At 35.4% G+C, this 144,179-nt stretch overlaps 2 protein-coding genes across 2 annotated transcripts in view; one reads left to right on the forward strand and one right to left on the reverse strand.

Moving 5' to 3' along the window:
- Nucleotides 1-57,977: 57,977 nt before the first annotated feature.
- Nucleotides 57,978-118,268, reverse strand: CFAP58 (cilia and flagella associated protein 58). The gene is made up of 18 exons (XM_087932778.1): nucleotides 118,143-118,268; nucleotides 113,826-114,107; nucleotides 111,503-111,651; nucleotides 110,485-110,641; nucleotides 108,203-108,397; nucleotides 105,932-106,069; nucleotides 103,471-103,630; nucleotides 102,344-102,426; nucleotides 101,044-101,235; nucleotides 96,900-97,061; nucleotides 94,783-94,929; nucleotides 89,442-89,582; nucleotides 88,966-89,189; nucleotides 87,372-87,483; nucleotides 86,842-86,946; nucleotides 62,444-62,563; nucleotides 60,870-61,003; nucleotides 57,978-58,786 (listed from the first exon to the last, which is right to left on the reverse strand). The coding sequence occupies exons 1-18, from the start codon at nucleotides 118,149-118,151 to the stop codon at nucleotides 58,666-58,668; spliced, it is 2,631 nt and encodes an 876-aa protein (XP_087788904.1). The 5' UTR covers nucleotides 118,152-118,268; the 3' UTR covers nucleotides 57,978-58,665.
- Nucleotides 118,269-127,764: 9,496 nt separating this feature from the next.
- The window catches only part of ITPRIP (inositol 1,4,5-trisphosphate receptor interacting protein), a 24,388-nt gene continuing 7,973 nt past the window's right edge, over nucleotides 127,765-144,179 (forward strand). Inside the window, exon 1 of the mRNA XM_026704740.2 lies at nucleotides 127,765-128,231. The gene's annotated coding sequence lies outside the window, so the exon portion shown is untranslated. The remainder of the gene's footprint in view (nucleotides 128,232-144,179) is intronic.

Consider the following 144,179-nt stretch of genomic DNA (forward strand, 5'->3'; position numbering starts at 1 on the left):
GGGGGGGTGCTCTGGGGGTGAGATTTCTCTATGGCCCACCCAAATTTTCTCACAGCACACCAGTGGGATGCGGCCCACCAGTTGGTGACCACTGTTCTAGGTAATCTTATCCATTGGGTCCCCCAACTGTCTGGAGTAGCTTTATTCCTGATGCACAGGAACAGACCAAATTAAGTTTGCCAGAAATGTCTATTATTTTGCTTGACAATGGATCAAGCCAGTGGTGGTATTTAAATTTTTTTTACTACTTGGCTTGGTGGGTGTGGTGTGGCTTGGTGGACATGGCTTGGTGGGCATGGCAGGAGAAGGATACTGTAAAACTCCAATTTCCACCCCACTCCAGGGAAAGGATACTGTAAAATCCTCATTCCCTCCCCACCCCACTAACCTGCTTTCCCGCTCCATTCTCCTGTGCAGGGCAACAAAAGAAGATCCAGCCGATCAGCTGGGACTCAGAGAATAGATGGGTGAGGGGCCAATCAGATGTGATATTTACCGGTTCTCCAAACTACTCAAAATTTCTGCTACCAGTTCTCCAAAACCTGTCAAAACTGGCTGAATAGCAACTCTGGATCAAGCCAAATATCAAGTACTACCTTTGAAAGGATATTTTCTAATCTTGCACCACAAATAAAGGGAGGTGTATTATTTCTATAATGGCAAATACCTAGGTAACAAGAGAAGATTGTTTTATACTGCTCAGCTAATGAATGCATAACTTTGCTGAATACTATGAAAGGAATAAACCATGCATATGATTTATGAAGCTGAATTGCAACTTTAGGATTGAAAGCATGGAGAATTATAGAATGGAACACTTTGCGTGATATGTTTTAAAACTGTTCTAATTGTTATGGTCAGCTCAACCTTTAAGTAGAATAAGACCATTAGGCAGTTACCCCAGAAAGACAATAATTGGGTATTATGAAATGAAGATTAGGAAATTGCTGGCTATTTTATATATTTCCTGACAGACAGAAAAAGAAGAGTTCATGGAATTTGCTGGTACTAGTTTATCCTTATTCATTCTGAAAAAGGGAAGACATTACAAAGCTATCATTAACTATAGTCAATCCTGCAGCCTTAAAGATAGGAATCATCATAGCATGTCAAGAACTTTATACATTAATTCCACACTGCATTGTAAATCTAGGGATTACACTGGACTTTGGGGGAGTCTTAATCCCTGCCCAATTAAGATCTGAACTATGTGGGTAACAATGAACTATGCCCATACAATCACACTGCCTACACTACTTCGCATATCATTCACAATGTGGAGATAGTAAAACTGTTGTTTTCTTCCCATGCAAGAAACATTTGAAATTAAAACAAATCTTCTTAACACTACACAGTGAAAATTATTTTGAATCTCTCAGCATGAATGAAGTTAATTGATGATATAAAATGCTACCAAATAGTGCAACAATAATTTCCTAGATTTCTCCACTGTTACCTATAGATATCTATAAATTTGCACTTCTAAAAAAAAGTACATCATCAAAGTAAAGAAGAGACCCAATGGGTAGCTATATATAAAGCCTGGTTAGTACCGTGTTTCTCATATAATAAGTCTGGGTCTTATTTTTTTTTGAGCCTCGAAAAAATGGCTAGGCCGTCTTTTCAGGGGTGACTTAATTCCCCCCCCCCTTTGCATCTTTGGGCGGGCAGCGACGGCTTGGATGTTGACCTCGGCGTTGGTGGGGCACTTCGTATCAGGGTCAACGCAGGCAGCACCATATCCGGTTGTGCAACAAAAGTACTTCCTAACAGCAAGCCCCCCCACCCACCATTCCCCCCATTTCGCATGTTTTTAAAAAGGCCTTAATTTGGGGGGAGGGGCTTAATTTCATTTCATGCCTATAAAACATGCTGGGACTTCCTATTGGGGGAGGCCATATTGTTGGAGAAACAGGGTAGTTTCTTATAGTCCAAGTTGAAACATAAAGAACTTCATACAGTATGAACAAATGTCAGGTAATATCAGAAAAGATATTGCTTCATTGTCCAAAGAAATGTTCTAAATCCCTCTGCAGTTATCTATGTTATTAAACCAAATAGCAGTTTGACTTCCATGAGTTCGATTGAGCTCAGTGCTAGTGATTCTTCAAAGTAAACATGAAAGATAATACAGTAGAAATCTCAATTACAAAAAGACATCAGCTGTGGCAGTGGAAAGCAATCATCACTTTTTCTTAAAAATAATTTTCTGAAAACCAGGAACAAATTTGTGTTCTATGAATATGAATGCTGTGTTCTGGTTTAATAGATTGATAGTTAAATGTGCAGTATGACATTTCAGTTGTTTATACAACAACAAAGACTATTGTTTATTAATATGTAAATTTAACCTATTCCTATACTTATAATTTAATAACATAGATTGCTTCAGTTTGACGGCAATTCTAGCTAGCAAACAAGAGCAGACCTGGTTGATGTGACTTCTAGAAATTCTCAAAAAAAATGACAGAAATGGGACTGTTTTGAATAATTTAGCTGAATTAGAATGCCACCTATCCTGGAGGTGAAGACAAAAGCATCAGATAAAGATGTTAGCAATGATTCTCTCTCTGATAACTATTAAGTGTGTCTCTGAAAAATGGGGATCTTTATGAGTTAATGTCACAGTTCCCAGCAACCCCAGCCAGTGTGTCCAATGATGAGAGATAATAAAAATTGTTTTTATGCAATACATGAAGCAAAGTGTATTCTCTACGTATTTCTCTATACTTTCCTTCTTTTTTCTTTCTGAGAAACGGTTGTCACATTGTAAGGGTCTATGAAGATTTAAATCTCAATAACCTTTTACATTGTTCCTTTGCAATAAACAAGAAACCAGACCTTGCTTCATGAGGTCAGCAGAATGCCCATCCCCAAACAGTATGCACCATTTTTAATTATGGTTCAAACATGATGTGTATCCTCTTTTGCCTTCATTTGTTGTTCTAAAGACTGTGAGAGCTTTGTTCTATTTCACCTTTGTCTGAGAAGAAACATATGTGATGAGTGGTATGCACATTAATAAATAAAAAAACTGTATTCAATCCTTTATTTCTCTTGAATTCAAAACCAGGGATATAAAAAGTTGTAAACCCTACAGGTCAAAAGTTGGACATTCTTGACTTTCCTAATAATCTTCCATCTATTTGGAAAGCATGCTGCTCACTGCTGATTGGGAAATGGCTGACCTACAACTAAAGCTTTGTTTGTCAATGCAATGAGATAATCTTCGCACATAATATAAATTAAGCAATTACACTATGCTACAACCTATTCACTTTTATGTGCATATCTAAACGATTATTGCTGTTCTCTGCATAATGGTTTTTGCTACATGGGATGCCTCATTTATTTATTTTCTTGGCGAGCATTCTTGTCTGTGGAGAAATAGGGAAAGGGGGAAAAAGCTTTAGGCAATTATTGTTGTCACTGATGCTATTTTCACAAAGGAAAGCTTATGAAGCTTTTAAAAAAACAGGCTTACATGAATGCAAAACTAAAATAGTAGAGAATTCTCCCCTCCCCCTTATTCATTTCCCTGGGAAGAAGGGAGGGAGGGGAAAATGAGAAAAGAATATGCCAATGAAATATAATTTTAAACAGCAGATAATATCAAACAAAATAAATCCATGTTAGCATGGGACAACAAAAAACATCATACGGTCTCTGGCAAGGAAATTAAATGAGACAATTTAATGAAGCATAAAATCTTGTTGGGGAAAATGGATCTTTTCATAAATAAAAGTTAGATTTTTAATATTAAAAAGGAGAAAATAGATTAAATTTTGTGATGCTGAAATTGTTCAATACATTTTACCACCTCAGCAGAGATCCAAACTGTCCGTAAATTTATTTACTTGTATAAGTTATGTGTGTTTCTAAATTGTAATTTAGCAATAATGGATAGGAAATAGGCAATTATGGAGAGACAAACTATAGTTGGCCACCAAGGAGCCTTCTAAAATAACCTCACTATTGCAGATAGAGAAAATCATTTTTTTTAATTTACATAGTCGTGTTTACACAGGGTAACTTAAAAAAATGACTAGGCACATGCAAAGAAAAGCTCCATAAAGTTTTGTGAAACTGCTTTATCAAGGGGCTCAATTTTCTCACTACCACCTTCTACAAATAACAGATATAGGTGGACCCACTACAAAAACTGCTGCAGGCACAGCTAGTTTTGCTAACTTTCCCAGAACTAGACCATGGTTAATAGTATCAATAAATAATACAAGACATCCATAGCGCCAAACCAATTTCAGAGCTAAACTGTGTTTGAAATGGAATTAGAACATTGCTTTTATCTAAGAACATTTGAAGCTGATTAGTCACTTGTTCATGCACTTTACTTGGGAAGGGAGTGCTAGTCAGAAGACTACAAATGTTTATATTTTCTGGATTAAGTTATTTTCTTTTCCAAAAGTGGATTTGCTGTTGGTTCCTTTACTGAAACTGAAAATCATGCCTGTGGATAACTGAAGGAATGACTGATTAATTGTATTTTATATTGCTGTAATGTATGCCAGCTTTTGCTGAACTAAGAACTAGGGAGAAATTTCTTAACAATAAGAACAATTAACCAGTGGAATGGCTTGCCTTCAGAAGTTGTAGGTACTCCCACATGGGAGGTTTTCAAGAAGAGATTGGACAGCCACTTATCCGGAATGATATGTGGAGTCTCCTGCTTATGCAGGAGGTTGAACTAGAAACCCTCCCAGGTCCTTTCCAACTCTGTTATTCTGTTATCTCCATCTTCATGGATATAGGCCATATGGAACAAAAATTGAGTTATCTCAATTGAGCTATCTTAAAACATTATTCTTGTCCACATCTTCAGAACTTAAAAATTGAAAAATTATCCAAAGTTTTCTCACAAATAAAGCCCTAGACATTTTTGCAGACTGAACTCCTCAAACTTCAGAGTCTAAAAGCCTATCTGCATGCCACCCTTAAGTTGTTTCTATTCTTTGTCCCTGTCAGCTTCAACCACAGCTGGCAAACTATTTGATCTGAACTGCAGGCTACCATGTCCTCCCCTTGGACAGCTCCACAGCTGTGTTCCTTCCCATTTTCTCAGAAAAATCAATTTTCTTCCTGCAGGCAGTTCCTACAGGGCATATATAATTTGTATCTTGTGCATGTGTGTGTGTGTGTGTTAAAGTTAAAATAAAATTTAACTTTATATCTACCCATTTAGAAAAACAAAATCACATATATGCAGTCATACAGTCATAATAGCCTGTTTTTTTTAAAAAAAATGTTTTGCTGTTCTGTTAGATTCTACCATTTTAAAGCTTCTTTTCAGTTTCAGAGGTAATAACTACTTTCATTTTAATTTAAAAACAAATAAATTAATAAATTAAACTCTGCATCATTTATGCAGTTATTAGGATATTAACTCAAGGCTGAAGAAATGATGAAATGATCTGTGAATCAAATTACAAAGAAAAGAAAAAGCTCAGTAAGTAGTGTAAAGAAAGAATAGCAATTTTAAAAACTAGTAGGTTTCAAACTAGAACATTCTATACATAAGACAAGTGCCATACTATTGTGGTATTAGAGAACTATATTTAGGACCAGCTTTTGAAGACATTAGATACTATGGCACCCATTAAATCAGTCAAGGGGGCATTCCTGTGTTTTTAAAGTAGTCAATCAATGTGCAGAGATTAGCCCAGAAAAATGTCATGTGCTGCAGGCAGAACAGTCTGTATTTCTAGAGGCAACCAAAGCAGAGAAAGGATACTTCAAAATCACAGCAGGAAAACACCCCTAGAGGTTGTTTGTGGAGCGGGTGAGTAGTGAGTTCAGGGCAATGTCATCCATTCCTGCCACCCAGAAAAGATTGCCATTCCAGACCAACAATGTGACAAGCTGGCTAGGCAGACAAACCCACAATCAAGAGAAATACATCCCAGGTTCTATAGATTTGACTTGACTTCCTTGGTTTTATAAATAAAATCCATGTTCAAGGCTGCATGTTACCAAGTTGCCCCTTGTCTTTCAAAACTGGCACAAAAATTATTGTTCTGTATTTCTAGGCTTTACGTGAGAAGATCCAAAGCATTTCCTTTTTGTTTTGTTCAAGCTGGGCTGAAGGCAAAAATTCTGGGGTAAAATTGCTAAAGGCTACAATTCGACATACTAGGAGAGGTCAGGAGTTCAAGCTGACTGGTGACAAGCTATTATAATTATCTTTTGATATGGGGCCATTGGTGGAATGTCTGCCAGCAAAATTTGTAAATTATCCCCCCTCCTAGTTTGTAATACAGGATTTCTAACATGACAAATCAGGCTGCTGGCATTCTTCTGGCTATCAACCCTGCTTTTGTTGTAGACTTGCCTTATTTCCTTCACTGTGGTTCTTCTGTGCGAGTAGAGATAAGTAACTGAAATAAGACAGAACATGAGAGGATACAATGGTGAAGGAGAAAAATTGTTCCTTATTTCTGTCACCACCTTAGAATAGGATTTATAAAGAGTCTTTACTGGTATCAGATCAAACTTGAGATGAATTTTCCTTCATCTGCATTCTAGCTATCTCCTAATTTACTTCACTGACCTTTGATGGGAAGTATATCAGTGGTATCGAGCTTTTATACAGTGGGAGAGGATTATTAAGAGCACCTTCGCCCAACAAAGGAGCAACAAGGACATTGACAGAAGTATCCATCTTACTAGCTGGAAATTACTTCAGCGGACTCCATTAGGTCCCAGGGATAGGTCAAAATACCGGGAAACAAAATAAATATTCCAAGTCTAAACCTCAATATGTGGTATGTCCATAATAAAATCTTCCAATTTCAAAACATTATTGTCCTGCCCAATTCAACAAGGAAACACACATACATACACAAAAACCCATAGATCCAGGATGTTGTGGCAGGACAATGAAAGCAGACACATAGTTGTGATGAAGTTAAGCTGCTCCTACATGAATACTGAAATCCATCCATGCCAGAATTCTGGGGGATCTTAGCGCAAGATCTATCAGAGAAGGAAAAGCTACTTTTCAGCAAAAGGAAGTAAGGCACATGAGCAGAATATTCAGGTGGTCCAAATATCTAACATCAGATACAAATACTCTCAGTTGGCTCTAGAATGGGCAGGAATCCTGGAGAAGAAAGAACATTCCTAGAGATCACAATCACTTTCTCTTCCAGTTTTTTTTTAATTTGATCTGTTACTGAATCCCCATAGAGATTCAGCTGAGTGAAATTTCAAGCTCTCCAACTGTAAACTGTATAAATCATGCCAGTCCTCTCACCCCTAATCAAAACCTCTCCCACCCCCACCACCACACACACACATTCCATTATTAATTTATTGAAATGTAACAAGGAGGAGGCCACAAGTTAGGCCAGGATAATATAGTATAAATTAGAAAATTTTCAAGCATGTGAACTAAAATGAGAACAAAGAATCCTCAACCCCACTCCTGCCAATATAAATTAAATACCATTAGCAGTGTATATGTCCAATAAATAAAATGTTGTGCTGCCACTTCTTTCAAGCCTTTTATGACTTTCAACTTATCCTTTGCAGACTTCTTAGAGGCAGGTAAGGTCAATATCCAAGTGGATGAGGCTTTTCTCAAAATCTGCAGGAGAGTAATCTCTATGTATGTTTTTTTTTCTCAAAAAAACATACATAGAGATTACTCTCCTGTAGATTTTTGGTAATTTTTGACTTAGATCCTGAGCCAGCAGGACTACTTGAAAATAAAAGAAGGAACATCAGATCCTTCATCCTTTCTCATTTCCATTTCAAATCCAACCAGGATGATGGAAGTTGCAAACCCAGTTCAGTCTACGGCTGTAAATTACATTTATATGTTGCTTCAGTCCTGACTGGAAACATTTACTCAAGGATTGTTGCTTTGTAACTGCCTTGATTGTGCCTGAATGATTGTGACATCTATATGAAATTTTTCATGACATGCAGATATGCAAAGCAAATAAAGAAGCAACAAATACATTTAGGATGCATATGAGGCATATCTACTAATTTTATAATATAAAAAAATAACATAAAGTAAGTGGCTGTACTGAGAGTTATTTTTAAGCAACATTTCATGGCAGTTTTCCAGAATGTCCATTTTTCCTATCCCACTTTATTGCCAAGGTCTGGAAAGTTAATTGTATGACTTCTGCCTGACTGGCGAGGAAATTTGACAGTGTTGAGAAAGGTTATCAGAGATAAAAAGCAAGCAAACAAGATGTCAATCAAAGTCTTCAGCTACTTCATCAAAAAGCAACAAACGCCATCTATAATCCTCCTTGCTGTTTTGTGAGAAGTTTCCGGAGCTGGGTTGAAAGATCAAAAAAGAAGGGTGGAGTAGTTCATTATATTATTTCTTAAAGATAGTCCTGGCCAAGACTATGTAGAGGTTAAAGCTTGAAATCCCAGACAAACTGTTCCATGCCACTGCCTCAGCTTTGAAAATACCATTGAAAAAAGAGTTTTCATGAAATGTCCAGCAAAATAATACTTGGACAGGGATTAAAGAATTAATATTATAGTACTTTTTGGAAGTTATATACACACAAATCATAAAATTTTAAAAGCCTCAAACTTTCTTATATTTACCTAATTGGTAGAAATCCATTTGTTTGTATTGATGAGATTATATCAGAGTGGATTTCAGAGGTTGTATTTTTCTTTCTCTGTCTGGATGGTACTGGAAATCTATCAAGTGCACATTTTCTCTATATTGAATATTTACAATTGAAAGAATGTTCATCTTCCTTAACAGTAGATCAGTAGATGCACAGTAGAACAGTAGATCAAAGCCCAACAGTTCCAAAAGAAAAGAATTCATTAAATCAAAATCATGCAAACACCTGGTGGTCTGATTCCTTAACTCTTTGCACAGATTTCAGAGTCTGGAAACAGAATCAAGAACAGGTAACTCCTGGAAAAACTTTCCGATGCTGGGTTTTTGTTTTTGTCTTGCTTTTATTCATTTCTTAGGCAATTGCTAAATATGTAGAAGCCCTGCTATGAAACATTTGCACTGTAGATCATGATGATTCCATGAACAAAACTGAATTATTTTTATTTTTCTCTTAATTCCATAAGTGAATTGTATTTGTGTATGCAACAAAAAAGTGAAATATTGACTATGCCACAGAGATATATAAGGTCCATGACTAAGAGCTTTGGGGAAATTTAATATCTTTTCAAAACTAATAGTAGACCAGTAATATTTCAATGTTTCAATTTCTGTATTCGGTAGCATAATTACATGGCACACCCATTAAGGGTATGTAGAGTTAAGTGAATGCACTTTGTTGTATACTTGCTTGACACCTTAAATCCACTGACAGATATTGCTGGCAATAAGCTAAATTAACTCATTATTCTGACTCAGTATTCAGCAACTTCCTATGTTTTAAAAGTTCTTTACCTTTGCTTATAGGAGGGATGCATAATTTTTTATTGCTTTAAACAACTATGAAACAAGAGATAGGAATACAAATAAAGACAAGAAACAAATAAAACAAATACATTAAGTAAATTATAAGTATTAGGGACACTATATAAAATGTTCAGTTTTTAACAAAAACTGTTCAAATAAATTTCAATTTTGCCATATGGAACGATATTGTTCACTCTTTTCTTAACAGCAAAGAACCAGTTCAAATACTGAAATATGACATAGTTCATCAAGCCAGCTTTTGACATCTGCTAAATGAGTATCTTTCCAGGAACAAAGGACTTTTTAGCAACAATGCAAGCACAGACCAGGTATAAAGTTCTTCATAAATAATACATCCAAAATTTTAAATTCCACATTGATACAACCACAAGAATCTGGTTTGTCACAATAAGCAAATTAAACCCAATTCAAGCAAACTAAAGCAACCTCATAACATAACCAAGGCAGATACTATATCTTCAAATATACTACATCTTCAGCTTAGAAGATAAATGGTCAACCTTCCTGAGAGATACATGTGGGGTATTTATAGGGATCTTACACTTGGAAAAAAGAAGTAGATGAGATACAAGACCTGGAGAACACTTCAACTTTATTTAATCACACGTTGTTAATTAAAATCCTAATTTAATTCTGGAAATTGTTCCATATGACAAGATCCAGAGTGGGGCCCAATATTTGAGTTTTCAAAAATATTTTATTCTCTAATTTCTGACTTTTCCACATTACCATTATTCCCTGTGTAATTTTTCTCACTCCCATCATGTTAAAAGTAAAAGAAATTGATAATATTTGATGAGGCTCTGGGATTTCAGGAATTTGGGTTGTATACCCTGGTACATCATATCTTGAAATGTGTTTATGGCTTTAGAGCTCTGAAAAGTGGATTGTTGTTGTTTTACATCATTTTTGTCTACTTTCCAATTAGCTGCAAGTTTATGTTTGAGGATGGTATCCACTCCTCTTCTTTGTCATGTGATATACAGTATATTTAGCTTGTGTACAATGATAAGCATTGTACCTTCTGGATTTTTTCGTACTCATTGTAAATTCATTATATTCATCTTGGTTGCTCAAAAAGCCATCCATCCAGTGTAGATAAGCCAGTTACATAGGCCATTGCATGCAAAGGTATATATTGCCCTAGACATGATTTAATTTAAAATATAGTGAAAATTGTGTTCATGAAGATTATGCTCAGGAACAATTAGGAAGAAGATTATGACTGCATCTACAGATATGGCTGTGACAATAACTGGATTCCTATAAAAGATGGAATGAAAACTGAGCTGAGAGCCAAGCTTGGAGGTTTCAAGTAACATCAGGCTAAATGAGCAACTGTTCATTTTCAAGGCCAACCAAGCACTACACAAAGGGTTTTTTCTGTTTGCAGCCTATAGTTGCTCAACTCCCAACATAAACATAAAGCCAGTTTAGGAAACCCATCTCCAGATTTCAATCTCTTTTACTGCTTTGGCTATGGTGATGCCCTGATGTTCTGCCCATGCTGTATTTTTTGAGGCCCCTGTTGCCCATTTCTTTACCCATCATAGGTCAGTTAAAAAAATTACTGGTTTATCTAAAACAGAAGAGGAAATTGGCAGAATTTGTATCACTTTCATAAGTTATTGTTTCTTAAGGACAGCTCCATAGTTTCACTAATTCATGGGTTGACTTGTTATGCAATTCACTATAGAGATGAAGGGCCAATGATTGAAGGGAAGGGATGCTCCTATACAGTGCATGGTAGTCAGCTGACATGGATAAATCAGGAAATGGAAGATATCTTCCTAATCAACTATGGGCAGTGGTGGGAGGAGAAAGAAATGGGGTTATCTTGCATTCCTGCCCTTGAGAAATGATTGGTAGAAATTATCCTCTCACATGGTCAAGCTGGTTATTGTGGAAGAAATAATGACATGTTTGAACCACTAGGGCATAAGAGAATTGGCAGTGAGAACTCAATCGTATGGCTTTTTTCTGGTCCTAGATAATAATTCTTATCTGGCCAAACAATATTTCTGAGGTTTCCACTAAGACCTGATCATTTTAATTGCTGATGAACGGTCTCATGGCAATGTAAAGAGAGGCATGGCTCCATCAATCAAGTAGCCAATGCCTTGCTCCAAAGTTAAAACAAAATGGCTTCCCAAAGGGACCAGCTAGCCCAAGTGATGAGTCATATAGGTCTCAACAGGTTGGAGAAAACCAATTCCCAAAAGGAAGGCCCAGGCCGACTCTCCTGCTCCTCCAACATTGTCTATGTCAGATACATAATAGGAATCCAAGCCTATTTACTGCCCTCCTCAGTCAATGTGAACTTTATACCTCTCTGGGACCAGAAGATTTCCCATTGATCAGGCCCTCATAGGATTTGTAATGAGCCTAATATCTGAAGGATCTGTAAAGTATAGAGTTCAAGCCAGCCCAGATAAAGAGAGTCACCTTAATTTTGTGACATGCCTGATAGATATGAGACAAACAAATGACTGGCTGGTTCATCAGCTTTGACAAAGGTGACATTTTTGTGTGGTATGTGACAGTTTAGATTGCTAGCTAAGGACACAAGCTGGAAAGAAAAATGCTTAATTGGCTAGTTCAAAGAGGAACTATCAGATGAAAATGGAGATGAGCAAATACATTGAATATTATGTATTGAAAATAAGAAGAAGAAATTGAAGAGACAGATGAGAAGGCAAGACACTAGTTTACATTTTCTTGCCCTCTTTTCCCATTCTCCTGCACATATGAGAGATTTTAGAAGTTGAACCTTTTCAGCAAGTCTTATTGACCTGAGAACAATTATGCTATTGCACATAAGTTCGACTAGGGGGAAGGGGAAAACCTTGTACTTCCAGATAAGGTACTTTAGAATAAAGGAAGTGGGGGAATAGTGTGAGAAATAAGCTGAGAGACAGCTATTTTCAGAACAGGGAAACATTCAATCAACATTCAGTTTCAAGGCCACTACATGCCATGAAAAATTCCATTAATTCATGGGAGAGGAGGAGCAGACATTACTACTGTGGGTATAAGAAGTATTTACTATCAACTGATAGTATTTTTCCATCCACAATAAAGATTCTTTTCTAGCTAAACTGCCTCAGTGAGGTTTCTAACTTAGGAATTAGGTGTAGTCAAGTAAGAATCAAGACATCTGTGATTTCTTGTCAAGTCCTAGTCGTAAAATCTGATAAAAATAGAGTTTTGTGCAGCTGCAACTATACCTATAGAAAGCCATCTAATTCTTTCCAGTTCTATATAAATAGCTTGGATTATTTATTTATTTTTACTTGCTCATAATGTATTTTCATCCTGTGAACATACCTAGGGTGTGTTTCTATCAGAAATGTTATAAAAAAAAATCCAAGCTTCAAATGTAAAATGAGAAAATAAGATTCAATATCTCTTACCAACCCATCTGCATCATCAACCATAGTAGATGTTCAACATGTTTCTAAATAAAGTATTCTAATATAAGCCTCAGCAGATGGCAACATCTGGGCAGCTTTTTCTGATCTCAGATGTTAAGCCAGGTTGGCTCTGAGAATGGGACCACATGAGAATTTCTGTGCTGCTAAATCAGACTAGACTATGAAAACGCATTCCAGAAGAGGGCAATGGCAAACCATGTTGGCAGTATTACCAATAAAACCGCATGGAATCAAGTTCCACTCAAGGATATCTTTCTCTCGCCTCTCCACTTCTAAAATTTTCAATATATTTCACTCCTTAAGAAAGAATATGTAAATTAAGTACTGTAATGAAAAAGTCTTACTGCTATTCTAGGTTATTTTTAACCTGACATTTCTCTGATGCTGATGTTCCTTAATTGATGATGTTGCCTGGAAATATTATCTGGTATTTATAGCTTCCTAATTATCTGGGCACTACTAACAAGCTGCTAACGGATGAGGAAAGACTTTCCAGATCCAGATCTTTCTCTTGAATCAACACAGTGCTATTAAGCCATTCACATTTGCTAATGGACCTCGGCTACACCCTTCCTCTGCCCTCCCCACATTAAATAATGTATTCTTCTGCCCAAATTCAATTGCCCTTGGAGGAGACGCTGAAAGAATTAAGTAAAATAATGATTTTCTCTGGAATAGAGATGCAGCCAAATTTCTGTCCCTTTTGACAATGTCCCTTCTTTTTCTCAACACTGTTTTTCAAAGAAAATTCAAATAGCATGCAAGGAAGATGTCAGGCCTTCCCCCACCCCAGCGTGGTTGGGAATAGCTGCTATTAGAATAGTAAGTTGTCTAGGGAAGAATGCCACTGAAGTGAGATAATTAGTTTTAAACTGGCAGAAATATAACAAATTTCTGGGTTCTTTTTCCTCTACTGAGAAAATAGAAGTTAGCTGAAATAAACATTCACAAAAGAGAGACAGGCAAGTTTTCAGACTTCCCATGGCTTCATTTCTGCAGCCTCTCTTGAGGATCGCAAGAAATGCTGCTTAAATTTGGAAATGTTTTGAAAAGGGAGAAAAGCTCCATGGAACAGTTTTGTATTAAGAGAATCCGAATCTTCCTCAAAACCAACTGAGTTTGGTTTTGGTTTTACAGTACTTAATTTTGAGAAAATCAAGTACAGCATTTTAGATCCACTCCCTCTAGTGATGACTCTTTTCTTACCTTCTGGCCTTTAGAAGCTGAAAAAAAAATTAAATGGCAACCTAATACTAATCTTTTTCTTTATACTTAAAGGTGTCACATTTATAAATCTATTTAGCCCTTGTTAAGAACTAATATTAGTCTCCTGGGCATCCTGAATAATTGCATAAGCTATTATTATGTCTGAACGTCTAAGAAGCTGTGTAAGACCAATTGTTCTGTCCTGAAATCAAAATGCTAAATCATTCTTACCCTTCTATCTTAGAAAGTTCACAGAACAAGTAGAATGGACCTAAGGAACAGGGTTAATGCATAAGGAAAATCAGGCGTCCCTTTCTAGAATTTGCATCTACTTCTCATAAAATTTCATTAACTCCTTTTGAGAATATGACATGCTCCATAAATCATGACAAATCCTGTATTGAGTAGCAAGTCATTTCTTTTTAAAGGTTCATCATCCCTTCACAGTGGGCAGAGTATTCCATGCAGCTAAAGAACCATTTTTTATCACTGATGATAACACTCTACATATTTATGCTTGTGTTTATATAAATATGAAAAATAAAAATGAATTACCATGAGAACTTAAACTTTTCTTGCATAGGTTAAATGATTGGTAATATTAACAAATTAGAAACTGCAGAATGCCAACCCCCAAGTTACGCATTGAGTAGCAAAATGCCACTAGGTTCCTTTTGTAATTGGAGAGCAATTGTCTACATTAAAAAAGAAACAATCACTTAGAATTACTGCTTGTCAGAGAGCTGCACATTGCCTTTGGTGGCACTTGCAAGCAAACCCTCTTTCCTTGAGTGTCTGCTGAAACTTGCAAGTGATTAGAATCAAAGGAAATGTCTTTTCTCCCTTCCTGGATGAACCAGTGTTGCCTTGCGTAGAAACAACCTGAAATGTATAGACACTGTTCTGCAGTCTCTGATGTACCCTGCTAATTTAAGATTACTCTCTTGAGGAAAATATAAACAGCCTAGCCTTAAATGTATTCACCCAGAATGGGGAAGCAGATTCTTGAAAGCCATATAAACATAAGTGCTCAATGGTCAGCTGCCTTTACTGGACAGCGCAATAATCACAATGCTTACTGTGGCCATACTGCCACAGGAGATGAATTGTATGATGGTATAATTAATTTGTGCAGAATCATAAACTCAAGGACAGGACTGAGCGGAACAGAATAGATCGAATTTTATGAACTCTCTCTCTCGAACACAACATTCCATGAACAGTAATTTGAAGGAAGTCATTGAAATATAGTGCAAACAATGAAAGGATTTGTGCATTTTTATGGAGTAATGTCATGCTGCAAGGGAACTTTGGGAGTTATAATATTAACACAGCTGGATAAAATCAGGTTAGAAAAGGCTGTTTAAGAGAATTAAAATTTAAATTGCAGTTGTGCATAACAATACAAATAAAGAGGGTTTTCAATGTGCATCACTATAGCAATGCCTTTATATAACCAAATGCTATATAACTATTTCATTGAGTTCAACAACATCTGTTTTCAGATAAGAATGTATAGCTTGCTTGCTTTCTTCAACACAGAGAAAGAAAATTTTAGAAGCAATTAATGATTACATCTCTTCGCAAAAGTACTAGAAGAATTGGTAGAGTCACCTTTCTGGAAATTTATTAATTTTATTTATTTATTGGACTTTAAAACTACCCATCTCCCTAATAGAGAAACTCTAACAGTATTCTGAACATCTAGCAGATAAAGTTACTAAGATTCATTCAGAGCTGGATTTTGACTGAGCAAATAGTTTTGAAGTGATAGAACCACATTCTTCTCTGGTTATCTTGGTTGAGTTTGAGCCTACCATCTCAATATTAGATTCATGGCTGCTTGTGAAGGACATCCAGGAGGTAATATATAGATAACTCCAATTGGTAAAATCTGGGGAGGAGGGAAAGAGAAAAAGAGGGACTCCTATCATGAAGGAAGTGGAGATATGCCCTTTCTTCAAGAAACCTTCTCCATTCTCAACTATTCTAGGCAATTTTCATTCAGTTTCCTCTATTCTCTTTCTACGGAAGGTTGCTGAAAAGTTGGATGAGCTACAGCTTTGGAAGGTCCTAGGAGACATAGTATTCCATTGATTTTCATCATTTCTCTGTGGTTGAGCCAGTCAATGTTGATAGGGTATAAAGATCCAGCCAAAGAATTCTCAGTTTTGGACTATACCAAGTATACCATGCTTAACCTTCCTGTTTAAAATCTACATAAGGCTACTGGGTGACATCTTCTATTGGTTTGATATCTGGCAACATCGATTATCCATTACATATCATCCCCCATTTATCCAGATGATGCTATTCAAATCTTATATCAATGTCTAGATAGGAACAAACACCTGGTTCCTGACCAGGTTGAGTTGCTGCAGTTACTTAGATCGCAAGTCTATGCTTCCATCTCTGACCTTAGTGGGATTGCAGTCTCCTCTTCAGGAAGACAGTTCAGGGTTGTTGAGTTAAGAGCCTTGGTGACACAGTGGTTAGAATGCGGTATTCTGCCAGCTGCCAGCAGTTCGATCCTAACTGATTCAAGGTTGACTCAATCTTCCATCCTTCCAAACTCAGTAAAATGAGGGCCCAGATTGTTGGGGGCCATATGTATGTAAGCCACTTAGAGATGTTGTAAAGCACTATAAAGCAGTATATAAATCTAAGTGCTATTGCTATTGCTATTCTTCTTGGACTCACAACTCCTGCCTCAGAAGCAGGAGTTTGCATCAATTCATCCAGTGTACTATTGGCACCAATTCCTAAACCAGGAAACACTTAAGACAGTCACTCATATGTTGGTCACCTCATAATTGGACTAATGTAGGGACTTCTACATGGATCTGCCACTGAAGTTCATTTAGAAGCTGCATGGATAATTATGGACATGTAGCAGGTCTGTTGATCCTTCTGGTTGCCAGTAGGCATCTGGGAACAATCCAATATGATTGTTATAATCTCTGATGGCTTTTAGAGTCTAAGACCTGTTTTTAAAGCACGACCTGTCCCCGGTAGTTTCTGCCCATTCATGTGATCTGTCAAGTAAACAAGATATAGTAGGTCTTTTCAATTAAACAATGCAGAGCCTAGGAAGGGGGGCTTCTTTTCATGCCATCTGCCCTAGAACAAGTCTTCCCTGCCTCAAATTCATATGGGTTTCACCCTGTCCCTGTTTAACATCGGAAAGAACTGACATTGGAAAGAACAGTGTTGTTTCCATCACTCCAGTAGCATCAGACACCCTGAAAAGCTGAAGCAGATTGCTAGATTCATCAAATAGCATTCTGAAGAAATAAAAATATTTAGCCATGATTTTGCACTAATTTTTTATTTATTTTTCTGTGCTGTGCATCTCTAATATTTTCATTGTTCTGTAAAAATTGAAAGTGAGTTTGGCTTTTCTCCAACCACCAGGCTATGAGTGAAGATAATATTTTTAAAGAATGTCCTAATAATATATAATAATGATTTGAAAATCATAACCAGCCCCATTTTTACAAGACTTTGAACCAAAGGAAAAAATGTGCCATTGTATTTTATCTTGTATGTTTCTTTTAAATAGCTTTTTAAAAGCATGAACAGGACAGATTTTGAATTTATATTTACATTATAATACATATGATTAATAAGGGATTCTATGTTTTTGTTTCCTTTTTTTAAATGTTTCATTATCTTTATCTCTGGTCAAGGTAGTTTATCATCTATAGGAATCCAGTATTAAAAGTCATAATTGAAACCATCTTAGATCACATTTAAAACAGGCTAGAACCCAAGTAAGCTTTGCAGAGAGAAAGCTGCTATTATAAGTTGCAGTTAAGGCACTTAAACAAGAAGAGAATAGACACTGCATGCTTTTAAAGAAATAGTGAGTGACAAGTGTGTCTATTCAAGGGCAATAGACAGTTACTATTTCACAGCTGCTCCAATAAGGTATATATACAGGAAACTTAAATACATACACCAAACTTAAAGAATCAAGAACCATCCCACCCTTAAAAGGACCAAATGGGAAAGACTGCAACAATGAACCTTTTAAGGCCAATCTCTTCAACACTCTCTTCAGTTCAGTCTTTGTAAACAGCAATGGTTCATGCCCCACATTTCCTAATCGTACACAACTAACTGTAATGACCTACTACATACTGACTTTTCAGAAGATAACGTAGAAAAGGCACTATGGATTATGTTCATACTTCTTAAAAAAGGTCTCCTCTGCCATAGCGGAACACCTAAGCATTATATATGAGATATCATTCAGAACCAGCTCCTTACCAAACCTAAGGTCCTTAGCTACAGTCATCCCTATCTTCAAAAAAGGTGAGCCCAGCCTGGTTGAAAACTACAAATCAATCTCACTGTGTTGTGTCACATGCACCGTCATGGAATCAATCATTAACCAATTCATCACCCTCCACTTAGAGTCAAACAACCTACTCTCCAAAAAACAATTTGGTTTCAGGAAAAAATTGTCCTGCAATCTACAACTCCTACACTGCAAAAACATATGAACTACTCTACTTAACCAGGGTAAAGCTATAGACACAATTTACATAGACTTCTGCAAAGCCTTTGATTCAATGGTGCATGACAAACTACTGTTAAAACTAAACACTTACGGCATTCCTGGATCTCTCCATAAGTGGATTACTGCATTCCTGTCAAACAGGCAACAAATTGTAAAAATAGGGAGTGCTATATCAAACCCTGCTCCAGTTAACAGTAGTGTCCCCCAAGGCAGGGTTCTAGGACCCACACTCTTTATACTCTCTATAAATGGCCTTTGCGATCACCTTATAAGCAACTGCACCCTCTTTGCAGATGATGTAAAACTTTTTTTTTTTTTTGAGATTTTGAGCTTGGACAACTTTGAACTATGCCTCCTATGGTTAGACTTAAGCGTAGCACACAAAATTATCTGCTACAATGTCCTACCAGTCAATGACTACTTCAGCTTCAACCCCAACAATACAAGAGCACACAACAGATACAAACTCAATGTAAACCGCTTCAAACTTGATTGCAGAAAGTACGACTTCAGCAACAGAGTGGTCAATGCCTGGAATGCACTACCTGACTCTATTGTTACATCTTCTAACCCCAACTCCTTTAACCTCAAACTAACCACTATTGACCTCACTCCATTCCTAAGTGGTCTGTAAGGAGTGTGCATAAGTGCACCATCGTGCCTACCAGAGGTGGTATTCAACTGGTTCGCCCCAGCTCGGGCGAACCAGTAGCAGTGATTTGGTGTGGGTTGCCAAACCGGTGGCAACCCCTGGCTGGCCACACCCCCAACCTGGTTGCCTGGTCACTCACTTGCCCCGGTCACTCTCCTAGCTTTCCCTACCACATGGTGGCTAGGCGCAGCTCAGGTGGATGTCCCGCAGCTGCTGCACATGCACACTGTGAGTGCAGCCGCTACATATGCAGTGCGCATATGCAGCGGCCCTGGGACATCCACCCACCTGCCTATCCATCCGGAGCATGCTTCTCCAGGTGGACGTGCCTCCTTGAGCTTGGCCTGGCCTGGCACAGCTAGCCTGTAGGTGGCCACATGTCCAGCCATCCCTTCTGCAGTGCCAGAAGCAGCTCCCAAACGGCTGACTACTCTCTTCCTCCTCAGCCATATAGAACAAGCAGGCAGAGAAGGAAGGGAGCAGCCGTCCATCTGGTTACACTGAAAAAGGGGTGGCTGGGACCAAAAAAAAGCTGTTTCCAACCACCTCTTTCAGAGTGCTGTACCAGCAGGCTCAATGGGGTAGACCTGTGTGGCTGGTGGCTGGGGATGCGGCAGTGGTGGCAGCAGGTTGGAGAAGCGCAGCAAAGCCTCTTGAAGAAGCCTATAGCCACTGAGTGTTTTTTTCAGTGTGGAAGGAAGGAAGGTAAGGTTTCAGGCAGTTGAGAAAGCTGCCTGGCCCAGAGCTGCTGATGCGGGAGGGCGAAGCTGCAGCACACGCCTCACTTGAACTTCCCAGCCCCAAAAGCGGGAGGGGAGGAAGGCTTTTTCAGGCAATGCAAGACAGGAGACTGGCTGGGATGAACCCTTGTAATGAGAGATTCTGCCAGGCACTTGGAAGCCTGTGTGTGTTTCAGATGGGTCTCCTTTGCTAGAAGGAAAGGAGAGAGGAAGAGAGAGGGAAAGAGAGAGGAAGAGAGGAAGAGAGAGAGAAAGAGAGAGACAGAGAGAAAGAGAGAGGGAGGGAGAGAGAAAGAGAAAGAGAGAAGAAAGAGAAGAGAGAAGAAAGAATAGAAAGAGAAAAGGGAAAGAAAGAAAAAGAGACAAAGGAAGAAAAAGGATAGACAAAGAAAATTGGGATGGAAGGAAGGGAGAGAAAGAAAGAAAGAAAGAAAGAAAGAAAGAAAGAAAGAAAGAAAGAAAGAAAGAAAGAAAGAAAGAAAGAAAGAAAGAAAGAAAGAAAGAGGGAGGGAGGGGGAGGAGAAAATGAAAGATATATAGATGAATGGATGGATAGATACATGGAAGGAGGGAAGGAGGGAGAGAGAGAAAAAGGAGAGGAAGGAAGGACACAAACCCTGGCTCCCGAGGACTCTTTGAAACAGCACAGCAATCTAGAGCTGCAAGGGATCTTGGAGATAATCTTCTAGTCAAACTTGGCAAGTTTAAGACTTGTGGACTTCAAATCCCAGAATTCCTGAGGTAATATGACTGAAGGAGGAATTCTGGGAGTTGAAGTCCACAAGTCTTAAAGCTGTCAAGTTTGAAGACCCCTGTTCTAGTCCAACCCCCTGCTCAGGCAGGAAAACTCTGAGGATGCCAAAATCTGACTAGAGGTCCTGGGAAAGGTGTCAGAATAACAGAATAACACTTAGAAGGGACCTTGGGGGGAACTCTATACCATTTCAGAGAAATGGCTGTCCAATCTTTTGTTAAAAATTCCCAGTATTGGAGCACCCAGAACTTCTGGTGGCAAGCAATTCCACTGGTTAATTGTTCTCATTGTCAGGAAGTTTCTCCTTACTTTTAGGCTGCTTCTCTTTCTGTTCAGTTTCCATCCTTCTGGTGCTTTGGAAAATAATTGTTTGCCTTCTGGTGCTTTGGAAAATATATTGCCCCCCCGCTTTCTTTCTGGCAGCTCCCTAAAAGCCTGTTGCCTATCACCTTCTTGGGAAAAGCATATGAGCCATTTCCTCCTTTCAGTGGTCCATGAAATTACATCTATAGTACGTAGATAATAAAGTCCAAAAAAGGTGAACAACATTTTTACAGAACTATAGATAAGCTGAGGCTGGGTGTGACAAGGGAATGGCTGGAAGGGGAGGAGCCAGGCGAGGCACCCCTTGACATGAGTGACATTGAGTTGGCCACACCCACCCACATGACCACCAAGCCACGCCCACCCAGTCACCTGACCCCCAAGCCACGCCCACCAAATAAGCCACGTCCACAGAACTGGTAGTAAAAAAAATTGAATTCTATCATTGGTTCCTACTGTCCCTGTCCTATTGTCCCCATTTATTCGTACCTATTTCCTGTATTCTTACTCATGTTTATACTTATATCTATTATCTTGTAAGCGATTGACAAATCAAATAAATAAATAAATAAATGTCAGAAATGTGGAAAACATGGTCATTTTACCACAAGTGGTAGATTTGTAAGAAAGCAAGAAAATTCTGAGTCTAAACACATACAGAGATACAAATAATTTTAAACATCACTATACAGTTAAAACCAATTTTTCCCCATTGGAATTGATGAATAATCATGTAGAAAAAGAAACTCATAGAAGATTGTTTCTGCTTAAATGCAGTAAGAATATTATATGCATGAAGAGTTTGGTGAAATGACATAATTTGTAGAGATAGTAAAATTGATTTGTTTGATTAGAGAGAAGACAGAAGGTATATTTATTAGTGACTAGAAACCCTTTTTGTTGAAAATGGAAGAAAATGAGCTGTTGATTAATGGGTTTGATAGGTAGAAAGGGTAAAATATGGGAAGAAAGGAATTATGATGTAACCTTAAAGAGAGAGTAGAGGTGATAAACTTACTTGTAACTGCTATAAAGATCGGAAGCTGCTTCTTTATACTATTTTCTTTTTTTCTTTTTCTCTTTTCTTAAATTTACACCACTTATTATTGTGTACTTTTCTTCAATAAAAATATTTTTAAAACAAATAAGCATACAGGAAGATAATGCAGATGACATCTGAAACTAACTTGATCAAAGAGCTTACTTTTTGCACATGGCAAAAATTGTACTTTCTAGGAATACTTTCAAACAACTCTCTGCTGAATGTGAACACCCTTTGACACCCAAGACTCACATGAAAAGCTTATGGAATTATCTTCATGTGTAATTGTTAGGGATTAGCAAAAATTCTACATTCCCAATGAAAACAGGAAGAGTTGAATCATCTAGTCAAATGCCTCTACAATACCAGTAGGTTGTACTCTTGTAATTATTTTACTTATTGTATTTGTGTTAGGTAACAGTGAGATCTCAGAACAAGCCCAATTCTTTCTTATTCTTCTCCTCAGAAATTATAATAACAGATAGGGTAGCAATTCATGGTGACTGGTACTGGTCTGTAGCCTTCCAGAAAAATTGTCAAAAGACAAGTTAATTTGAAGAATATGTTCGATATTTTAACAAAAACATTAATTGGAAGTGAGTTGTTCTTTGTTCAGTACTCAGCTATTTTGTCCTATGAGATGCTAACTGTAAGGAATATGAAATTAGGATCTGTCTTCTTTTTAAAGAACATATTAATATTCTGCATTTATTCCAGGATAGGCTATCTAAAGGTTACACTGCCAAACAAAAAATGAATCTTAACCCATAAACAGGATTTCTTTCAAAAGTTCTTTTTAAACAATTCTGTAGGCTGCCTTGCAAAAAATTCATTCATTCATTCATTCAATTTCTATAGCTGGCCAGCTTAGTCCACAACTCTGGATCGCTTACAATTCAAAAAATATATTACAAATAAAAATATTACAAATAATTTGAACAATAAAAGCAATCTTCAATATGGACTAGCCTACCCATGATTTCAACCAGGAGATTTAACTGGATCACTTTATTTACTTATTATAGTACTAGCTAGTTGCAAAAAAAAACCAAAAAACAAAAAATAGAGTCAGGCAGTAAATGTTGTTGCTTGAACTGTTCTCATATACCCAAGGCACCAAATTAGAAGGACACTGATGTACTGCAAGTAAGGTGTTCTTTCTGGTGCCATGCTGAGCTGTACCTGGTCCTCACCAAATTTTTTATAACTTTTTCCTGGGCACTTGCTGAGTTTATTTCCAAAGTACCCTTCAGGAATCCACAAAAAAAAAAAAAGATCCCACACTGGTGATGGTGACAATGTGTATAATACATTTGTGTACCAATTTTCTTTAGTAGTAAAACACCACTAAATTGCCATTTCTGAAATCTAAAAAAATATGCACAAAATGGCACTCACACATGACAATTATTAATTCTTTGTATTAAAACTACAATCTACTATAAACTATTAAATTATAAAAGCACACTAATAGGCACTAACTTAAATAAAATAAGACACAAAAATTGATTGTAGATAAGGAATGGTGAAAGTATATGTATGGAGGATGAACATCATAATGTAATTTTTGCAGGCAAATTGGTCTCAAACTTACATTGCTCTAATTTCAACATGCACAGCACTTTGACTGTGTAATCTTGTTTTCATTCCATCTATTTCTTATATGAAAAATAGCTATGATGATGACATTATTATTTTTGCTATATAGCAATTTTGTTGTCCTAAAGGGTTTTTTTAGAAAACAATTTTCTATATTCCAATTCTAATTTCTATATAAAATTGAATACTGGGTAAATCAAATCTGCTACTGAAATTAGAGGAGGGAAATCATTAGACAGAAGGCATGGGTGAGTTTAAGATGAAACCATCTAAAACAGCAGAGAAAAAGAAGTACTCCTATTAATATATTTTTGAGAGTAACAATGGGTAAATAGCTTTGGTGGCACAGTGGTTAGAATGCAGTATTGCAAGCTTTTCACTGCTGACTGTTAAGAGTTCAATTCTGTCCAGCTCAAGGTTGACTCAGCCTTCCAACCTTCTAATGTTGGTATAATGAGGACCCAGATTTTTGGAGGAGACAATATGTTGATGTTGTAAACCACTTACAGAGGGCTGTAAAGCACTATGAAGCAGTATATAAGTTTAAGTGCTATTTAAGTGCTGGAGCTAAGCTTTGTGACAGCTGAATTTTAAAGCTGACAGGATGCCTTACACATTGGACTTCTGGATTCTACTCTTCTTCAATGAAACCCTGAAATCAGAAGAATCCCAACTGGACCAAATGTAAGAAAGGTGAATATAATAACATCAGAAGAAAAAGTATGTCCACCATCAATAATAACTGAATTGCAAACAGTGCAAAAATAATGCATAGTATTGCACATAAAATTGAACATTATATTTACTCAAAATTCATAGAATTCAGTGATACCATTTCTTGGATGTGAATGTGTAGAAATGTGATCCATGTTTTTTCAAAGATATTTTCTTTTTCAGAAGAATTGTAACTTGCAGAACAATTATTACCAACTCAGGTCTATATTAATCCCATCCTCTCATCTTCCTAATTCTAGTAGTCCATTTCTTTATTGGGAGACAAATGTTTTAGTTGATCTCTAAATTATCTGGAGATTTCATAAAAATATTAAAATAGTCCTGCTAGATTAGGCCAAAGGCTGATTTCAAAGGCATTCTAGAAGTGTTTGATCATGGACACTACCATCTTAAGTCTTTTGAAATGTGTACTATCTGTGTCTCAAGTTTGTTTGGCAGCCAGATTTTGCATTTAATACCTTGACTGCTTCCACTGCACATTAAAAGCAAATATGCTGATAACATATTATTTATTTATTGTTATTTATTTATTTTGTCGATCATGTGTTAGATAACAGATATAAGTATAAACATGATTATTAATACATGAAATGGATATGAATAAAAGGGAACAATTGGAAAGTAGGCATGCTGGTGCGCTTATGCATGCCCCCCTACAGACCTCTTAGGAATGGGGTGAGGTCAACAGTCGACAGTCTAAGGTTATAGTTTTGGGGGTTTGTGCAAGAAATCATAGAGTCACGTAGTGTATTCCAGGCATTGATCACTCTGATGCTGAAGTTGCATTTCCTGCAATCGAGTTTGGTGTGGTTTACCTTAAGCCTGTATCTATTGTATGCACATGTTTTTGTGGTTGAAGCTGAAGTCGTCATTGATGGGTAGGACATCGCAATAGATAATTTTATGAACTACATTTAGGTCAGACCAAAGGCAGTGTAGTTCTAAGTTGTCTAAGCCTACAATTTCAAGTCTGGTGGCATAAGGTATTCTGTTGCAAGTAGAGGAGTGGAGGATTCTTCTCGTAAAATATCTCTGGACTCTCTGAATTGTATTAATGTCCAATGTGCGGTGCGGGTTCCATACAGATGAGACAGATGTATTCGAGAATTGGTCTAGCAATTGTTTTGTATGCTCTAGTTAGTAGTACAATATTACCAGAGAAAAAGCTATGCAGGATTAGGTTAACAACTCTTAATGCCTTTTTGGCAATGTTGTTACAGTGCTACAGTTAAAGACTCTGGCACTTAGATCATTAAAAATGTGTACTCCAAGGTCCTTTACAGAGTAAGGGTCATGTACAAGGTAATGTCCATCCAGCTTCTATTTTATTTTCTGACTTTTTGCCAATATGTAAGACAGAGCATTTATTGGTTGAGATTTGAAGTTGCCACTTGTTCTATTGCCACTATTCTGACACATAGTCAAGGTCTTTTTGAAGAGTAGCAGCATTATCAGTGGTATTGAATAGTTTTACATCATCAGCGAAGAGAATGCAGTTGTTTTTAAAATGATCACAAAGGTCATTTATGTAAAGTATAAAGAGAGTTGGTCCTAGAATACTGCCTTGGGTGATACCGCTGTTAACAGGTACAGAATTTGATAGGGTGTTCCCTATTTTGACCATTTGTTGCCTGTTTGATAGGAATGCAGCTATCCAATTATGCAGGGGTTCAGAGATGCCATAAGATTTTAGTTTTAGAAGTAGTTTGTTGTGTACTACGAAACATGTCATATGGTTCCTTTTTGCTATTTGATTTACTATTTTTAATTCAATGTAAGTACATCCAATGTAAGTACTTCTTTTTTTAAAAAAAATCAGGAAATAGTCTCCTAATGTTCTCTAAACTTAAGGTTTCAGAGTTTATTTAGATTAGAGTTATGAGTCAATGTGACCAAAAAAACTTTTAAAAAAAATCTTTCTGATTTTTAAAAACAGCTTTCTGATTATAAATGTTGACATAGTCTTTTGAGTAAAAAAGTGAGGTCATAAAGTCTTAGAATACTTTGACAATCTGAATTAAATACTGCCAACTAAATGAGACCCCAAACTGATATTTACATCATCATTTCTTGAGAGAGAAATGCAGGAATGGAACCAAGTGTTTCAACACTATATACTAGATTTAATATTTCTACTGACCTGCCCAAAATGATGTGTACACATTGTGTCCTAATTTAAGATGAGCTTTGCAATTTTTAAATTATGTCTTGTTCAAATATTAAAGAGGATAATTTTAAATAAAGGAAAAGAAGCCTATTCACCTGATTTTAAGAAATAAATCCAGGATATAAGTCTGTAATCTATTTTTGAAAAGTAGCTGTGTTCTAAAAATAAGATGACCTAATAAGTTGCGATATGATCTAGACAATAATGGAAAGAATGGAATTAAATTCATGTAATTGTTTATACTTGTTATATGCATATTTTTCTTGCTATTTTTTAAAAATTTTGCTATATTTTAATCACTATAATATAGTTAACATTTTGGTTCTCTCAATAATCACTATTTATCACTATTAGTCACTTTTAAGCACATATTTAAGTCAATTCTACCTTTATCCACAAAATGTGTTTCTCTTCCATATCATCGTCTAATCTTTCAATAATGGCAAAAATCTTTAAGAGTATCTTCTTATTTTTACATATAATCAATTCATCCATTATTTTATTTGCTTCTGTTGCCCTCTAGTGTCCAACCTTCAACAACCTAACTTATCACATTTTTCCCTAAAGAAACCAAGCAGTCACAATTTCCCATGGTTAGAATTTTATAATTAATTTCAATTCACTTTTCAAAAGCAGAACCCTAAACACTATTTTTGCTGTATTGCCAAAAATAATATTCTTCCAAGTCCTTAAAATTGTATTTAAAACTTCTTTCACTAAGAAGAAAACTCACCCAATGAATACAGTAAAAACTTGCAATCCAAAGAATCTTAATATTTTCAAAACAATAAAAAGATAATTCAAAAAATGATTATGAAATGAGGCTTGGTCAAGCTTGCTGTCCTTAAAAGACTATGATATGACTGTGAGCTTAGATGGTATCCTTGACTCTTAGCTGATCATAAATTGTGTTTCCTGCAATCTACTATCAAGAAGCATCTGCCAGAGTCCATTTGATTATCTCATGATTTATTTATTTATTTTGTCGATTTCTTATAAGATAATAGGTATAAGTAAAAACATAATTATGAATACATGGCTACATATAAGAAAAATAAAAGAAACAATAGGACAGGGACAGTAGGCACAATGGTGCGCTTATGCACACCCCCTACAGACCTCTTAGGAAAGGGGTGAGGTCAATAGTAGACAGTCTAAGGTTAAGGTTTTTGGCATTTGGAGAAGAAACCACAGAGTCAGGTAGAGTATTCCAGACATTGACCACTCTGTTGCTGAAGTTGTATTTCCTGCAATCAAGTCTGGTGTGATTAACCTTGAGTTTGTGTCTATTGTTTGCTCTTGAGTTGTTATAGTTGAAGCTGAAGTATTCATTGACAGGTAGGACATTGCAATGTATGATTTTATATACTATACTTAGATCGGACCAAAAGCGGCATAGTTCTAGATTTTCTAGGTCTAGAATTTCGAGTCTGGTGGCATAAGGTATTCTGCAACGAGTAGAGGAGTAGAGAACTCTTCTTGTGAAATATTTCTGGACTTTCTCAACTGTGCTAATATCAGATACTTAATGTGGGTTCCACACTGATGAGCTGTATTCGAGTATTGGTCTACCAAATATTTTGTGTGCTCTAGTTAGTAGCATGATATTATTACCAGAGAAAAAGCTACATAAGATTAGGTTAACAATTCTTAACGCCTTTTTGGCTATGTAGTTACAGTGGGCTCTAGCACTTAGATCATTAGAAATGAGTACTCCAAGATCCTTGACAGAGTTTGGATCATAAACAAGATCTTAACTATTCTGCCTGTATTTTATTTTCTGATATATATTTTTTGCCAATATGTAGGACAGAACATTTATTTGTTGAGATTTGAAGTTGCCATTTGTTTGACCATTCTGATACATAGTCAAGGTCTTTTTGAAGGGTAGCAGTATTGTCTGTGGTGTTGAATAGCTTTACATCATCAGCAAAGAGAACGCAGCTGCTCTTGGTATGATCACAGTGGTCATTTATGTAGAGTATGAAAAGAGTTGGTCCTAGAACATTGCCTTGGGGGACACCACTGTTGACAGTTACAGAATTTGATAGGATGCTCCCAATTTTGACCATGGTTGTCTGTTTGATAGGAATGCTTCTATCCAGTTATGTAGGTGTCCAGACATACCATAAGATTTTAGTTTTAGGAGTAGTTTGTCGTGTACTACTGAATCAAAGGCTTTACTAGGTCTATGTAGATTGTGTCTATTGATTTGCCCTGATTAAGTTGTGTAGTCCATATGTTTTTGCAGTGTAAGAGTTGCAGATTACATGATAGTTTTTTCCTGAAACCAAATTGTTTATTAGAGAGTAGGTTGTTTGGTTCTAAGTGGAAGATGATGGATTAGTTAATGATCTCGCCTTTCTTCAGAAATCAAATATAAGCAGCAAAAATGAGACATTTTCACCAAGAAAAGTGCAAACTGCCACCTTTCTGTATTTGATTTAGTGGAAAGGGAACAGGGACAAGTGTGATTTCCTCACAAATTAAATATTGCTACTGTGCTGCATATTTGTGCTTTCAGTGCTTGTTGTATATGACTCTCAAGGAGATTTTACCATGAAATCAAACAAGACTGTATATCTGATATATTTGCAATTTACAGTTTTGAAACAACTAGACAGTTCTTCCTTTTGATTCTGCCTGATTTGTGCTATGCCAAGATTCAGTGACAATTCTTCCTTTTGCATTATCAGGTTTTCTCATATCAGATAACTCTCAGGGGAACTGTCTGTAAGATCTGGTTTCCAACATGTTGCTTTAAATTTCAAACTCTATTATTATTTGTCAGTGAGAAATCTCTATTAATACATTAAGTTCTATGTCCTTTTCTGACTGCAAGGCTAACAAATGGGAGTCCAAATCTGGACAATACTGTACATCTATTAAAATGCAAAATAATTATCTTCATATACTTCAGTATTTACTTTATAGCAGCCTTTCCAATCCCCTGAGAGCTTATTTACTTTTCAGTTGCACTATGCTATGCCTTTTGGAGCATGTATCTTTGTTTTTAATTCAACATTGGAGCAATTGCTCCTCTAGCCATGTTGATCTTGAATTCAGATTGTCACCACCCTTATTGGCTCCTGAAGTAAGGCTTCTTTGAGGTTTCTCTTTCAAAGAATGCATCTTTTCCCATCCTTTGAGCTTAGCTCCAGCCTTCTCGTGATTTAACTATTTCTTCCTTCCTTCCATTCCAATCTTCATTTTGGCCAGTTCTCCCTTCATTTGCACTTTAATGTACTGGATAGGTTCTTTATCTCTGTGGAGAAAATGCCATTAGATATAATTTGCATATAAAACTTATTTGTTTTCTGGCTTCAAAAGCAGATGCTTCTGTTTACTTCTAGAGCCTTCTTTCTAGGCATGTACTTTGCAAATACAAAGGGTATGAATCATGCTGCCTTGTGCAGTCTGCATCTTCATTCCTTGATGTTATTTCTCAAACAGCACAAAGAAAGAAAAAACATCCATTAAAATTTTGCCTATTTACCCTTCCCCTGCCAAACCTGGAATCATTGTACTTGACTTTTATAACCCTTCATTCCTATTATCTAGTAGCAAGATGTTCCAGGGGTAGATACTGTGACTTTGAAGACCTGTTCCCTGGGTCTCATCAAGTAGTATTGTAGTCAGGATTGGAGCTGCTAAACACACACACAATCACAAACAAATCCAGTAGTTAAACAAATGGAGGATTTTATTCTGGACATTGTGTCTACCAGTGAAGTAGTAGTGAATATACAGAGGTGAAAATATTATTTACAAAACTAGCTTGTGCTTCTTTGTACGTACAAAATACTGTAATATAAGGAAGCACTCTTCAACCTTTGCAGACCAGTGGGGTGGGGGGAGAGGAGATGGTTCTGTGTGAGCAGTGGGCAAGTACGCACCAGTTCCATTGTCACAAGCAGCAGGCATGCACACATGCTGTTCACACAAATGGAACTGTGCGTGCATGCTTGCTTGTCACTTCCGCAGCCCAGTTCTGAATGGACTATGGCCCACTAGTGGGCTGTGACCCAGGGTTGGGGACCCCTGGTATAAGAAGCTTACCAAATCAAGTCTTTTCAAGTTCTCTTTCCCTTACCTTTATTACACCTCTTTCCCATCCTTATCTCAATTGCTGATATTGGAATATCTATGAGTTTTCTTCAAACTGCCTTGCCATTTTAAAAAAAGCCTTTGATTCACAGAGTCCTACTGCCTACACTCTGAATCTCCTTATAAAACATGGTTCATTCTTCTGGTCTTTCCTCATAAGTCTCTCCAGATTCTTCCTCCTGGTCTACCTTCTCATCCCAAAGCTGAAATCTCTGGCCAACTAGATTGTTCTTTCACTCCCTGCAAGTTAATGAGGTCGTAACCTCAGCAGCAGCATATACTGCAGCATCTGCAATTTAACCGCCCTCTTCCTCTTTGTCTTTTTATATGTTATATCTAAGGCATTATGTGCCACTTTACAAGTGCATTCTAACATGTTTCCCCTTTTTCCCTACCGCTTTTGGTTTGGGGCTGCTGAGTAATCTGACTTCTCCAAAAAAAAAAATCCATGATCTTGACAGAGACTTAGCCATGTTCTTCAAGCCAGGCCCTTCACCTTGCAAAAATAAGCCAAATTGCTTAGAAATAACAAGGTCAATAATATGTTTAGTTTAGTTTATTGTCATTGTGCCTCATACAATGAAATTAAATACCACCTTCAGTGTACATTATTACTATGAAAATTAACATAAATACACATTCTTCACATTCTGTACGTTGAATTGAAAACCCCTGATATTGCACTATACAGTAGAATTCAACAGAGCTACTGCCCTGGGATAGAAGCTGTTTTTCAGCCTATTTTATTATTCTGTACCATCTGCCAGATGGTAATAGTTCAAAAAAAGGGTTCCCAGGATGAGATGGATCTTTGAGAATGTCTTGAACTTTCTTAAGGCAGCAGGAGCTATAAAGCTCTTCCAAAGAGGGGAGATGGCAACCAATGATCTTCTGGGCAATGACATTAACCCTCTGGAGTGCTGTCCTTTCTTTCCTATATTTATCTAATATTAAACAATAGTGTTTTACCAGTTGAGCTTAATCAGTAAGTATACATAAGGAATGAGTATTTAGTGAAGAACCCTGTCTAAAAATATTAGAATATTTCATTGCACATTGACATTTGTGTGTGTGTTTGTGTGTGTGTTTGTGTGACTTTATGTCATTGATGGCTCCTGGTGACATGTCCCTGAAGCCTTGGTGCAAGAATTACAAAAGTGGTTTGTCATTGCCTGCTTCCTAGAGCTGAGGGAAAGTGATTATTCCAAGTCATCAAGCTGGCTTTAGGTCTAAGATGGACTAGAACTCACAAAGACATGGTATATTTCATTTTCCAAAAATTACTGAATATTAATGACATATGCTTTGTTGTTTTCTAAACTGTTTTTTAATATATCCAGAATGGTGAGATGGTTAGCATATTAACCAGAAAGACATTTAAGACACAGACAGCTGCATAAATTGGCATTGGGCCATCAACTAAAGCAGAATGTTATATGCCAGTAGCTCAACAGCTGGACTTACCATATATGTATGTTTTTCATTAATCTCAAATGACGTGTTATGTTAGAAATTCAACAATCATAGATGTGTCTCCCAAAAAGCAATTATCTCTTTTCTGCACCTGCTACTGTACATTCAACTAACTACCCTGTTTCCCCCCACAAAATGAGACCCACCCTGAAAGTAAGTCCTAGTTAATTTTTACATCCAATATAAACCCTACCCCTAAAATAAGCCCTAATTAAGATACCACCCAGCCGAGTGCATGGGTAAAAATGAGGATGAGGGGGTGGAGCTGCCTTTACCTTTAGTACTTACCTTTGGACAGTTTTTGCCAGACACCTGCCTTGCTGGCCCATTTCTTCTGCAGCCGGCAAGGTTGGCAAGGCTTTCCTGAAGGCCTCTGTAGTTGATACAAAGCTTCAGGTCGATTTGGAGTTCTGATATCAGCTGCAGAGGAATTCAGGAAAGCCTTGCTGGCTGAAGAACAAGTTCCTCTGAAGGCTTCTGACAGCAAAAAGGGTTAGGGTTAGGGTTAGGGCAAGTAAGGTTAGTCAGTGGGTGACATTTGCTGGAAATAAAACCTGGTGTCCTTTTTGACATAAAAAAAATATAAGACAGGGTCTTATTTTTGAGAAAACATGGTAAATAGATGCAAAAAACATCCCACCTCAATTGTTAATAACCAGTATAGGTTTGTGGGTAACCATTCTTCAGCTTGTTTTACTCACTTAGAACAACAAACATTCCTAAGGAATTGAGCTATGCAATCATTATTCCATTTCACTAAAAGGGAGGAAAGCAGATCTATTCTGCTAGCTGTAATTAATATGCTTATGATCAATATCTCTATTGGAAATTACTTGATTTATCGGAATGAGTAACTTTTTTCAAAAAAGCAACTTTGACTGTCTCTTTTTAATAAAATAAATATTATTCTTCTACCACTACCCCATAATACTCTTTATTTTAAATCTGTTTTTAACACAATCATGCAAAAAATATAAATTACCTTTTTCAAAGGATAATTTTTTCTCGTTCATCAACTACTCAAAAATGCTTCCTTATGAATCAGATATAACTACTTGGGTTATGGATCATATGTAATTCAATGAAGAACAGAGTGAATCAGGGGTACATTTTCACCTTTAATTTTTTTAAAATTTTGTATTGGTAAAAGTCATTGGTTAAATATCTCATTGATCCAACTCACCAATAGACTTTTACATCTGTTATTGTACACAGGTCATGCAGCTATCCTTTCCATTTCATTGGGAATTAAAATAGTACCTAGCCACATTGAAAGGCTAAATTTTATGATTGAATATGATTGAATATGATTGTGATTTTGTGTATGTGTATGTGTATGCACATGCAAGGAATCTAATAAAAAAAGTAAAGTAGGAGAGCCAATTTGTTCTAGAGCAGGAGTGTAAACTTGTGTTGTCACAGTGTCATCACATCACATATCACAACTTTTTCTCCATCCCTAAACTAAGTGTGGGAGTGGCCAGCATATGACACATCCGGCCTGTGGGCCACTAGTTTGACAACCCTGGTCTAGAGGTTAAGGTACCAGGCTAGAAACTAGGAGACCATGACTTCTAGTCTCGCCTTGAGTGTGAAAACTGGCTGGGTGATTTTGGACCAGTTGCTCATCATTCAGGCTTGCCAGTTGATTAATTCCTGTCACAACCAAATGGATCAATACTTGGTTGATCTGAAAAGAACAGACTCTGAATTTGTATATAAAGCACTAGGAAGAAAAAAAAATCCAATAAGCACAAAATACTCCAAATATTTGAGATGTTGTTCTATGCATCAGTGAGGAGTGGGTACGTTCCAAATGTATTTTTGTAAATAAATACAGCATATATTTAGTGTGGATGCCATTAAAAAGTTATCGAAGGATGTTATTATATACCCTCTGCCTTAAAGCCAGCATGATTGCCATAGGTATCAAGTTTTAAAGACTCATATATCCTATGGAACATGGAAGCTAAAGATGTACCTTGGTATTCTTACTATTGCAGTTCCCAGGTACGTGCTAAATGTGTTAGTATACTGGGAGACAGAATTAAAGGAAGTAGGGATCTGATTTTTGTTTTTCATCTTTGACTAAAATTTGCTTTCACATCATTTAGATTACCACTTTAATTGTACAAAAGGATTCTATGTTTATACAGAAGAGAATCTAAATGGAAACAACTCCATTTTATGGTTTCTCTCCTGAATTTGTTATGAAACATGCCAAAACAATTTAAATGTCTGGGATTACAATGTGCAAGGCATCATTCCTATGAGTTTTTGAAACTCCTTGATAAAAGGACTTTTTTCACCTTTGGACCAGGTTGCAACCTGGCATCAGCCTGGATTGAACAGCTTTTGTGAGAAGAGCATAGATCTTGCATAGATCTTGTTCTGACCTAGGCTTCCCAAGATCATAAAGCAGACTCCTCATCTTGATAAAACCCCTTTATTTAGGTTAAAGTGAATTCCTCTCCAGCAAAGTCCTGGCAAACAGTCTTTCAAGAGATTTTACAATTACAGACCTTTATCAGGCTTGGATAGTTGCCAGGCCAATATCTTCCAAATGCCATGCTGTAGCAGCAATTACTTGGCAAGAAATCATAAGCACACAATCATGCCTACTTTCCCTGTCCTGTTGTCCCCAGTTATTAGTTCCTATTTCTTACATTTAAACTTCTGTTTGTTCATATTTATATTGTATTGTAAGCTTTTGACAAAATAAATAAATAAAATAAATAAATAAATAAGTCAGGAACAGATCTGCACTCTAATGAATTGAACTAATTGTCTCCTGCAAACACCACTCCCCTTTTGCTTCTCTTTATTCCCTATGTGAGGAGCCAATTACCATTCACCTAAGCACTCCCCAGACTCCAGGACTGGCCCATGTTCCTCCCCAGCCTCTTCATTGTCTGAGTCTGCTGCCAGCTCTGCTGGCCGCTGGCAGGCCACAACTTATCTATCTATTGCAGTAGTTGTGTCCATTCCTGGATTCAGGCACTTTTCAGAGACTCACTTATGCACTAGTAACCTCATGATTGTTATTGCACTGTACTCTACATGAGACCCTTGAAGCTTGTCCAGAAGATAACAGGTGAAGGCAGTGCTGTATTGTCCATGCGTCATTGCTATTTCATTAGTTGCTCTGGTTGCTAGTTGCCTTTCAGATACAATTCAAGTGGCTAAGAAGCCCTTAATGTTTTAGAGCCAGGTCATTTGCAAAATTACTCTCTCTAATAAAAAATCAGGCAGATTGTGTGCACTCCAAATGACCTCAATTAAACAATGTTTTCTCTCAGGACCAAGGAAGTGTGCTATGTACCATATCTGTTGCCCACAGTTCCCACCCTGATTTTTTTTTAAAGTTTTATTGTTTTTCTAAGACAAACATAAACAAACACAGCATAAAAACATCAAACCATCTTCCATATATGTACATACAGTGTGTCAGTTGGTTTACAAATTGTTTTGTGCTTCCACTTCGTAGTGTTCAATTAGAATTACATTGTATATGTTCTCATATTGTCAATCAAATATTCCTAAATACATTAATATCATTATTAATCAATCATTTGACTATACTATTATTCATTCATGTTTTATGAAATAATCCATATTTTACTTAATTTATTTTATGACAGTTCATATTTCCATCTCAAATCTATCCTATAATCATTTTGTAGATATAATTAAAAAATACATCTTTATATATTCATTATGTTCTAAAAATTGACATATTTCATTACCATTTTTTATTGTCTAACCATTGATAGAATAGATCCCAAATTTTATTAAATTGTTTATCTTCTTTTTCTCTGATTTCAAATGTCAATCTACTCATTCCAGCACATTCCATTATTTTCTTAATAACTTCCTCTTGTGTTGGTATTTTCTCATTTTTCCAGTTTTTAGCAAATACGATCCTAGCCGCTGTTAATACATTTACAATCAAATATTTCAATTCTTTACTATATTTTTCAGGTATAATTCCCAATAAAAATATCTCTGGTTTCAGGTCTATATGCTTTTTTGTCATTTTTTTCCAACCATGTGTGGATTTTAGTCCAATACTTTTTGGCATCCATGCACATCCACCACATATGGTAATATGAGCCAAGTATCTGATGACATTTCAACATTTTTCAGACTTGTTCTTGAACATTCTTGCTATTCTTGTTGGGGAAAAATGCCACCTGTAAAACATCTTATACAAATTTTCTTTATATGCTGTTAACATTGTCATTTTATAATTTTGAAACCACAATTTTTGCCATTTTGTCTAAATCAATCCCATATCCAAAAGTCTTCCCCCAAGCAATCATTGTTCCTTTAACTTGTTCTTCTTCTAGTTTAATTTCTAATAAATATCCATACAGTTTTTTAATCACCTTTTCATCAGTACCTGTCAAAATCTTATCTAAATCAATCAATTTATCATAGAAACCTTCTGTTTTAGAATCTTTATCATACCTAGAATGTATTTGTGCATATGAAAACCAATTCATTTTTATACCTTGTTCCTCTAGTTTTTGCATAGATTTAAGTTCACCCTTTTCATTCAATATTTCACCATATCTAACTGTTTGTTCCTTTTTGTATATTATAGGATAAGAAAATGCTTCAATAGTCAATAGCCAGACCGGAATTTTCAAATAACATTGCCTTTTAGTCTTCTCCCAATTTAACCACAGAGACTCCTGTATATAATGCCTTCTAAAATACCCCTGTGTTTTATTTCCTTTATACCATAAAAAAGCATGCCACCCCAACAACAGATCATGTCCTTCTAATGTCAACAATCTAGCATTTCTTAATGTTATCCATTCCTTGACCTACAAATTTGATGTGGGTCAACTCCCAATTAGGCAAACCAAATCCTCCTCTTATTCTAGCTTCTTGCAAAAGTTTTAATTTTATTCTCGTTTTCTTACCTTGCCATATATATTTCAACATGACTTTATTTAAATCTTCAAAATAGTCATTTCCAAGACTAATTGGAATTGTTTGGAACAAATATAAAATTCTGGGTAATATATTCATCTTGATTGTTGATATTTTCCCTATTAATGACAATTGTAAATTTTCCCATTTTGCCAAATCTAGCGCTATCTGCTGTTTAAGTTTAATATAGTTATTCTCTTTTAGTGTACTACATCTTGCTGTCAAATGTATCCCCAAATACTTGATCTTATTTGTGACCTGGATTTTCAATACATCTGCCAATTCTTCCTTTTGTCTTGATAACATATTCTTTGTCAAAATCCTTGTTTTGTCTTTATTTATTTTCAAACCAGCCACCTTCCCATATACCTCTATCTTTTCTATCAATTTTAATGCTGTTTCTAGTGGGTCTTCTAAAATAAAAACCAGATCATCTGCAAATGCTTGCAACTTAAATTCTTCTTTTTTAATTTTCATCCCTTTTATATCCTTTTCTTCTCTAATATTTCTGTTTAGCACTTCCAAGGTTAAAACAAACAACAAAGCTAACAGTGGGCACCCTTGTCTTGTTCCTTTTCTTATATCAATAGAGTTTGTCATTTCTCCCTCTATCATTACCTTTGCAGTTTGGTTATGATATACAGCTTCTATTGCTTGGATGAATTTTTTACCAAAGCCCATCTGTTCCAGCTGTAATAACATGAATCGCCAATTCACATTGTCAAATGCCTTCTGTGCATCTAAAAATATCAAAGCCATTTGTTTTTCAGGGTGTGCCTCATAGTATTCCAAAGTGTCCAAGATTACTCTCATATTGTCTTTAATTTGTCTCTTTGGCAGAAATCCATTTTGATCAGAATGAATTAAATTATTTAGGTATATTTTAAGTCTTTCTGCCAATACTGAAGCAAAATTTTTATAATCTGCGTTTAGTAGGGAAATAGGTCTATAGTTCTTGATTTGTAATAGGTCAGCCTCCTCTTTTGGGACAAGTGTAATATAAGCTTCTGACCATGATTTAGGCACCTTTTTCTTTAACATAACTTCATTCAAAACTTGTAGCAATGGAAGATTCAACGATTCTTGTAGTGTCTTGTAAAATTCTGCCGGAAGTCCATCTGGGCCTGGTGCCTTTCCATTGTTTTGCTTCTTAAGTGCTTCAGTTAACTCCATCATCGTTATATTGCTTTCTAACATTATTGCAATCTCTTTATGTATCTGGGGTAGATTAGCATTCTGTAAGTACTGTTTAACTCTTTAATCATCAATATTCTCTTGTGTGCATAGTTTTCCATAATAGTCTCGTATAATTTCCTTCTTCCCTTTACTTTCATAGCAAACTTGGCCTTGATCATCTATTAATTGCAATATTTTCCTTGATTCTTTCTCCTTTCTCAGTTTATATGCTAACCATTTTACCTGGTTTATTTGCATCTTCAAAATAGTTCTGTTTTGCACCTCTGATTTTCTGTGCTAATTCTTTTTCCATTAATCCCATTTTATGTTTAATTGTGTCCATTTTTAACTTAATGTCCTTTTTCTGTGGCATTTTCTGTAACTCTTTTTCAAGTCCTTTATACTCATCCTCTAATGTCTTAAAGACTAGTCTTTTCATGGTATTTCTTTTCCTTGTATAGTCTATTATCAAGCCTCTGGCATATGCCTTCATTGTATCCCATACGTTCTGGATTGATGTGTCTTCTTTTTTATTTTCTTTTTTAAAAAAGCCAGTTCTTTCTTCATCCTCTGTATGAAGTCTTTTTCTTTTAGTATAGAATTATTTAACGTCCATCTAGATCTTCTTCTTTGTCCTTTCCATTTAATTGTCAATGGATTATGATCTGCCCAAGTATTAGTTTCAATATTTATTTCTTGGATATTAGCTAACAATTCTGTTGACATCCATATCATATCTATTCTGGACCATGATAAATGTCTGTTTGAATAGAAGGTGTATTGTTTAATCTTAGCATTTCTTTCTCTCCATGTATCTTTTAAATTTATTTCATCTATCATTTTAAAAAAGGATTTAGGGAGAATCTTTCTATTTTGCTTTATTGTTTTCTGTGTTGTATAGTCCAATTTATTGTCTACAATTCCATTGAAGTCTCCCATCATAACTATATTAGCATAGTCCAGTTCAATTATTTTCATATGTAATTTTCTATATAATTCTTCTTGATTGTCGTTCGGGGCATAGATTACAATCAAGAGTGTTTTCATATTATTGTCCATTATTTCCAACATTAGTAATCTTCCATCGTCATCAATATAAATCAATTTCACTGGGATAATATCTTTAATGTATAAAACCACTCCTCTTTTCTTGCATTGTGTCAAAGAAGTAAATATTTTCCCTAACTTTGGCTGTATGAACAGTTGTTCATGTTGCTTTTTAATATGTACTCAAATTTTATCAAATTTTAATTTCTCTAATTTATGGAAAGTTCTCCTTTTTTAACAGCTGAGTTAAGTCCGTTTATGTTAATAGTAATCAGTTTTTTCTCTTCCATGATTATACTTTATAGGTGGGTTTGGCAGCTCTCATAGATCTTGGTTCATGTTGCTCTTTAACTTCCACCTTTTTGCCTACTGCACTTCTTCTTTTTCAGTCGCTATTTGGCAGTCCTTTTGGAATTCAGTTAGAGACATTTCTTTTTCTGTCTCCTACTCTTTCTCTCCAAAATATTCTTTATAAAATAATTCAGCTTTCACAATTGAGTCAATTCTATGTCTCTGTTCTTGCCATATGAACATTAAACCTTCTGGAATCAGCCATCTATAATTCACCTCTTTTTTAAGTAGAATTTTAGTCAGGAATTGGTATTCTCTTCTCATCTCTCTCACTCTTCTGGATATTTGTTTCAGGACCATAATCTCCTTATCTTTATATTTCAATGTTTCTTGCCACTTGCAATATTTGCGTTTTAATGGCTTTCTTTGTAAATCTGATGTGAACTTCTCTTGATAAGCTATTTCTCATTGCATATCTTGTGAAGATTCAAAAAACCTCATCTATTCCATCCATCATCTTCTCTTTAGTTATTTCCAGAGCTTCAGCCAAGATTTCTATCATTATCTCAGCTAGGTTTTGTCCCTTTTCTTCTTCTATGTTTTGGAATCTGAGATAAAATTCTGATCTGTCCATCTCCCATCTCATCATCCCACTTTTATCTTATTCAACCACAGTTAATCTGCTATCAATATCTCCAATCTTCTTATCCCTTTGTTTATCTTCTTCTTCAATTTTTTGGAATCTCTCATCATATTTCATCATCATTTGTTGAATGTTCTCCACCTTTTCATCAGTTTTTCTTATTCTTTGTTCAATATTCTCTTTTCAATATTCTCTGTTTTTGTTTGTATATTTTGAATTCCTTGCATAATCATCTGCAGCGTCAACTTTTCCTGTTCTTTTTCATGTTGTAACATTGTCTGTATTGAGCGTTGTCCTCCAGATGGTGAAGAGGAAGAAGTAGAAGTTGAAGAACCAGCCACTGTTTGTTTCCTGCTCATTTCAAACAATTCAAAATCTTCAGGTTCTTCTAGACCTTAAAACACTTGTGAGATAACCAATTGTAATTCCAAGTAAAAATAATGGAAAAATAATAATAAAAGGGACAAATAATAATAATAATAATAAAAGAAAAATTTCTTCAGGCTCTTGTATACTTAATCAAATCGATTAGTTAAATAGCAGTAAAAAGCTCAAAAAAAAAGAAGAAAAAACATAAACTGAAAAAGAAAAAAAATCTTAAAGTCTTGCAGGAGGCGGAAAAATAGAAAGTAAAAAACTAAAGAAGAAAAAAAGGGAGTTCTTCAGGTTCTTCAACACCTTAATCCAATTAAGAAGGCCCAGGGATATGTTCACTACTGAGATTCATAGCATCCTTGGGATGCTATGAAATGTTCCAAATGTTCATGATGTTTTTCTTCTGATTTTATTGTTCTTCACTTTTAAAATATAAGCCACTCAGAATTATCTAGCATTGAGTGGCCTCTAATCTTCATTAAATACATGAATAAATATGTGAATAAATAAATAAGGTGAGTTTTTTTTCCTGTATGAAATCTAAAAGACATGAAAGCTAATTGCATATTGAATTATGGTTGGTAAGGAATTACATTTTATTCAGATCTTTTTCTTCTTTCTATCCCCAAGTTGTGTGTTTCATCTTTTGGTTACCAAACTTTATTTATTTTTCACATTTCTGACCCACCCATCCCCCTCAAAATGAACGTGATAGGAACAGATTAAAAGAAACTTATACAGAAATAGAAAAGGCTCCCCATATTCTTCAAAAGAAAAGTAGGGAAATATAACACAAAAATGCTGACAATGTCTTTCTGGTTGTTATGTGCATCAATAGGATGAAAGTCCCATTATTGTCTAAAAGCTGTTCAGCTTTTGTTATTAAGTAGAAAAAAATAAAATGATAATTATTGTGGGCCAGCATCATTGTCACACATATCAAAAGTTAATTATTTGTTCACAACTAATCAATACCCTGATGATGTATCAAATTCTCGAATTTTATCTCTGCCCCTTTTAATGAAGTTGCTATGTCATTGAAGACTGAATTGTGTTGCCCGTCCCTACTGTGTCTTTATACTACTATGAAGAAACATTTTCCCATTAAAGTTCTCCTCTGAATAGCAAATTCCATTCAGACAAAAAGTAATTATGAACATTCTAACAAACAGCAGGAGAAAAGATGAGTAAGCAATTACTGTGCAGAACTATAATTCCATAATCAGAAATATTACTGGGAAACAGAGCAGGGAAGATGTTTACTGAAATAAGTAAGGATCAGTAGATTTCATTATCATACCTAAAAAATCTAAAATCAATACTCTTAATTTTTTTTGTAAATTGACATGTCTATTTTTCTATAGAATTCAATATAAGCAATTACTGTTTTAGCCTCCTTTCCATTAAGTACAATCCATCCTTTCCTTGAGAGCTTATCACCATCACCAATGCAATTTTGTATTCCAAGTATTTACACAATCTGCTACAGTCACTAGAAACTACAAAGCCTGCAACATGAATATCTTGTTATTTGTGATAGCATTTTTTTTTAATTCTAAGTATATAAAGTAAGAAATGAATGACATAGAAATGATTGTATGATATTTAAAATAACAGTGCTGTCTTTGTTTTTAGGTGTTCCAGAAAATATAAAAGCCAAAGGAATAATTTGAAATTATAGGTATTATCTTTATGTTATACAGTAGGGGTTTTTTTAAATCAAGAAACAAAAGTGACACTACTAACCAGTATGATTTGCACTTTTTCAGTGGTTTCATTTCGGTTAAAAGTAAATGCTATTACTTAGATGCAACTCTCTTCTATTTAACATGTCAATAAAATGCACATGATTTGAAAATTACTCAGAGAAGTTTTGGTAAGTTCAGTACCTTATTTGTCTTTGCCAAATAAAAAAGATGTAATCTATGAAATACAGGTAGCTCTCGACTTATGACCACAATTGAGCCCAGAATTTATGTTGTTAAGCGTAAAGTGAGTTTTGCCCCATTTTACGACTTTCTTTCCACATTTGTTGAGTGAATCACTGCAGTTGTTAAATTAGTAACCTGGTTGTTAAGTGAATCTGACTTCTCCATTGACCTTGTTTGACAGAAGGTCACAAAACTCTAGGATACTGTGACTGTCATAAATATTAATCAGTTGTCAAGCATCCAAACAGGAATTAAGTGACTGTATCAGAAGTGAGCCCTACAAAACACAGTGAATTTTTTTTCTTATCAAATTATGTTAATCTCTAGATATTTACATGTGATTCCACTCCTCATTCTGTTATAGTCTCTTTATTTTTATAACCTTTCCCAGTTTTGGTTTTCATCCCTCAGTTCTTATATCTTTATATATCCTCAGGTCTATTCAATCACATTCAGTATTCTCTCAACTTCAATCTCATTCCCCCAACAGATAGTACAATACACTCTTTTTCTTCCAAGTCCTTTCTCAAAAATTACCTTTTTAATAAAATCCTTCTCAGAGTCCTGTGGTTTTCATGTCAAATTGAAATAATAGTCAAAAGACTGAAACAACTGCACATTCTTCTCCCATTTACCTTGGCAACCATTTCATATTTTACATGAGGCAAATAGATTATGAACACCTCAGGAAAGGGATTTGTCCTCTGACATTTTATGAAATGTTACAATTCTCATGATACTGTATTATGCATATCTATGATCAGAACTGGCCACATACTACCTGATATAATTGATGCATTGTGGTCAAATATGATTTTATTCTTACTTCCCTCTTTTCAGCCTCATTCCTTATTCCACTATTGGACCCAGTTTGTTCTTCCCTGATAACATGCATGAAAAAATTTCTAAATAAACATTTGATTGTCCAATTGATGTACAAGTATTAATATTTAATAGAAGTCATAGTTGAAACTTCAAGGACAGACATCATTTTGGCTTCAGACAGGAATCTCAAAATTATTCTTTTAGGCATTCATTCCAACAATTAAAAAACAAACTGATACAATCAGTTAATCACTTATATTTTATACCACTGATTTGTATCATAATTGTATTAAATGTTTTCCAGTGTGGACAAAATTTAATCAGCATGTGTATGTATGTATGTGTTTATGTGTGACTAGGTATGTGTATGTATATTTGTGTGCAAGTTTGTGTATCTGTGTAGGCACAGAGATAACATAAAAGAAAATGCTTATGTATGAAAGTATTGCATTATAGGTTTAAGTCATAAATAAAATGTATGAAATTAGCTTCAAATTTTAAAAATCCAAGGTATTCAAAGAAGAACAAGTAAGAAAGATACCAAAGATATGTTTGTTCGAACAATATTTAGTTCAAGGTTAAAATTGCTGGACTACATTAGGATTCTAGTCAGATATGTATATTAGATATTTGCTTAATAGGTTCAGGAACCTAGAAAGCACTACAAAAGGTTTCTCCCCACTGAAAAATAGCTCTGAGATGCATAAAGATTAAAAGTTCTCTTCTTCTACCTTGCTCTTCAAATTTGTAATAAAAATGTTTTAAAAACATTAACCCATAACATTCAAAACTTCAGAAACAATAAATGAGTATACATTAATAAAATATTTTTTCAGCATCAAAACAGTTTACAGTATAATGCAGTAAAGTGCAGTTTGATTAAATATACATTCAGACTTTAAAATGTATTATCTTGATTCATAAATATAAATCTAATGCTAGGGCTGAACTCTGATAGTCATATATCATTTTTATAGAACAGTGTGTGCATTAATAATTCATCATGTATTAAAAAGAGTTCAGAGAAATCCTTGTCCATGCAATTTCTCCACTGAGAAATTACTGAGATAATCTTTGCAGGTCAAGCATATGTTGTTTTAAGTCTTATATTTTATTTCCCTGGCAATAATAATGATGAATTTTGATATACTATTTATCATTAAATTATAACCTCAACATTTTGAAAGTTCTCTGATTTAATTACATTCCAACAAACAACAGATGTAAGAATATAAGGATTCACAGAATGTCATATTTCGTATTCACTTTCCAGACCTACTCCCAATTGCACCCCCCAAAATAAATTTCAGTCATACACACTTCATTATTTTTCTAGCCATCTGAGCTGAGAAAAATCACAACCTCAACTTCTACTTAACATGGGCAGAAGAATAGTGAAATAGTGTACCAATGGATGTTAAAAATAAAAAAAAACAGAGACAATAGGAATTGTTTTTTATATGTTTCTGCCAGTTTTTCAACCAAACAACCTTCTAAAGTGGTGGTTCTCATCCTGTTGTCTTCAGATCCTTGAGGTGGTGGGATGAAATTATCACAGGGGCTCTGTGAAGGCTTGAAGAAGTGTTATGAATTTAAATATTTTGTTACGTCTTGGGGGTCTGTGGCCATGATCCATGGCTACAAATGTTAAAGAGGGTCCATGGTGAAGAGAAGGTTGAGAACCACTGTTCTAAAATATTGTGCTATAGACATTTAAAGAGCATTACTAAATCTAATGTCGTGTATGTGTAGACTGGAATAAAGAGGACAAGGATAGTTAAACATCTTAAAGAACATGTTGGTTGGATATTTTAGGAAATGTTTAGAAAAGTTGGCTATTTTTGTTATGCTGAAAGTTCAAAATCATAGAGAGGAATATAGTTTGTCTTATTGTTCTGTTTTCATTCAATAATTACACATTTGTTAATATGATCTGATAAGAAGAATGAACTAAATATGTTAATGAATTATATAATGAGACTTTGGAATTAATTAATATATCAGAACACTGACTCTGTGATACATCTAGGAATATTGTTGTGAAAATTAACAGATCAGGGTAGTTGTATTTGACAAAGAAAATGAAATAAATGGGTTTAAGCTATGCCTATAGAACAAAAGAGTAGACCAAGCAATTCTCTATTTTGATGAAATGTCTATCAACAGTGGGAACAATTTGTCAACTATTGTGACAAAAATAGCTAAAATTATGAGGTCTGTTGTGAAGAATAAATCAAAAACATAGAAAATAATTGCATATAACAATATGCTTCTGCCAATTTGTTAGATAAAAGAGAAAGTTGGTTAAATCATGAGAAAATTGAACGCAATATGCAAGGAATATTATTGACTTGTGTAATAAATAAAAAGGTACATGGAGGTATAGTAAACCTCATGCATTTATCACATGCCTTTAATTTCTTTGGCTTCTTATTCCTTGCTTTCTTCTCTTTCCATCATAGTTTACCTTGAAAAAAATGGCAAACTAAGAAGGTATATATTTGTATTTATCAAGAGCAGTAGTATAAATATCCTTACCTTCTTCTCAAAAAACCACTGCAAAATAATTCAATTATTACCATCCATTTACCAACCTTTCATGTTTTTTACAAAAGATGATGGGCACACAATTACAGGTGGTCCTCAACATACAACCATAATGGAACTTGCCCATTATAATTGTATGTTGTGATGGCTGTAAATTGGGTGGGTCACATGACCAACCCAATTTTACCATTTTTTTGGCAGTTATTAAGCAAATGCTGCAGTCATTAAGTGAACCCATTGCCATGCAGCTGGTAATAAGTTGAGGACTACCTGTATAAGGACATCCGGGGAAACAGATTATCTGGACTGTTATCTGTCAGAATTTAGGCCGATGTATGGGAGTATGAGACACCCTGAGTTAGTCATGCTGTTTGACAATCTCTGATAAGACTGGAAGTAGCCAAGTGCAACCCTCTTGATCTTGAATGCAATCCTCTTGATTTATCAATGTCATCTAATACCATTAATTTAATTATCTTGCTGGACCAGCTACAAGGCTTGAGAATAGGATCCATACATATGCCTATTTAACATTTTTTAATGAAACTATATTGCATAAACAAAAGGCTCGCATTTAGAGCTGTTTATATCATTTTATTAAATGTTTTTAAATAAGAATTATTAAAATCTAAATTAGAAGAGGAAAAATGAAAAGGAAACAGTAGAAGATAAAGCTAAAAGTGAAGAAATTAGAAAAAATATATAAACAATAAAGACATAAAGAAGTAGCTTCCTATATTCTCCACAAACGTTATTAGTAAACTAGTATTATAATGCTGCTGCATAACTTGATTTCTGGTCTTGTTCTTGACAAAGTATGCAACATCTCTTGGAATATTTCTTAGTTTTGCAAAGCATGTATTAATTATATAAAATTTATCAATTACTGTCTTAGTGTCTTCTTCCTCCCAATCCAAGTAATTGATAGAGACTTAACAACTTTTTGCCTAGCATCTTCTCCATATTATCTAATATCTTCTCCATGAATTACTCTAAATCTTAAACAAAATTCTTTTTCTCTCAATTGCAGTAATGCCAAATTGCCCAAGTTTTTCTCTAGCTATTTATAATTTACTTTCCAAATTTTCCACTTCATCAGTAGTTGTTTTCAGTTTCCAGTCAGTTACTCTAGAGATTCTTCAATCTTCTTAATTTCTACTTTAATATCTTTTTTTTATTTCTGAAAATCCTTCTTTCATTTCTTTTTTGAAAACATCCAAACTCTTGGAAACCATTTTCAGTCATTCTTTTGCCAAATTCCACAAACATTTTCTGCAATAAATCTGGTGAAATGCCCTTATCTATAAATTGCTCTAGTGAAATTTCCTATCCTTCTCTTCATTTGACAGTTTTTCTTGTGGTTGCCATAATGAGAAAGTGAAAAATATTCAGTTACTGTTATAACAAGCAGATTTCCCCTTTTTATTTTTTGCATTTCCCTATCTTTAACACTTTAATCCATATTAGCTCTCCCGAAGTACAATCAAACAGTTTAGCTCATACTACTCTTCTCTTCTTATTTTGTAAAATTCACCAATTATCTATAGTCCTTAAAAATAAACCATCAATATTCACATAGAAGTCCAGTTTGTCTAATTAATTTTGCTTTTTAAAGGTATGTTTATGTTTTAAAAATTCTTTTGTTTTCTAAAATTATTGTCCTTTAATTAGTTTAAAACTTTCTTGAATCACAATAGTAAGATTTTTTGCTTTTAAATTAAAATCCTTTAAGATAGGAGTTTTTCCCATTCTTAATTCAAAAAAGAACATAAATCATTGAGAGGTTTTCATCTTCCCTGATGTTCAGAATCCCTTCTTGGGTTCTAAATTAAAGTCTCTTTTTGCTGGTTATACATTGTAAAGACTGCAAACCAGTTAAGAATATGTAATAATTCTCAAAGCTATGAAGCCACTCAACTGGTAACTAGCCACAAGAAACTCAGTTCCTGTCATCTGCTCTCCAGAACATAAATGGGAGATCCTCCAGTCTCTCTTTTTCTCCCAGGAGATTTTCATTACCTGGCTTCTGGCCATCAAATTTCCCCATAGAGTTGTCCTCATTCATCACAACCAGTCATACATCTTCTTTTGGAAGACATATATAGTATTATAAACAATGGATGGTTTGCATTAAAATATTTCAATAACTTTAATGACTCAGTATAGTTATTTAATATCCTAAATGATCTCTTTTTCTTGTTTTCTAAAAATAAAAAAGCTTTTTTGCTTTCTTTTAAGATTAACATTACAAGTTATAGCAACAAATGAGCTGCTCTTAACAATTGACAATTCCCCATAACCTAAATGCCTTAGATATTTATTGTGAGAATGAAATATTACTGTTCTTATATGCTTTTGGTGAATGTATGTGTATAGAGTGAGCAAAAATATTGGTCCTAAGTAAACAACAAGATAGAAAGGTATAAAACCTACCATTGTCTCAACAAGATAAGCAGCCCCAAACTGTGTATAAAATGTTATTTTCTACCTTTTTGAGCTATTTCCCCTTTCTCCATTTTCAGTGACATACCTGCACTACAAAACCTTTAAGCCAGTACTATTTCACTCAAACAGAATGACCACAATCAACTGTGTATAGCCTCTGTTTGTACGGGGTCATATTAGCTGCAAAATTTATATACTACCCTGTTCTGCCATCCTATTTCATTTGCCAACATTCACTCATTTGTTTTCAGTTTATAGACAGGTCAATCTCTACAAACACATTTTTGACTGATCTTTCCTCCCATAGAAATATAGGCATAAGAAGTTTCTATTCTCTCTCTCTCTCGCTCGCTCTCTCTCTCGCTCTCTCTCGCTCTCCCTCCCTCCCTCCCTATCATTTTAATTATCTCAAATACAAGATAGGCTGGAAAAAAACAATAATCTGAAAAGTATTTTTTCAATAATTTTGCAAAGAGTACATAATGCTTGCCAATGCCATTCACCATCAGTAATTGGAATCATCCACTTGTTTCTGTTTACATTGTAACTTCATCCTTATGCTCAGTGTAATTTTTTTCACCTAATATTTTATTATTACCTTTATTGTCAGAGTACAACATGTGTACAATGAGATTGGCTGAGCCTCCCTTCGTGCACTCCCCATACACACACAACTCATAGTGAGGACAGAAGTCCCTAACCCAGTTTCAATCTTATTATATTATGTGACCTTGTTGCACAATGCGCTGGCCTCACAAGTCTGTCATACTATGTTGACATCAAGTAATTTTCCGTTCAGAAGTCTGACAGCCCACGGGTAGAAACTGTTCTTCAGCCTATGGGTGCAGCTGGCTATGCTTCTATGTGTCCAGGTTACTTCTATAATACATGGGGTACATAAGAAAGGCATCAATACTGTGTATTAAAAATCTGAAACAGATGTCTATACTATGCATTTATACACAATAATTGTCATTTAACTTGTATTTAAAATTAATTGCAGATTCAAGCAAAGCACCCATAAGAGTCAGCTTCCTTTTGTACATCAATCCTACTTTTTTTTTTAGATTTGCTAAGAACTATCTGTTGAACATTCAAATAGGAGTGAAGTCTGATGCAAGACTTCATTCATTGGTTCATTTTCCAGGTAGGAAAATGAAGAAGTGTCAGTAGCTGAAGTGCCAGACAGCTCCTGTTAAAGGGAGCTGCTAAGGCGCACCTTTTTGAGTTTTTTTTACCAGAGCTGAAATAAAGAGCTGTTCCACTATGTCTGGTGACTTGCCTCTTCTCTCCACCCACTTATCTAATTGATACAATTGATACAATTAATATGAGTTATTTTGGTTGGCATACACCAATGCATAGAACGTTCCAGACATTTTACAGTCATTTATATCTGAACTAATGGATCCTTTCTCTTTATCATATAATACAATTATCAACATTCTAATGAATTCCTACTGCAAAGAATTAGGAATAGTAAAACTACTGAATTTAAAGAATATATATTCTTAAAGGAGAATTCTGGAAATCGTACACAGAATACTTCAAAAAAAGTATTCTCTTGTTTGTTCCCTTTGTTAGCGCACCCCAGAGGTCCTATTTGAGGGATCGCCACTCCCACTATAAGCTTGCCTAATTACTGAAGTCCTATGGAAGATGCCCCTATTGTCAGATACTTGGCTACCTGATATATAGGGAAGGATCTTCTCCAGGGTGGTTCTGAAACTATGGAAAGGAGTGCAGTTTCAAAATGCTCTGGATTTTTTCAGACTTTTAACATAATATTTTCATCTCTAAATAATCTTCAAAGCATATTTTAACAAATTTATAAACAAGAAAATGCTATTTAATTCCAAAGCTTGAGGATCCAACTGCAAGTGTATCAATCCTTGTAAACATTCCAAAGATGTGTTTACAACATAACCACTTTGTGTATAGACTTGTGTGTGCAATCTTGCTCTTTACAGCTCGCTGACATTCTACACCTGGAAATTGTGTCTTTTTTTTTTTTCAAAGCCTATGTAATTGGTTTTGTGAGGTTTATCTTCTTCAAGCCTGAAAATTTCCTGAACTATAAATTGTTCTTTTAAAAAAACAGCACAATACTGTTCTCACATCATTCACATTCTCAACTGAGCTTCCTAACGTATCATTTAAAACATGATACAAGAAAAACTACAGAGGAGTTATAATCCATCTGTCTGTGGAAACAGTCTTTGTGTTTTGTATCACTTGTCAGTGACACTCCATCTCGCTTATATTATTTTGTCTGTCAAGATCAATGAAGAGAGAGCAGCAATGTGTTTATGTAAGCAACAAGTTAAATATTGTACCACTCTATACTGCACTAGTAAGGCTTGGAATACTTGGAATATTGTGTCCAATTCCCCACAAAGAGAAGACTAAGGGTGATAGCCATCTTCCAATATTTCAAGGCCTGTCACAGGAAAGAGATGGGTTGGTTTATTCTCCAACACACCAGAGGGCAGGACAAGAAGCAATGGATGGAAGCTTGTCAGAAGGAAATCTAACCAAGGAGAAATTTCCTGACGGTGAGAACAATTAGACAATGCAATAGCTTGCCTCCTGGAATTGTGGGTGCTCCACTACTGAAGTTTTCAAGAAAAGATTGAACAACTATTTGTCTGGGGTGGAATAAGGATTCCTACCTTGGGCTTTGGGTTGGACTAGTATACCTCCAAAGTCACTTCCAGCCCTATGGTTCTATATTTAAATCCCATAAGCCTATACCATGGGGAATCTGCTGGGCACCGAATTTCATTATTAATATACAATGCATTACAAAAATATTATAATGGCAAAATTTTAATATGTTACAGTCCAACATGGCTTCCTAAAAATATGACTGACAGCTACTGGTATGTAAGTCCTTGTGAGTAGCATACTGCATTGTCTTTAATCTACTTTAGAGTGGGTATATCATTTTTCTGATTCCATTATCCATCCATAGTCAAATCAGGATGTAAGACTCACTGGTTTGTTGCTGAGGCTTAAATCTTGCTGCTTTCTAACTCACTCTTGTTTACCTAATTATCACTCTGGTTCCATTTTAGTACTTTGTTATTCTTAAGTTTTTGAGTGCAATCTCTTCCTGTTTCAATTGATTAAAAACAGCTTATAGTTGTACACAATCTGCTGTATACATGCAATATAAAAGCTTTTTATAGATACTCAATAGAATGGAGAATGCCACTTATGCCACTCAGACATTTCAGATTGAGGCAGAAGAGATCCAGACGTTGATATCACTTTTCATTTGGTTTTAAACCACACAAGAACACATAATGCGTTAATGGAATTCCTTCAACTTTACCTTGTCTACTTAAGCTTGATCTCTCCTTTTATTTAGCATATAATAGCACCAATTTCACCTTAGAAACCCTGGAATTAATCTAGTAAGGATTGGTATATTTCTGATATGTATCTGTTTCTCAGATCTGCTTCATCTTATCTCTGCATCGATTTTAATTATTATTTCAAAACAATATCAAGTGATGGGGATGAATAGGACAATGAACAATAGAGGTTGAAAAAAATAAAGTCTAGAAGCTGAATTTTTTTTCTTACTGTGGATCCTAAACTTAGACAGCAAATTAGGGGATTCAGTTTGTTTTGCATCTTACTTGGCAGGGAATGGTGAAAAATAACAGGACAGTTCCTCCCCATTGTCCCATTTATAGAAACCAACTGTTGTCTGCAGAAACCATTGTGATATATAGCATTTTAGTTCTTTTTTTCTTCTTCACTGTTTTTATATATGTAAAATAAATTAGGTATCTATTTCTAAACTGTAGTGTTTTCATATAAAATAGTAATATATAGGCATGTGAAAAAGTAGGGAGACTCTCACTTAAATTTCTGACATTTTCAAAATATTACAACTTATGAATGCTTAATTTTCATTTCAACAATACTGATAGCTAAAGGGGATATAAGATATTCCCTGTACCATTTACATTTGTAGTCCATTGTTTAATATAAATAAACATGAGTACAAATTTCATGTGCAGAAAAACTAAGTATTGTACATCCATATACAGTATCTCAAATACCTAAAATTAGAATCAACTACACCAGATTAGATGCAAATGATTAAAACATTAGAGAGGAAAGAAATGGTATATGAGTTAATTTTTTGTTGAATAAATGATTGCAGAGTCACATTATCATAAGTTTTTTTTAGTTACATTACCTTTATAAACTGTTTACAGATAAACTATTGATATATCCAGATATTTAAAAAATAAAAACTATATAATGTGAGCTTACTTCTCACATGATTGTAGTGATACTATTGTATTGCTATTTGGTTTTTATATGATACCATAGTTAATTTTTGGTTAATTGTAATGTTTTCTTTGGGTATAGTGAATTCTAGTCATACTGTAGGCACAAAGTAGCTGGGTGACCTTTGGCCAGTCATTCTCTCTCAGCCCTAGGAAGCAGCTAATGGCAAACTATTTCTGAAAAATCTTGCCAAGGAAATTGCAAGAGCTTGTCCGGGAAGTCAGCAGGATTCAAGACACACACAGAGATTTTTTTTTTCAAGTTCAAATTAAAATTTAAAAACAAAAAAGCTACTCTATTAAATACTAATTACTGCTTGCTTCATTTTTGTTGCTGTTGTTTTAAAACATCGGTCCTTTAAGATAAAAGGTGTCGGCCTCAGTCTCTAAAATCAGCCTAATTTGATCTTCTAAAATAAATGATAGTTAAAAATCAGAAAGCCAGTTCAGACTAAAGTGCACTTCACTAACTGAAAAAGTTGACTCTTAAAAGTTTTGGAGATTGGAGCCATTGAAGAAAATTTAATGTTTTTAAGCATTTGAAAAAAGTCAAGGCTTACTGGTTGTCTTTTTTCTTTCCTTTTGTATGTAGAATCGGGAAGCAATTCATTTCTTTATCAGGTTTATGAACAGAAAAACAAAAAAGAATATAGCATACTTATACACCCACCAAGTTATTCCAATTTTAAGGTAAATAACATTATGCAAGCCATATCAAAACAATATGAAGTAGTAAGCCTAAGAAATCAAGGTCAGGAGAGAAAAGAAAAGGAATTCTAAATAAAACTATGCACCAACATCATTCACTTCATCTTTGCATACCTTTCTACACTTCAATCAATTTTTTGTTCCTTTATACATTTGTTTCAATCTTTATTAAGACCTCATCCGGCTAACCAAAGCAGGAAGTATACTACAAAGGCAACCAACGCACACTTTCACTCCGACCATGTTTTTGCAATTGAATGCAAGCTTGGATCTCTAAACTAAGCACTATCTTGCAGATAAATGTACCATTGTTCTCACAAACTAGAATCTGAATGCAATACACTGACACTCAGTGTCAGATAAGGATAATTAAAGAGAATGCTTCAAAATAAATCAAAGGGCACAAAGAAGGTTAAGAATTTTGAAACAAAAATATGTATAAAAAAATAGTCTGGAGGAAAGGGACTAAGATTTTTGTAACGGATTCTACCACGACGAGGATTATATACAGAAATGTAGGTCATATGAATTTATCCAATGTTGGCTATTTTAAACCTACTTTATTTTTAAAATAAAAACATGTCAATCTATGGGACAATCTATGGGTTTTTTCAACTCTGTTGCTACTGTTTGAGGTTCAGATACCAATATCTTCTAATCAGATTATTGTTCCAGAATTTTCAGGCTTCTTGGCAGTAATTCCAGTGCAAGCATTTCAACCTTGTGATTTCTTCTTTAAAATTAATATTTCTAAAAACCAGATTAATTTAAATGAAATGGATTCACAAGGGACTTGCTGTTAAGAGTTTGTGGCATATTCCTAAAAGGAAAAAAAAATCTCAAGTCTAACATTTCATTTTACAAATCTATTAATCAAATTAAATAGTATCCTACAAATAAGACCTCCGCTGCTGAAGGAAAAACAGGTGAACAAAATTCTTCAAATGATGACCAATACACATATATCGAAAATCACTATTGTGATTTTACCTCATTTAAAATATATAAACTAAGTTCAAAGCAAACATGGGAGGGACAAAATGAGTTAGATAAATATCAAATTGCCATCTAAAGAAACTAGTAGGTTTGTTATAGCAAATGTGCTAGTTGAACTCTTCCAGAGTATTTGAAACCTACTTTCAAAGGAAAATTAAGGAAATTAGGCAATAATTTGCATACTATAATTTAAATCTGCATTCATATTTTAATTGACTACATTAGGGAAATATCCCATTCAACAAGAAAAAGTAGATTTATAAACTGCTTTCAAATGGATTATGTGACAATAAAACTGTAATTTTCAAGTGTTAAGCAAACATATTTTTAAAAAAGTGTTCCTTCAATCTTTATGGGGTAAGTTCAAATATGGAGGTTTTAGTACCCATTCCATAACTAAATAATAGACCCAAGTACCATTTCTATCGAAATATCCCATCCCCTTTTCTAAATGTCAAAACTTAAAATAATAAAATTTATATAAGCTAAGTTGAGGGATAAATGTCACAGTGTTCCTATTAATATATTGGAGCAAGCAATAAAGAATCTTGTGAACTTTAAGAATATATTACTGTGGCATGAGATTTTATCTTGCCTACACAAACGTATGCCAAGTTAAACTATTAGTCATTGTTAGAGTTTACATTATTTTGTCATCATGTAATCATAAACCTTAGTATATTCTTCCAAATTAGAGCACTTTTTACAAATTTGCTAATATCATTAAAGTAAATCAAATATGATAAAAATATGAAGAAAAATGATAGTTCTGAGTTTATAAGATGATGACTTTAAAAAGTGAAGGTTCTCACAGTAGATTGAATTGAAAAAGAACTAAATTCATTATCACTTAATCATCAAAGCAAAGAAAGAATGGACATGTCAACATACACTAAATGTGCTATTTCATTTATATGATCGTCATTATTGTACAATTGCTTAGACAATGTAAACGGCTATCTATTTTACTTGTGTGTGTGTGTTTTCTTATGTTTTCGTGGGTATTTATATGTATGGTATTTAGCTTTGTTTGGGTATTTTCCCACGTCTTTATAGTTGTGTATAGCTTTTAAAGTTGTAGTAATGTTTTGGCAGAATCTCTTCTGCCATCATCAGGCTTGTGTATTGAGTTCATCTTAGTCATGTGTGTCGGGCTTTGGCAGCCGTTTCTGTTTTAAATTTGGTGCTAGCCTTGTGCTTTGTTAGAATGGTTTTTTTCTTCATCCTGATTGGTTGGGAGTCTTGGTCTGTTTTGGCAGATGAGATTCTGCCGAAACAGCACTACAACTTTAAAAGCACAACTATAAAGATGTGGAAAAATACCCGAACAAAGCTAAATAACATACATACATACATACATACATACATACATACATACATACATTATTTTTACAGTTTTTCATTTTGGATCAAACTCAACAAATTGCTGATGAATTTGTTTATTACTTTGTCCCCCACTAGTAAGGAAAGATATTAATTTACTTCTTCCAGAAATATCTACAAACAAAACTTTGGGTGTCATATTGGGCAATTTCATTCCATTAGCCATACAATTTAGACACTTCAAAAATGAAAGCTGAATCCCAATGTTTTCAATTCAGGTTAATGGGACTAAATCTAAAAGTTATAAATTATGCATTGAGAATATTTTCTTCTGAAGCTGCTAATCCCTCAAAACAGGATACAAGAATTATATGGTTCATCTTTTGCTGATGCAGTAGTAAATATATTGAGATCGTTACAAGTATATTTATCAAAACCTTAGATACCCAAGGCTATGTAATACTCTTCAGGAAGTAAGATACATGATTTGGGGAGTTTAATAATTATTGTTTTTGAACTATTCCTAACTAATCTACTGCCTAATATTAAAGTAATTTGTTTCTATGAATAAAGAATGAATAGAATAGAATAGAATAGAATAGAATAGAATAGAATAGAATAGAATAGAATAGAATAGGAATACTTTATTGGCCAAGTGTGATTGGACACACAAGGAATTTGTCTTGGTGTAAATACTGCCGGTATACATAAAGAAAAGGTACATTCATTAAGAATCAAGAATCATAACGTACAACACTTAATTATAGTCATAGGGTACAATCAACAATCAAATCATACTAGGAAACAGTCAAGTTGGGGGGATGGGTAATAAGGAGTGGTGAGAAGATTAACAGTAATAGTAGTGTACACTTTTTAAATAGTTGAACAGCGTTGAGGGAATTAGTTATTTAGCAGAGTGATGGCTTTCGGGAAAAAACTGTTCTTGTATCTAGTTCTTTTGATATGCAGTGCTCTATAGCATCATTTTGAGGGAAGGAGTTGAAACAGTTTATGTCCGGGATGTGAGGGGTCTGTAAATATTTTCACAGCCCTCTTTTTGACTTGTGCAGTACACAGGTCCTCAACTGAAGGCGTGTGGGTAGTAATTGTTTTTTCTGCAGTCCTAATTATGCTCTGAAGTCTGTTTCTGTCCTGTTGAGTTGCAGAACCAAACCAGACAGTTATAGAGGTGCAGATGATAGACTCGATAATTCCTTTGTAGAACTGTATCAGCAATTCCTTGGGCAGTTTGAGCTTTCTGAGTTGGTGCAGGAAGAACAATCTTTGTTGTGCTTTTTTTATGACGTTTTTGATGTTAGGTGTACATTTTAGGCCATGTAATATAGTAGAACCTAGAAATTTAAAAGTCTCTACTGTTGATACTGTGTTGTCTACTACTGTAAGAGGTGGTAGTATGGGAGGGTTTTTTCTAAAGTCTACCATTTCTACGGTTTTGAGTGTTCAGTTCCAGATTGTACCACGAGGCAAGTTGTATAACCTCCTGTCTGTATGCAGATTCATCGTTGTGTCGAATGAGACCAATCACTGTTGTGTCATCAGCAAACTTCAGTATTTCAACAGGTGGATTATTTGAGATACAGTCATTGGTATATAAGGAGAAGTGGAGATAGCACACAGCCTTGAGGGGGGCCCTGTGCTGATTGTACATCGGATGTAATTCCGCCTAGCTTCACCTGCTGCTTCCTATCTGTTAGGAAGCTTATGATCCACTTACAAGTGTGTTCAGGTACCACTAGTTGGTTTAATTTACTTAGAAGAGTGTCTGGAATGATGGTATTGAATACTGAACTGAAGTCTACAAAGAGGACCCTTGCATAGGTATTTGGAGATTCAAAGTGTTGTAGGATGTAACGCAGAGCCATGTTAACAGCATCATCTGTCGATCTATTTGCTCGGTATGCAAACTGTAAGGGATCTAACAGCAGATCCGTGATGGTTTTCAGGTGGGACAGTACAAGCCTTTCAAAGATTTTCATAACTACAGATGTTAGAGCAACTGGTCTGTAGTCATTCAGTTAATATATTCAGTTAATATTCTCCACAATAGTTTTAACATTTAACTCTGTATTCTTCCCAAAACTATGACCTTTCCAAAAGATTGGTTTTTTTAAAAGAAAAAAAAGTATTTATCATAATTTTTTCTTTGGATTTAATTTTCAGCCTTAAGGGAGGAAGAAACATTTTCACCACAAAGCCACATTCAAAGCAGTTTATTTTAACACACATTTCAGCACCTCATATACTGATTCCATCATATGACTTGCTACTGAATGATAAAATCTCATAAGTAAAGAAGTTTGGGTATAGAAAGCCATATATTTCATGCCTAAGCAAGTTTTAAAGTTTTCTTTAAGCTTTCTCACATGTTCCTATCTGCCTAATAAATTTTGTTATTGCATATTACACATGACTACATTGCTATAACTTAATGTTGTTGTATGAAATTTATAAAATTGAATTTTTATATTTTCTTAAGATATTAATAATGTAAATATGTTTCCTGGGATGTAAATTCAAGAAGAGGTAGTCAGAAACAGTAAAGCTTTAAAACAACTGCATTCATTACATCCAATCCTCAGCAATTTTTTTGCAATCAATTTTTGCAAAATTGACTTCAAGAGAACTAACTTCCAAACCAAGCATGTTTTAAAATGCAGTATAAGATTATGTTGCTGTTATTATTTTTTTTAAAAAAAGCATACTTCACTGATATCAATACATAAGATGTAGAATTCTTATGGGTAGACTCCAATTCACATGACCTTGCTGTGCCAGAGTTGTATAAAACGAACACAGAGATCTTTTTGGAAACCAATAATATATGAAAAAGCAATATATTGTAGGGGATGCCACAACATGTGACATTATGTCTTGATGCTTTAGTTATGCCACAATTTTGGGAGGTGGGTTGCTTAGTGGGAAACCACCTCCAGTGAAGCGTGGAACTCTGGCTCTTTGTCCTGAGAAGTCATGTTCTATGTTACTCAAGGCTTTCTCTTTTTCCCTTGGAGATGAAGAAAAACAAAAGAGAAAGGAAATAAAGAAATCAGATGTATATTCATAATGGCAAATATTCTATCAAAAGATCATTTAAAATATGTTGATGAAATACATTAATTTTTTAAGCACCCACAATTAGACATCTGTTTGAATCTAATTAAGTAACTGCTGATTGAAATGTATTAAAAATTGGGAATGAATCACTCTCCTACTGTTAACCCCTTGAAATCATTTCTCATTAGAAGCTGAATAATGGTAAGTTAATTGTAAACTTTGTAATTCAGAAATTCTAATCTTAATACCACTTTCAAAATAAGTATTTTTTTTTTCAAATGATCATAAAGCACAAAACAGAATGCGTGTGTGTGTAACACATTTTGTATTAATTTCATGTGTTCCTTTAGACAAAACCAAGACTATGTATATAATTCTAAACTGTTATGTTCTCCATAATATATACCATAGGATGAATAAATACAGCTTAAATTTACCAGGCTAAAGAGAAAAAAACAATTTGAATGTTTATTCAGCCATTTAATGAGTACTAAGTAGAGCAATGTAAGGAACCAATTTTTGTACATAGAGATGCATGACTGCACAAATGCTACAGAATGTTCTGTGAAATTCATTAAACCAATGAAAAATTATATGACCTTAATATAAAAGCTGTGAGACTAAAACTGAATTCAACATGCAGCCAGCTAAGTTAAAAAAAAAAAACTATATTGTTTTCTGCATAGTGTTCCAATAAAACTTAAATCACTTCCTAACAGCCAAAATATCTCTCATGATTTTAAATAAACTTGCATAATATTGAAAAATTAGAGACTGCTTGTGTGTAATATGCAAACATGCATGTCCAAGTAAAATCTTTATAAGTGGTCAATTAAATTGTATAGGGCAGTTGGTGTATTTTTCCATCTATAAGATGCCACCCTTGTATAGAACTTCCCCCACTTTCCTTACTCAAAATTCAAAAATCAATATTTTAAACATTAAATAGAAGACATTTAGCTTGCAAAGTAAGACATTTGCTTATTGGTACTGGGGGGTTTTTTCTACATTTTATGTAGCTGATGTCAGTAACATAAGGCTCATGATTGGAGGAAACCTGTTAGCTTGTTTCTGCAATCAGAAGTTTCACTCATGAGACTAGTTTGCAGAGAGAAGATATGGCAGTTCTCATAAATGTGGTTCTCTTCTTGGCCCCCCATATATAAGACGCCCCTCCATTTTTAGGTAAATATTTTAAAGAAAAAGTATCCTCTTATACATGGAAAAATAAGGTACTTTATTTTGCTATTTCTATCTGAAAACTGGTGCAATTAGAATATTTGGGGGAAAAAAACTACTGTAAACTTGTGAAATTATGCAATAAAATTAATCCTCAGCAATGGACAAAAAGGCACATCTCTGATTGCTTGCCAGCCAACATCCTCGTGCCTCTTTAATTGTCATGAAGAAATGAATCAGGGCTGATTCACACATTTTGAAACCACCTGTTCTGTTTATCACAAGAGTTGCAGAGAGCATCGGCCCTCTGCAAAGCAAAGTTCTGTGGTTTCTACCAAATTGTAGTATTTCTCTTATATTCTGAGTTTGAACTAAATAGTTAAAGTAGAAAACAGAAATATTCTCAGCAGAGAACATTTTGGAAGAATACTTTACTTTTTGTAATAGTGTCTACTTTTTGTAATACTTTCATTTGGTGAAAACTCAGTATTTGCAAATCTATACAAAAGATTGAAAAGTTGCTTAGTCTTACACCACAAGTGAATTCTGTAGATGCATAAAAATTCAAATGTAAATACATTCTCATCAATATAGATATGTAATGGTATTATAATTTGGAGTATGATAAAACAAATAAATAGATTAAAAACTGAGAGAGACAAGTGGGGCCTTTCACTTAAAATAACAGAAAATTCCAGTTGTGGCCAATCTCAATTATCTAATCTGGAGAATATGTGTCACCTATTCCACATAGGTAACTTGAAAAGTGCTGCCCCTATCAGACTTCAACTAGTCATTTTTTATTCAATACTATTCTTGTAATTGTTCTTACTACAATTACTAATGCTTCTTACCTGTTTTCCTGCTCCTTGCGTTTTTGAGTGAGGTATTTCTTCTTTATATTCAGAAGTTCATTTGCAAGTCTTTCAATCTCATATTTGTATTCTTGACTTTGTGATTCATACATATTCAACTCAGAAGATAAAACCTTAAAAAGTCAAAATAAAACCTATTATAGTGCACCAAATCAGTGATTTGCCTTTGTGCTATTTTAAGTTCTTAAACACAAAGCCATCCTTGGAACAAGGAGAATCTTGATTGTCTTAGCCATGCTCTCTTTTAGCATCACTTTATGCAGGGAATGCTGCCTACACCAATAGATTGGGAAAAACAAAAAAGGGAAAAGAAAGAATAAAATTACTCCCATAGAGATGCTCACTCACTCCTAACTTTGGCCATCCTAATTAGAAAAGCCTGAAGATATAAGATAACTTCTTAATAAACTCATTATTATTCATTGTCAGCATCTGCTTTTTTATAATATTTTATTCTGGCTTTTTATTATTTTACACAGAATTATAGAAAGTAGATTTTGGGTGGGACCTCTAATCACTTTCTATCCCTTAGACAGTTTCTGCAAACTAGTTATGAACAGAAGGAAAATAGTTTGACTCGTTTATTTGGAAATTAAAATGAAAAGGAAATTGAAAATCATATAAAATTCTAGTATTGTCTTCAATTGCCATAGAAGGATCTATATTACAGCAATGATTTATTAAATTAGTTTTTCATATCTTAATTCGATAAACATTTCACAAAATGCTACTCTTGACCCAATTATGAAACTCTCATTCAAGCTTTTAGTTAATTGAGTTAATGTGGTTTTTTGCTCCTGTATGAATGATAAGATTAAAACTATAGCAAACCAATGTAAACCTTCATCAATATTTATTTAAATGGTCAATGTGATTCATAAATATTATTCAAAACCTTCCTTCGTTTTACAGATTTTTGTTAAACTGAAGAAATTAGGACTGCAAGAGAAATTTGGATCAGACCAAAGATGAATCTAGAAATTTTCAGCTTTCAACTATGTACATCTAGACATTTCCTAAAATCCTACAAACAAGACATAAAGTATTATGCTTCTCCCAGGCAAAACCCCTTAATCAAGCATTCAAGAATCCAGGAACATCTAACAAGGAAGTTGTAGGAAAACTAAGACACCATTACAAATACTGCTGTGTAATAAAAGTAAATCCTATTTATACTGAAACCAAAGTTCATTAAGTTATACATCTTTCTCCAAGCTATGCAACAGCTTGGAAAAGACTCTCTTTTTGGTTAACAAAAGTGTTCTGAACTGAAATTATTCTGTTTTGAGCTTGAAAGTTCTGATTTGAACTCAAATATCTTTAGTAAGGTCAGAACAGTATCACAGTATTTCTTACGAGGCTGCAACAAAAAAGTAGTGAAATAGCAATATTCTTCTAGTATATATTATGAATTAAGATGTTCAGTCCAATCTCCAAATGTTTTTGTAAATTACAAAACTCTATGCTTCATTATTTATTAATTAGAAAGCTAGGAGAAATCACCTATGCCTTATTTACAAAGAGTTTGAAAAAAACAAACCCAAGCTTCTTACTTTAAGCTGTTTTGTCTTCTCCCTCAGTGTGTGTCGATATAGCTGTAATTGTTCTGCAGCTTCTGGCCCAGGCTGACGAGCTAAAATGTGTTTCAGTTCCACATACAATTTCTCCTTCTCCTAGAAGACACCATTCAATATAAATCAAAATATTATCCCTATTCTGTTTTAGAAAACAAGGGAGCAAATGTGACAGCATCAGAAAAGAAAAACAAGAATCAAAAAGTAAAGAAGGTAGTAAACAAACTTGTTTTACTTAAATATTTGGAGAATTCAAACTTATCACTGTTGTATAAATGAAACGGATTAATAATATCACCAGAGAATGAGGCTTCACTTCTTACTCGTGGGAATGTAGGAATTTACAAAAGTAAATTTATAAGTAATTTCAATTTCTTAGGCTGTAAAAAAAAATGTAGACTATTCCAAAGGTACTTTTTCGAGAGGCAACTGGACTAGGAGCTTGCCCTTAGCTTACAAAGCTTCTTCTCCCTACCTCTGTCAAAGGGTGTTACAGTATATGTCTTATGACAAACATAGGACATTTTTGCCCCGGCCTATGCTTATTTATAGTTCAGTATCAGTTACTGACCTATAATGATAAAAATGAGGAAATGGCTATTTGGAGCCATTGGGGTATTATGTTATTGGAAGAGTCAGTTATTATCTCTTCAAGACCTTACAATCTATGACCACAAGAATCGGTGTAGCTAAAAAAGTGTATTGATGTATTCCTTTTTTCCCCCTGTCATTCTGCTTCCTCTTTCTCGATAACATTTTTAATCTTGTCACTTCCTTCTGCCTTTATTCACAATGATGCATGCATTGACCACTTACTTCCTGAGTCTGTAGTTAGGTACATGCTAGGTTTTGCCTATGCCTATGAATATTTCTTCAGTAAATCTTCTTATTCAGGTTAAGGACTCAGTTCAAGAATGTTCATACATTCATACACATACCCAAACTCTTTCTGTCTAATAGTGTCAGCTCCTACAATTCATTAATTATCTTTTTTTTTTCAGGTCTGTAGGTATGAAGAAAGTATTTACTGCACATTCCAATATCAACATGTTAAAGTAATGAGCATATATGACATGCTCTGGCATGAAACACTTTCATTCATTATACATGATTCTAAAGGTTGGGTTTTTTTTTTTCATTTGGGTGGCACCAACTATGGACTGCTAAAAAAAAAACCAGTTTTTAATGTATATAATGAAATCTATAGCACATCTTAAGGAGATCAAGGAGTGATGGTTATAGAGTTTAATTTTTGGCCACGTCACCTCTTCACAAATTACAAGAAGCTGGAAATCTAGAGAGAAATATAGTCAATATGAATTTCCATATGACTATGGCAAATTGTTTTACAAGGTGATGTTTATTAAGAGAGATACTGTCTATTATTTTTAGTTAATCTGTTAAGATGTGGGGTTGCCCATTGGGAGAATAGAATTTTGTGGACATTTCCTCTTTTACCAAAACAGGAAAGTGGAAGCAACAGTCTTCAAACAGTGACTATTCACAAGTATTTGTATGGTGAAAATTTTGTTTTGAAATTAGCCTTAAGAATAAATAGGAAAAAAAGAGTTCTTTTGAGACTTACCCACAGCACAAGCTCAGAATTTTGGAGTCAGGGGAGATCAGGAAGGGGTAGAAAGAAGGTGCATCCTTCCTTTGAAAAGTGACTAAAGGAAATTACTTGGGGGATATATATATCCCTGCACAGTACCGTAACAGGCTTGTTACAAACCAAACTGCAACAAGTTAGAAAAGTTGTAACTCTAATTCATCCATCCATTCATTCATAGGAGCCATAGTGGTGCAATGGTTAGAATACGATATTGCAGGCTAACTGCCAAAAGCTAGGAGCTCAGTCCTGACCAGCTCAAAGTTCACTCAATATTCCATTCTTCTGAGATTGGTAAAATGAGGAAGCAGATTGTTGGGGGCAATATGTTGATGTTGTAAATCACCCAGAGAGTGCTGTAAAGCAATAGAATAGAATAGAATAGAATAGAATAGAATAGAATAGAATAGAATAGAATAGAATAGAATAGAATAGAATAGAAGTGCTATTGATATTGATATTGCTAGACAATATATCTGCCTTGCTCCTCTGAGCGCAGAAAGAACAATTATGTTAATGCTTTTCCCACTCAACAACCAGAAACTATCTGAAGTTCTCAGCAATTAGCTCATTAGCTGAAGAAACTATGTAACCTGTAATTATTCATATATACTTTTATCTACAAAGCTAGCTTGCAACCAGATTTGTTTCTAGAATGTATAGTTACAACTTAGTCATGCAAACATACTTAGAGAGAAAATGTTCAAGTCTTTCATTGAAAACAATTAATTACTTCACTATTAATACTGTTGTCTTCTGAACATTAAAAGGTAGCTAGGAAGGGAGTACTGAGGGTTTAAAGCCAATGCCTAATGAATTATCATTGGAACTGGGAGAATGGATTTCACAATATATATATAGGAGAAAAATGAGAATAAAATAATCACTTGGATAGGTCTGAGTACTGAACTCTACTGAGCATAACCATTCAGCTTATTTAAAATGCAAAACATTTCAGAAAAATGTAATCTTGATTTTAAAAAGGGAACACAAGAGGCAAAAACAAACCCAATTCCCGTATCTTCTTTGTGTTACCATTGTTATGCCCCATCCTTAGTTTAGGGCACATAAAGTAACAGAAAGCAAAGAGTGGTGTAAATGCTAGAACACACACTGCCTAATACTACTTCAAAGCTGTGAATCATTCCTATTCATTACAGTATGCAAATACATTCATTTTGGAAAATTAGCCACGATTAATTCCCTGTGTCAAAAAAGAAATCCCTCCTCACAAATCTTACAAATATACCATAAATGATTGGTGTCAACAACTATGGACACACATATGCCATTTATGTGGATAATTAATATTTTGGGGAAAAGATACATTTATTAAGTGCAATATGCTGAAATATCAGTGCATGATCTGTTTCAAAAATTTTATACTTATTTTGTTGTACTTCAATTTTCACCCCCCAAAAATGCAATCTCTTCAGTCTTACAAGCTTCAGTTTTACAAGAACAGTGGACAGACTGAATCTGACAGATGGTAGAATAAACATTCAAAATCATCTAAATAAATTCAGCAGCTAGAAGGACAAACATATAATGTGTCACCCAAACAGCCAACATATAAAATAAGAATCAGGAAATAATATTGGTAAGGATAATTTAAGTCATAAAGTAAATCAACAACATGATTAAGTGGCATAAAAGTTACAAATTTTTGTAATTTATATAGCATCAAAGCAAATACATGCATGAAATCTAATACCAATTTGATTAATCATTTGGCATAAACAACTTGATTGGCATAAACAACTTCTACTGCCAGTGTCCCAATCTATAATGTACTACACTTACAAACTCTGAAAGTAAAATTTTTAATAAGCATGTGGGCTTTGTCCTCTATAAATAAAAAATAAAAAAATGAACAGAAATATCTTCAGGCATTACTCAAAATTCCCTTTCTCGCAAGACTTGCAATAGATCAAGTAGGTCATCAAAATTGTCAGAAAGTTTGTGCTAATGTGCTTATCTGTAAGTATTTGTTTCTCAGTATATTATGTCCCAGGTACTGACAAAAGCATTGTTTATTATGCGTTTCACCTCTTTTTGTTCCAGAAAAGCACCAACAGAGTAGGGAATGCCTATAAACCTTTTGTGATAGGGTTAGCAATAGGGTTAGAAGTAAATATATACACCCCAGAGGAAGGTCATCAGCAAGCAGATGTCTTCCACCTGTAAGGTCTACATCATACTCAAAGAACAGCAAAATTCTAACCTATTGTTTTCCTGGTATATGACATATATGACACCGACTGGATATATAGAGATCATTTATTGGACTTGGGAATATGCAGCACAACACTTGGGTAGGCACCTGTATATTAACCACTAATTAATATAAATACATTTGTCATACTAAACATTCTTATGCTTGATTAGAAAAAATAACAGCAAGTTTTAAAGATATTTTATACTCACTTCATAAATTTGAGATTTACTTGGAGCTTTAATTTCAGGCTCCCTGATGGGTAATACCATTAAGGCATTACCTGCCTTTTGACCTTATCACTGAGCATCTTTTTCTGGAACTTCCAGAAATGTCATAAAATAATGATTACTATGAAGTAGAGTGGAAATGATGATGTTTTGTTTAAATAATTATTTTAAAAGATGTGACAAGGAGTTTTTGTGTATAGAACTCATCAAACTGAACCTAGAATGTTCTGGAAAACTTCCTACTGCTTTTCCTTCAGACCCTGTGGGACTTCTGGGAAGCAGTTTGGCAATAACTACAAGTAAATCCTCCAACATGAGCAGAATACTTTAAACTAATTATAATTCATAGGATTTGCTTCCAGAAACAGCCAAACCAACAGTCTCTAAAATGTCATGGTCCAAAGGGGGATCAGGATGTTCCAGAATTCTGTAAAGAGCTTCATGATCAAATTGGATAGTTTTACATCTCTCAAGATGAAAGCTGTTATTGAACTGATTATGTAGTAAATAAGCATTTGATATGCTTGCTAGAACTCTTAGTACTAGGTTATATACAAGTAATCCTCAACTTACAACCAGTCATTTAACGACTGTTCGAAGTTACAACAGTCTTAAAAAGGGTGCTTTACAATCTCTAAAACACTTTCAGCCTTCATAAAATGTCATGCTTCGACCCACTCCCTAGTTACGTAACTGCATTTCAGGAGCTTGGCAACTGGCTTATATGTATGACCAGTTGCAGCATCCCAGTCATATGACCAATTTATGACCTTTTTTATGGTTTCTGGCTTTTTTTTTGCCAGTTTGCAACAAAAAACTGCCTATTAAGGAGAATGAATTAAGAATGATGACCATGTAGAATGAAATTTCAGTTGTGCTTGTAAATGGAGGATTATCTGTATTTTTTTAGTTAACTGATTTTTCTCAAAGACACTATAAACCCTAGAAAAGCACTCTTAAATGTTTCAGCATATAGAGAAGGAGAAACAATATATCATTTTCATATATTGAGGCCCAAAAATGTTTAGGAACACTAAACTGAAAAAAAAATGTTCTCAATAAAAAGAATATATATTTTAGTGCATGCTGCATAAACAGAGATTTTAACAATGTACAAAAGAAATTTACAAAATGGGCTGAGAAGTTTGTAACTAGTTTACATCGTGAACAAGGAGGAATAAAAAATATTAGAATAAATTGAATAACAGATGCAGAAATATATTGTCATTATCTAATACAGAAGCAAATCCACAGAATATTTCAAGCACCCTGAGGAAAAACAAAATCAGTCTGCTGGGATTTTTCTAAAAAAGAATCCTGAATATTATTTATATAAATTATATGGGCAGGCAGTAGCAGAAATTCTTAACTCCTCTAAACTTCATTTAAGTAATAGTTAAGAAAAAGGCTGGAGGCTAGAAAGAAACAAGAACATCTTTGTAGTAAACTATTCCATTTCTACTGTTTTCCACTAAGGCTGTTCTTATTTTAAACACATTTGTTTCTTCATGAATTGTACACTTTTATTATCTTTCTTCTCTATACTCCTTCATTCATTTGTTCACTGGCATATACCCCACAAAGATATAGAACACATGCATACAGTACAGTGGTGGGCTTAAACATTTTTTACTACTGGTTCTGTGGGCATGGCTTGGTGGACGTGACTTGGTGGGCATGGCAGGGGAAGGATTCTGTAAGATCTCAATTTCCACCCCACTCCAGGAGAAGGATACTGTAAAATCCCCATTCTCTCCCCACGCCACTAACCTGCTTTCCAGTTCTCTTGTGCAGGGCAACAAAAGAATCACCTGGGATGCGGGAGGCAGAGAATAGAAGGGGGGCCGGACCAGTCAGAGGAGGTATTCTGAACTACTTAAAATTTCTGCTACTGGTTCTCCGAACTACTCAAAATTTCTACTACCAACAGGTAGAACCTGCTGAATACCCCCTCTGGTACACGTACATGCATATGTATGTTTCTGTATCTACATCTACAACTATATATGTGTCCACTGCTGTAATGTATTTAATAGGAGTTAAATTAAAAAGCATTATTAGTTTTATTTTATATGGATATATTTCTTATCAATTAACATTGTTGCACCCTTGTAAATTTTAGTGGTGACTGAATCACTTTCATGATGGAAAAACATTCTTTGTCACTTAAATCTGAACAAGAACTTGTCTCTGAAATGAACACAACATTTTTCTTGTAGGTTGAGCAACAGTAAATGTTTTGAGCTGCAAAATGGCACATATCAGCAAGCAATGACAACTTTTAACTATAATTTAAGAATATTTACTGCAGTACTATAGATGAATCTATTTCAACTCAGAAAGCAATACTCCAGCACTCTTGTGGAAGACTGTTTTAAAACCAGAGTCCTGCTTTTCTAGTGCAGTCTAACATTTACAATATAATACAAGAATGTATGAGAAATGATGTAAAAGAAATAAACTATGTTTAGTAGATAAGGATATTAGGTACATTACAATATAGGTGGTTTTGATTACATACATCATATATATTGGACAAGTCTTCTGGGTGAGATGCACTTAATTGTTATATTATTTTATATTTATAATAAATATATAACATAAAAACTCCCTTTTTATGACCCAGTAATCTTTTAATTAAAAATTTGTAGCAACGTGTTTTGTTTTAGCTAAGGCATTGCTACAACATGCTTAGAGAATCTACACAAAAACTCCTAACTCTTTTTCTCAGTCTCTGAGCTTATGCAAGCCATTCTGTTTCAAGGTACCTAGCTGTTTTTTAAAAAATTATTTATTTTATTTATTTATTTTTATCAATTGCTTACAAGATAATAGGTATAAGTAAAAACATAGTTATGAATACATGTATATATATAAGAAAAATAAAAAAAAGAAACAATAGGACAGGGACGGTAGGCATGTTGGTGCGCTTATGCATGCCCCCTACAGACCTCTTAGGAAACGGGTGAGGTCAATAGTAGACAGTCTAAGGTTAAAGTTTTTGGGGGTTGGGGAAGAAACCACAGAGTCAGGTAGAGTATTCCAGACATTGACCACTCTGTTACTGAAGTTGTATTTCCTGCAATCAAGTTTGGTGTGATTAACTTTGAGTTTGTATCTATTGTTTGCTCTTGTGTTGTTATGGTTGAAGCTGAAATATTCATTGACAGGACATTGCAATGTATGATTTTATATACTATACTTAGATCGGACTGAAGGCGGCATAGTTCTAGGTTTTCTAGGTCTAGAATTTCGAGTCTGGTGGCATAAGGTATTCTGCAACAAGTAGAGGAGTGGAGCACTCTTTTTGTGAAATATTTCTGGACTTTCTCAACTGTGTTAATATCAGATACGTAATGTGGGTTCCAGACTGATGAGCTGTATTCGAGTACTGGTCTAGCAAATGTTTTGTATTCTCTAGTTATTAGTGTAATATTACCAGAGAAAAAGCTACATAAGATTAGGTGAACAACTCTTAACACCTTTTTGGTTATGTAGTTACAGTGGGCTCTAGCACTTAGATCATTAGAGATGAGTACTCCAAGATCCTTGACAGAGTTTGGATCATCAACAAGGTCTTGGCTATTCAGCCTGTATTTTATTTTCGATTATTAACTTCAATAGCCAGACATTTTACATGGGACAATTCTTACAATTTCACTCCATGCTCACTTTGGATGTAAGATCATGAATCAAAACAGCCTTGGCTGCATTTTAAGATAGCATTTCTAGAAATTATCTACATTGCTTAGGATTTATCTATTTCTATTCCACTCTAGCAGATACAGCAGCATCCAACCATAATCAGAAATATTGGGTGAAACATCTGATTGCAAAAATACTACTATGGTATAATTACACCCTCAGATATTTTTATACAGTATGCATTATAGTGATGGTGAATAGACAGTTTTTAGAGTTTTTTCTGTTTGTTTGGGGGAATGTTTTGTTTTACAAATGATAGTCCTTTACATAGTATCATATTATTACAACAAGGTATATTCTTTTCCCTTTCTTTTTATATGAAATAGAGAGCAATGATTTTACTTTCTTCATGACACAGAGCTCTCTATAGAGCTACTCGTGGATGTCATGACTACTGTATTTTTCTGATTATAAGATGCTCCAAAGTATAAGACGCACCTAGCTTTTGTGGAGGAAAACAAGAAAATAAATCTGTCTCTGCCTCCCAGCAATTTGCCTCCTTGCAGCAAACAGCAAACAACCTGGTTAGCTTCAGCACAATCTGATTTAGTACAAGCAGCTGATTGTTGGTTGGATCTGCCTCCCGATGACCAGCTGTTTCAGGCTGCAGGGATCGCCATCACCTATTGCCACCTCCACATGCTGCATTTTTGGCCTTTGCAACCCATTTTTGGCCTCTGTGCACCCCATTTTCAGCCCATTCCAGGCAGCGGGGATTGGAACAGGCCAAAAATGGGGTGCGCAGAGACCAAAAGCAGGACGTGCAGAGGCCAAAAATGGGATGCAGTGACTGAAAATGGGGCACACAGAGGTGGCAATAGGCAATAGCGATCCCTGCAGCCTGAAATAGGTGATCATCGGGAGGCAGATCCAACTGACAATCAGCTGCTTGTGCCAATTAGGCTGTGCTAAAGCTGACCAGGCTGTTTGCTGTTTGCTGCAAGGAGGCAAATTGCTGGGAGCCAGAGACCGAAGGGTGGGGGCCAGCAAGTAAGCAGGTTTTTGCAACATTTGCTGCATAAGATGCACAGACATTTCCACCCACTTTTGAGGGGGGTGCATCTTATACACCCAAAATATGGTACTTCTATTAGGCAATGGGTATATTTATTTGTTTTACCATTATTTAACAAACAGAACCCCAAAATGGAATCATATAAGAAAGAGGTCAATATAACTCATGCGTACATATGCCTATGTATCTATATTTGGGCCAATGGACCATCATTTCTTAAAACTCTGACATGCATTCTGTATTTTCCTTTGTATTTCCCAAACCCTAAACTATTTGTTAAGATAATAAATGCTTAAGGACCAGAATCCTTGTGCATTTTCTCATCTTTCCAAACAGATTTTAATGCTCTCCTTGTCTTGTTTTAGTTGAAAGAATGGCTTGGGAAGAAAACAAGCACATAAATAAAAGCTATTCCATTCAATAGCACAGAAAACAGTTCTAAACTTGTTGCTGCTGTCTTATAATGACTTACATCTTACGTGCTAAATATGCAAAGATGGAAATGGAGATGGCTATTCTGACCCAACCGGCTTCCCAGAAAACAAACACAGACAAAGGCAGAAGGCCCCAATTAAACCCCAGAAGGTTTAATTACGAATGCTGTTCCTTTACAGATAAAAGGCTACTTTCCAACAATTATCTCCAACAAGAGAGACCCTTGCCAAGTTGTTTTTTAAGACTGCCAAAAACCCAGAGATAAGAATTAATTTACAAGATTCACGAACTAAGATGTCCACCAGTTGAGTTTAAGAGCTTTTTGCTATCTGCAAAAAACACTTTTCCAAACCAGGCTTTTATGCTCTCGAGGGAGGGGCCATTACCTTTCAGCCTTACTCCCGAGTCACCTGTGCTGCTGTAATTGTTCTTTCCTCCGAGTGATCCTTTGTGCACGTGCACTTGGAACAGGCTCCTCGGGAACCTCCTCGTCACTGCTGCCAGCACTCACAATCTCTGAAGGCAACAGTCCACTCACTGATGGTCCTGGTCCATCATCAGAGTCTCCTCAGCCATCTGCAGCTGCTGCCAGCTAACCACAATAATGGCATACTCAAAATTTTCATTTATTCTTTCTCCAATGCCCATGGTCTTCATGAATTCAGCAGGTCAGTTAAATGAGGCTCTTAATTGGCACATAACATGAAAAAATATGCTTGTCATATTCACCAATTCAATTTTATAAATGAACATTCACTGCAAGCAGGACAAAATACAAGCCATTTTTATGCTGACGGACTGGAAGAAACCCATCTTACAATATGCAGCTTATGTATAGGACTAGATCAAAATACTTCTCTGTGAGTCTTTCTGTAAATAGTAGCCTTTAACAAATAAATATTCTTTGCTCATTCTTATTCTGTTCCATCAATTTACACAGTCACCTTTCTGTACTATGGTTATGCTGAGCTCTATTTAAATCTTGAGAATAGATAATTTGAATGACTAGGAATTGGTAGAGTCATTGGTGCTCCATGATTTTAGCTTGCAGACATTTCACTACTCAACTAGGTAACATTATCAGTGCTGGCCCAGATAATGTTACCTACTTGGATAATTAAACATTTGCATAGCTTAAAGAGAATCCACAATTCAACCTGAGCTACATATAATCTCTTCTGTTGAAACTAGGAAATGAGTGAGATGTTACAATGGCTCATTCAGTCAAACTCTTTTTCTTGAATAAACTACCTGTATTTCTTCCTAAAACAAATACTGTAAATCTCTATTTTTTTTTACATCAGGGTATAAGAAAATGTTCAAGAATTAAAGTTTTTGTTGCCTTTTATTATTTTTACAATTACTACACAGCCCTCATAGATATTAGGGCATTTAAAACTAACATGTTAACTAATGTGTTTATTAGCTATTATTTTGATTAATAAAATATCTATACACAATTTCTTTCAATCCTAACTGCAAAGCCATTAATAATAAAATAGAAAAAGGTCATGTTGAGTCACATGGCATTTATCACTTCTTTCAATAAAGTTTCAGCTAGGATCTATCCTAATATATAGATACTTTATTAAGTGAGAATTTCGTACATATACACAATGGTCAGTATTAAGAGACAATATCTAGTTAATACTGAATACGAAAGACACAATACAAATAGACCTTGACTTATGATAATTGGGACTTGGATTTCCATTGCTAAGTAATGCAGTTGTAAAGCATGCCATCAATTAATGACACCAACCCCTGTGGTCCCATTGTAAACTGAATCCCATGGTCCCATGGAAGATGACCCAACTTCCTGTCAGCTTCCCACAATTGAAGTCTGTGGGAAAGCTATCAGGAAGTTGGAAATTCCAGGCCAACAGGCAGGTAAGTGGGGAGAGAGACAAGGTGAGGAGAAGGCTTGGGAGGATGTTCAGAGGGTTCGTGAGAAGTGAGCAGTTTGGGGAGCGTGCACAGGATGTGGCACAAATCAGGAAGGGTGCATGGGGGTGTAGCACAGGTCAGGAAGAATGCACAGGGATGTGTATAGGTGTGCAAGAAGTGCTGTATGAGTTGGGAAGGTTGTGCTGGGGTCTGATACAGGACAGGAAGGGTGTGTAGGAGTGCACGGATGCACAAAAAGTGCCAAGTCAGGGTAGATGCACAAAGGTGCACATTTGGCCATTAACTTTCTGGAGAAGCTGACAAGGAAGATTCCAAATGACAATCACAAGTTTTCAAGACAAAGCTATATAGTTCAATTACCTAACTATCCTTACAAAATTATTTTGTTAGTTACTGTTCACTAGTGTAATTTAATAATAGTATAAAAATAAACACATGTTCCAAACAACCAAGTGAAGTGCCTCTAGTACTAACTATGCACCCTTGGTGGCAAAAAATAAAAAACAAAAACCCTGATACTGGGAAATTTAAGAAATTAGGAACATAAGCAAAATTGCCTCAGAGCTTTGAGACACCACTGTAGTTATACTTTCCAAACTCAATTATTGTTTGATGAGTACACAGTAATGAATTAGGTACCGTATCTGCTATATCTGTAATATGATCAAGTGTCTCGCTCTAGTGCATAATGTTGCTTTTGTGTAACAAAGGGTGGTTATTTCTAATGCATTTGTTTTTATAATGTCAGCACAAGCCACTGAAAGCTACGCACTTCAAAAAAAGTAGGGTAGCATATTCCATTTTAGATTTATTTTTATTAACCTGGTAAATACACATGCAACTACGCAGCTATGCATTTTTAATGTAGGCTTACAAATAAATATTGTATAGATTTTTGCAATTCTGTAGGTGCACAATGAAAAACAGTTTACATTAACAATGTAGTGCGGGGGAGATTACAGGAATTTCCTTCCTCTTTTCCTCTCTGCCCAAAGTCAAAGAAAATTATGCAGGAAAGTTCCATTAAGAAAAATTCTATATTTCCCAACTATTTCTACCAATAAATGTTATAGGGCTTATGGAACATAGTAAACATGTTGGATGAAGTTAGCCATTCTGATTGATAAACTACAATCCATTTCTTAAATTGCTTATCAGGATGGTTTATCAGGAGGTGCAGATTCAGTTAAAACTTTAGTAGGGCATAGAAACTCAGAACTGTACATAAAATCATAAAATATATTTTGTAAAAATAGAATACTGAGGAGTGGGCCAATCTACATTACAGTAGTCCACGCAGGAGGCAACTAAAATAAGATATCCTGATCCCAGAATGGGCACAATGGCATATAACCTGAGGTTGTGGAAAGGCCTTCACACAATTGCTACTTTGTTTATCTAGTAGGACTTCTGAATCCAGAAGAACTCCCACACTACACACTGGGTCACCTGAGGCAGTTCCATCCCATCAAGAGCTAAATAAAGTAAACCCCAAGATCCAGGTGACCCCAAAACCTAAAGCCACACAGTTTGTCAGAGTTGAGCTGAAGCCCGTTGTTCCTCTTTCAAGCCCCCACAGCCTCCAGACACAAGACATGATGCTTCATCTGAGATTTTCACTTGCTGATTTTGGCACGTGTTCACCTCTAGCCATGTCCGCTATGCAGATGGAACCACTGCTGCTAAAAAACCAAGTGCTGTTGGATAAAGTGTTCCAGTTAACAACAGCTTTGTAGGTCTTTGACCCATCTGAAACAGGGTATTCGTCATACAGCATCCGTGTGACTTCCTTGCTGGCAAAAATCAGCAATACCATTTCCTGAAAAGTGTAGGGGAAAGCCAGCACATTTGCAGAATTTCTGATTCAAGTACCTTATAAATTTAAGCCCAGGTAGAAGATTTTGTGGATGATAGAACCCAGGTGGGATTTATTACCAATCTGATGACAGTGGCAGCTGCTAAATGAGCTATACAGTTCCTGCTATAACAAAGCCCTTACTTAATGATTTTCCAGGATTTATAGCTGGAATTATGTTTAGGGACTATAAAGAGCCATGTCAGCAAAAGTGCTCAATAGTATAATGCACCATAATTTCTGGGTTATCGCACATTTAACCTGAATCATGGTGGCACTGAAGCACCACGAGAGCCTTGGGAAAGAGACTTTGAATGAATTGGCAAAGATGAAGCAATCTACTATACTAAAGTTAATCCAGCTGAATAGATGGCTGGTTTGAATCTACATATACTCAGCATTGCTGGAGTGTATTTTATAGCACAGGCAATAAAGAATATTCAAAACGGATTAAAGTGATAGAGGAACAACTCATGCAATTGAAAGGAACCAGAGCTTGCCTTTCTGAGGGACACCATGTAAAAATAGTGTGATGGCATGGTATTTTACAACAAGGACCCAGAAGAGATGAGGGAAACATACGTCAAGAGGGAAACAAATGCTCTGGAGTTCATTAAGTAATGTTGGTATGAGACAATGGAAATGCTTCTTTGGTTTACATCAGGCTGTCAAACTCCCAACCCATGGGCTGGATGTGTCATGTGCTGGCCATGCCCATACCCAGTTTAGCGAAGGGGAAAAAGTCCCGATACGTCACATTAGGCTGCCATGATGTCGTGAGTTCGACACTCTGGTTTACACTATTTCTTTACACATTGACTGCAAGAATCAAAGCCAAACTATCTTAACTAAGCTGAATCCTGTGCTTTCAGGTAACCTCATGGACTACGATTTTACTTGTTCCTATCATATAGCATCAAAAACATTATTACCATTTAAATAGAAACCACTGATAAATAACCATTATTAAAAGCAACCATTACCCAAAGAACCTCCCTTTTGCCTTTCCAGGTAAAGGATGAAAAGGAAAATGGCAATTTCTACATAGCAAAAGTCATATTTTTCTTAGTAACCTTAGGGATGGAGTTCACTGTGTCCATTATCTTATCATAAATTTGTCTCAAGGAATAAGTACTATTCAAGTGAATGCATGGAGTTCTGCTGCTCTCTAGTGGCAAAGTTTATTTTGACAAGGGAAGGAATTGAGCATAAAAGAAAATAAGCATTGCTACTTTCTAGTGTCAAGATTTGCTGTTAAACTGTAGTGGAATGTGGGAGAGAAAGAACTATTTATTTAAACACCGTTGCACTTATCTCTGTATTGAGATCTGGGCAGGGTGTAATTTGAGGGAAGGATGCTATGAAGTGTTTTTCCTCAAGCAGGAATAAACACCTTAAAACATCAGCCATATAACTCTGCCATTGATCAGATCCCAGGGCTGCAATTACCACAGGGCACCTGTATCAGCGTCCGAATTGGAAAGAGATTTACAGCAGGGAGTCATTTGATGCTTAATCTTTCTGACAGCATCTCCTATTACATTTGTCAATAAAGTTTTGGAGAACTAAGATTTTATTTCTTTATTACTACAACTTCAGTAGAATTACAATTGCTTGTTTTGAAGCAAATATTTATTGGGATGGCCAATAATGCCATAAAACTACACTGCTCAAAAAAATAAAGGGAACACAAAAATAAGACATCCTAGACCTGAACGAATGAAATATTCTTATTAAATACTTAGTTCATTACATAGTTGAATGTGCTGACAACAAAATCACACAAAAATTATCAATGGAAATCAAATTTAGCAACCCATGGAGGTCTGGATTTGGAGTTACACTCAAAATTAAAGTAGAAAAAAACACTACAGGCTGATCCAACTTTGATGTAATGTCCTTAAAACAAGTCAAAATGAGGCTCAGTAGTGTGTGTGGCCTCCATGTGCCTGTATGACCTCCCTACAACGCCTGGGCATGCTCCTGATGAGGTGGCGGATGGTCTCCTGAGGGATCTCCTCCCACACCTGGACTAAAGCATCCCCCAACTCCTGGACATTCGGTGGTGCAACGTGGTATTGGTGGATGGAGCGAGACATGATGTCCCAGATGTACTCAATTGGATTCAGGTTTGGGGAACGGGTGGGCCAGTCATAGCATCGTCTTGCAGGAACTGCTGACACGCTCCAGCCACATGAGGTCTAGCATTGTCTTGCGTTAGGAGGAACCCAGGGCCAATAGCATGAGTATATGGTCTCATAAAGAATCTGAGGATCTCATCTCGGTACCTAATAGTCAGGCTACCTCTGGCGAGCACATGGAGGGTTGTGTGGCCCCCTAAAGAAATGCCACACCATACCATTACTGACCCACTGCCAAACCGGTCATGCTGGAGGATGTTGCAGGCAGCAGAACGTTCTCCATGGCATCTCCAGACCCTGTCACGTCTGTCACATGTGCTCAGTGTGAACCTGCTTTCATCTGTGAAGAGCACAGGGTGCCAGTGGCGAATTTGCCAATCTTGGTGTTCTCTGGCAAATACCAAATGTCCTGCACGGTGTTGGGCTGAAAGCACAACCTCCACCTGTGGAAGTCGGGCCCTCATACCACCCTCATGGAGTCTGTTTCTGACCGTTTGAGCAGCCACATACACATTTGTGGCCCGCTGGAGGTCATTTTGCAGGGGTCTGGCAGTGCTCCTCCTGTCCCTCCTTGCACAAGGCGGAGGTAGCACTCCTGATGCTGGGTTGTTGCCCTCCTACGGCCTCCTCCACGTCTCCTGATGTACTGGCCTGTCTCCTGGTAGCGCCTCCATGCCCTGGACACTACGCTGATAGACACAGCAAACCTTCTTGCCATCCTGGATGAGCTGCACTACCTGAGCCACTTGTGTGGGTTGTAGACTCTGTCTCATACTACCACTAGAGTGAAAGCACCACCAGCATTCAAAAGTGATAAATCATCAGCCAGAAAGCATAGGAACTGAGAAGTGGTCTGTGGTCACCACCTGCAGAACCACTCCTTTATTGGGGATGTCTTGCTACCTGCCTATGCTTTCCACATGTTGTCTATTCCATTTGTACAACAGAATGTGAAATTGATTGTCAATCAATGTTGTTACCTAAATGGACAGTTTGATTTCACAGAAGTGTGATTGACTTGGAGTTACATTGTGTTGTTTAAGTGTTCTCTTTATTTTTTTGAGCAGTGTACAATGTCATAGTATGCGGCAAGTTGGGATCTGTATTGATATAAAGATTAGAGATACCCACCCTATCCAAGTATTTTGAATGTAATGTGATGCCATTCGGTAACTGAAATAGAATGGAAAAGAGAATCAAAGGAAGCTTACTCATCCTGAACTCAAACTTGCTGAAGGCTTGATAGAAGGCCCAGGTTTTCAAGCTCCTACAAGTTAGCAGTGGATGCCATCCAGATCTCAGGGAGTACCTCATTCCAGAGTGCAGGATCTGTTACAGAGAAGATGCACTTCCAGGGTATTGGCTTAATATATGTTTAATTGTGCCAACTATGCCATTTCAAATCATCTGGAAAGGTAAGTGATCCCTCAACTAACAGGCTCTATGTTATGTATAGGTAATAATCAGCATCTTGAATCACATCTGGAAGCCAACTGGTAACCAGGTATCAGTCCTCCCAGACAAACCAGATAGAAAAAATGGCCAGATGAACTCATCTTACATTAATATAAGGCTACATTAATGGAATTTTGCAGGTTTGAAGGTACAAATCTCTTGCCATCACTTTTAACACCCTGATAAATTAAGACAGGCTGGCTATTCAGTAACCTTTCTTGTCTGATTGTTCCCTAGGCAACATCTCTTCTCCTCACCCAAGGTCAATCGCACATACCAGTACAGCTCATGAAACAGAGGTATTACATAAGCATACCAAGTATGGACTAGCTGGTGGTCTTCAAAGGCAAGCTCACGTAGACTGCACTGCAGTAGTCAAGCTGTGAGACTATCATGACATGAGTGACTTCCTGAAGGTCCCCTAATCTAGGAAAGGCATAACTGATACAACTGTGCAAAGGCATCCCTGGCCACAGCTGCCCTTGCTCGTTGAGCAGGAACTATGCATTCAAAGAGACCCCAAATTGAAAGAGGAATTGCAATTCCATCCAAGGTCAGATATGGAATACCCCAGACCTGTAGAAGACAAAGAAGATCTCAGTGGCCCAAACACCCACGCCTACTTGGTCTTGGTAAGATTGAGTCTGAGACAATTCTTCCTGATCTAAACTTATACTATCTCCTGGCACGGGGGCGGAAACTTGACAGCCTCAATTGGCTGGCCTGGATTCAAAAGATAAATGGGTATGAACAGCATGCTTATAGTATTGAACTACAAACTGGCAGATGACCTCACCCAATAGTTTCATGTAAATGTTAAATACAAGGGGAGAATGAATAGAACACTGGGGCACTGCCCAAAGAAGAGGTCATGAGAATGATCTCTCCTTCCCAATTAGCATTGACTGGAACTAACTACAGAAAAAGTGTCCCCAGTCCCTAGCTAAGGAATCAGTTCAGAAAAATACTGTGGTTGATAGCATCAAAAGTGGCTGTGAGATCAAGAAGCACAAGGATGGATGCACACCTCCATCCTGGCTCTACTACAGATCAATTGCAAGCATGACCAAAACTCTCTCAAAATGTAACTTGTAACTGCCTTTATATGTTTATATGTATTATAATAGGACAATATGTGTTATAATAGGACAATAGATTTCCTATGTTTAGTTCTCATATAGTAATATTTTACATTCCACCATTCATCAGCCACTATTTTTTGCAAATTAAGTATACCCTTTACATGTTTTTCCTGCTATAATGCTACCCCCTTTTATATCAACAGTTGACAAGTTGACAAAAAGAGCTGCCCGTAGCCTATAAAATACTAATCAAACAAGTATCATAAGGACAACAAAATGTAGACAGAAGATAGCAGAAAAATCCTGCACTGGCAGTCAGAACTAAGGTTTGGCTGCCTATAAAGAACCCTCAATACGAGACCTGAAAATAGACCTCATGTTAGTGCCCTATTCCCTACAGAGATTCAAATCATCTTTATCCTCTATAGTTATCAACATGTCTTCACATATATGCTTGTTTTCATCCAACCTCATTGATCAAACCAGATTCTTCATTATAAATCAGCCAGACTAAATAAAATTTACTAAAAGAATTTGAAAAACAGAGCTTCAAGATAGAGCATCAAAAAGAAAGGGTACAAGATAAAAAATATACAATCATGTTCACATTATTTTGCTGTTTAACCCTATGTGAGTTTTACAAGCTGCAAAAGCAAACTTTGCAATGCCAGGAGTCCTTATCTGCTAGTAAAAATTTCATATAAAATTCTTCAATCTATCTCAGAAATGGAATTGAAAAAGGTGTTAGGAGGTAACTTTGTATATATCTGATCAGAAATTACAGTATCATAGAATATGAATTTGTGTTTCAATATTACCATCCTTTACAAGGGCAAAGCCATTTTTATATGAGATTCTAAGAAATTTTGCCTCCAGCTGTGCTGGTGGAATAATATTGAACTGTATTAATGTATATAAACTTGTCAAAATTAATTGTTGTGAGTTGGTATTTTACCCTAGCCAAGAGTCTACTATACTTTGACCCTAATGCTATATATTGGTTGATGTTTTATTTTTCTTTGCATCCAGCCTACATGGAACATTCACCTCCCCATGAGCAACACCTCTTTAATAGATTTAGCAGTTATGGGATGGCAAATGTGAAAAAAAGTAAAGTCATTGGAATAAATGGCCAGTTTTCTCAAGGAAGGGACCTTAGATCCTTGAGAATCAATTTTTTAAAAGGACAAAATAATTATAAATTAATCACAAAATGCCAATCCAACAATAAAACAAAAAGAATATCAATAATAGGGGAGTTTCATCCATCTTACCAGATAAATTGCTAGGTCTTTCCAGGACATCATCAGGGATATTTTACTAGGTAAAAGGTAACTTAGACCAACACAATAAACTTAGTGAAAAGTCTAGATCAAACATACATATTACAGGAAGTAGAAGAAAACTGCTCCTATCCTCCCTGTGCCGGTATGTATATTTTAGCATACCATTGCTTCCTTAGGACCTTACAGACTATTTTATCGTAACAGTTGCATTTCCCATCAATATTTATAACTTCCAAAATTAAAAGTGTTCAGAATAAATGCTTTTTACCCACACAAAAGAGACAGTGTAGTTTACTAATAAAAGTGTTAGATTACCATTAGGGAAACTCAACTACAGTCTGTTTTCAACCATGGAAGCTTACCGGTTGACTGAGAATGATACTCATTCATTCTCAGCCCAATCTATCCAACTTTCTTGTTGTGGGGAAAAATCAGAGGAGTTAGCGGTATGAATGGTATTTTGAGCCCCTAGAGATAGGTGGCATATAAACCAAACTAAATAAATTAAAACTAAGTAATCCTTATTATGCACCGTAGCACTCTAATGCACTGCAGTCAATTAAATAAAAAGTATAAAAGAGTTACTTTTTTTAGGCGCTTTTGTGTGTAAGCTTTATAAATGTACATATGTTTGCTATTAAGGAAGATGAATGACTTATCACAGGATTATGCAGAAGGAAACAGGCAGGTTCTAATTTATTTTTCAACTCTCCCTGAACCTATTAAATTAAACTATATTAATTGCTTAGTTGCTAAAAATGCAAAATAAGGTAGCTCTTCTGTTCTTCATAGTAATTACTAAAGAAACAAGCTGCTAATTCCTTCCTCAACCTTTTGTCCTGTGTTAAAAGCTTTTTCCTGAGGGACAAACAGTTCTTCCAGGTGATCCATGCTGGTAGCAATTACTCAAAGTAAACAGAGCTACAGCACGTAGGTATGAAATATGCTAAACAGAAATTCAGAGATGACTGGAATGAATAAATATTAAGGCTATGTTTTATTATTTTAATTTAATTTAATTTTAATTTAATTTAAATATCCTTTCAATATCTTATTGTGTGAATGCAGCACAAATAAACTGATAATTAACTATTATTGTAATTTTTCTTATGAATATCAAATCTACTTAGCATTATATCTAAACGTATACTCCAAATGCTAAAGTGTACTGGATGAGATCTATATTTATTCTTTATTCACTGAATTTCCCAGTGCTCAGAAAGCTACCACAGATATTTGAACAAACTGTAATGAAGTTATAGCAGTGACGGAATATCATAAGGTGGTGAATTCCCAGGAGTGAGGGGTACATTCCAAAGGAGTAAGAAGCAACTCAGTCCAGATGTTAGGTGTCAGAGAAGGGGGGAAATAGCCCCTCCCTAATAGTTGACAGAATATGGTGTAGATGAGGTAGTAAAGTACTCAATCGAGCAAGATTTTGTCTATAGGTGTGGAAGTCAGCTCAGAAGAATCACCATGTGTTATTCTTGGTTTGGGGCATGGCAATCTATTTTAAAGTATTCTAAAATAATAAAGGTGACATGCTGGTAAAATAATTTCATTTTTATCCAAGTACCCTAGGTTTTGTAAGTTTAACTGACCCAGCCACAATGAAAGAGGTATTAAAATGCATATATTGAGGGAATGTCAGATTTACCTATAGCAAATCAATAGCATTTACAAAAGTATATAGGAAAGCATTTATTTTCATATATCACCTTTACCCATAGCAGAAAATCTTAGGGAATAATAGAAATTATCAAAAAGGGATATTCGTAGATAATGTACTCTCAAATTGCAAATGGGGATGTGGGTACTCTATTTTTCTTATCTTCATTTTTAAGTGCTTTGATTTTATTGTATTGCAAACAGTTGCTGGGGTGCATCCACTGTTTCGTTTACAATGACAATAAAGTTCTTCTAATTCTAATTCTAATTTTCCCTATAATCACAGTACAATTCCTGAGAGAGAAAGTCAAGTTGGAATCATAGCTAAAGGTAGTAATATGTTATCTATCTATAGGCACAAGGGCTTTAATCAAATTATTCATAAAATATGGCAGAAATGTTGTTGGTTTGAGCTCCCAGCTTGGAGATTTGGTTGCAAACGTTTCATTCCCATTCAAGGAGACATCTTCATTGCACTTTGCATTGTGCTTGTCTGGGGGAGCACTAGCCTTTAAATATATTTCTGAATCCTGATCTGATTTTGGGTTGTGTGATTGGCTGGCTGTAGATGCTGAGTCATAGTCCTTGGAGTTAAGTGCCTTCTGTGTGATGTAAATTAGTGCTGGTGTTGCTGTTGCCAAGGTCAGAGCTCAAACCAACAACGTAACTACCAACCCAAGCTACTAATATTGAAAGACATTTCAATATGGCAGAAATGTCTAGGGTACAATAAGTTCCTATGTACTATTTTAACAGCAACTACTGTCATAAGAATATTTTATTTATTATTTATGGGATAAAATCCTAATGGATTCAACAATATCATCTACAATAGTCAGTAATCAGATTTCCAAGTATTTAACATCAGTGTAAGCAACAGTAGCCTTTATTTCAATTTGATGTTTGAGGAGATTGTCATTCATGAAAAACGCATAAGCAGTGTAATGGCATCATGAGTCTCCTGACTGTAAGATTTTTGTTACATTTTTAGTTTTATAACTGTAGAAAAAAATGACTATATTTCAGAACCTGCAAATCACAAATCCCAGTTTGAATGTTAAGAATTACCAGAATCGGGATGCTTTAATTACTCTGTTGGGTGTTTTATTATTCTGTTGTTTTACTGTAATTACTCTGCAGATCAGAAAGAGTTAGTTTATTTTTAATTATATCAAAAACTCCTTCCAAATATCAGGAACATTTTGGGAAATTGCCTGTCCCACAACAGAAAAGAAGCAGATGTTGGTTTTGAAAAGCAAATATAGACATTATTCTGTTAACAAACTTTCAAATTGCAAACTTTTGCCAATATGAACAAACCTATCCACACCCAAAAGTTGGAAGAAGACAGGAAAGGGCCAGCCTCCCTTGCACCTCACGTGCCACAAAAGAAAACCCCCCTGTCCCCTCCTGACCCTGGAACCCTTTAGGCTGGAGTTACAAACAGGCATAGCACACTGACAGCCTCACAGCAAAATCTTGCTTGTTTGTTGAACTTGCAAACAAAATAGACTTACAAACACCATCTCATTATGTAACCATTATGTATTCAGCAGGTTCTGATCAGTTCTGGAGAACCGGTAGCGGAAATTTTGAGTAGTTTGGAGAACCAGCAAATACCATCTCTGACTGGAGATTTTACAGTATCTTTTCCCTGCCACTCCCACCGAGCCACGCCCACAGAACCGGTAGTAAAAAAAATTGGAATCCTACCACTGATTTAATGAATAACATTTATGGATGCATTAATAATATCCTTTTTGTTTTCTACAATGCATTATTATGAATTCTCAGAATTAAATCTCAGTGAGTTCAGTGGGGCTTTCTAGTAAAATATATATATATATATATATATATGTTTTCTGAGGTTCTATTTGTATGTGGATCTTTGGTTGTTGGTCGGTATTCATGTCTATTTATGAAGTCTCATTCATCATCATCAAAGACAGAGGCCTGATGATGATGAATGAGACTTCTATATACAGAAACCCGAACAACAAGATCATATATATATATATATATATATATATATATATATATATATATATATATATATATATATATATATATATATATATATATATATATTTAATGGCACCCCACTCATTCATTGGGGTGCCATTAAACTCAATGGGTGTCAGGTTTCCAAGTAATGAATTCCATGTTAAAAGAAAAATAACTAATAAATAATCTTCAAAAAGATTTCTTTTATTTAGGAAAGCATCAAATTGGCAAAGTCCATAGTAATTCCAGATCTGAACCAACCTGGAATTACCCTACAATGTTAGTTGGCTACACTTATGTCAATTTCGGGCTTGACAATGGGCTTGTTAGGATATATGTATAAGACAGCCCTATTAAAGTCCAAAACCTGAAAAATTCACTAAGTATAAAGAAAAGACAAATGGAAAATTAGAACTGGAATGACAATTTCTCAGCATTCTATATGTACTCAGATTTGAAATCCTGAGAGAAAGCTTAATTATTTTTCTGAACTAGTTTTATAGTTCTCCTATATGCCTTAAAATGTTACACTCTGTTCTGTTTTGCACGGCATATCTGCATTTGCTATTCTGTTACACATTTCTGAAAATCAGAATGTGATTTTTAAAATGCCTGTATAGGGCAGAGACCTCCGGTTTTCTTATTCCTAAAATCAAACCTCTTTTTAATCATTGGAAGTGATCCGTGGTTTTAATGGTTTTGCACTATTTAACATGTTGCAACTGCCTCTCTGATCATTTATAGTACTATAATGCATTTAAATGCATTCAGGTTCATTTACTGATTGTAATTACAGAAAAAAAACATTTTGGATTACTCTCCTTTAACATCCTAAGTCTTTGTCTAATGAAATAAACAAAAAAAATCTAGTTAGGCAATCACTGAAATGTTTCACCAACAATATAATCTGTTAACACAAATATTCAGGTAGTTTTTTAATTTGAGAATATATATATGAGACAAAACTATATTCCATCACTGGCTTCCTGATAAAAGAAACAAATTTCATGTTATTGATTAAAGTAAAAAGATGCACTGAAGAACAGTAATAATGAGTCATCATAGAGATATAGCAAGAAATATAATGTTCAGTTTTCATCTCTTACTCAGAGCCTGAATAAACAAGCAATAGAACTATTCAAAACACCAAAGTAAATTCCCCAAATGATCTACAAGATGGTGATGATAAAAGTAAGAAACAGGTCATACCAAGATAAAATCAACAATGCACTTTTCTTTGTTTGAGAACAGCACTTACCAATAGCACTTAGACTTATATACCACTACTTTACAGCACTCTCTAAGTGATATACAGAGGCATGAACTTTTACTATTTGAAAAAGGAATTTGGGGAAATTTTGTAAATGAAAATGGAGATATAATATTAAGTGGTTATTTTTATAATCCTTGCTGGACTTTTGGTGATTATTAAGATACGCTGAAGATTTAGAGATGGACTTATAGAAAATTGAGGTTTGAAATGAAGAAATATTTGGTTGATTTTTAAGAGATGGTGATAAGTTATTGGTGTTGACTACACTTGCTGGAGATGAACACATTATTATATTAGTTTTACTTGTTTAATATAATCCTCAATAAAATTACTGAAAAAAGGCTATTAGTTATAGTATGTTGATACAGTTAATAAATAATACAAATATATACAAACCATTAGTTCATTTACGGGGAAAAAAATGCCTTCTATAATCTGGAATAGAATCACAAGCAATACCAAAGGGCATATTGGATGCATTCAATGTCAAATGTACCTGGAGAAGTAATTCTTTTTCAACAACTTCTTCGGTCTTATTGATAAGTCGTTTCTGAAGTGCATGTATCTTCTGTATTAACTCATAAGTACTTGGATCACTGGCCTATACAAAAGGAATATTTTCCCTGGTTAGTTACAACTTCTACAACTTCCTGTATAATAATAGTGTAGGTATTTTCCACACCAATATAATAAAACTTGTTAAAGAATAAATAATGAAACTTTATTGTGTTATTTATGACTTGCCATAAGAAAGACTGGGCAGAAAAGACAAGTTTGTATAGATAGTTGATGACAGCTCACATGAAATTTTTACTTCTTCAGTTACTAACTTGACCTATCAGGTCTAAATTGCTTCCACAAAAAGCGATTATGAAGTCTTCATATGGAATATATTTAGAGCTTGAACAGAAAAATACCCAGGCTCAGAACAGACTATTGGAAGATCCATTTTTAAAATATCTTATATTCTTCTTTTCTATTCTTTAACCAGTTATCAATTCAAGGAAATTTTGGATTTAATTATACCTCTAATTTTCTCCATCTGTGAACATTCATTGGATTTTCCAGCTCTTCTTCCAAGGCTCTACAGCGTGTCCGTTCCTTCAATAACTCCTTCTGCATATGATAAACTTCCTGCCTTCAGAACAGATTCAATGTACGTATCATGAACTCAGCTAATGAGCTCATATTTATAAAATTGTTTAGCTCCCCACTTTGCTAAAAGATATTTGTACAACCATCATTAACACTCATGCTTTCTGACATATTTTTACTGATCCTGATATGTTGGGTCTGATATATTTTGTAGAAATTTCAATTATTGAAATAAAATAATTTTACCAATTATTATAAATGAATTTTATTAGTGTATTTTCAGATCCCCTATTTGTTTCTTGTCATTATATAAAGAGAAAAGTAGAGAATCTGAATATAGGGTATAGTAGTAATAAAACTCCTCCAAGGTTCTTTCCAAATCTGCAATTCTGTTATTTTGTTATATATACATAGATTTTCTAAATTAAGCAGTGGGATATTGTCACTCTGATTTCAAAAACAAGTGAAATACAAAACAGTAAAACAAAACATGTCAAAATCTGCAGATATTACTGAGGATCTTGTAGTAAAATAGCTATGCTTATAGGGTAGACCTCAAACTTTCTTTCTTGATCTTCCTTAATCGCATTTTCTACTTTGCATGGTGGCTTGGTAGTTTTTGTTGCTACCAATTATCTTCTAGGGGGTGCTTTACTTGCTATTCTCCCCTAACCCTGGCTTTTGTGAGTGCAAGTGGACATGTGTACGCAACTGGCCCGCCACTTCCACAACCCAGTTCTGAATGCCTAAGGTCCAGAAATGGGCCGCAGCCTGGGGGTTAAGGACCCTGTTCTCAATAATTCACCGAATTATAATACCTTCCTGTTTCTGTTTATCAAGTTTATTTTCCAGATATATAAACAAAAGGTAATATTTGAAATTAGTGTAGTTTGCTATCAAAAATTTTCTCTTAAATCATTATTGCTTTTTCATGACTAGTTATCAAGCCTGCTAAGTAGACCAGACCATAAAAATAACTCTAGTGGAAGATTAAACTACTTTTATTGTATCAGCTATAACAATAGAATCTTGCAACTCTGATTTACTGAACCTCCTCATATTTCTTATACTTCAATGAATTAGACAGCAGAGATGGTATTCAGCAGGTTCTGACCAGTTTTGGAGAACCGGTAGCGGAAATTTTGAGTAGTTCAGAGAACCAGTAAATACCATCTCTGACTGGAGATTTTACAGTATCCTTCCCCCGCCATGCCCACCAAGCCATGCCCACAGAACCAGTAGTAAAAAAATTGAATCCCACCACTGTCAGAGAGGTGCCTATCTGAGCTGCTTCCAAAGGTTATCTGGATGATCTGGCCTTAAAAAATAATTAAGCCCTTTTGCCTAAATAACAGATTCTTTATATCTCCACCAAGGTCATCTTCCATATTCTGTACATTACTGACTGATTTGTTTTAATTTAAACTTATATTATATGAAGTCACCCAAAACAAATTCTTTTCTAACATACTGAAAAGAAACAATCCCACACATTATGCCAGGTAAGTACACACACTGTTTCTACCTTAATTCTTCCACATTAGCCACACTCTTGCCAAGTATCGCCTTTTCCCGTCGAAGTTTTTTTATCTCCAACTTAAGTAATCGGATGTCTTCTATTCTTTGTCGATACTGCATTTCTCCCTTGTTGAGAATTGATTGCTGAATTTTTATCTTCTCATACAGAAGAGCCAATTCATCATTACGACGAACTAATTGGCTCCCCAGAATGTCCCTTTCACTAATAACCTGCAAATAATAGCAGCCAATACATAATTTTACTATTCATAATAAAACAACTTCACTGGCAAAAAACATACAGCTTCAAAATATTACGTATTATCAATACACTATTGGGAATGCATTGCCAACTGTTGTTTGAGAGTTTCAATTAGTATGTTATTTCTACTTCCCAAAGATTTAATTCAATGGGTTAATGCAATACTCCCCATCTAAGTTACATTGGACATTGGTCAGTTTTTTGTTGTTGTTGTAACCTACTTGATCTAATTCTTTCTTTTGTCTTAATCTTTCTGCATCAGCTTCAGAAATAATTTTCAACAGCTTTCTTTCTTCTTCCTCTTGTTTTTCAATAAAATGCTTTGTCTCTATAGCCTGTTGTCTCATCTTAAGCAGTTCACCCTGACAGAAACAAAAGAAAGAAGAAAATAAATTGTGTTTATAACATCTTTCCACTTCATAAATCTGGAAATCTAAGACACAATCTCATATGCTTATTTGACTTCTCCTGCTTTATTTGATTCAATTATCTGATTCTCAAGAACAAATAAGATTTATTACACAAATGTAGAACAAATGTTGCACTGCATGTTATACTGAAAAAAATATGTGATTTAAGGTCAATATATGTAATAAATACAAAGAAAAAGTTAATCGTAAGAGACTCAATGATTCATCATATGTAGAAATAACCCACCAATACCTTTACAATTCAAACCTATCCAGAATTGTTGCCAATGAAAATAAAATAAAATAAATAGTAACTGGTGCTGTTTGTAAAATTATAATCATTTAACATATATTTTAAATTCATAATAAATCATACAGAAAACTAATTATGATAATAAAACATTATTTGATCTCTAAATCATATATTCAGAAGGATGTCAGTACTTTTAGAAAAAGCTCACAATTATGGAAGCAGTCAGGGTCATTTTTCAAGTTCATACACTTTGTTGAATAAAAAGCATCAGAGAATATAAAATATTACAACATACTTGAGCTATAATTTAACTATATCTGCTTCAATGAGTTTTTATGTAGAGCTCCCATTATGAACAGTTTGTTGTTATATTGTTGGACTATAGCAACTAAATGTATGCAGTGTACAGATGAAGGAAAAGATGAGGTCTTACTACTGTTACTAGACAAGGAGAAGGAGGCATAGATTACCTCCCTTAACCAGGGGGTTAGTCTCATTTTTAAATATTTAAAAATGTAGAGAGGACAAATGCGATATTAAACATAGCCCTTATTTGTCCAGTCATTCTGCCACATCTATATGATAATTATGTGAAGATTGATTCAATTTATATCCTATCTTAGACCAGACTCCAATTTACAATTTGAAATCTACAAGGAAAGAAGATAATCCAAAATATAATCAGCTTCTGAGATTACATCTCTGTTGCCTGCCCCAGCTCTTGAGTCTCTGTCAAAGTATATTTCACTGAGTTTATTCTCAAAGGATGATGCAAATTGTGTACAGCAACCCACCAACTATTTTAGCTTTCCTCGAAAACATTTTGTTGAAAGAAATACCACACAGCATAAAAAAGCAACACCATTTTGTTATGTGTAGATGAAGTTACAGCAATATTTTTGTCTTCAGGGTTGTAGAGCCTGTGTTTAAGTAAACTTCAATTTGTGCTCAATCTAATATGTCCAGAGAGGTCCTGCACTTGCATGCCAGTGTTGTCCTATCCCCTTCATTGCTCTCAGATCCCTAGGCAAATCAAAAGGCTCTGTACTCTGACAACTTCTAAAACTGTCACATTTAATCTAAAAAGGGAGACAAATAATAAAAGTAAATGGAAAGCAATTATTTTAATGGTGGTTTCATAATTCCCCAGTTAGCAGCCAATTTTAAACAATAAATAAGAGCAAGAATATTTTATTTAGAAAGCAGAGGTTATGTTTTTTATTTTCTTTATGAAGCCAAAAATGGAAATTCTTATTGAATTGGTACTCCACGACTTATAACCATTTGTTTAGAGACTGTTCAAAGTTACAATGGCACTTACAGTCAGTTCCACTACATATAACAGAAATTTGTATTTTAACTTTTTGAACAAAAAATAATAATTAAAAGACAATCGCTATAGCATCCCCCTGTCATGTGATCAAAATTCAGGTTTGACAATAGGCATGCATTTAGGACAGTTGCTGTGTCTGTCACAAGTTCATGTGACCTCCTTTTGCTTTCCAACAAGCAAAGTCAATGGGAGAAGATGGATTCACTTAACAACCACAGTGATTCATTAAAACAGTGACAAAAAAAATCATAAAATTGGATGATTCACTTAACTACCACCTTGCTTAGTAATACAAATTTTGGTTCCAAATAAGGGGAAAAGGTGAAAAATTTGTATAATAGAGAGTGCCACCTTTTACAAAAATTTGAGCTCAAACAAAAGGGAAAGCATCCTGTTTCTGAATGAACTTGTGTGGATATAACATTAAAGAAATATTAAAACAAAGTAAGAATCTTAGAAAGTTAAAGTAGAACCAGAATAAAGAAAAAAGCAAGGAAAGACTGACTGTGGGATTGATTGATGTTTTTGGTATAGACCCTGGGCTGGAATAACTGAGAACTTTAGAAAATTGAAAGAAGAAAGAAGAAAAGTGAAAGTGGTTGGTTTTTTTTGTGGACTTTAACGATCATAAAATATAAGAGTGTGTAATGATGATATCTCTTCGGGAATTAAAAATGGAATTTAAAAATATGAGAGAATTACTACAGGAAAGAGGCTAATCACTTTGCTCTGTGTTAGAAAAAATGGAAATGGCAATTGAAGAACAAGAAGAAAGAACTTCAGAGGAGGAGGAGTTGACTCAAGGAGAAGATATTTTAAATAGACAATTGACACAAAGAACACTACAAAGAAGTGGAGAAAGAAGGAAGGTTAAAAAGTTGAGATTTAAGAAGGCAATCAAAAGGGGGAATACCTGTGAAGTCGGGAAAGGCAGAAAGACCCAGCAGAAAAGGGGAAAGGAAGATATTACGAAAGAGCGGGATATAAACTGGAATGAGAAAAGATATGGGGAAAAGAGGGGGAGGAGAAGCAGTAAGAAACAGGTGCATGAAATAAAGAAATACGGAAATAGTGAAATGTTGAAAAGAAATTGTTTTTTCAGAGATAATGGTTGATGAATTAAAAAGGGGATTCTGTAGGGTGACAAGGGGTAATAAGAATATTTCTGCAATTAAAAATATTTAGACAATAGGGTAATATAGATACTAATAACTCTTATTAAAAATCAAGGGAGGAAAATATGCTGCGGAATCCAAATGAAAAGATGTAATGATTATTATTGTAACTTCTTAAAAATAATGGTTTATTGGGAATCAAGATGAGGGAATAAAGGTATATTTTAATCATTGAGGTGTCACACTCAAAGCAGTAAAAGGGGGAAAACCTATACTTGTTTGTGTGTGTGTGTGTGTGTGTGTGTGTGTGTGTGTGTGTGTGTTAGAATTTGTATTAATCTAGAATTTATAAAAAGAATGTGTAATGTAAAGGGAATATGACAGACTAAAAAACCAACTAAATTAAAGCTTCCAAATACATAACATGCAAAGGTTAGGATAAAAAAATATCCTGATGTCTTTCAAGAATTTTAAGCCCTTATCAATAAAATTTTGCCACACTAAACAACTATTCTTAAACTTCCAAGAATCCTGCAATCAATGCAGACCTAAACATACTAATTTGACAATGCAATGCTTTAGGTATTCAGCAGACATTCCATTCATATACCTTCAAGCCAGTCACTAAATGACAGCAGATCACAGAACTTTTTATTACTGATAAAACAATAAAAGAAAAGAGCAATCAAGCTGCTGTCAACTTGCTGGCAGATGAGTCCATAATGATATTGCAGCCTTACAGTCTAGTTAAAACAGATTTAGTGCAGTTTGAAGCTCTGAATGCCTTCTCCATCACTGATAGAACAACTCTCAGAAAGAGAATCCATGTTCTTTACCTTTTTACAAAGTTCTGTAGATACCCTATTATAGCAGTAAAGGTGTTGATATGACAGAAAACCCCCATAATAGTAAATGAATAAAAAGAAACCCAAAATGTGGCAAAAAAGATATTTTTCCCTTTTTATTGTAAATAAAAGTCATATACTCAAAATTATTTCTCTTAATCTTTAAAGGAGAAAATTGGACTGAATTCATGGGTTACAATCATGCAGTCACACTATGACAAATTCTGCATCAAAAGAAATCATTTTATACTTTTCTTTTTCTTTTGTAATTTATTTTTATAAATAACTCAAGGTAGTAAACATATCCTACACACCTTGTTCCTCCTCATTTCCCCACAACAACCCTGTGAGGTGGGTTAATCTGAGAGAGTGACTGGCCTAAAATCACCCAGCTGGTTTCATGGCTAAGATGAGATTGAATTTACAGTCTCCAACTTTCTAATTCAAACATGTAGTTTTGCACTGATTTTCAATTGCAAATTTCTCCCTGAGCAACAGAAATACTTTCACAAAGATTCATATGGAATTAGTAATTAAAATATATTTTATTTCTAATATATTAATTGTGTTAATATGATATACCTAGTAGTGCCATATAGCTTTTCAAAGGACAAATATCAATAGTTATCAACATTAAATATAAATCACCTTAAAGTCAAGTGAATCTACATAATCAATTTTCCCAAATCCACAATTTCAATATTTTTTATTTCCTGGTTTTGCCTTGTCTTCTATCAGCATTCTTATTTCCTTGATCTTCTTTTCCGCTAAATATGCTGCAAGATTAGCCTATCATTATTCAAACTATTTTATTCTCAGATTCATCTCATTGGGTAACAATTAAATTATTTCCACAAGCTATCTTGAAAACATTAGATACAAAAATTTATATAAATATTGTTGCTTTATAAAGAATTGTGTATAAATTCCCAGCAAAACTGACACTATATGATAGCAAGATAGTAACTGAACTGATTATAGGCAAGTCAATTGATAAAATATAACAAGTTGCTATTTAGGAGATAGGTATCAATTGGCTCACCTGCTATAATAGCTTTAAGTCCATGTTCTTGTTCATTCTTTTCTTTGAACACAGCTGCAATATATTGTTTCACCAATCTTGCAACTAGCTATTTTTGTTGATGGGGAATTGCCTTAACTCACTGGTAAATTTAGGAACTGGGATTACTCTGGCAGAAATGGTTCAATTAGCCATATGAATTTAGATTATAGAAGATCAGATTTTTTTCACCCAATTTAGCTTTAAAGATCAGAAATTGAACTCCTGAAAAGCCCTTACTAAGAAGGCAGTGTACTGAAAAAAAAGTTCAGAAAAAAAAATAGCAAATCATTATGCTCCTTTCTATTTCCCAATCAACATTCATTTATATTTTCCTTCTCTCATAATTCTTATAATATGAATGCAGCTTTATTCCTCCAAAAGGAGAAGATCTTAAGACACATGTGTCGTAACATACCATGTGCAGATACAGAGTGGTGGTAGGGCAGGTGATCCAAGAAACATACTTACAAGGAGACCACATCATCGAAAATGATCCTTTATTTCTAGGAAGCCTAGGTGTACTTTTTGTGGAAAGTACCTTACCTTTAAGGCTTCTTTTTCTTTTTCTATCCGCTGGTGATCCAGATGTACTTTCACAAGGGCTGCCTCCTTGACAGAAATCTCTTCTTTCAGCTGATCAACCTGGTGTGTCATAATCTTTAACTTCTTTCTCATTTCATTGATTTCATCCTAATTGCAGAAAGTCAATGCTCATTACTGGTAACCTTTGCATAAATACAGGTAAACTGAATGTTTCTAATACTAGCTACATCTCTGCCTATTTATTAAGTTAAGTCAATGAGAAAAGAGAAGGAACAGATTTTATAAAAGCACCTGGGGTACTTAGTTTTTGTAGTACTAGTACCTGATTTAAAAAAAACTCAAGTATTATCTATCATTTCCCCCCAATAAGTATAGACTGCAGGTTGAAATTTTTCCCTTCCCTTAACCTTTGAAAAAAATAAATGCTTAAAAAGAGACTAAGGCTGAAGCAAATTAATACTAGGGCTTTCATTTACACTTGTTATCACTTACAAAGAAACCTCTCTTTAAAATGAATAGTAACAAGTCAACTATTCAGCCTCGTAAAATGAGATTAGTATTACTCAAAAGGCATTTTAAGTAAAAATAAAACATTTTTAAAATTACTATGTATGAATGACAAATGATTATCAAGCTTCTGAAATGCTGTATGTATTTTACAATGACTAGACTCTTAATTCTATCATCTATAAAACTGTATCTCTGAAATTCCATATAGTATCCAAGGCTTAAATTTAAAGAAAATATGGCAGATGCAAGTTCCCGCAATAGCAATGGAGAAGTATGTCATGAGGGTAGAGCTATCAAGGTCAAAGGCAAACAGCTTTGGCACCAGACAATTCATTACAAGAAAGTACAGGTGAGCACCACTTTTCCTGTCCCCAATGAATGCTGACAACTCATTGCACTGCACAGGTAGGAGAGATATCAAAATTGAAACTTGCTTCCAATTTAAATAGGGATTGTATGTTATACTTGGCAGTTGCTGACTTTTTTTCTAAATTATTTTCTTACTCTTGCAATACCTGCATAAAAATAACTGCCTCCATGGCATCTATTGTAATATCAACCAAAAGAAGCATGTCCAGTAGAAAAATATAGGAGCTGAGGAAAAAATATACTTTTTTTACTTAATAATGATGATGATGATGATTTTCAGCTACCTGAATTGCCTAAGATTTTTCTATGATGTCTAATTCAGTTCAGAAATCTATCATTTTCAGAGCACTGCATTCAGCAAAAATAGATAACGGTAAGTAAGACCAGCGATCAGTTTCATCTTATCAGGAAGACCCTCATTCCTTATTGAATAAGAAAATAACTCACCAAGTAATATAGGAAAATCAGAAATAGATGTTTTGAATAGAACGGTAAGAATTTTCCAGCACTGATTAAGAGACCGAACTTATAGTGAAATAAATACAAGGCTTTGCAAAACAAATTTCCTTAAATTCTTGGTTATTTTTGGACAGAATTAGAAAACCTGTTTCTTTGTGAAGAAATCTTTGTTTCAGAAAAATCAGATACATAATATCTAAAATATTACATAAAACAAGAAATCTTTTTATGTAAAGACATAAAATTTGTCAGCATAATAATATGCATTAGTCATCACTAATATGTGTTGAACAAGTCTAATGAAAACTGGAGACATAGTAGCCTTGGGTCAATACCCAAAATACCCCATAAAACAACAGCTGCATAAAATTAATGTCACGTATTTGACAGAATATGGTTTCTAAAACATAAATCAGCTAATGCTCACCTATGGCAAATGTTTGGCAAACAGTCCTCTCATTTGCTACCATAAATCTCCAGTTCACTTTTGGAAGACATGTCACTCAGCAACATTACTATACCCCTGGGACCACATGAGATCTGACTCAATGTGCCTCTTGGTGCTTTTTTGTCATTAAATACATATGAAAAAGGTTGTCCTCTGACAGCATTTAGACAGAAAATGACTTTCATAAGTACCACTGGAGTAATTAGTATGCTTAGTATAATTAAGAAAAACAAAAATGTGGAAAGTATCACATTAGCATTCAACTTCATTCAAGAATATTATCTCAAACCAAAATTAGGAGAAAGAAGCCAACAAAAGTGTTTTTTGGTACCTGAGCTTCAATTAAGTTTTTACTATAGAGGTTTCTGTCTGATCTCACAGCTTCATAGAGATTTTGCTGCTGTTTTAATTTCGTTTCAGACTCTGCTATCTTCTTTTTATAGTCAAAAATCTGCATTTCCCGTAATTTGATATCTTCCATGTGATGAAGGACCTGTTACAGAAACCATAAGGTTAACACCACCTGTTGCAGAATATGCTATGGATAAAGTTGGTTTTTGTAAGAGCTTCCCATCATGTTATCAATCCAGCAACAATACTGTATAGCTTGGACTGTGAATGAGTGCCCCATTCTCAGTAAACCCTCAAAATATTGAACACAGTGTCAACATTTCAAATTCAGTATTTCATAACATTCAAAAAACTGTATCAGAAAACAACAACTGAATGAAAAACTGCTGGTGACCTTCTACCGCTGTATCATAGAGAAGTATCTTAATTTACTGCACCTCTGTATGGTTTGCCAATTGCACAGTGGCAGATAGGACAGCACTCCAGAGGGTTAACGTCATTGCCCAGAAGATCTTTGGGTGACCTCTCCCCTCTTTGGAACAGCTTTATAGCTCCCGCTGCCTTAAGAAAGTTCAAAACATTCTCAAAGATCCATCTCATCCTGGGAACCCTTTTTTTGAACTATTACCATCTGGCAGACGGTACAAAATAATAAAAACAAGGACAAATAGGCTGAAAAACAGCTTCTGTCCTAGGGCAGTAGCTCTTTTGAATTCTACTGTATAGTGCAGTGTTGGTGCGTTGTTGGAGATTTTCGGTTCAATGTGTGGAGTGTGAAGGATATGTGTTTGTGTTTATTTTCATAATGTGCACTGAAGATGGTGTTTGATTTCATTGTATGAGGTGAAATGACAATAAACTAAAAAATAAAAAATAAAGGAAGATAAAAACAAATAGCTTTCTCTGCAAAAATAGTGCCATTAAGTGCAAGCTAGAATTAAACCAAGAAGTCTCTTATTAACCAATATTTCCTAAATTGTCACAATAATGACACTATTGTTATCAAGCAAACTAATTGCTTTGGTTGGTAAACTTAATTTCCAAAACACATAGTTAATCAAAATATGGTTAACTATGTGTTTAAGCAAGAAGTAAAGGGGCTACATATTTGAGCAAAAATTAATTAATATGTCAATTACTTTGAACCAATATATAATTATATAAGTATAGCATCTGACATGAGTTACTACTTTTCAAATGAATTTGCCATGGCCCAAATTCAATTTGTTTCTATTGGGGAATTAAATTTGTACTATCTAAATTATGTTAATAACTGAAAATATATTGTAATAATCACTTTTGAGATATTCACATCTGAAAAGTTTGTTATATTGTCCCATCTAGATAGTAAGGAATTGTATTTTTTTTTCATACATTATAATAGTTACATATTAAATATCCTTTATTTTGAGCACTAATCTTGTGCAGTGGACAGACTCTCATTTTGGTTAAAAACAGCTATTATCATATTACCAATCCACTGTGTATGAAAAGGAAAAAATAAGGATAGTCATAGCTATTTCTTTCATAGTAACTCTTGGGAATCATTTTGCACGTTATATAATATTCACAAATCACAGTATTAAAATAATCCCCTTCAAGGGGAATTTAAATGACTAGTTTCTTTGAAACTGAAGTCAGCAGAAGATGATTTCTTTTTCGCTACCTCAAAAGGAAGTATATATTTAAGCAGTCACTATCTCTCTCAAATAATCTCTTATTAGAAAAATTATATCAATTCTGTAGTTATGTAGTCTGAACAAGTTATTATCCACTATAGTGTTTCTTTTTTCTCCACACCTGATCTACGTTAGTTTCTCTGCTAATTTCTAGGGAATCCTGTATTTCAAACTGTATTTGATAGTAATTAGTGTGCTGATGGGAAAAGTATCAAAAAAGAAAACAAAGTGAAACAGTACAATTTGTTGTTGCATTCATTGGACATCCTCTGATGAAAGAAAGTCTTTGATATTATGTTTTTTTAATCTCTTTGTCATGCTGAATCTGTTCAAGAATCATTAAATACTAAGTCTGCTAATTTAAATATATATTTATAACTATATGCTTAATGTAAATGTGATTTGAGAAATATAAAATTAAACGATAGAATACTGGTTCTTTCCAGAAAAAATGGTTCCATCAAAACTTCCATTGATATACTTGCTTTAAATCACATATCTTTGGATCATACAATAGAAATATTTTGGAGGGTGACTGCCTGGACAATTGTTATGATTGTGAGCTTGGTATCACTATATTTTGGACAGAACACACATACAGATCTTTTAATCCAAAACTGACCAACCAATGAAATCATATGCCACCTTTCTACCCTTCTCTCATCCCGCCATTTGGCGATTGATCCCCTCCTTCACAGTCCATTCTCTCTACCTATCAGAGAGGTAGTTCTAAAGGGAAGTTATTCAGCTGAGCAATGAGGAGGAGATAGAATATTCCTACCCATAAAGAAAAAATAATACTTTTAGCTTCCTTTCCCTTCCTTGCAATTTCTCTTCTATCACACAACTAGCTCTTAAGGAGCTGTCCAGAAATATCTGATTATATACAATGTAATCAGTAATCTTCCATACTTGGTTAGTAGAGAAAAAGAGGAAGGAGGATGAAGCATAAGCGTCTGAGTGAGCGATTGCAGAGGTTTTGAAACAGGCTGGGTGTCTTACAGCTGATATTTGAAAGGGCATGGCTAGCCCTTTAGTGAATTAATTTCGTGGTGGCTGGAAATGAAATGGCAAAAGCTATAAAGAAAGGGTTTAGGAGCTATAAAGAAAGGGGTGGAGGACCATATTTTCCACAAGAAGAGGCCAACTTACTTTTACAACTTATTTGTTCTAAAAGCATAGAGGAGCTCTATCCAGAAAGCAAGAAATTTAGAATAACAATATTTTTGAATGGTACTAGGATACTTTTCTGTGGATGAATTGTGCTTTCAGTGGCATAAAAGGGAGGAGAAGACAGCTTCATAATGAGGTTCAAAATATATGCTTGGCATTCATAGAATGACTAACAATTTTATTGTTAATTGGCATTTCAGTGGCACTGTAATCCATTCATGCAGAAAGATATTTTACCCTGTTAAATACTTGTGTGTTGAAGAGAATTAACTTCATGATACTTCCTAATTACTCTGGAACCTGTTGTTTTAATTTTATATTCTTACACATCTGCTAATCAACAAAATCCCATACAGTCTTCTCGTGATATTTGTTCCATAGAAATACTCAAATATTCAGTCTAGTGTTCCAATAGTTTTCTACCTCAAGACACAAACAATAATTTTCTTTCATTAATTTTAATTTACTCCCATTCAGCATAGCCCTGTGGTTTCAACATCAAGTTAGGAAAACTTAGTTGAGATGTGGTTCCCCCCCCTTTTTTTTTCAGATTACTATCTACAGCAGGGGTGTCAAACTGAATTTCTTTGAGGGCCAGATTGGCATTGTAGTTCTCCTCTGCGGGCTGGCTGGGGGAGTGTGGGGTAGAGTGGGGAGATGGGATCGACACCTCCTTCAGCACCCTGGTGCAGGGGGCCTCACACACAGCTGCCCCACATCCCGTTTTGGCTGGCAGAGTGCTATAGGAAGCCATCCAGGCTGAAAATGGGGCATGGGTTGCATGTGTGTGCCCCATTTTGGCTGTGAGAGGCACCACAGGCCAGTCCTTTGCTATGTCTATGTCCTAAGAGGTCTGTAGGGGGTGTGCGCAAGCACACCAACGTACCTACCATCCCTGTCCTATTGTTTCTTTTATATATATATTTATTTTTTTTATATGTATCCATGTATTCATAACTATGTTTTTACTTATACCTATTATCTTGTAAGCAATTGACAAATAAAAATAAAATAAATTAAATTTAAAAAAATGTCCAGGCTGGCCTTGCAGACCAGATTTAAGCACCCCTGGGCCAGATTCATTCTGCAGGCCTTGAGTTTGACACCCCTGATCTACATATATCAAAGTAAGAAGTTATATGAATGACACAGAGGAATTTTATTAAAAGATTTTTACTCTAAAGACTATTGAATGATATAAAATCCACACTGAATTCCAAATTAAAATTGAATCACAAAATCAAGTGTATCTTTCAAAAAACTTTCTCCTACCTTCTGTGTGAGATCACTGGCTTCATTAATGTAACGATCTCTCTCTTTCTCCAGCTGAAATATAATCTTCCTCTGTTTTTGAGCTTCATCTTTATAATTCTGAATTTCTTCTTCTAGGTTTTTCTTGGACTGTTCATGGAGCTTAACAAGGTTCATCTGTTTTTGAGTGACGCTAGCAGCCTTCAGTAAGTTCTATTTTAAAAAATCCATGCAGTGAAGTCTAATAATGCCAGATACTCAGAATCAAACTACGCACTGTATAGTTTCTAGACCAGTGCCTTTAACTGCTATAGCAAACTGGTTCTCATACTTACAAAATACACATATCCCTGAAGCAGCCTGAATATACTGTAGAGTCAGTAAACATGTGATAAATATGGAGAAATGAAACTTTAAAGACATGACTAAATAAGACAGAAAAAAATTATCATTCCACGTGGAATCTTTAGTGTTCTTTGATCTTGCTTGATTGCTTGCAGATGTTTTAATATCCAACTAATTAACTTAATCATTTACCTAGGTAACATTAGTTACCTAGGTAAAATTACCAAATGTCTCCACAGTGGAACCTTGAACTACATATATTCCTTTCTGTTGGAAGGAAAATATCATTTATCTGTCAAAAAAATAAGGTTGTAAAGGAGAATATCTTTGAATAAGAGATAAAAATCATATCTAGATATATGGACCTTCATTGCTACGGGGGGGGGATTTCTTCTGATAATCATAAAAAGATAAATTAGCTAATGTAAAGAGGGGTATGGAAGTATAAGAAGAAAAGGGGGAGAAGAGTGAAGTGGAACAGATATCCTGTTTTGGATCAAGGCCAGAAAAAAATGAAAGTAAGCAGTTTATACTAAGAAAGTTATTATTTACATGTTCCTGACAACTGGAGCAGGTAAAAGGAGTAACGCAATTGAAAATATCATGCTGTGTTAAAATATATTTTCCCTCAATTATAAAACCATTCCTAGGCTTCCTGGTATCTCCCACAATATCATCATTTTAAACTACAGTCATGGTGATTGGTAATCCTGTATCAATTCTTCAAGTATACTTCAGCCAATAAACATCAGTTCCCTGTGAAATAGACACTATGATTTCCATATCTATATGAAACATTATCATAAACGCTTTCAAAATCATAGCAATTTATGCAACATATGCAGTTTTATTCTGTGTATGTACTGTATATGTGAGTGCATAATATTTGTGTGACAGCACAACAGCTAAAAATCAGATAAAGATAAGGATCAGATAAAGACTTGGGTAAACTGCAGAATCAGATATATGTACTTACCTTGTTCAATATATCCCTTTCTCTCACCAATTCATCTATAGCCTTCTTATCAACCTCTGCTTGTTTTTTTGCAGCTTCCAGTTCTAAAGTACAAGAAAAAAATGATTTCTGTACTTAAATTGTATGGAGAAATAAAAACCTAATAGAATTATTGCGTTTTTACAAAAAAAAAAAACCTCCACTTCTTTCAATGTTTACTACTCCACCCCCTTTACAAATGTAACAAAATGTTGCACTGTGGAGTGCCCTTGTTCAAGGCTGGGGCATCTAACTCTCTTCCAAGATATTTCTTTTAACTCATCATTCACCACCAGTTTTTCATTTCCTTTTTTACATAATTTCTTTGCCACAAGGAATCTTTAGTCCAGAGAGTTGGGATGCACACCAAAAATACCAGATAGCAGGGCTCTAATATGTAAAATGGGGAATTGACCCTACTTAAAATGGTGGGAGATACACACAGGAGAGGGTGTGCCTTCAGATAACAAGTCTAGAGCCATGTATGGCCATGGCAATTAATATCTTGAATCATGTTCAGAAGCCAATTAGTAATCAATTCAGCAATGTCACTTGAGTTTATCAAAATATGCCTATCCCTGCCCAGACTACTGTATTTTATGCTGGGTGTGGTTTCCAGGTGTTTTTTTAAGGACATGTAGAGTTCATAACAGTAGCCGAAAAGGGAATGATTAGAGTTTGAGTGACTGTGAGCAGGTGCTATCTGCCCTCATATAGAAGCTGTAAGTCTATAATTCCCAAATTACAGACCACCTCTGAGTAGGGCAGTGTAACTTCCCTACAGTTATTAAGCCCACAAAGCCACTTCAGTCAAAGCCTGTTCTTCTTCCACTCAGAATCTATTTCTGTCTTTCTAGGGATCACTTCACATGAATACTTTCAACGGGTCTGTACAGACAAAAGAAATAAACCATAATTACATTGTGTTTTTTTTAATTGCATTGGTGTGAATGGAGGTGGAAATTGAGGTTTTCTATTAAAAAAACCAACCTAACATGTATAAAGAGTGAGTTAAAACAATGAAACATTAAGAAGCCATCATATGTTCACATTTCAATAAGTAAAAAGAAAAACTGGAGCAGAACCACACAAAAAACATTGCTTCTTACCCTTTTCCAGTCCAGCTATCTGATTTTTAAGTGTGTCTCTTTCGCATTCTGCTTGCGTTTTGTTCTCCTCTACAACACGTAATTTTCGCTGCATTACTTCTCTCATTTTGGTTAGCTTTCCAATCTCCTGACGCATCTGAGACACTTCATCTTCTCTTGTCTGGAAAAGACAAGTGAATAAGAATAGACAGATAACAATTAATACAAGTTCTATCATATCCATTTGCTCCTCTATAGACTTGGAAAAATGAAAAAATGATAATATTAAATCACAACATTGTAATAAACTTCCAAAAATATCTAAGGCATAACTTGCATCCCTCATACTTTCTTTTCACATTTTTTTTTATTTAAACAAAGAAACAAAACCAGGGGTGGGATTCAAATTTTTTAACAACCGGTTCTGTGGGCGTGGCTTGGTGGTCATGTTATTGGCTGGGCGTGATCAACTCAATATCACTCATATTGTGGCACGCTTCTCCTCGCCTGGCCTCTCATGACTGTGGGGATGCTGCAACAGTCGTAAGTGTGAAAAATGGTCATAAGTCACTTTTTCCAGTGCCATTGTAACTTTGAGTGGTCATTCCACACAAGCAAAGTACCAGCAAAGGAGGCAAAAAAACTCCAGAAAAGAAGAGACAGGAATTCTAGTCCTGCCAAGAATGTAATAAGGGTTAACGGAGAGGCAGTTTCTGTAAGCAACATCAGAATGTTTCTTTCCTGCCTTCCTTACAGGATTAGGCCAGTAATTTCTTCTAACAACCAGTTCTCCGAACTGCTTAGAATGTTAACAACTGGTTCTAGCAAATAGGTGCAAACTGGTAGAATCACACCCCTGAACAAAACCCTCAATTCACTGACCTCATGACACAGGAAACTTGTCACTACTTCTATCAATACTTATCTAAGGACAACTGGAAAGAGAATTGCTAGACATTATTTTTTCTATTTAGCTTTCTCTAGCATTTTCTCTGCTAAGTTAAATAACTATAGTAAAAGAAAGGCCTGGAACAAATCAGGATGCTGTCCTAAATATCAACCTTGCAGCAATTTTATTTAACCTCGGGCCTATTTCTGAGAGGGGCATTCATAAGATCATGCTACCAGCCACTAAAAATTGAAATGACATGGTTTTTTGTATGCATGAGTTTATAATGTGCCAAATTAAATATCTATATTTTTCCCATCATATTGACCCCTAAACATGGAATATTCCTGCATTTAAATCCAAAGCTGAATAGGTGTATATACACTCATGCTATAACTTTCAGCACCTCTTTAAAATATGTTTCAGCTAAAGGACATTGGCAGATGAGACAAGGTGTTTCAGGAAGGCCTGGACATGCTTGAACATATTTTCCTGGATTGAATATTGAGTATTCTAAACTATGAAATACCAATCAACACATTCTTAATAAATTAGAAAGTGAGCTGAAAATAACAGAATAAAATTTAACAAAGGCAAAGTTCTTTGCTTAGAGAACAGAAAACAAATGTACAGACAATTGTGATGAACACTAATTTGGTAACAGTAATTGTTATAAAATGTTAGGATACTGGTTGATCACAAATTGAGTATGTTTCCTCATGGCTACGTTTATGTTCTCTTCACCATTGAGGCCACAGAAAGTATGTCAATACTTTGTATTGCCTCTGTAGCCAATCTTTACTATGCCTCAACAATGAAAATGAAGAACAGTGCTGTCCTTATAGATTTATTAGGAGATAGTTCTCATGGTTTCCCTAGCTTCCCTTTCCTTCCCACCAAGCACATCTACCAGCAGGAAATCAACCACAAATCACCCTCCATGATTTATACTGAAGCAAGATTGGAGACTTCTGGAGTCACTCTTCAATTTAATCCATTCCCACCTTACACTCACCAACCAATCAAACAAAAGAAGTTATTTTTTTCCCCCTAAATATACTATATACAAACAAATACTATCCACTGGAAAGGCACTGATATGCAAGGCTTTTGGTTAGATTAGCAAAATTGTACTGATGAATGGTAGCATCATGAGTTTCATTTTGGAAAAAGATTGTCCAATGTTTTCAGCCATGAACATTTCAGATCCAAAGAAAAGAATAGTACTAAATAAAAACAAGAAAGATATTAGAGACCAACATGGAACAGAAAAGACACAGTAATTTAAAGAGCAAATTATAAAAAATAATATGCAGTTACGCAAACAATTCTTATACATGCTTATCTTACAGATCAAAGTAGACATATTAATTTTGTGAATTCATATTTATGTTGTGTAAACAGCAGCTTACAGGGGACAGAAAGAAGAAGCACTTTCCTTCACGCTCACATGTTTTTCGAAACCTATTATTTGAATTTCAACAAAAAGTGCCAAACATCAAATATTGAAATATATGAACTGCAAATACTAATAATCCATAATGGATTACAATTTCAGAATTGGCATTATTCTGGATATTGCCCTAAACTTACTCTCAATTCGGTGGTTTTCTGCTGATTTTCCTGCATTAGTTGTTCAATGGCTAAACTGTGTTGCTCATTCTCTAATTGAAGCTTGGTATTTCTTGCTGTAGATTGTTCCAGTTCTTTTGTGGCTCTTTCATTCAGAATCTGCAAGATTATGGCATAAAGAAGTCAATTTCTTTGTGTAATCAGATTTTGTGGTAAACTCAGTTTGGTTCTGATTATTACATGCTACTTATCACCATAAAATAATCTAATAAGTGAGTTATGTGACAATTGCTTGACAGCTGTAGTAAGAATGGAGCTTCTAACAAGTAACACTGCAGGTATAATTCTTTTTCCAGAATCAGTTGAAGAATAAATATTGTAATGACAGTTTCCCATTTAGAGACAAAATGTACATTTTCAGTAATTGTTATAAATGAACAAGATAGTCAAATGGTTTTAATCAACAGAATTTAAAAGGAGCTATGAATTTTAGCTACTCCTATATTAATGAAAAAAGGTTTATTACTCATAGTAGAGGACTTTCTTTATCATTGCAAATAGATCCCAGGTCCAGTTGCATCAGACCCAAATAGGATGAAGGTAATCAGAAATGTTAACACATGCTAATGGACCTAGAAAAGTTATTAGTGATAGAGCCATGGTATGAAGGGGAAAAAAAACATTTTCACACATATTTTAACATTTTCCCTCATATTTTATTGTGGGATTTTTATAGGCAATTTGTTAAGCAATAAAAAAAAGAGGATTATAGAGTTAAATGGCCATTGACTCAGCAGAGCAATTTTTGTATTTTATGGTACTAACATTCCTAGTTTTTCCTCCCATCGTTAGTCCAACTTTACTGAAAATAGCCTTTTTTGCCCTTAAAATTTATTGATTATAAATATATTTGGATATGCATATTCTCTAGGGTTCCACAACAAAGTATATTAAAGTACAAAATAATGGTATTTATTTAGAAAATGTAACAGGTAATTTTCCCTTCTGCTAGTCAAATATGAAAATTCCTAATTCAAATGATCAAATAATTCTTTAAAAAGTCCAGCAGGTTTAAAACAAATATAACTTATTTTGTGAAATAAAAAAGATACATTCACCTTGGATCTGGCATTGCCTTCTGCTTTCTATATCTTAAATTAAGAACTTACATTTTTGTGAGAAAAGAATTTGATGATCAGGCATTACTATTTTAATCTAAAAATTACCACACATAGTACATTTTAGATGCAGAGCAGTATGTGTGGAATATATAGGTAGTCCTCAACTTATGACCAAAATTAGGACTGGAATTTCAGTCGCTAAGCAATGTGGTTGTTACAGGAATCATTGGGTGAACAGACTTGATTTTATGATCATATTTACCATAGTCATTAAGTGAATCTGGCTTCCCCCATTGATTTTGCTTGTTGGATACCAGCTGAAAATTTTGCAAATTGTAATTACGTAAATGCAGGATGCTGCAATTGTTGTACAGTTGCCTAAATCATCTCTAAATCATGATCATGTGAGCACAGGAGCCCTAATTTTGAGGCAGTTTTTAAGTCTCTTTTTTTAGCATCATCGTAACTCCTAAACATCATTAAATGAATGGTTGTTAAATCATGGACTAACTCTATTGTCATTCGATGCCTGAAAACAACAGTATCAAAACTAACTTACTGATATCACCCAGAATTTTTAAATAGATCTTTGCATTAATTTTATAAGACACAACATTCTCCAATGAGTCAGATTCCCTTTCTTCAAAATAAACTGTTTGGTTTTACTGAAACATTCTACTGATTAATAATTTTCTTTGTCACTTGCATGACTCATGAAATTTCCAAAAGGGTTTTCCTTCAAAAAGAAATATGTTACAATTACCAAAGTTCTTTTTCTGCTGACTAAAAAATCCTCCTATAAGATTTTTTCAGTACCAGGGGAAATGGCCTGAAAAAAAATCAACAAATTTCAGAAGATACTTTTAAGACTGGGACAGAAAAACGCTACCATAGGAAATTACATTTTATTTTTTAAAAAACATACTGAGATCTTACAATATTACTTGCTTACAATGGGGGCAGGTGGCGCAACATTTCAACTGATATTTTCACCATTATCATATTCTAAAGCCAACTTGGGTGAACACACATAGAAATACTGAAATTTCTATCCATGTTTATATCCATGATTCAATTTATTATTTTCTGAAGTTAGAAACTCCTATATGTTTTAAATGTGGTCTTGGTCTAAGAACTTAAAATGTGTGTTAATGGGAATCTTTAAAAATACCTTTTGTTCCTTAAGCTGTTGTTCACATTTCAGGAGTTCCTCCTTGCTTTTATTTAAACCCTGCTGCATTGTCTTTATATCAGCTATTTTGAACTCTAATTCATTTTGAAGTTGTTTCAATTCTCTTTCCATTTTTTCTTTCTTTCGTGTTTCCCGTGAAGCCTCATTTTGACGCATCTGGATTTCCTGATGGAGCTATAACAGCACCAAACACAAAAATTCTAAGAAAAATTCATGCTACATTAATCTGTTAAAATATCTTAACTAGATTCATTATTTTCTTTTTAAAATATGTTTGGAATTTTATAATGTACTAGAGAAATTGTGACTCACTGGTCAATGCCTTTCAGAAATATTTCTTTACAAGATTTTACAATGCCTTCAACAACGACAGAACTTCTAATGTCCTGCCTTCACTGGAAACGTTGAGATGCATTCAGAGATGTATCTGTCTCAAACAGTATAGTCAAACATTAACATAATGTTTTATCACATTTTGTATTATGTCATAAACTGTTTTCTGATCATTTTATATCATAAAATGTTTTATAAAATTTGCCAGTTTTGAGTCCCATGGTAGTTACGGGTCACAGATGTTAGACATATTCTATAAGTTAACCCCTTTGAGGTACCTTGATTCAAATTGTTGTACTGTGATGCACTTGTTTCACCCAGTTAAAGATTACAAAAATTAGAGTTTTAGTAGTATGAAGGTAGATTAGAAATGGACAAGATAATGGCAGAAATTGTATATTTGCAAAACAGAATTAAAGAAATGAAGTTAAGGTTAACACAAAAAAATGGTGGCAAAGATTAAATACTGGATGAAAAGCAAGGAATATATGACTAGAATATGACAAGAATAATTTTGTCAAATCAAGTTTACTTGACAGAAATTTAAAGGAAAAAAAGTTGAATAATTCAAATAGAGTAAGATTCGGGGATTGGGAAAGGAGAAGCAGACATTCTTCTTTTTAAAATATTAATGTATTGAAAGATACAATGATTAAAAAACTAAGAGAAATTAAAAACAGAATAAAGGGAATAATAGAAGATACAGAAAAGAACAAGAAAACAGAAAAAATAAGAATAAAGAAAAAGAAAATATGATTTCTTAATCGCAAATATAAACTATTTTAGTACACATCTTTTCTTAAAATACAACAAATGATCTCTTCTTCTTGTAACCCATCTCTTATCTATAAATAAATCCTTAAAATTTCAAAATTAACAGCAATCTGAGAAATCTTATGTACCTATAGTAAATCTACTATAATATACACACACATACAAAATACCATACACATACATATTATATATGTATGTATGTATAATATATCATATAGTGAGATGGGTGTCAATAAATAAATAAATCATCCATTTAGAATAGAGAATTATTTCATCTGTTTTGGTAAAGATTATTTACATGGATTATGTATCTAAATCATAACAATAATTGTCTCAAGTACATGCAGTGTCTCTACAGAAATCCACTACCTGCTACTTCCTTCCTTTGATATGTTCACACACAAACTTTCTTCAGGAAAGGCTTACTGTTCTTAAGAACCATGGTGTAGCCAATGAATCCAGATGAATTCATGACACAGGTGTGCATTTCAACCTTCATTTTGTTAAATCATTTTTCTCCTTTAAGAAGGCTAATAACAGAGGGAAAGAGGTTCACCACTGGAACAGTATATATATAATAGCTGATGCACATTTATCTGGGCATTAAACTTCATTAGAAAGTTTTTAAAAATCCATGATAATAACTAAAGAAAAATTGAGAAGTATGAGAAATATGAGAAAAATTGTATGCATTACAAAAACACAACTCAAATTATCCTGTACCTCAGCCAGATATCTCTGGTTGGAGAACAATAATTAGAAGGAAAACAAAATAAATTATCATAAAGATCATAGCTGTAGAATGGAAATCTAAAGAATTGGAGCTATTTCCACCTGAAATAATTTCATATTTAGATTTCCATAATAATTATAGTAGCAGCGATACTATTCAACATTCCATATTAGAAAATTTTGTTACTTTTTTAGATTTGAAATATAATTTTTAAAAATTCTCAGATTACTTTAAATCTGGCAAAAAAAAGAAGTGCCTTACAGAAAACAAACTGTTCACAGAAACAGGGCATCCTCCTACAGAACTGCCAGAAAAAGAAGTGAAGGAAATGAAACAACAGTTATGAGCCTTGTAAGTAAAATGCAAAGACTGAATAGCAATCTAGTCAAAGCAACAATGACTATAACACAATTACACAAACCTGAGCAATAGTAGATTCTGCTTCAAGTTTTGTCTTTTCTGCCTCTTGCTGTTGATCTGACATATTCGCTACACTATCACGTAACTTTACAACTTCTGCCAAAAGCTGGTCTCTCTCTTTTGTTACTTCTTCTTTAAATTTTAACAATTCTCGCAAGCTGAAAGAAAACAAATCTCTATTGTGAGTTGAAATTTCTTAGAAAATAATTAGGTAGCAAAATTTGCTAGCATATTACTCCACTTTGATTACCCCCATCCCAATTGTTAATTAAATTACATATGTGATACAATTACTAAAAACATCCATTTTGTACAAGGAATAATTTAAATGGTTTCTTCAACACATGTGGAAATTTTCCTATATCCTCTTTCGGCACTTCTGTTGAAAACTTGGCCTGTTTATGGAACATGATAATAATTAGATCAGTTTACTTTCTTTCTTTACACAGTATAATCTTAATCCCCTTGGTTTCATGGGGAAGTAAGGTCAATGAAGCAAGAGAAGTGCTCATTTGAGCAGAAATAGAGAAAATCTCAGAATGAATCTGGCTGACCATAAAAAAGGAGGCAGTGAAGAATTTATCCATAGTCAGAACAGATTTGTTTTGTTTCTTCTGCAGTGTGTTATGGCAGCAACAATACCACTTAGGAAACAAGAATAGTTAGTGTCTTGCTGTGAGCAGCTTCATTTTATGTACATAAGAAGTTTACCACAATTGCTTTGATTTGAATTCTACTGCTAGGGCAGAGTATAGTCTCAGTAATGCACTACTTCTCTTTATAGAGGAAAATCTCGATTATTGCCTGGTTAAGTTTGTGACTTATTATTTGTGGTCCTAAATAGCATAGTTTACAAACAGGTTTAACTTGAAAACCATTGTAAAATACAAAGTTTTGAATACACAAATCTAAAATAAGGGCAGTATTTACATAACAACATGCCTAAATTCATATAACCTCTATAAGAATAAGATATAATGGATAACAATCTTTTCGGATCTCTCATAGGCCCAACTTACTTGTGCTCTTGACCCAATGATAATCCAGATCCTTGTTCTACTAATTTAGTTAAGTTCATAATTTCCTCCTTAAGAGACATGATGGTTTCTTTTGCTTTCTGTTCTTTCTCATATGCTGCATCCACCATTTTCCAAGCCTTTTCTATCTCCTATTGTTGTTAGACAATAACAATTACACATCATATGGTATTTAACTTGAAAAATCACAACGATTCTTTAACTTCTACCTTAAATAATTTCATATTTAAATTTCCGTAATAGCTATAGTAGCAGTAATACTATTCAATATTCCATATTAGGACATTTTGTAAGTTTTATTTTTAATTGATTTATGTCAGACTCTTGAGTTTTACTTAAAATTCATTGGAAGAAAGCTTTTAGATGTATGTAAACAGTTGGTTTGATAGATAACCAAATATAGAAAAACTCTGAGCTACACTAGGAAGTATTTTTAATACATCTCAGCAATTACATATAGGGCTGACTAACAAAGGTCGCCAGCAATAACACAGAAGCAATATACCACTAAATCCTAGAAACCTTGCTTCCTCATCAACTCAGGACAACCAGGAATTGATTTTTTTTCTTTTTGTTCTTTTATTCAGTTGTTTTGGGCCTGTTTACGAGACAGATGAAAACAAGGTCATCCTGTATTTATGGCCTTCTGTTACATTGCCTGCTATGCCTCACAGCCCTATTTCACTATATACCTTGAGGGAAAGCAGCTTGGGAATAACATTTAAAAAGAAAAATAAAAAGACTTGATGATCAGATAAAAGAATAAAACAGTTCACAACATCTTGTTTTAATGAATCTATGGTGAAATAAATTTAATTTTTTCTAAGGTTTATTCATTGAACATCCTCAGAAAGCGATAAGAGGTAGTGAATGGACTGATTATGGTTGAATATATGATTTTTTAAATAATCAGTTGCTGTCTAATTTGGGCAGATGAAAAAGATATCAAAGGAACTCCTTACAATTTAATGCCACAACAAACTTTCTTGGAATCTGCAAATACTGAGGATGAAGGGTTTGGGGGGACCTAATGTGTTTGCAGTATCTTCTGGATGCTTCACAAATGAAATAAACAGTGAACTAGCAGAACTCCATAAATCTTCATATTAGTGTTTTTTAATGCAAAATCCTTATTTGAAGTGTCCCATTCCTGAACATCTTTAACCCAGTATCATAGTGGATTCTGTAAACTGATACGTGTTTTACTTGTATTTTTATTTTATTGATCAAATTTTTAAAACTACCCATCTCCACCCACAGAGCAATTCTAGATGGTTTACAAGTAAAAAATTAAAAAAACTATATAGAAATTTACAATTTAAAAAGGCAAATATGGATTAAAAATTAATATTAAAAGTTAATTAAAAGGCAGAGGGGGGTTCCGTCCTATAGCTGTATGCTCTTCACCAGGTGGGACCGGCCGATGTAATAGGAGGAAGATGGTTCTCTAGGTAACCTGGCCCCCATGCCATGTAGGGCTTTAAGGATTATAATGAACAACTTGAATTTGATCCAAAAGCAAGCTGGCACCCAAGGCAGCTCATGCAGTAAAGGTGTTACATGCACCATTCCTTAGGTGTCCAAGATTGCCCATGCAGCCATATTCTCTATCAGCTGAAGATTCTGTATACTTTTCAAGGGTAGCCTTATGTGGACCACGCTGCCGTAATCCAAACAGGAGATGACCAAGGCAGAAGTGATTCCCTATCTGCTTATTCTCATGTATACTTTTGTACATCCTGCTTCTGAGCATTGTTTGTTGGTTGCTTAGTCAATGTTTGGGTTACAGTTACAACTCTGGTCAACTAATATAGGATTCAGTTCAAAAACATAGATCAAAAGAATGAAACATAATATATAAAAAGCATGATTCAGGCCAACTCACAATCAATCGTTTAAACCAGGGGTCCCCAACCACCGGGCCCCGGATGCGTGACTGCAGCCATTACTACGTGTGCGACCCACCCCGGCCCTGCACATGTGCGCACAACTTCCCATGCATGTGCAACCCTCTATGTGCCGCACACCTGTGCGCATGCGCACACATCTTCCACATATGCCCCATCCCCCGTGCATGCACAGCAGATACCTGACAATCAGCTGGCTGGCGGGAGACATGCGTGCATGCGCAGTGCACCTGATCTGGGACGACACTTGCCATAGGTTTGCCATCACAGTTTTAGGAGAATCAAAAATCATACAAATACATTTTACAAATTTGTTCTCACCATTGAAAACAATATATATTGTTTGATACATTGCTCTGTATTTGTTAATCAAGATTATAAGTCATGTTTTATTTTACCCTTTTCAATGATGTTATTGTTGTTTGATCATCCTGAGAGAGCTTTAGAGCAGTAGCTACTTTAGCCGAATTCACCACAATCTCTGCATTCAGTTCCCTGCATTTTGCCATGAGACGCTTTTCATTCTCATATGACTTTTTTAGCACCGCATGGAGCTTCTCGTATTCCACACGAAATTTCTCCAGGCTTTGATCTCCTGTAAGTTCACTGATGACTTCTTGGAAGTCTTTCTCCAAAGCTTCAAAAACATTTTCTTCTATTACAGGCTTATCATACTTTTCCTGTATGGGAAGAAATCAAAAACTATTATATCCTAGCCAAAAATATCAGATCTAAATGGTGATATATTAGGGATTATGTATTCTTTGTGATTATGGAAATTCTACTCTAATCTTGTTTTAAAAATTTTGCTTTAAACTTTTGCCTTTAAATAAATATTTAGAATATTATATAAGCATATATAATAAAGTTCTACAATTAAGCAAAACATCCCATGTATGTCCAGTAGGTTTATATATTTTAAATCTAATTTTATATGTATTCATCTTGATATATAAAATTATACATTCATGAAGCTCATATTTTTACTAAATAATTATTTCTTCAACAGTTAATGTGAGGAAAATGCAGAGAGATATATACATTGCTCTAGATGTAAATAATATTCCAGCTCTGACACCATTTATATATAAATTTGTTCATTCTAAAATAAGACTAAATTGATCCTAATGATTATGTCATTCTCCTCTATGTCCTGAATGAATTCTTTATTCTTTCATCTTACTCTATTCTTATCATTTTAGAAACAAGCAAAATTGTTCATGTTGTACCCTTGTATCTATACTGAACTTATAGCCCACAATAAAACTATTTTTATTCTTAAAGCTTGAAGTTTAATGGTATTTTGTTTATGATATACTACTTGGTGACAGAAATATGAACGAAATCAAGCTGAAGTAAAGTTTTCTGTGGGCTAAGCAAAGTAGTACGATTGTTTCTGTTTTATTTTTCCAAACTGAATTCATGCCAACCCCAGTTATTCAGACCATAAAACATTCTTTATAGTCCCCATGTTAGCCCAGAGTATCAAAAAGCACAGACTGAAGCTAAATGAGTGACAGAAGGAAAGTTTATAACAGAACAGTTGCTGCAAAAAGCAAAAGAAAATGGGTTCATCTGAAGAAATCCCTGTAGAAAGAGCACAAACTCAAATAAAAGAAGTGAGGGAAAAATATGAAGTGAGAGGAAAACAATGGAGAAACAAAGAAAAAAATACTCTGGATTAAAACTATATTCAGGAATGACTTTTGAGCCAGAGAGATAAGAGACAGGGTTGTAGAAAGAAAAAGAAACAATAATAATAAAGAACAAAAAGGAGAGAAGCTCTGAGTAATTAACTGAATGAGGAAAATCTAGTATACTCAATACAGAAGAAAGAAAATCATAAATAAGCGCATTTCTAAACCCGTTACGTCCACAGAGGGCATCAAAAAAGAAAATATGTAGTATCTTCAGCATAATCAAAGCCCTGCCCATTTTGTGTGTGCACTGTTGTACACACATACATAGGGGAGGTCCTTTGATCACACTGCTGCAACCATCATCTTGACTATTTTGCTCGCCCATGCACATGCTACAGCTCTAAACTAGTTTTAAACATTTTCCATTTTTATCAATGTAGAAGGATAATATGAAATAATGTAGCATGGTTAAAGAAAGAATCACAAATGTATATAGCAAAAGCATTACTATGTGAGAAAAGAAAAAATTGGAAATAACTGAAGGCCATAGAAGGAACAAACAGTCCAGTATACTCTAAATATTTTGGATTGTGAACCATTCTGGTCCAGGCTGATGGAACTTGAAAACATCTGAAGGACTAGAAATAAAGCATAGAAAAATAGAAAAAGAAAAAGAATAGAAAAATAGAAAAAGAATGGAAAGCAATGATTAAGAGGCATTCAGAAAGAATGGAGCAGGAAATCTATAAGGGTAAGTAATGCTTGTGTAATTTATCACAACAAAATCATTTCCTGATAATATCCTATTTTCTTCCCCAGGAGATTGACTTCATCTCCTCCCCAGACCATGACTAAAATAGCCTCAAGGTCTTATTAGCTGTATTCATATAAAAGTATTTTTTTCTTTAATTTTATCTCACCATAACTTAAGGTTTTCTAAAATTTAGTATGCTTTGCTATTTCTTATCCTGAAGTGAGGTTAGTTGACTGTGATAGTTTTGGTCACATGATCTAGGTTGCAGCATAAACAGAGGCATGCTTTACCAGGGAATGAGAAGCGTGTATATGACTCCTATTCTCCATGCACAAACCAGCCTTGGGAGTTGCCCCCAAGCACTTGCCCACTCCATTAGTACTCATTTTCCTGAGTTTCTTTTATAACTAAAATCAACCTTCTGTTTCTAACCCCAATTTATCTCATATTTAAGACGAGAGTAGATCTGCAGATTTTCACCATTTTATTTGTGGAAAAAGAATGAGCATGTTTGAATTAATCCACCTTTACAGAAATTATATTTATCTTAAAATGTAGCAATTCTACCATACATCAATGCACTCTCCAAAAATAGAGACACTGAAGCTCTCTCAGCTGTGGCTTGTTTACCAATTTTCTTTATTTGTTTCCATCACTGTTGCAGGAAGTAAGATGTTGCCCATTAGCTAGTCAATTTCGGCATGTTCTAATCCCGGTTCTATGGTATGGCAAGATATGCCTCCTACTTCTCTGTAACTATTTCTGTCTTGCAGCTTTTCCAAATGTTTATTTCTTATCATTTTAATTTGGGAGATGCTCAAATAAGATATAAGAGAAGGGACAGACAAAATAACTAATGTAGAGAAAGCAGAAAAGTGAAAAACAACTAATATTTGTTTCAGTTCTCAGGTTTGTGAAATCTGGCTGGTGATAAATTGGAAAACGGGTAACAAAATTAGAGGGGAAAACCAGATACCTTGCCAGAAGATACCACTTTGAATGACTCAGAAGAGACATAAGAGTGGCAAGATACAAACCAATGAGGCAGTAAGTTTAATATTTATGTTGTTTTGTAGAGTTTGTAAAATTCAGTAGTGGGAAGGAGCCTTACAAAAAAAAATTCTCAGGAAATCTTATTCCCACTTCTTGGTGGTAATTATAGTCTAGGTATCAGGTTGAATCAACTTTTATTGGACAAATTTATCAATGGGGTTTCTAGAATATGAGACTGGTCAAGAGAAAATAACAGGAAGAATTGGGTGGGTGGGAACCCAATAATGTACATATCAAAAATAATAATATACTTATTCTGGGACAATAACAGAAAATACAATACTATATGAGAAATAATCCCATTCTAGTTAAATTATCCATTTTGTGATTTACAGGAACAATACTGTGGAGACTTTGACTTGTCCACTCCTGAATTCTGGGAAGATTGTAAGATTCAAGGAAATAGATTATAAGTTTGCAAATTAAAATAAACAGAACTTTATTTATTCCATTTATTTAGCTACTTAATCCAATTGACTCCAATTAGTCATGACTATCTTTTCCGTTGGTCTATTGCAAGTTTGAACCAATCCGAGATTATTAGCGGCTTGAGTGTGTGGGGAGGAATCTAGATAGCCCTCGACTTAAGACCACAATTGAGCCCAAAATTTCTGTTGTAGACGTTTAAGTGAGTTTTGCCCCGTTTTACAACCTTTCTTGCCTCAGTTGTTAAGTTGAATCACTGCAGTAGATAAGTTAGCAACCCGGTTTCTTAAGTGAATCTGGCTTCCCCATTGGCTTTGCTTATCAGAAGGTTGCAAAAAAGGGGATTACATGACCTTGGGACAATCATAAATATGAATAAATTTGCCAAGCATCTGGATTTTGATCACATGGTCATGTGGAGGCCATCAAGTTCCTAAGTGTGAAAAATGGTCCTAAGTCACCTTTTTCCAATGCTGTTGTAACTTAGGTCACTAAACGAACAGTTGTAAGGACCATTTGTACATTTTTCAGTTTCTAAAAACATGCAAGTGAATCCACACCGTGGTGTAAAAGATGATTCGATTGACAACGGAAAACGACCTTCCTTCCATGAACTAAGTAAGCAGCCTAAGGCAACCTCCGAGGTATCCAAGGCTACCCTTCATTTCCTCCGGTGGGTGGGTCGCTTCCCGCTCCCCTATTAAAAAGGGCGAGGTCTGGGGGAGGCGACGTAGAGCGATCTAAAAAGCGTCAGCATGGGGAAGCGGGGAGTCTCACACTGCTGATAGGAAAGACACGGGAAAATAAACGGAGGAGGATGAATTGCCTGGACGGGAGCTCACCTCAGCCATGTCTGCAGGGAGGGGGCGATAGGCAGCCCCGGCGCGCGAGGGGGAGAAGAAAGAGAGCGGAGTCCCCCACTGGCTGAGCCGGGCTGAAAGCCGGTGGGTCTCCCGGCTGAGTCTCCGCAGCTGTGTACGCGGCAGCGCTCTCGTCTCTTAGCAACGTCCCCTCCTTCTCTCCTTTCCTTCCAGCGCCCCCTGGTGGGACACATCAGGGAGAGTTCACGCTCGGCTTGTGGAAGCAAGGAGGGAAAGAAAGGGAGGCGCTGGGCCGCTTTTCTCCAGCCGGGATGGAGCGGATGGTTGTTATTCTCGTGCACCCACCGCGTTTAGGCTTTCCTCTTTTTCTTTGTTTCCTGCTTCATACTCGGACCTGGCGTTTGCTTCTCTCATGTGCTCTGCTGCCCCGAGGCTTGGGGAAAGGAGGCGTTTATTACGAAAACGCTCGAATAAAACGCATCCTATTAAGGCAAAAGGCGCAGCAGTAGCAAAAGAATTGTTGCTTTATTTCCACGGTTTCTGGGCAGAGAGGGTCCCGATCCTGCAAGTTCTTCCCTTATAAATGTGGAGGGACGCAAATGTAAGGGGGCGTGGATAAGCGCACAATCGTGCCTACCATCCCTGTCCTGCGGTCCCCAATTATTAGTACCTATTTATACTTACGTTTATTCTTATTTCTATTATGTTGTAAGTGTTTGACAAATAAATAAAATAAATAATGTCCGTGCAAAATTGAAGTACCTGGTTCCCATCGATTCAGCACCAAACAACCCGGAAAGTTTACCCGATGTAGATCGCTTGTATGGAATCTATCCGATAAGATAAGAAGGGCTCCCGCGTTCGGGATCGCATGCGATCGACAGGATGCATTTGGCAGCTCACCAGCCTGATTGGGCTGGCGAGTTTCTTTATTTTTATTTATTTTATTTTATTTGTCAACTGCTTACAATAGGTAATAAGTAAAAACTTATTTTTACTTATAATAGGTATAAGTAAAAACATAGTTATGAACACATGGATACATGTAAGAAATAATAATAATAATAATAATAATAATAATAATAATAATAATAATAATAATAATAATAATAATAATAATAGGACAGGGACCGTAGGCATGATGGTGCGCTTATGCACGCCCCCTACAGACCCCTTAGGAAAGGGGTGAGGTCAATAGTAGACAGTCTCAGGTTAAACTGTTTGGGGTTTGGGGAAGAAACCACAGAGTCAGGTAGAGTATTCCAGACATTGACCACTCTGTTGCTGAAGTCATATTTCCTGCAATCAAGTTTGGTGCGGTTAACCATTAATTTGTATCTATAGTTTGCTCTTATATTGTTATGGTATGATTTTATATACTATACTTATATCGGACCGAAGGCGGCGTAGTTCTAGGTTTCCTAGGTCTAGAATTTCAAGTCTGGTGGCATAAGGTATTCTGCAATGAGTAGAGGAGGGGAGAACTCTTCTTGTGAAATATTTCTGGACTTTCTCAACTGTGTTAATACTGAGTTTACAGATGTTTTCCATTCTCTTCCCAGTGTCCAGGTTTAAGGCTACCTACGATTCCGAAGATGGTTAACAACCTTCATTATTAGCAGCCATTGATATCTTGATTCTCCCTGAACAAATTTAATTACCATTTTGAGATTTTCAAAATTGACTGTATCACAATGATTTACAATAAATGTTACCGTTTAATTACCTTCTGTGTCATAAAGCATTTCTTTTTGTCCATCTTGACTCTACTAGTACTTAGTTTCAAAAGATGCTCATGAAATCTAACACTGAAGAAGAAGGGAGTGGTATCCATTTTATTTATCACCCACCTGATTTTACACATTTCTATCATGTCTTCTTTGTACCCTTTTCGGCTGATTTTTACAAGGTGAAACTGTGACACATTCGGTGACACTGAAATCAACATCTTACCCTGCTTTATGTGAAAAGAAAATATAGGGAAATCATAGAAGCATTGTTATTGCCTTACAATGTCATTACTAAATTAGTATAAATCTGAAGCAGCCTTCTCAAATCCAGTGTCCACTCGATGTTACAACTATCATTCCCTAAATTAGCAACCAGCATGGCCACGTTGCCTGAGAATTCTGGAAGTTATATCATATAAATCTGAGAGCTGTCCAGTTAGATAAAGATGGTATGGAAAGAATAATTTTTGCTTCTGATTAAAACAAGAATATACAGATTAAAACAAGAATATATCCACATAAGAGATAGTACAACCATTGCTTATGATGATATATACGGCATTTTTCCGCATTTCTGCACTACTCAAACCTAGAATACAACTTTGTTGAGAAGATTGAACTTTCCAGGAGTGTGAAAATGAAATAAACCTTTATGTCTAGCATAAAATGAAGCATGTAGACACATTGTGCAAACTGTGAAGCCTCAATAAATAAACTGCTACATGTTAGTGTATTATAAATAATATCCCAAATATTAACAATACATTATATCAGTGGTCGCCAACCAGTGGGCCAGGGACCACTGGTGATCCGCAAGAAAATTTTGGTGGTCCACAGAGAAATGTCACCCCCAAAGCACCCCCCAAAGCAATCCAGGCTGTGTGGAAACACAAGGCTGCGCCGCCCACATGGCTCACAGGAACACAAGGCTTGCATCGCTTGCATTGCAAACAACATGAGGTAGTGAGGGGAGGGGGCGGAGGGGGGGAACTTGCCCCCCACACCTCGCCTGGCCACTGGGCTGCTTCTTTCCACTTCTTTCTTCTTTTGGCTGCACACAAGGAAAGCAGCAAAAGTCTTTCTTTCTCTCCCCCAAACTCCACCAGAAATGAGTCTTTGGGACCCTGCAAGGCATCCTGCTCCAAGAGGCTGCACCGGCAAAGACTAATATCTGGCGGAGTTTGGGGGAGAAAAAGAAAGACTTCTGCTGCTTCTGCTGCTTTCCTTGCATGAAGCCAAAAGTCTCTCTCTCTCTCCCTGAGAACGGAGCTGGAGATGGTATAAAGAATGATCGATTGGTAGGAAAAAGGGGTGGGGAATTTTCCTGCAAACTTTTTTTGGGATTTTCCCAGGGTCTCTGGTCCACAGGATTTAAAATTATGAGTTTGGTGGTCCCTGAGGTCCAAAAGGTTAGCGACCCCTGCTTTATAGCATCAATCTGGCCAAAAAAATCAGATGATACATCTATAAACTTTAAGCTAAACATATAATATCTAACTTATGTGGCAATATTGAAATAACCACCAGGTAAAAGACTTCATTGGTCATTTCCCAGATATAAATAATGAAATACACTAAAACGTTACCCTTATTTCATCTACATATAAATCACTAGCAGGAGGAAGTTAGCCATATTATAATAAACAAATACACTAGGTGGCACTATGTAACCATTAAATAATAGCAATTATGCTTAACATTTACCTCGTTTTTTCCTCACTCTTTCTTACTAAAATCACTCCAGATGCATATGACTTTTTATGTAAATTGTTCTCCATCTTATTATTTTGGTGCTTGTTTAATCTATACACCTTCATATACACAAAGCTGCAAATTGATGGCAAGATGGGGGATCCGTATTATAACACCATGTCCTTGGGTGCATTCAGGGGAACAGTTCCCAGTTTTGCCTATTGAAAATGTTATTCTATTTTAATTTCTTTGATAATTGGTGTATGTGAAGTGGGACCAGAAACAGAAAAAAGTAATTAAAAAGGGCAACAAGTAGAAATCATCAACAGGAACCTTAGTATAGGCATGATATCTTATGCATCTTTACAAATATCTTCAGATTATGCAAACTTTGAAACTTAGAATAACTTTATGGTACACTAATTGGGATAATTTAAATGAAATGTTGTTGCATACAGCTCTCAAAGAGTCACCACTCCCAAGATATACTACATAAACATGACAAAACAAATAAATACATACAAATTATGCATATTCCCACATACCTACATATATTATATGACACAGAGAAACCATGTGGCAAAGATGCCACTTTATTTTTAATATAATTGTTTCACTGAAGTGAAAGGGGAAGGTTCCCAACAGTGGAATCAAATAAATATAATACATTTTGGAAAAGATAAAGCTTTTGAAGGTAAAGAATGTAAACATAAATAAATATAATCTAATTGTAAGAGGAAAATCAGTCTCAGGAGAGCCTTCAATAGCAACACCTCCAATTTAGCTTCATTGAGCTGCTTATTCAAAGGGAAAACAGCGAAGAGGATTTGTAAAACATTGCAGCAGTTCCTCTGGATCTGCAGGATGGACAATTTCACTCTGAGTTTGCCATTGTTATTCCATCTTTTCCTGTGGATCTGGGGAGGCTTTGAAAGCCTAGCACAGTGGTCCTTGTATTCCATGAAGGACAGATATAACCGATAATCAGAGTTGGAAGGGACCTTGTAGGTCATCTATTCCAACCCCCCGCCCAAGCAGGAGAACCTACACTATTTCTAACAAATGGCAGTCCAATCTCTTTTTGAAAGTCTCAAGTGATGGTGCTCCCACAACTTCCGAGGGCAAGGTGTTCCATTGGTTGACTGTTCTCACTGACAGAAAGTTTTTCCTTAGGAAGGCAACTTGGGAAAGGTGGTCACTGACAGGACCAAACTTTTTGCACATCTTCATTGGCCCACTGAAAGGAACACTGGTCAACTTTTCAGCAGCATCAGAGAGGTTCAGGCAGCAAAAATGCTGGCTTTGTAAAAGGTTCTTTCTAGGACAACAATTAGTGAAAAGGGGCAGAAAGCTTGGGCTTTAGTGAAGAAATAAATGTTCATACAATTTTCAAATAGAGTGATATACTGCATATATCTGGCTCGTAGGTTTGGAGCTGAAGTGTCAATTGGAACCTGAAAATTAGTTGTATTGAAATGTTCAGGTTATATTCATACTAATAGTTGGTTTGTTGTTGTTTTCTTCTGGGCTGTCAAGTGTTTATTTTGTTTTATTGTTTGGGCTAGGTACTTTATTATTGTTGTTAGTAGCCCAGAGTCACTTGTTTGAAACAGATAGCCCTAGGAACTGAATACATACATAAATATTGTTGAAGCCAAGCAGAGCTTTTACTATAAAAAAATGAACACACTGAAATAGTTGAGATCTTCTTCCAAAGCCCAGCCATTACAAGGAACATTTTAATGCTGCAGCTAGTGATTATCCTCAGCTTCTCCATCTTCTTCTGACCAATATTCTTCAATAGCCAACAAGAGAATATTAAAAACCACATGTAACTATTACTCTGTTGTCCCCTTCCTTGTTCCATCTTCACTGCCTTTTCTCTTTCTAGTGAGTAAAAATACAGAAGGTTAGGCAATCAACATTGACTGGGAAGGGTGATATTGCCATCCTTGGAACAGATGGGAGGGATTGGGGCAGGGGGAAATGGCCATAAGTCTCAGTACCTCCTGGCTATAGAAAGGCAGAAATCTGCAATCTGAGGTTGGACTTCCCATCCATGAGAAATCACTTTACAATGTTGGAAATTAGTGTTTGATCTTTGCTTGTAAATAAAAGTTTATCTATGGGGTGTATTTCAAAACAGAGCTCTTATGTAATCTCCAAATCCCTTAAATATAGCCATACAAATCTCTCCCCAAAATGGCAGCTAAACTGTCCTCACCCAAGATCCATCACAAGACGAAAGTCATTAACCACAATAAGAATTGCCCGACACCCTTTCAGAGCACAAGCCCCTTCAATGCACAACACACACACAGAAGCACTTCAGGACCTGTATAAAAATCCTCGAACTCGTCTTGCTATTGTCCAGCTGAGCCAGAACTGCACGATGTCTTTGTGTGTGGTTTTGTTCATCATTAAACTTTCTTTCCAATCAGCCTCCATTTTATTTTATTCCAGGCTTGGACCTGAACCAGACGAATTTCCTTCCAACAAGGTGGAATAAGTTAATTAAAGGTTTTGCACACATATTCACTCATATACTGCACTCAGCCCAAACATTTTAGCTTCCTATGCTTCTGTTACTAAAAATAGTCATTCTTTTGAATTTGGATTTTTATTTATTTTATTTATTTTGTCAAGCAATTATAAGATAACAGGTATAAGTATAAACATAGTTATGAATACATGAAGTGGATACATATTTCCTGCAATCAAGTTTGGTGCGATTTACCTTGAGTTTGTATCTATTATGTGCTCTTGTATTGTTATGGTTGAAGCTGAAGTATTCATTGACAGGTAGGACTTGCAATATATAATTTTATATACTATATTTAAATCAGACCGAAGGTGGCATAGTTCTAGGTTTTCTAGGTCTAGAATAATACTGGTAGTATAAGGTGTTGTGGCTCCGGGCTTGGATTCAGCTCCTGTGATTGATATGAGTTCAAGTGAAGAGGTTACGTCAGAACAATTTGAACCAGCCTGGCTTACTGATTGGACTGATAACCAGGATGAGGAGATGGACGTGACAAAGGACGACAGACCTGATGTATTAGAATTGTCAGGACCTTTAATCTCCTCTGGTTCTTTATCTGATGAACAGCCGGGAATGGCTGACAGGGAAGTTTTGAGAGAGTCTTCTAGTGGAGATGAGAACTTGGAAAATTTGTGGTTAAATGTAAAAAATAGAAGACGGTTGAAAAGGCAAAATCAGCTGGAGCAAATGAGAAGAGCAAGTCAGTAAATTAGCACGTTGCCTTAATGAGTATAAAAGGACACAGCTGGGCTGGTGCATTTCGCCAGAAACAAAATGACTATTTGAGTGAGGACGTTACAGCAAAGAGCTCTGAGGCTGAGGATTTATTGCCAGGACTGGTTTGCCGGACAGAGTAAGATTTATGCTGTGGTTTCTGCCAGCCGTTATCTAATAAGACTTCTTTCCGTTTGATTTAATTGTGAAACGGCTGCTTTTTAATTGTGAAACGGCTGAATTTCGAAGGGGAGTCATAACAATTAGGTATTCTGCAACGAGTAGAGTGGAGAACTCTTCTTGTGAAATATTTCTGGACTTTCTCAACTGTGTTAATATCAGATACGTAATGCGAGTTCCAGACTGACGAGCAGTATTCAAGTAGTGGTTTAGCAAATGTTTTGTATGCTCTAGTTAGTAGTGTGATATTATCAGAGAAAAAGCTACGTAGGATTAGGTTAACAACTCCTAATGCCTTTTTGGCTATGTAGTGGGCTCTAGCACTTAGATCATTAGAGATGAGTACTCCAAGGCCCTTGACAGAATTTGGATCATTAACAAGGTCTTGACTGTTCATCTTGTATTTTATTTTCTGATTTTTGTTGCCAATTTGTAAGACAGAGCATTTATTTGTTGAGATTTGAAGTTGCCCATTTGACCATTCTGATACATAGTCAAGGTCTTTTTGAAGGGTAGCAGTATTGTCTGTGGTGTTGAATAGCTTTACACCATCAGCAAAGAGAACACAGTTGCTCTTAATATGATCACAGAGGTTATTTATGTAGAATATGAGTTGGTCCTAGAACACTGTCTTGGGGGACACTACTGTTGACAGGTACAGAATTTGATAGGACACTCCCAATTTTGACCATTTGTTGTCTGTTTGACAGGAATGCTTCTATCCAGTTATGAAGGTGTTCAGAGATACCATAAGATTTTAGTTTTAGGAATAGTTTGTCGTAAATCAAAAAGCTTTGCTAAAATGTACCATATAATGGTAAATCAATTGTTGGCATGCACACACCCATTTACTAAGCTTTTGAACTTATTGTGTTTGCAAGTATAACCTTTTCCTCAATAACAGTACAAATATACATTCAGAAATGAGACATTTCACTGATTTCAACAGAAAACAGCTTTGAAAAATATGTTTATAAAACATGATTCAGAGAATAGATTTGAAGAGTCTTTTTTGTTTTGTTATTCATCCCAGTCATATGCGATATTCAGATAATATCCACCTATATACAGATATACTATATACAGAGTTATATGTTGGGAAGACACAGGAGTGTTTTGTAATATGTTTTGCTTGCTTGTTTTCCCCATTGCAAAACTCTGAACAAGGGATCCTTATGTAAGTAAAACATTGCCAACAAAATGGAAGCCCCATCAGTCTCTTTTCAGGTCACCTATTTCTTATTGGAGAGAATTGTAGAACAGTCTACCATGGTGGAGAATATTCTAGAGATTTGGTAAATAAAGTTGCTCAGATTCATTCAGACTTGGCAAAAGCATAATCTTGGTTGATTGGCTAATAGTGTGATCCTGTTAATCCTAAGGTAGTACACAAGATCTTCAGAACTGCTAACCCAGCCACATGATTATGTCCCTGTTGACTGATAAAGGCTGCCCAACAGGTTTGTTTTGATTTATGTGGTAGTATCTGCTCTCTTGGGGGTTAAATGGGGGGGCGGCTCTGTTGACCTTGAAGGAGATGGCGGTGTGTCCCTTTTTCAAAAGGCTATCACTGATTCTAACCATTATAGATCATTTTCATCCAGTCTCCAACCTCCTGTTTTTGAAGAAAGTTGATAAGAAGGTATCAGTTACAAGTCCTGGAAGTAATGGATTATCCAGACCCTTTTCAGTTGGAATTCACATCAGCATTCAGTATTGAAATACTTTGCTCTTGCTTATCTGTGACTTATGGAATGGCCAGGATGGGAGTAATACAACCTTCCTGACTCTCCTTGATCTCTCAGTGGCTTTTTGATATTATTTATTATAATATTTTTCTGGACTGACTGCAGGGAATGGGTTGTAGTGTTGTTGCAGTAGCTTTTTCTCTATAGCCAGCTCCAGTTGGTGTTGGTAGAGGGTAAGAGTTCCGATCCAAAGCCTTGGAGAGAATGGTAGTAGTATGGTAATATAGTATAATATTACATGGTAGTATAGCATGGTATTGTTTCTTAGCAGTAGTTAAACTGCGCAGCCACTCTGGAGACGGGCAACCTAGAAATCTAATGAATAAATAAATAAGACATAAAACTTGCCGAGTTCATAGGAATTCCAAGTTTGTAAACCACAGAGCATCTTTAAGGAAAATTACTTTAACAGAGGGTACATAATGGCTTGGCTGCATATACTGCAATGGGCACAGAATGCCGTTGGGCTCCAGGGGAGGCAGGAAACAGGACAAATAGACTGAGTTCTTTCAGACACAGAGAGCTTGGTTGTTTGCCAACTTGCAGAGCTTTTAAAGCAGCTAAATAAAACCATGAAGGCTCAAGCTATAAATGAATATTGGTCATTCTTCCTCAATATTATCATTACAATGTGCTCCTGAAGGTCCTGGCCCCAATTTATTTGATTAGTTATCCTGGGAACAAACGGTTGGGGCTGATCCTCAGGGCTCTTTATTGTTTTCTCGACTTCCCCCTCCCCCAAGGATTTGAACATGTCTGCAACCAACATAGCATCCTCGGGGTTCTCAACAGGCAACTGTAAGGCCAGATGTGTGGGGGGGGGGGGAGAGAGAGAGAAACATATTGGCAGCGTAACCGGACAAGAAAATGTGCATACAGGAGGCTTGGTTACCCAGACTGTTTTCACAACTAGAGAAACCCACGAGGACCAAACTCCGGATAGTTGCTGCTTTGCTGCTTCCTCGCGTGTTGCACAACCGTCAAGATTTAAGGGCGTCCACCATCCGCTCTCTTCCTCCCCCACCCTTCCCCACGTCCTGTCCTACTCGGAAAGTGTGTTTGCTAAGAATCCGTTAGTCTTTTCTCCTCTGCATTCGAACCGGGGGGGCGGGGGGGAAGCAAAGTCTGAAAAAATTAGCAATTGTCGCTGAGGTGTTTAAAACACCGCCTTCCACCTTAAGAAGGTCTTGGGACTTTCCAGAAAGTTGGACTGCGCCGCTTTTTTCCTCTGCTGGGTGGAGAGAGTTTTTCGGGGAGGGAGAGAGAGAGAAAGCTCATCTCCAGGAAATGAGTAAACTAGAAAAAAAAATCGTAGTAACGCTACCCTCGTAGCTAAAAGCAACAGGCGTGTAGGATGCCCAGAGAAGAAGGAAGTGCTTCAGACAGAGGTTTTGATCGCAGCCGGCGCGAAAAGTCGAAGCCTGAAACAAACCTGGCTTGAAAAAGCAGATAAAGCGGTCTCTGTCGGTCGTTTAGTCAAGTAAAACGTTTGTTGCTGGACGCAGTAAGTATACAGCCAATATTGACTCCTCTGCCGCAAAAAAAACAAAAACAGGCTTTTCATTTAAGATAGTAGTTTTTCTTTTCTGTCGGACGTCTGCTTTGTCTCTGAAAATGCAAGTTGCAAAGTGGAGTCTGCTGGTTGCATTTATTTTTTGAAAAGTATGCAGCCCTATCCGGGCCGCCTTTCTCGCCGCTAAAGATAGGAGTCATTTTTTCTTTCTGCCGTCCCCTCCTTCCGCTCGCAGCCTTCCAGCGTTGCTAAACGGAGCGGGGGGGGGAGAGAACGGACGGGCGCCCTTCTCCGAGCAGGTGGGGGATCACTCTGTATTCTGAAAAGGCGTTTTAATTTTTTCCCGGTTTTTTTCCATAGTCCAAATAAAGAACCGGCAAACGCATTGTAAAACGAGTTGCAGAATAGGGAACGGAAGAGGAAAGGACCTTCAAACTTTATGAAAAAAATGAGGTAGTTTTTTTTTAAAAAAAGGATTTCCCACACTGCATTTTCCTCCTTCTAGGGACTTAGCTTTTTCAATTTGCTGATGGATACCGAAAACTTTCTTTTATAGTCCATATTCTGATTATCCAGTATGTTCACCTCTCACGAGGCTCTTCAGCTTTCTCTTTCTATTCACACAAGTGCTTTGGGTGCTTTTTTGCTGTTGTTATTAAACTGTTAAATTGTCCACAATTTATTTTATTCTTCTCCTGAGCCACATAATTCCAGGCTAGTTTACAGCAACATGCAAACTAACAAGCATTAAGAGTAAACACAAATCCTAATAAAAACACAAGGCTGTAATTCTACCAGCAGCTGAAAGTAAATCTTCGGAAGCGATAAGGATTGCATCCGAGATGAGAAGAAAGTATGGAAGGAATTGTAGCAAAGGAGACAATTAAGAAATTTATTACTTAAAAGCAAAAGGCCTTTGCCCAGAGATTTAAAAAATAGTAAAACACCAAAAGATCCTGCAAAGCCCCACCCCAGAAATCCATCCCAGTTGGCTTGTGTACCTCAAGAGAAAATGACTGTGAGAATTTGCTTAGATAGATTTGTTAAAATGTACAGTTTAATAATAAAAAGAATAAGTAAAATGTTATTTAAATCAGGACTTCAACATTAACTGTGAAGCATTCTCCCCATTACAAACTCAATTTTCTTTTCTAGTTTGCCATAACTATAACACTGATCCAAATCTGACACCCTATTTTCTTCATATTAGCTGAAAATTCTAGGAGTTGTAATCTAAATGTTGGAAAAATATGTTTTAACTGCCTGCCCTGTTTTGTCCCTCAAAATATATCCTGTAGTACTGGACATGCCATATTTAAGACTGAATTAATAGATAAATGTAATTCTAAGTCTACTGCTTCTCTATAGCTCAGAGTACAGTACGTTTAAACAGCGCTAAATTTGTGAAGTTAGCCTGTGGTTTTAATTATGGAAGCTACATGGAACCTTTATTGAATGCAACATGAAATTAGGCAACTTGGAATAATATATACATCACTCAGAATGGCCAGTAATTATAGTCTATGGAAACTATGATCCAAAATACAAGAAAAGTTACACATGCTCTTCTTCCTCTTTCAGAACACTGTAAGCTTTTCAATGGTCGTTGGCTGTACTGTGGGAAAAGTGCTAGAATAGATCTTTGCTTAGCTACAGCCATGAGAGCATACTTGGAGTTGGTTTTTGCATAAACCAGGGGTGTCAAACTGGTGGCCCGCATCACGCACAGGCCACTCCCACTCCAGCTGCGCAATGGAGAAAAACATCACAAAACATCATGTGATGGCAACATGACGCCAAGAATTTGTCACCCGTGACAAACTAAGCTTAGAATGAGTAGCCAATAAGCCTTGTGCTTCATAGACCCAATTTGCAGGATCTAGTTTGAGATGACATAACCGAACATCAATCAAAAAATGGCAGATCATTAGTACTGTGATTTTTTTTTTTAACATGAAAGATCTCCATTAAAATACTATAAGGGTGGAAACAGGCTCAAAAGTCTGAAAGGCAAAGTTCACCTATTTAAAAGTTGAATAAACCCCAGCTCTCCTGCCCAAACCTTCCAGTGATGTTAGCCCTTCCCTACAGCCAATTAATTTTCTTTAAAAAAAACTCCAGTCATCAAATGGAAAAGATTGCCTATTCCTTGCCAAACCCTATGTGTTAAATAATGTTAAGCCATAATTTGGGAACCATCTCATTCTCCAAATATAATTCAGAATTCAAAATTGCTATTAAATTCTTATTTTGAGATCCTTTTGAAAATAAACCTGTCCTCTGTCTCACCACCTCTAAGCCTGGCATCAACCATCATCTGAAACACTTATGTAGTAATCAGAATTCTTGTTTTTATTTGTGATTATTTACAACTCCCTTGAAATCACATTGGTTTAACAGTGATATTGATCTAAGAGGTTTTTTTCTGCATTATAGATACCAAATTTCATAGATCACTCTAGGAATAATACACACATAGTTAGTAGACAGCTTTTTCACTTTGGAACTCTCCAAATTTTCAATCCCACAGGTTTATGTGGGATTCCAGTCTAAACAGGCTGTGGAAGTTGGGACTTACAGGGATAGTAATCCAAAAGATTTTATGGATCAAGAAATTTGTAGACAAGTTTATATATGTGGAACCTGAAGAATAAAGTTTAGAGTAAGTTTTACAGTCACAGTAAAAATAATGGAAACAGAATGCTGAAAAGTGATTGGCACAGTCCTTGATTTATGCTAGTGGAGCTACAACTGCTAGAGCTAGTTATGTGAAGTACTCAAAAGGTACTGAGAGCTCAAATAAGCAACTCATATAGATAGTGTGGATGTCAGCAGCTATCATGTCTTGCCATTGACAATGCTATTCAGATTTGAAGTCCAAGACATTCCATAGCCCCACAAGTTGGAGAGAATAGAGAGCTCTGATGACCCAATTCTGATTATTTATTCTTATTTGAAACTTGCTTTTCTGATAAAGAGAGGTTAAAACATTTCAATACATTTGCCCTCTGGTTATATGTATATTTTCAGACTTTCCTTAGTGTCTTTCCTGTGTGTTGGGTTGATTAGTTAAATGATTTTAAGGAGAAGCCAATATGGAGGAAAGCTGCTTTAAATCCTAACTTCAACAAAATGTCCATTTGACAGTTTATTTTCCAGCGTATATTTTTAATAGCTAACAGTTTTCAGAAAGCAAAGATTGCAGTTTGAGAGTCTTAGGTAGGGAGTTGGCATAGTCTGAATACATTCTGGACAGGGATGTTGTTGTGCAAATGTTTGCTTGGCTCATGTGCTGCTAGAAGCTCAGTTGAAACATCAAAGCTGTTTTGCCCTTGCTTTTTTGGTTTTTCAGAAAGATGCAGGATGTGAGAAAAATAGGCAAAAATAGAGCAGTGTACAGAAAAATGGGTAAGCTAGAAAAAGAATTCTCGTTGAGAACAAGGAACAGCAAAATGGTAGTTTTTGCAGATCTTGTTGCTACTTTGTCATGCTGTTGTTTATAGTCAGTCTGTGCAATATTCCTAATCAGGTGGTTCAGTGTTTATCCAGCTTCTTTCCGCAGCACTTGCTGCTCTCAATTGCTGTCTTCTTAATTCTGGCTGTGTATGCATTTGTTCTTAAGGGTTGCATACAGCCAGATTTAGCCCCTCTGTCTTTCACCTTTCCTGCTTTTATCAGTTATCAGGTCTTCTTGTTATCTGCTTTGCTTGCTATTTTTTTAATGTACTGGCCATGTAATGCTTTGTCTTCCTGTGGTCTTCCTATGGTCTTTCTTGTAGGTCAGTTTGGCCTCTCCAGTACTCCGTGAGCGTTTCTGGTATATTAACTTCAGTGAATCTTCCTCACTATCCTTCAAATATTCTTACAATTCTTGTTGTTGTTGTTATATCTGCTAACAATCACAAAACAAGAGAGCCACTCAAAGAAGAGTGGCTGTATTCCTTATATTTATTTTCCAAATCTTTTAATCTGTATTGTGATTTCTTATTTTTCAATGTGCTGTAGCCCAGTAGAAATACCTTTCCATCTATCAACATGTACAGTTCAGATCAGCGGTCGCAAGCCGCGGCCCACTGGTGGGCCATGAGATTATTTTTAGTAGGCCGCAGAGAAATCCCACCCCCAGAGCACACACCCCGCAAAGCAAGTAATCCAGACTGTGCAGAAACACAAGGCTGCACCGCCCACATGGCCCGTGGGAATCCTCCCCGCCCACTCACTCCTTACCCGGCAAACTTGCCTGTTAAATTGCTATTTTTCCTTTTACCGACCATCATCTGTTCTGCTGTGCCTGGAGATTTAGATTAGCTAGGAAGCCGGAAATTTCTTGCTTTCTAGCTAGTCTTTAAATCTTCGGCTCTGCTTTTAAGCACAGCCGAATCTCCCTTAGGACTGAAGGTTCTATTATTCAGTGCAGACTCACAGCAAGCAAATTTGAGAGACTGAGCTAGCCGATGGCAGATAGATAGATCACTGAATGATTCTGTAAGCAACTCAATCTGCCTTGCCTGCTTTGCCTGATTTTGGTAAAAGTTGCTCTTTTTTTAAAAAAAAAAAAACAATATTTACATACATGGTGTGTTGTGAGTTAATTTTGTGAGTTTGCTTGCAAGCAAATTTTATGTGACAGACTGAGCTAGTCAATGGCAGATAGATAGATTTATGAATTAATCTGTGATTCTGTGAGCAACTGAATCTGCCTGCCTGCTTTGCCTGATTTTGGGTAAAAGTTGCTCTTTTTTAAATAAATTCAATATTTATATAAATATTTATAATGTTTATGTACAAGCCATACCCAGCCAGTCACATGACCACCAAGCCACACCCACAAATTAGGCCACACCCACAGAACCAGTTAGTGGTCCCTGGGATTTAAAATTATGAGTTTGGTGGTCCCTGAGGTCCAAAAGGTTGGCAACCCTTGGTTTAGGTGTACTATGCAAGGAACAGATTCAACATATTATATTTCTGAGATACTTTCTTCTGTATTTGATCCATTATGTGACAGAATGTGATTAGGCTGCAAATTAGTCTTTTAATGACAGGGAGATCCTGTCATTAGATATTAAATAAAGACTAACTCTTACTAAATAAGTGTTTGTTTTCATCAAAGTCATGTCCAAAATGAGTTTCGTAAACTAGTTGCTGACTGGTCCTATTTGCCATAAGTACACATGCCATTGCTCTTTTATTATCGTAATAATTTCTGTGTTTTCCTAGAGAGAAATGGTTAATAAAGAAATTAAAGGAATATTAGATTTGGTATTTTTGGAACCTCCAAGGTGCACCATGGACAACATTTCATATATCTTTAATATTGCATATTACTAAATTGGTAGAATAAACTTTTTCAACTTTTCATCGATTTTGATAGTTGAAACTTTACATTTGTTGTCTACTTCTTGCTTTTGTGTGGATGAATACTTATGTTGCAATTTGGCCCTTTGGTTAACTACATAATTTTTTAGTGTCTTTATCATTGGCAAGTGTTTCCAAAGCTTATGGGCCAAAAAAGGAAAAGCAAATATAATAAAACATGGTAAATTATTTTCTGGCTATTGTAATCACTCAGATTAATGTAGAAATTTGGAGTGTTCAGACTATTTCACCAGAATGGATAATTTATCATTTTGTAAATGTCATAATGTCAACAGATGTTTCCTTTTGTCATTGAGAGGATTGTGGGGAAACGTGTCCCATGTGGAAATGTGTAGCTCAGTTCTGTGCTCACAAATATAGTGTGTATGATTTTTTTTTCCTGTAAACGAACATGAGGTCGCTGTTTGCATTCCTTTGGGCTTTATCTGAGACCAAAATCCCTTTAACGCAATGGTACTTCATTATCTGTAATGCTATTAATAATTTCACATGGCCAAATATGAAAACAATTCTGCTCCACAGAATTATTTAATTCATTTATATGCTGTCTGTAGATAAATCTTAGGACAATATAAAACTCACAGGATGATGTAATAGGCTGATAAGAATTGACATGGGTGCCTTTGCCTCCACATTCAGTATTAGCTGGAAATTCTGAGCTGTCTTCAAAAGTAGTACTGGATATGGAGCATTACTGTAATTTTAATAACATATTTATGTCTTTGACGAGTTTGCAAGGGTTATAGGAAAGAAAAACACAGGAATGGATTTCAGTACTACGATTATTTTCAGAGACAAAGGAAAGACAAATGGGCAGTAGTCCACAATTTTGTATCATAATAAAAGTTCTAGTTTTTAGGCTACCACCAGACAGATGTTTTGCTACAGGAGACTAAAAACTACAAGCAAGCTTTTATTTCAACACATTAAATGAATCTTACGGAATATTTTCTTGTGCTGAAAAATTAAGAATACAAGCATTCTATTATATTCAGTTACCCATTCATAAATAGGTAACTGAACAAATATTTCAGTGGAGTAACTGTTGATCAATGGCAAATGTTTTGTTTAAATAAATATACAATATTACACTATTCAACATCAACCAAATCAATGAAAAACAATAATCCTATACTAATTGGCAAGTTCTTGTGTATGCAACTATACATGTGTTTGTTTAGTCATATCAATCATATTTTTGGTTCATACCTATACCAGTTTGTATTTGAATTATATTATATTTAAAGATGTAAAAGCTCAGGAAAAAAATAGGAAGAACTGGTGAGCCTCCAGCTCTAATATTTACTCAGAGGTATACATTACTAGAAAATCATAAGGGCAATAAAATTAGTAATGTGTCATACATTGTACAAGTTGCTCCAAACAAAACAAGCCTAGGGTAAATTTGGTTCTTGTTAGAATTGCCAGATATTTCTGCTTTGGTAAAGGAGGAGCAGTTTTGAATTTTTCCACAAAAGAAAAAGGAAATCCTCCAGGTTTCTTTGACATTTACATTTCACATACCAAAGGAAGAACCTTTCCAAATAATTAATCATTTATGCTGAAAAAAATGGTCAACTCTAGCCATGTGACTAACCTTTCTGACACTGAACTATTGAAAACGGGAAGCTCCTTGTTTTATAATTGATAAAAATATTTTGGTGCATGGTAAAAAAAAAACAGTTGCTGTTTTGAAATTGTTATAAAATCATCATGTAATACCTGTATATTCTTAATTAATGCCTTCCAAAAACATTGGAAGAAAGGTGGAAAATACCTGGGTCTGTCTCATTACTGAAACTTGAAAAGTAAAGATTTTATATAACAGGTCAAGAATACTGTTTTCCTTACCCCTTAGACCACAGGTGTCAGACTCCCTACGTCACATTGCCATCACATGACATTCTCGAAACATTTCCCCCCATTCATGGAGGTGGAGTGGGAATGGCCTGTGCGTGACCCAACTGGACCACAGGGCACCAGTTTGACACCTCTGCCTTAGACCCACGGTTGAATTCTAGTACCACATTTTTAAAAAGTGGGACTCACCAATCTGTTCAGAGCTTAGAAATGAAATATACATAAAAGGTAGATAAAGAAATTGGCAACCTTAAAGAAATGAAAGAATCCATTTATTCTTATATCTGTGCAAATTGCTTGAGAGAAAGTTTCAAATAGTGGTCTTTATGGTGACATGCTTTGTTACCAAGTTTTTTAAAAAGATTATCATGAGATTGCATAATATCCTTATATTTTGATGAAGAAATAATATGCCATAAATGTAATAAATTCATTTAAACGTCAAAATTTGGGGAAGTGACCGGAAGTGGTGACAGATGCTGGAAGGAGAAGGAGGAAATGCTAAAAATCACCCCTTCCCTTTGCAGCTGCAAATAACCTTTAGTTATGTTGGTGAGGAAAAACGTTTCCTTTTGACAGCATGCTATTCTTGCAAACAAAAATGGGGAAAAAAGAAAGAAAAAGAAATAAAGTTGTTACATCTACTTTGAACTAGTTTTTATAAGACTGAATATATGTGCAATTATTTTGTTGTGTGCAAATAGCTTCAGCGTAGTGGAGTACACAAACCTTCTTGTGTGCACTGTTTAGGTCAGGGCTCCTTTCAGAAATGCCCAGATATCCAACTGTTATTACAATACTGGGGCAGTATCATCCTCTCTGTCTTTTGGTCTACACTATGTAAGGGGAATGGTCAGTCGCCTAAATTCCTTCTTTCCATTCTTAAAAATCTATTCCTCAAGGAAAAAGGTGAAAAGAAAGCAGGGATTAGAAAATAAGCCTCATCTTAGAATATTTTATTTTACATTCCCCAGACTGTCTTGTGCCTAGTCAGAGATGGAGATGAGCTGATGCAACTTTTCCTTTACTTGCCTACTGTTAGTATGCAAACATCTTTTTCTTGTAGAGAAATAGAACTGCCCATCCAGATCCAATTTTATTTAATAAGGGGGGAAAACTTTATGGAACTGCTGGCCGCACATCTGACTCAGTGCCTCTTTTTCCACTCAACAGTCAAGTTTCCTTAAACGGTGGAAGGAGGAAAAGAAAAATCTCTCTGTTTACTTAATATCCAGTCTATTGATACCAAAATCTTAATTACATGAGATAGCTCAGGATAATTAAAAACAAAATACATCTGAAAAGAAAAATTCCCTTTAATAGCTAATCTCAGTGGGATTTTTTGAGATTGAAGATGATTGAAGATTTTTTAAATGCTGTGTCCCCATGTAGCAATAAATAGCTCTCATTCTACCATCCAGCATTGGTGAAAAACAGATGCTATAAAACGGTTGTTAGGGTTTTAGGTGGCTACAACAGTATAAGTCATCTCCAGCAGCTACCATATAGATGTCCTGTTGCACCAGATCTCTGATGAATTTCAAAGGTAGGTAAAGTGAACAGTTTCCAGAAATTTTCAATACTTCATCCACCAGGAAGTCAACAAAATTCCAGATATTTTCAACTATTAAAAAAAATCTGTTAGATGGAATTTGGGTGTTCCAAAAGAGGATATGTCTGGGAAAGGGATCTATTTTAATGAGCTTTGGTTCTTCTTTAGTTTCCTAACTACAATTTACTTTAGTCTTGCTGTAAAAGGAGACACATTACATTACACACATATCTGGGATGAAGTTGATCATCTCTCTGAAGAGCACAAGAATAGCTCTGAAACTTTTTTTTTTTTTGGCAGAATGCCTACCACATCCTCCCACAACTCCAGAAAACTTAAATTTTCTGCACTGTTCTCTTGAAGAACTATCCTTGACTACTCAATTACTCAGGAGGAGGCATGGCAAACGCCTTCCCTGCTTTCCTTTATAGCTTAGCCATGTGTGCTAAAGTTAAATTTTTAAGCCAAAATAATCCAAAATGCTCTTACATTTTTTTAGCCCTTTAACCGCAGATCATATAGTATTGGGATGGTACAGTACATAGCGAAATACTTCCTTCATGCTGATGTGCTCATATCAATTCTCATTTCTATATGGAAAATCTCTTAAAATAAAACAGGGGTGTCAGACTCAAGGCCAGTAGGCCGGATGCAGGGTGCTTAGATCTAGCCTGTGGAAACAGCAAAGGACTGGTCTGGAAACAGCAAAGGACTGGTCTGCGGTGCCTCTGCCAGCAAAAATGGAGCTCGGAAGGGCCATGTGTGGCACCCCTGAGTCTCGTTTTTGGCCACAACAGTCTCCTGAAGCCCTCTGCCAGTAAAAACAGAGCTAGGGGGCTGCTTGCAGGCCCCTTCCCTGGGCTCCATTTTCGCTGGCAGAGAGCTATCAAAACAAACTAAAAACAAAAGGAGAAATGTTTTCCCTTTTGCATTTGAGCATGCAAAAAGGGACAGGAAAGGGGAAAGAGGAAAGACAAAGGGAAAAAAGGTAAGATGAGAAGAGAGCAAGAAAGGAAAAATAAGGAAAGAGGGAAACGAAGAAGGAGAATGAAGAGGAAGAAAGGAAAGAGATTATAATGAGAGTGAGGGAGGGTCTCAGGGAAGAAGGAAGTCCTGCCATTTGGCCACTACAGTTGCTCCCCGACATGAGTGATGTTGAGCTGGCTGTGCCCACCATGCCCCACGTGGCCACACACCAGACCTCCCAAGTTCAAACATAACCCTGATGTGGCCCTCAATGAAATAGAGTTTGACACTCCTGAAATAGAAGTTTCAGTTTGGATATACAGTAGTGTATAAAGTAATAAAAATCTGCATAACACTTGACAGATAAGCATTTCTCTTCTAGATATTCACTTCAAAATATGTATGAAGCATATGACAAGTGATTTTTCTTTAATGTTTTGAGAGGCATACTTTCCCTTTGTATGTAAATATTAAGAAAATTTATAGGCTCACCCAATTCACAGTTACTCACCTGTTCATGTCTTCAAGTATATGTCTTAAGTTGCTCAAGTGAGCAGATTTCATACAGCTTATTCTCTTTGTATAAAATGTTGCACTGGACTTATATTTCAGTTAGCTCTACTGCATCCTTTACGATGTTTTATCTATAATCTTACTCAGTGATTTTCTAAACTGGAATGTACTACATTTGAAAATTCTCACCACACTCTTTTCACTCTTTGAATGTCCAGGTAATTATTTTTATAGTACCAGCAGAGAAGAAGTAGATACTACTAAAATAGCTTATATAACATTTTGTTCTTCCTGATTCCTGTGTGAGGTGTACATAATGAAGTTCAATATGATTTTGAAATCCATATGCACTGATTTGCATATAATGCTAACTAAGTACTGTAGAAATGTGGATCAGAGCATTTCATTCGTACTTTCATCTTATGACTGAAAAAGACTTGGAAAGATGTTCTTTGCAACTAGCAGACTTTTTTCTTGGTACTTCTAAGTATTAACAATGATTAGCCGTTCAGTAAGGCATAAAACATACAACACTGGTTTATTCATCTTTAGTTAGGAAAAAAAAAACCTAACGTTGTTAAAGAAATGGATTTCTGCTATTTCATAACCAGCATCTCAACAATTTCATATACAACTAGGAAACCTGTTTACCAAATGTCAATCCTTTGACATAGACATCAGGTACATCATGCCACAAGAAGAAACAGGCCACGATATAGTAATAGAATCTTGCAAACTTTTATCCACCCTTCTTATATGCCAAAGAATAAAGGGAAGATCCTGCCTGAGTCTCTTCTTAATACCTCTTTGTTTATATAATGTTTCCTACCTATGTCCCTCAAGATCATTTTCTTTATGATCTATGCCAAATACTTTTTTTTAGCATGTGAGAAAAATCAGATTATAACAAGAGTATAAAGAAGTTTAACCTAGACTTCTAAGTACATACTATATTTATTCAGGAAAAGTGTATATGAGATGTTTTTAAAAAGTGTCAGTAAAGTTATATAAAATATGTAATTTTTTTACTCAATAATTCACATAACTGGATTAAACTGAATATAGGTATTGTGATTAACTTTCACCCTCAATATTAACACTTTTTTTCTGTATGTAGAGTAATGCTTGGTTTAGTTGTATGAAAATAACCTAGCCTCTATTTCAGTTCACACAGTCCTATTTTCCTTTTATTGGTATAATTCCAAACAGAAGAGTAGAAGATAGTTTACTTTAAATGTATTTCGTATATCAATCAAGCATTAAATTTTGCTTAACTATACTATTTTTACACTCTAGAGAACATATAGATCTCTGCTGTAATCCTATTCATGTGAACACTTGTTTGAAAGTCTTCTCTCCTATGACAATGTGAACCTTTATTTTGGTACAGTTAAGTCTGGGACTTGACAAGTTTAAATGTTTTGTAGTTCCTAAGTTTGTTATATGTTGAGAGTTTTTGAATGCAGACATTTTCTATTCTCATGCCAGCAATCAACTCATTATAGCAATTCTCCACCCTAAGTTTAATGTCTGCGGTCCACTCTAATTTTAATCAGTGTTTTAAATCATACTTGGTTTAAAATCTGTGTAATCAACTGCCAATGCATAAATCCTCAAATATTTTGTTTCTGCAATAAAGATTTCTTTAGTTTAACACACATTAATCACAATTTTTTTAAAAAAACTCATATCACCAGAGAATGAAGGAGATATATGTGTCCCAGAATAATGTTGCAGGATCCAACCTGGGTCAGTCAGAGACCAGAGGTTTTTGTCTTCCGAGCTTTTGGACTCATGCTGGAGCCCATATTCAGGGAATTTAGCTAGAGAGAAGATTGGATCCTGCAATATCACCGGAGCATTAAAAGGGAAAGCAAAATTATGCAATCTGTTTACAGTCGTAGCTGGAGCAACACTGAACTCCCCATTGTTGCAAAAACTGCTTCTTTATGCACCATTAATTGGCAAATTGTAGCCCTTCTGTCTATGGACTTCCTGCAAATGTTACCTTTCTTTTGAGATTGCAACAGATGTCAGGAATACACAAAAGAGAAAAGAGAAAAGAAAATTAAAACAGACCCCTATGGTCCCAAAACAAATCCTCAAGGCTTTTTTCCTATCTCAAAATTAGCAGCAGAATAAAAAATGAAGAGCTTAATCACTGCAGAGCAGAAACCCAAGTATAGTACTATAAAGCATACGCTTACTGCCATCCTCTTTCTAACACACCCAACAATTGGAGTATAATTTGACTATGCTTTATTCTAGCTAATACTACTCACCAGTTGGCAAGCACAGGCAGACTGACAAATATTAAACAAGCTTATTGTGTTTGTCAGCACTGAGATTAAGAGAATTATGCATCATACTTCTTATACACAAGGAAATTAACCACACCTTTAATTTCAGAGATGAATGCTGAGGGAGCATTAAGACACCACATCACTTCTTGTTAAAAATGATACATTGCCTAAGGAGGTATCTATAGGCTTGTCTTGCTGTTTACTTCGCATATGGCTTTCCCTGCCTGCAGAAGAATTGAGATGTAGCTTGTTTCCGAATGCTGTTCTCATCCTGCAAGGTTTATGCACTGGATCTGGCTAAAGCTTGACTTCCAGACCTGGTTAAAAGATTGTGAAATCAATTTTTGTATTCCATATTGAAGGTGGAATTTTGTGGCAAACTCACATCATTCCCTATGTGGGTATTTGCAAAACTCCACTTGGCTTCTATTCTTACAAATGGCAACAGTGCTGTAGTCATACTGAAAAAAGGAAAAAAAGGCTTCTATCATACCATGAAGAATACCATGAAGAAAGAATTCTATACTCTTTAAGTTGTTAATATCTTTACATCAGAGTGATCCTTGTGAGCAGATCACTACTATTTATCCCCATCCCAGCTTTGATCTTGAGAGCAGAGAGAAGTACTTCGTTTTATCATTTGTTCACTTAATTGTTATTTAGCCTGTTACTCTCTCTTCCAATAGTTCAACTATCCCTACTTTTTATACAACCCTGTGTTGTCCATATATGAAATTTGTTGAACATAGAGCAGGTGAAATACTACAGATTTAATTTCTTTCTGCTGTGACAGAGTATCCTTAAAACTGATTTTTTAAAAAGCTTGCTCTCGTTTCTATGAAATTTACCACCTTTGATGCATTTCTTAAGGTCATAAGTTTCATTATCTTTTGTAAAAACATAACAGAATAACTATTTGTCTTCCATTTAACACTGCTTTTATCATAAGGTTATAGAAATAGAACATTGCTAGTCTGAATGTGCTTCTCCCTCCCTCTATCTACCTGAAGACTAGAAGAGTCTTGTATGAGATGCTTTCTCAAATTACAGTTTTATCCCAGAGTCAGTTATATTTTATTTGTTGTTTCCTAGTTTTCAGCTCTTCTTCCTGTTCCACAGGTTTGTTCCTTCTGTCCATTACACCATATATATGCCCAAAGGAACATGAAACACCTTATATTCAAGCTATAGATGTTGTTCCAGAAAAGAAAACCCTGTTCCAGAAAACTCTGACCACTTTGTCAGTCCAGTAACTGAAAAAAATCCCAGATAGTATTTCAAGTTCTAGCCTCACACATTACAATGAATTCTGCACAACTTGCATCTGTCCTAAAGAAAATATAAATAACTCTTATCACAAAATCTACAAAACCACCCAGTGAGCCTCAAGATCTTATTCTTCCCTGAAAGAGTAATTAAAAAAAAACTACCATGCAAGAGTATGGAGAAAGATATGATTCTGCACTTATCAGAATTATGTAGGCTCTAAGATAAGCTTTTACCAGTGCTCAGTCAGATTCTTTATGGTTTTCTGCCACCATCAGTTAGGTATCTTTTTCAACCACTTAATTTCCCTGACCTCTTTGGTTAATTAAAAGGCTTCTTGGGATTGGTATGGTATTGCGCTTTTGTAGTCTCCATTTTCCAAAACTATATCCAAAGCTGTCAGGAGAACTCTTAAGCACCTTCATGTATGCATCAAAATTCATCATCCATTTGGGGCATCACCCTCATGGGATGTTTGTAAAGGGCCACTGCTGAACCTGTTTAAATGCACATTGTTTTTCACATCTTAATTACCTATGTATTTTGTTGAAATTACTTCAGGGCAATACTGTGTGAGGCAATGAATGTAAGTTGATAGCCACTTGCAAAATATTAGCTTGTATTCATTGTCTTTCACAGCTGTACCCCAAAATAATTTCACCAATAAATGGTCATGAAAACTTACCCTCTGATCTTTATTTAATTTTATACTATTTTATTAATTAGACACAGTGCTTCCTGATCACAAGCCACATGCATTTGCTCAGGTCTGAGATCAGGATGCCTCCGAGAAGATAGCACTGGCAGTGTTATATTTGTTTCTCAAAGTACTCCTAGTACATACTGTTCTATTTTTAATAACAGCCCAGAAAAGGAAATCCTGGAGATTTCTTGTGAACAGATAAAGATGCAGGCTGGCTGTGTAATTTCTAGCTTAAATTTTTAAAATCCCCAGTGACATTAGTTGGAGAGAAAGATATCTGTTCTTTATATTATGTATCTAATTTTAATTTTTCTTGGACCATTATATATTCAAAGCAAAGGTGGCCTAATTCATGTTTACATTTATTAAATATATATTCCATAATTTGCCCAGGATTTCAAGGTTCTGTTCTTACCAGTACTTCATCTGATTTTTCTTCACAATAATTGTATGAGGTAGGCTAGGATGAGAATAGCAATTAGCCCAGTTCTCTTAGTGAAATTAAGTGGCTAAGAGTAGATCTGAACCTAGATCTCCTTAGACTGGATCATGAGTGATAACTGTTGCACTGCCTTGGCTGCTGCTCATATTTAAAAGAATAATCCCAAGTCAAACTTACTACACTGCGGAGTGAAGCATTTTGTTTTAGAAAGTGTATAAATATATAAAGGGACCAATATCTTTGTAATACGAGAAAACCTTACAATTCAGTATTTGCTAGGCAGATGATAGACTTAGGCACCAATCCAGGCAGCTGAATTTGAACACATAATCTTTCACTTTGTGATATTCACTATTTAAATTTACACACTAATAATCTTTATCCTTGGACATTTGATATATTTCTTATCTTTATTTTCTAAGCTAAAAACTAGCATGCCTCACCCTGGGTCAGGATGATTTTGGTAGTGATCAGTTAAAGGTCATCATCCTTCCTGGATCATCCAATTTATTCCATTGTGCTCTATCTCTTCAAATTTTGGGCCCAAACTTACTTTTCCCCACCTATTATATACAAATCTAATACATATAATTGCAATAGGCAACATTCATTTTTTTATTCCAATTCCCTCTGCTTGTTAAAATGTAGTTTGCAAGCCCCTGCTTGCAGAATTATGATAGCTTAGTTTGTAATAGTCCGTGAGTCTTCTGAAATTTATGATTTCACTAGGAAAATCCAGCGTACTAGTCATATAACAAGTAAATCTGGTTTTTTTGCTTCTCAGGCTCTGCAAGAGCAGGTTTATCTAACCTTATATATGTATACCTATCTGCTTCACAGATATACAAATCATGACTTTCTTCCATAATTTATCCAATTTTGATTGACTGCTTTTCTGAAAGAAACACAGAGCACCCTTCTCCAAATGAACATGTGGGACTGCAACTCTCAGAAC

The sequence above is a fragment of the Pseudonaja textilis genome, chromosome 4 (assembly GCF_049901715.1).
Source record: "Pseudonaja textilis isolate UNSWEBS1 chromosome 4, rPseTex1.2, whole genome shotgun sequence".
Lineage (NCBI taxonomy): Eukaryota > Metazoa > Chordata > Lepidosauria > Squamata > Elapidae > Pseudonaja > Pseudonaja textilis.

Bases quoted from the DNA above. Each gene is read 5' to 3' on its own strand.
- CFAP58 (XM_087932778.1), bottom strand. The intron at 97,062-101,043 runs GTAGGAGAAAGT...TTTCTGTAACAG, and splicing joins CCAGTGATCTCACACAGAAG to GTCCTTCATCACATGGAAGA. The intron at 89,583-94,782 runs GTAAGGTACTTT...TGTTTCTGTCAG, and splicing joins AAGAAAAAGAAGCCTTAAAG to GGTGAACTGCTTAAGATGAG.